The 144,179-nt window shown below is 44.4% G+C and overlaps 1 protein-coding gene across 1 annotated transcript; it reads right to left on the bottom strand.

The window, feature by feature from the left end:
- Positions 1-52,867: 52,867 nt before the first annotated feature.
- Positions 52,868-129,164, bottom strand: LOC309556738 (protein shortage in chiasmata 1 ortholog-like; the record flags this gene model as incomplete). The annotated part of the gene is made up of 8 exons (XM_082259225.1): positions 129,093-129,164; positions 121,692-121,821; positions 119,290-119,374; positions 99,858-100,006; positions 86,734-86,893; positions 77,792-77,873; positions 68,163-68,286; positions 52,868-53,022 (listed from the first exon to the last, which is right to left on the bottom strand). The coding sequence occupies exons 1-8, from the start codon at positions 129,147-129,149 to the stop codon at positions 52,868-52,870; spliced, it is 942 nt and encodes a 313-aa protein (XP_082115351.1). The 5' UTR covers positions 129,150-129,164.
- Positions 129,165-144,179: the final 15,015 nt, after the last annotated feature.

The following is a 144,179-nucleotide window of genomic DNA, read 5'->3' as shown; positions in this document are numbered from 1 at the left end:
TACACTGTGCACTAGTGGCCATCCACATCAGAACCATGTTAAAACTATCTTCATGATTTTTTATGTTTTACTACACTTGAATAAACAAAAATTGTAGAGTCGTTTTTTATTTTTATTTATTTCATTGTATTAATGTAATAATATAAAAGAATCTCACTAATTTATCTCATGGATGACCCTGAAAAGAGAACAGCAATGCATTATTGTTTACTTGGCCCAAGGATCAGTTTTGGAAATACTGATCTAGATATTATAAATGTACTTTTACAAATAGAGTTTAAGTACAGTACCTTTAAACAAGGGAAACTGAATATCGGCATAACTTTCTCGATCTTCTAGAATGTCTGTGGGTATATCTATAATGTGAAAGCTTAGACAAAAATATAAAACATAATATAAATAAAATGCAGCTAAACATTGTACTCATATTTATACAGCTTTCTCCAAGCATAGTGTGCTAACCCAGGACACAAAGAATATTTGATTTTACTGTAAAATGCTGTTCACTATCCTGTAAAAAAAAAAAAATAAAGCTGGGATCATTTCAGGTCAGTTATTTTTACTTTTTTTATTGCTATGCTTGAATAATAATTTAACAGATTGTTTTAGGGTGAATAAAAATTTGATTAAAATTGAAAGTATAACTAAAGGCAATTTTTTTTTTTTTGTTTTGGCTAGACTGAAGATGGATTAGAACACCTATTAGGTTTTTATTGCTGTATCCCCATTAGGGAGATTCTCCCTCTCTATCTGTCCTGTTTACCATAATCATTGAAAGTGAAAGACAAAGAAAATCCCACATTTTGGGTTGTTCCCAGGAAAGTAATAGAGAACAAATATTCCAGTAGGGACACTAGTTCTGGGGACGTGGGGGTCCCAAAGAAATTTCCCTAATTTGCAAGGATTTTTTATCACTTCCTGTTTGGCTATGGGACAGGAAGTGAAGGGAAATCTCCCTAATGGGGCGAAAATGTCAAAAATAAATCTTACTGGGGTTATAACCCTCCGTTACTCTATCCAAAGTGAAAAATATGTTTTACCTACAGTTCTACTTTAAGTGTATTTCCACCTTTGCAGTTAAATTTGAGAATACCCCACTATACGTTTGTGTTCCCATTCACAGAGCATAACAAAAATGTTTTTTTTTTTGTTAAATATTTCTTACCTTTCATATATGTTTCTCAGGAGAAGGCCAGGGAAGGACAGGGCTTACTGCTAGCATGTGGGTGGAGCCTATCTGCCCTGCACATGGGGGTACCTCTTCTTGTGTACGCACTCACCAATGCCTGGGACCAGGCGGGGCAGCGTTCATGTGAAGGTTGACATTAAGGCGGAACCTCAGCTTAAAGAGCCATACACTGTGTGCAGCTAGAGCTCCTCAGTGAAAGGTTCTGTCCCAGGTCACTACACATCTTTGCTCTATAAATGTAGCTTTTGGGAGGGACACTGCTGAGCCTGTGCTCTACTCCCCCAGTCCAGAATACCTCTGTCATCTCACTCCCAGTGACAGATTACCCACTTTTGGACTGGAAGGATTTACCTCCTTAACCGCTTTACCACTGCTCACTGTGCTGCTACTGCGGCACAGTGGCTCGTTATCGTCTGGCGACGTAGGTCTACGTCACTAGACATTCCCCTCTCTCCCGCTGTTTTCAGTCAGCTCTTCCCCGATCGTCTGGGAATCTAGTTTGGAGATCCGCCCGCCTGTGTAAACAGAGCGGGCGGATCTCCTAAGTGACAGACAGGGTCAGATTGCAGGGTTCAGCATAGCTGAACCCTCGATCTGTCCTTGTGTCACTCAGTCACCTCCCCCCACACATGTTAGTAAGCACCAGGCATACATTAACCCCTCCCTCTCCAATAAAATTAACCCCTTCCCTGCCAGTGTCATTTTTACAGTACAGCATATATATAGCACTGATTACTGCAGTAATGTCACGGGTACCCCCAAAAGTGTCAAAAATGTCAGTCAAGGGTCCGATCTGTCCGCCGCAATGTCGCAGTCCCACAAAAAAAATCGCAGATTGACGCCATTACGCGTTAAAAAAAAAAAACACCAAAAATGACATAAATCTTTCCCTTTGTTAGTAAACGCAATAACTTTTGCGCAAACCAATCAAAATACGCTTATTGTGATTTTTTTTTTTTACCAAACATAGGTAGCAGAAAACAAATTGGCCAAAAATTTTAAAAAAATTAGATTTTTACATTTTTTGGGGGGGGGAATTTCATATAAAAAAATGTTAAAAATATTGTTATTTTTTCAAAATAAACGCTCTTTTTTTGTTTATAGCGCAAAAAATAAAAATCGCACAGGTGATCAAATACCACCAATAGAAAGCTCTGTTTGTGGGAAAAAAAGGACGTAAATTTCGTTTTGGTACGGCGTCGCACGACCGTGCAATTGTCAGTTAAATTCGCACAGCGCCGAATCGCAAAAAGTGGCCCAGACGTAAGACAGCAAACCCGGCCATTTTTTGCGATACGGCATTTTAACTGACATTTGCGCAGTCGTGCGACGATTTACCAAAATAAAATTGATGTCCTTTTTTCCCCACAACTAGAGCTTTCTTTTGGTGGTATTTGCTGTGCAATTTTTATTTTTTTAATTATTTAATTTATTTTTTATTTTATAAACAAAAAAGGAACGGCAATTCTGAAAAAAAAACAATGTTTTTTCATTTCTGCTATATAACATTCCCAATAAAATAAATTTAAAATTAAATTTTTTCATTATTTTAGGCCAATTTGTATTCTGCCACATATTTTTTGTAAAAAAAATCCCATTAAGTGTATATTGATTGGTTTGCGCAAAAGTTATTGCGTCTCCAAACTAGGGGAAAGATTTATGTCATTTTTATTTATTTATTTGTTATTAGTAATGGCAGTGATCTTTAGCGGGACTGCGACATTGCAGCGGACAAATTGGACACCTAACTGACATTTTTGACACTTTTGGGGGGACCAATGACATTACTACAGTAATCAGTGCTAAAAATATGCACTGTTACTGTACTACAGTAATGACACTGACAGGGAAGGGGTTAACACCAGGGGCAATCAAAGGGTTAAATGTGTCCCTAGGGGTGCTTTCTAACTGTGGGGGATGGGCTTCCTGAATAAACACAGAGACCTGTGTTCCGTTCTAAATAAGAGAATCCCTGTGTTCATAACTGACAGAACAGTGGTCTGCTGAGTTTACAATGGCAGACCGCCGTTCTGTCTCCACGGGGAGTGATCACGGGTGGCTGGCAGCAATCGCAGCGCCAGACCCGCTGATCAGCTTTCCCCTGTGGGGAATGGACACGTGCGCTAGCGGTCCCGCAAAGCAATGTACAGTTACGTTGTTTTGCGGGACAGAGCCGACCTGCCGCAGTTAAACTGTGGCGGGTGGTCGTTAAGTGGTTAAGATCCTACCCAGGCACTAGCATGGACCTCATGTGTGCACATAATCAACTCCTCTCCTGTACTATGTGGCTAGATACATGTTCAGTCCCAGTTACTGCTAGGGAGGGAGGTAAAATACCAACCCCCTCGCTACCAGAAGACCTGTCGCCTGGTACCACTCCTCATTGTCTGGCTGCTATTTATTCTCACCAGTTCATGGTTACTTTGTGGTGGCCTTCGTCTTCTACCCCATGTATGCTTATAGGCCCTGTTCTTCTGCTACACCATGTACCTTCATGCACCCCTTTGAATGACTTGAGACTGGGCTCAGAACAGTTAAAATGCTTTACTGAAGCTCTCATAGCATTACAGTCTTGTGGTGCAAGAATCACACAGTCTCAAATACTGAACACAGATTCTTCTAAATCAGGCATGTCCAACCTGCGGCCCGGGGGCCGCATGCGGCCCAGAACCACAGGCAATGCGGCCCACTGCCCCCTGACAATTTTTTTTTTTTGCTGGGGAGGAAGGAAGTCGAGTCGGGGGCACGGCCACAGAGGTTTCCAACTAACTGTAGGCAGAGGCTGCCTCGGAGGGGATCATCCACTAGTTGCGTTAAATTAGTGCTGGGGGGGGGGGGGCGCGGCAGCACAGGAAGGGCACAGCAGCGTTTTATTACTTATATACCTTAACTATAGTATATATTTTATATGCGGCCCGAGAAAATTTCTCTACACTCAATGTGGCCCAGAGAAACCAAAAGGTTGGACACCCATGTTCTAAATGGTCTTGTGCTGCCCAGGCATAACAATGCAGTTAGAAGTCCATAACTGTCAAAGTCCTTGTAGGAGGATTCCCATGTTGGTTGCTACTGGTTACATCCTCCCAGATGGACTCACACTCCCATATGATGCCTCTGATGGCTCCTAGAGCCCAGCCTTCTCCATATTTATATGCAGAACAGGTCAAATCAAATCATATAAAAACTCTCACCACTCAAAGAAAATATATATTTAGCCCGAATTAAATCAAATAAAAAGAATTAGACAAAATAAAGTAGTTGTTCCAAGCTGCAGCTATCTCTCACTTCAGTGCTATAAAATATGGACTATATATATATATATATATATATATACACACACACACACACATACACACACACACACAGTATCTCACAAAAGTGAGTACACCCATCACATTTCTGTAAATATTTTATTATATATTTTCATGTGACAACACTAAAGAAATGATACTTTGCTACAATGTGAACATGTCCAAATTGGGCCAAATTAGCCATTTTCCCTCCCTGGTGTCATGTGACTCGTTAGTGTTACAAGGTCTCAGGTGTGAATGGGGTGTTAAATTTGGTGTTATCGCTCTCACTGTCTCATACTGGTCACTGGACTTCAGTCTGCTCTCTGCTGAAAACAGGTCACAGGAGTGCAAAACTAATTGCACTCATGTGATCCATTGGAGAAGTACAGCCAAATTAGCTTTGGCTAAACTTCTCCTTTAGGAAAAATCTGCTGCCCTCTGCCAGAAAGTTGTCAATGGGAAGAAGGTTTACCTTCCAACATGACAATGACCCAAAGTACACAGCAAAAATGACCAGACATTTGTTGAAGGAGAAAAAGGTGAATGTCTTTGCATTGCCTAGTCAGAGCCTAGACTTAAACCGCATTGAAAATATTTGGAATGATTTAATGACGGCAGTCCACAAATGGTCACCCTAAAATGTAACTGAATTTGAGCAGTTCTGCAAAGAAGAGTGGGCAAATATTGCAAAATCTAGATGTACAAAGAAATATCCCAACAGACTAAAGGCTATAGTTAAAGCAAAAGGTGGTCCAACAAAATATGGACATAAACTCTATTTTTGAATTTTTTTTTTTACATATTTGTGTTAAATCTTTTACTTGGATGTCATAAGTTACACCAGTAAATACAGCTGGATCTACCAAAACTGTATCTGTCTTCATTTCAGGCTGAAAAGAAACAAATTGTGATTATTATAAGGGGGGGGGGGGATTCTTTTCTATACCTATTGTAGCAGTCAAACAATATAAAAAAATATCAAAAAATCAGCAGCGCAGTATTCCTAATTTATATGTGCTCATCAATCCATATTTGAAATAACACTTAATTAGAATGATAAATTGTGATATCCAATAAACAAATAAAGTGCATTTAAATAGATTTCTAAATGTAAACAATTTCAATACATAAAGTGCATATAAATATCTATATACTGTGTAAACAATTTTCCTTATTGTTTACACAGTATATAGATATTTATATGCACTTTATGTATTGAAATTGTTTACATATAGAAAGATATTTAAAGCGGAGTTCCGGGCACAAAAAAGATTTTTTTTTTTTGTGCCCCTCCGCTAGGTATGCCGCACCTGAAAAGGAATTGGATAGTTATTTTTTTTTTTTTTGTTTACTCACCTTTTTATTGACGATCGTAAATACTCACCTATGACAGCTTCCTCCTCCAGCGCCGCGGCTCACCCCGTCACTTCCTGCCTCGCAATGATTCCTGGGAGCTAAACGTCATAGCTCCCAGGAATCAATGCGCCGCACCGGCCCCGCTCGTCATTTCCGGGCGACGCCGCATTCCCCTGCTAAACAGCTTCTGGGCATGCCCAGAAGCTGTTTAGGAATGCGGCGCCGCACCGGAAGTGACGAGAGGGGCCGGTGCAGCGCATTCTGGGACACGAAGACGCGGAAGAAGACGGAGAAGAGGACCGCGCCGGCTTCAGCTGCCCACAACAGAGATGGAAACGCTGTGGAAGAAAACTTCTAAGTAAGTATTTCTTCTAAAAGGTAAGTGCGAACCGGGACAGATCAGAGGCTAGCCATTGTGGAATGTGCTAGCCCTGACTGTCCCGGGGGTATGTTCAAAAAAAAAACGATTCTCTGCCCGGAACTCCGCTTTAAATGCACTTTATTTATATCACAATTTATCATTCTAATTAAGTGTTATTTCATATATGGATTGATGAGCACATATAAATTAGGAATACTAATTAGGAATGGATTTTTTGATATTGTTGGACAGTTTTTTCCTTCGGTGGAAGTGAAGCAGCTGCGATTCCCTTATAAATTGACACAATTTTTATTATTTATCACATTTGGCGCGGATGGTTTTATATTTATTTTACTATTGTAGCAGTAACTCCGCTGTTCCAAAAAACAATCCACAGCGAAGCATGAAATATCACATTTTATGGAACAGCAGAGTTACTGGTATGTGTGATTAAGCGCTGTTATCCTGATGCAAGGCTGTGCACCAATAAATGTGAGTGAGCATTTTTATGGTTTTAGAAAAATTTTTATATAAATTGAGGACTTTACACCATGCAAGTTTTTTTTTTTTTTTTTCTTTTTGGCTGTATCTGGACTTGAATGGAGACTGTAGGAAAAAGATTGAGCTGCTGATCCGGAACCCACATCCCTTAACCTCCCTGGCGGTATTCCCCAGTGTGGCTCGGGGTGGAATTTCAGTGTATTCCGGCAGTGTATTCCGGGTGATGCTGTGTGCCCCGGCTTTCATTCCCTGCGAGCGTTGCGTCACAGGGCGGTGGAGCCAGCGGCAAATTCAAAAAGTAAAACACACAGACACACTGATATATTATAATCCTATTGGATTACTTTACTAAATAAAATAAATTGACCTTAGTTTGCCCCCCAGTACCCTTGCCTGCAGTTTTACTGTACATATAATATATATATATGTATATATATATATATATATATACTTTAACTTATTTATAGTTAGTTATTATATTATAATTTATGATTTTGTGTTTCAAACGTTATCATACCCGAGATGTTATAAAGAAGAACGCACAGTAAAAAAAAATCATATGTAAATAGTGGTTTGGGCTGCTCGTTCTTAAGAATTACATGCAAAATAATGGTACCGCTTTCAGCACCTAAAATCTGAAATAATCATACCGCCAGGGAGGTTAAAGGGGAATAGCGTTAGATAACACATATTGTGAATAGGGTCATGGTCATCGGGTAACTGTTCTGTCTCAAAAGTGGCGGCACTTGGGTGTTTGTTTGCACAGAAGAATACAAGAAAGACTTGAAGCATGAAATATCACATAATGTGATGGACAGTTTTTGTATGCTGTATTTTTTCACATTTATTTTTACATGCATTGAGCATTGAGAGCACAGTTGTGTCAAATAGATGCATTTACTATTTGGTATATAATCACTGTTTTTTTACAGGGTGGAGGGCAGAGCCCAAAAAAGCCCAGGAAAATGCAGAACTCATGTTAGCCCTCTCCCCACCTGGGAAGTACAGAACTATCAATGATAATGAACAAAGTCTGAGTTTGTTGGTCCCAACTTAAAGGCTTAGGACAGAGTGAGTCTTCACTCATTAACATAAAATGCAAGAAGCCCAACTTCTAAATCTTTAACTCTTTTTTAGGCAGGGTTCAAATCTAGTTTACAACTGATAATGAGATCATTCAGCACAGTACAGACAGGGTTAACCATGGCAAATACAGCTCCTCAGCTTCCTCATAAACAGAAAGAACCAAGTAGGACTTTTCAGTGATGGAGTTATCAGGGAAAAAACGCATTTAAAATGATAAGCAGGGAAGCACCCTCCTAGATAGGTGCTAGGCAGGGGAGTAGCAGGTAAAGCATAGTCTGCTCCATCTGCTTATCAGAGCCTGATCAGTAATTAGGCCTGATACATGTGTCCAGTGTGTGATTCATCTGTGCTGAGGGAGTGTCCCCACTGTATCTAATAGGGGAGCATGTTGGACAGTGGAGGAAACCCAGCCAGTGACACACCGGCTTTGTAACCATCCCAGTGGGTTGGCACAAACAGTGCTGCATCCTGGGATATGTTATAAAAGCCAAGGGCACATGTGACTTTGGGCTGGAAGCCAGGTCCAAGGAGGAGGGTGACAGCTGTCTTTCCTCCTGTCTGATGTGGAAGGTGGTCACAGGCAGTCAGCCTAGTGAACCAGGAGTGTGGTGCTTAGTCAGGTGATCCAGGAAGCTGACAAGTGGAGTTTGAGGCAGAAGCAACCTTGGGAAAAACAGTGTCCGTGAGTACCGGGAAGCTTGCCAGGGGTCTGCCCAGGAAGGGGGACCGCTCCAGTGGATTGTCAGTGGACAGGAGTTCAGCACACACAGCAAGTGAGAAAGGGGGTGCCAAGTTAGACCCTGAATAGTAACTTAAACAGGATCCTACTTTCTATCTTCACTTCAGTGGCAAGGTGAAGCAGCGGCCTTGCCGCACACATTACAGCTAGTGTCCTCAGAATTGTGCATAGTTCATAGTTTGAGTATCCCACTCATCCCTTCTCCTACCCCAGTTCTAAATAAAATACAACAAAACCAACATCCCCTGGATTGATTATTGACTGAGCCAAGGACTTTAAATGCTATTTGTCTGCTATCAGTTGCTAAGGGTAACCAAGGGGGGTCCAGAAAGTGCAATTCTCAGCAGTCCACTAGGAGGCAGTGCTACAGCAGCATTTTTAAAATATCCTATAGCTAAGTTATGCCATGTGAATGAAAACATGTAACAAATACAATATAAACTAGGCGTTATCCCAGTTGGGCTGCAAAAAAGTTTTTTTTAAGCTGAACTGAACAGCAAATTTTCAAAGATTTCAGCACACATGCCAAAATTAAAGGTGTCTTTTGGTCAGAACCCAGAAGAGAATCATTTGCTAGTGGTGAAGAAGGGGGTGAAGGGCAGCACTGAATCATGGGAAGGATAAATAGCTCCTTTATTTTATGGTAACGCTCTAGAGATGGTGTTGGGTTTTAACCACTTGCCGTCTGAGTACGGTAGTACTACTGCGGCAAAGTGGTTTGTTATCGTCTGACGACGTAGTATTAACGTCGTCAGACACTCCCCCTTCTGGGCGGCGCTTGCGCGCCGCCGGAGGCTCGCTTGCGCGCCGCCGGAGGCTCGCTCCCGCTGTTTTCATTCACAGCGGGAGTCGGGCCAGGGGAGGAGCAGCGGCAATCGCCGCTGCTCTGCCCCGATCACTGGGGTTCTAGTGTGGAGATCCGCCCGCCTGTGTAAACACAAGCGGGCGGATCTCCATAGTGACAGGGAGTGACAGATCGGACTGTTCAGCATAGCTGGACATCCGATCTGTCCATGACTCACTCAGTCACCTCCCCCCCTACACGTCAGTAAGCACCAGGCATACATTAACCCCTCCCTCTCCAATAAAATTAACCCCTTCCCTGCCAGTGTCATTTTTACAGTAACAGTGCATATATATAGCACTGATTACTGCAGTAATGTCACTGGTACCCCCAAAAGTGTCAAAAATGTCAGTCAAGGGTCCGATCTGTCCGCCGCAATGTCGCAGTCCCACAAAAAAAATCGCAGATCGCCGCCATTACGCGTTAAAAAAAAAACACCAAAAATGACAGAAATCTTTCCCTTTGTTAGTAAACGCAATAACTTTTGCGCAAACCAATCAAAATACGCTTATTGCGATTTTTTTTACCAAACATAGGTAGCAGAAAACAAATTGGCCAAAAATTTTTTAAAAAATTGGTTTTTACATCTTTTTTGGGGGGAATTTCATATAAAAAAATGTTAAAAATATTGTTATTTTTTCAAAATAAACGCTCTTTTTTTGTTTATAGCGCAAAAAGTAAAAATCGCACAGGTGATCAAATACCACCAAAAGAAAGCTCTGTTTGTGGGAAAAAAAGGACGTAAATTTCGTTTGGGTACGGCGTCGCACGACCGCGCAATTGTCAGTTGAAGTCGCACAGCGCAGAATCACAAAAAGTGGCCTGGACGGAAGACAGCAAAATCCTCCGGTGGTAAAGTGGTTAAAGCTACCATCACATTCTCATTAGGGCTTATAATAAAGCGATTTTAAAGCTTTGTTTTTTGTTTGTCATTTTAAACAACAAACATGTCATACTTACATGCTTTGTGCAGTGGTTTGCACAAAGCAGCTCTGATCCTCTTCTTTTCAGGTCCCTCGCCAGTGCTGGCTCATCCCCCCCTCAAGCAGTGCCCCCAGAGGAAGCAGCTTGCCCTGGGGGCATTGCTGCGTGTGCTCTCCCGAGCAGCTGCTCTATGCGTCCATAAGTTATATAGAGCCATGTCTCGGCCCCACCCCCACTCTCTCCTCATTGGCTCAGTGGCTGTGATTGACAGCAGTGGGAGCCGATGAGGAGGAAGAGTCCCCATACAGGATGGAACAATGGGATATGCTACTGTTACCTTGTGTTTACGATACAGCACTGCATTACTTTAACTGAAAATTGCACGGCCGTGCAACACTATACCCAAATAAAATTTATGTCATTTTTTCCCCCACAAATAAAGCTTTTTTTAGGTGATCACCACTGCATTTTTTTTTTTTTTTTGCGCTTTAAATAAAAAAAGATTTAAAAAAGAAAACACATCCAAATTTTTTTTTAAAAAAATCAACTTTCTTCATAAATTTAGGCGAATGTGTATACTGCTACATATTTTTTCGTAAAAAAAAAGAAAAAGAAAAAAAATTCCAATCAGTGTAAATTGATTGGTTTGAGTGAACGTTATAGCGTCTACAAACTATGAGATATATTTTTGGAATTTTTATTTATTTATTTTTTAAATACTAGTAATGGCGGTGATCAATGACTTATAGCGGGACTGCAATATTGCAGCAGACAATCAGACACGACTGACACTTTGCGGGAACCAGTGGCAATAATCCAGTGATCAGTGCTAAAAATATGCACTGCCGCTGTACGAATGACACTGGCTGGGAAGGGGTTAGATATCTAGGGCAATCAAAGGGTTAACTGTGTTCCTAGCCAGTGTTTTTGTGTACACAGTGTGCTGCTTTCACCAGAGGAAGAGATCAATTCTAGTCCCCGCTTTGCAGAGACCCAGATGACATCCCTTCCCCCCTGTCAAAACTGAGATATGCCTTGTTTACATTAATGTACATTTACGTATATATACAGGCGATCCTGCGCATAGCTACTAGGGATGATCGAACGGTTCGGGTCGACCATCGGTTCGACCCGAACATTGGCTGTTCGAGGTTCGGCCAAATTTAGAACTTTTTGCTGAAAAAGTTCGGAATTCGGCAACCAGAACCGACCAAAATGCAATAGTTCAGGAAATGGGCTTTAAAAGCCCGTGATTGGACCAGAACCATCAGTAAAAGCCAATTGAGGGGGCAGGAGAATGCTAGGAATGTGATTGGATTGACTAGGGGGTCCATAGTCATAATCATTAGTGAATACGCCCCCCAGTATATAAGATTGCCCCCGCCAAACTCCTAGCATTGTTATACAGGGACATGGAAGAGAGTGGAAGCAGTTCTGTGACTTTTGCTACAAAGTGTCATTTAGCAATTTTTAGTGTGAGGAAAGGGATATCTAGTGTAGTTAGGGTGCTATTTTCCACTATAGTTAGCTTTAATTATTCAGTTTCTGTAGGGAAAGTGTTAAGTGTAAGGGGACCGTAGTGTAGTGTAGGGTTAACTGACTCTGACTACTATGGCAGGGTGACAAAACCCTTCCATATCAGGGTGACCGCTATAGAGAAAAGATCTTTTCTCTTGTGTCACATTCAGAGCAGGGATATGGCTTCTCACCGGTCAGCTTGCTTTCTGGCTGCAGGCGTTCATAGGGCTTTTTTGAGGAGATGTTTGGAGTCAGGCATGACATCTGAACATCTGTGTAGGTGTATATATACATACACCAATGTCTGTATATATACACATACACATATATAGGTGTGAAAGTAGCAGAAACATATGCTTGCGCTAATTAAATAATTAACAGGCATATGTCTCCGCTCCTATAACACCTATATGTGTGTATGTGTGTAAATATATACAAGTGTGTGTGTATATATATATAAAACTATACAGAAGTTCAGATGTTTTGCCTGCCTCCAAAGACCCCAAAAAAATGCCCAAAAAATGCCTGCGCCAAAAAAAAATGCCCAGGTCTGTTCTTGCAGTCGTTTTTTTGGGGCATTTTTTGGGGGTCTTTGGAGGCAGGCAAAACATCTGAACTTCTGTATAGGGTTATATACACACACACACACTTATATGTATTTTACACATACACATATATAGGTGTTATAGGAGCGGAGCCATATTAGTGTGAATTAGCGCAAGCATAGATTTCTGCTATTTTCACACCTATATATGTGTATGTGTATATATACAGACATGGGTGTATGTATATATACCCCTACACAGAAGTTCAGATGTTTTGCCTGCCTCCAAAGTCCCCCAAAAAATGCCCAAAAAACGCTTGCTACTAAACCGGCAAGGTGTGAAAATAGCGGAGCCATATCCTGTTCTATAAGTGACATAATACAAACGATCTTTTTTTTTTATGGTTTTTTTTATGGTTCTGGACATGCTACATCCAAAAATCTCTTTTTTTTTTTTTTCAATAATTGTCTCTCTATCAAAAATGACAATTTTTAAGAACTTTTTTTGTATGATTAATAGTCCCTGGGGCATTACCCAGAACCCTAGGCTTTTTTAGGGGCATTTATTGGGTTTTAGGGCTTCAAAATGGTGTTTTTTGATTACCGAAGTTCGGGTCCCATTGATTTCAATGGGGTTCTGAAATCCGGGCCAAACTTTCGGGAAGTTCGGATGTTCTGGCCGAACCGAACTTTTGAAAAGTTCGATCATCCCTAATAGCTACTGCCCTGCAGTAATAAAAGTGCTATAGGGCTGTCAGCAAGTGGTTAAGGAACATTGCAAATTATGCAATGAGGAATGAAGTTTTGCACATTTTGGTCTGATTTTAGGACTTGTGGTGACATACGGTGGGCCATGAGGTCACCTGCATTCATTACAGAGATGAATGAAGGATGCAGGTAGCTATTGATGATTGACAAAGTATAAGTAAAGTTGGTGTGTAGATCCCACAGCCATGTACAGGGGGCATTTAGTTTTAATGGAAAGAAGTTCAGCTTATGCACTTTACATACGTCCTGTTGTTCTCATTCTTGGCATTCATAATGTGATGGATTGAGAAGTTTGCAATATCAGGATTCAAGAGTGGCTTTTAAGGTGTTTAAAACAGATACTCTAATATTGTTAAACGCTTTGTAAATACTTACTCATTGCATGTATGAGGCCTATACAGTGCCTTAAAAAAGTATTCATACCCCTTGACATTTTCAACATTTTGTCATGTTACAACTACAAATATAAATGTATTTTATTGGAATTTTATGTGATAGACCAACACAAAGTTGTGGAAAATTATTAATGGTTTTCAAAACAGTTTACAAATAAATATCTGAAAAGTGTGGCGTTCAGTTGTATTCAGCCCCCCTGAATCATACTTTGTAGAGCCATCTTTTGCTGCAATTACAGCTTCAAGTCTTTTTGGGGATTCTCTGCCAGCTTTGCACATCTACAGAGTGACATTTTTGCCTATTCTTCTTTGCAGAATAGCTCAAGCTCTGTCAGATTGTATGGACAGTGTCTGTGAACAGCAATTTTAAAGTTTTGCCACAGATTCTCAATTGGATTTAGGTCTGGACTTTGACTGGGCCATTCTAACACATGAATATGCTTTGATCTACACCATTCTATTGTAGCTCTGGTTGTAGGTTTAGGGTCCTTGTCCTGCTGAAAGGTGAACCTCCTCCCCAGTCGCAAGTCTTTTGCAGACTCTAACAGGTTTTCTTCTAAGATTGCCCTGTATTTGGCTCCATCCATCTTCCCATCAACTCTGACCAGCTTCCCTGTCCCTGCTGAAGAAAAGCATCCCCACAACATGATGCTTACACCACCATGTTTCATGGTAGGGGTGGTGTGTTCAGCGTGATGTGCAGTGTTAGTTTTCTGCCACATATAGCGTTTTGCTTTTAGGCCAAAAAGTTCAATTTTGGTCTCATCCGACCAGAGCACCTTCTTCCACGTTTGCTGTGTCCCCCACATGGCTTCTTGAAAACTGCAAATAGGACTTCTTATGGCTTTCTTCAAGCCATGGCTTTCTTCCTGCCACTCCTTCTTCCTGCACAACAAAGTTGTCCTGTGGACATATTCTCCCACCTGAGCTGTGGATCTCTGCAGCTCCTCCAGAGTTACCATAGGTTTTTCGGCTGGTTCTCTGCTTAATGATCTCTGTGCCCAGCCTGTCAGTTTAGGTGGAAGAGGCTAGGTTATCAGGTGATGGATTAAAAAGTGCTTCGTGAGATGTTCAAAACTTTTTTTTTAACCTAACCCTGCTTTAAACTTCTCCATAACGTTATCCCTAACCTGTCTGGTGTGTTCCTTGGCCTTCATTATGCTGTTTGTATACTAAGGTACTCTTACAAACCTCTGAGGGCATCACAGAACAGCTGTATTTATACTGAGATTAAATTACACACAGGTGGAATCTTTTTACCAATTAGGTGACTTCTAAAGGCAATTAGTTGCATTAGATTTTAGTTAGGGTATCGGAGTAAAGGGGGCTGAATACAAATGCACGCTATACTTTTCAGATATTTATTTGTAAAAAAAAATTGAAAAACATTTATCATTTTCCTTCCACTTCTCTCAATTTTGTGCCACTTTGTGTTGATCTATCATATAAAATCCCAACATAATAAATACATTTATGTTTTTGGTTGTAACATGACAAAATGTGGAAAATTTCAAAGGGTATAAAAACTTTTTCAAGGCATTGTATTCAGTGTGACAGAAAAAACAGAAATGTCAAATTAGCAAACTGCAGGATTTGGAGTAAATCCTGAAATATAATTGTAGTATAATTTAAGTATGTGATCATTACAAAAAGCACTGTAAGATTGAAAAAGAACCCTTAGTTAGCAGTGCCGAGATAAAGTCATCCAGTGCCCAAGGCAAAGGTGCGCAGTGTGCTGTGCCAAAATATATCTAATGTGTGTGGAATGCGCTGAAATATATACAGTATGCGGTACACCACAGTGAAATGAAAACTTTAAATTGACAAACAAATATGGAACTAACAGTATGAATATACAGTATTTGCCTATGTCTGCACAATGGATCCTTTTAATTATGCAGGATAGCAGTTGCTGTTTAAAGAATTATCAAACGCTGCTTCCTGACTATAAATGAATGAGGGAAAAAAATATAGCTGATAAAACCTGCCAAACAAAGCTCATACAATTATTATTATTATTATATAGGATTTATATAGCGCCAACAGTTTGCGCAGCGCTTTACAATGTGAGGGAAGACAATACAGTTACAATACAGTTCAAAACAGGAGGAACTAGAGGGCCCTGCTTGTTAGAGCTTACAATCTAGAAGAATAAATTGATCCAAATATTGTGCAATAAAATATTCCAACAAAGTGTCCAGTGCTTTAAAGTGCCATGTAATAATGTGTCACGATAAATATACATGTGTCCAGTGTTAACCAAACACAGATATGACATTTTCATAAATCAAAATATCTTCCCAGTGCATATTCATTCCAAGGTGAAACTTCACAATTGAGACCTCTACCAGTAATGCTAAATGACTCAACAGAAATAATGACCCTCTAATCAATGGGTCAACTCTTGCTCAGTCAATTCACCACAATGCTTCCTCCTCCAAGAGACATTCCCAGCATGACTCTTCCGACATCTGAAAATTGCCCATCTCTCCTGCAGCGCCTGCCCACCAACCACCGTGTGCTCACACAATGGCAGATCGAGAACACTCATTTAAAGGATTATTTTTTCTAGGGAGTCATTTAGTGAGACTGGTGGAGGTCTCACTTGAGAAGTTTCACCTTGGAATAAATGCACACTGGGAAGATGTAGCTATTTATTGTAGCTGTCCTTGCCTGTTCCTGCATCTATATTATCACTGGAAGAATAAATGTCCCTGTGTCTGTGGTGTCGCTAAAAGGAAAAAAACGTCTCTTTGTCTGTAGTGTCAGTCTGTGGAAGGCTGCTTTGGCATCTACTTCAGTGGGATGAAAGAAGGGAGGGGAGAGAATTTTGGCTCTGAGATGCATTCAATTAAAGGGATATAGGGGGGCTCTGAGAGAGGAAGAGGGGGGCTAAATGGCTCTAAGGGAGGGTCGGAGTCTACGGCTGAGTTGTGTGCCCATTCTCTGTGTACCGACTCAGCTCAGACCTCCTCCTCAGCATAGTGCCCATCAGGACTGAAAGCCGTATTAAACCCAAAAGCAAACATTTATTATGTTACATCTTAGCAAGTCTTAGATGTGATGGCTACTTGTAACGCTCAGGCGTTTATTTGTGTGGTGTGGATTTGCAGCTGCGGAAGTTACACTCAGTAGTCATGTAGAGATGTGTTGAACTACCATATCCAACTCTCAAGACTCATCATTGTGCATCAGCCTGTCTCAGCAAGCACATACACAAACACAGACACTCATTAAAGATGTTCCTGGAGTGATATGTTTATATGTGAAAGTATAGAGGTGATACTGAGGGGACAGGCGTGGATAGTGATAGCAATGGTAAGAGGTAACAGATGGTGATAGTAAGCACTTAGGATAGCAATCATGTACAGGTAACAGGTGGTAGTGAAGAGCAGATGAAGTGTACAGGAGATGCTAGGCTAGTGCAGTGACAAGATGGTAATAGGCTCAAGAGCTTGAAATCTAAGTAGTGGTGCAGATGTTAGATGTAACAGTATAGTTCTTAGAGTAGCAATAGTCTTTAGTAAGCAGAGTAGTAGTGAAAGTAGATTAGGAAGGTATTCCCCTGTGGGGTACTTATCACTGGTAGGTTTGTAAGGAGAGGGTTCCGGCAGTGAGGTAATGATCTTGTAGTGAGATACAAGATGTTGTAGCAAGTCTTCGGTCAATCCAGGTATTAGGGAATAGCTGGAGGATTCGGCAGCGTTAGGTAATGCTGTAGCAAGCGGTTTGCACGAACACATGTGAGTGAATGCCGGCGGTTGAAATAGCCGCTCAGAGCGGCACTCACTGATGAGGTCATGGAGTTTAAAGGGACAGGTACTAGATGCGTTCCACCTATCTATATGGTGGAACGTAATGTACAAATAATAGGCTGGAAGGGTACCGCAGGTACCAGGATCTTACAGTACCCCCCCCCCTAAGGCCGGCTCCGGAAAGCCTATAACACTGGTCTCTCCGGGTAATTGGAGTGGAACCTTCGTATAAGCCTGGGTGCGTGGATGTCAGAAGCATCCAACCAGGTGTCATCTTGGGGACCATAATTTTTCCATCTTATGAAATATTGGAGCTTTCCTCTGTGGATACGAGAATCCAAAATTTCTTTAATCTCAAATTCTTCTCCACCTTCAACTTGTATTGGAGGTGGAGGCGCGATGGTAGGTCTAATCCCTTGGTTGGGTGTATGTGGCTTCAATAGAGATACATGATACGTGGGGTGTATTTTAAGATCTGCCGGTAAAGTGAGTCGAACTGCAGATTCCCCAATGAGCTTCTCAATTGGGAAAGGTCCCAGGAATAGAGGTCCAAGCTTTTTACTAGGAATTTTCAACCTCAAGTTCCTCGTAGATAGCCAAACAAGATCCCCAATAGCATATTGAGGTGAAGGTCTTCTGCGGAGGTCATAGTACCTCTTTTGTTGGCTATGAGCATGTGAGATGGTGGTGTTAAGTAAGCCCAAAGAGTCTTTTATTTGGGTGAGATAGTCAGAGGCTACTGGGTTACTTGATGGTAGGATGCGTGGTGGAAGAATTGTGGGATGGAACCCATAGTTCAGGTAGAACGGACTTTGCTTAGTAGTACTGTGGGTTGCATTGTTATAAGCAAATTCTGCCAGAGGGATGAGGTCCACCCAATCATCCTGTAGGTATGAGGTGTAGCAACGCAAATATTGTTCAATACACTAGTTGACTCTTTCAGTTTGTCCGTTGGTCTGCGGGTGATAGGGGGAAGTAAGTTTTCGCTCAATGCGCAGCATGTGACATAGAGCTTGCCAAAACTTAGAGATGAACTGCGAGCCCCGGTTTAGATAAAAGAGTCTTTGGAATTCCATGTAGTTTGAACACATATTTTACTAGCAATTCCGCTGTTTCCTTAGATGAAGGTAGTCTGCGAATGGGAATGAAATGTGCCATTTTTGTCAGATGGTCCACTGACACTAGGATGGTAGTGAATCCCTTGGACGGTGGTAATTCCACTATGAAGTCTAAAGAAACAACTTCCCATGGAACTTTGGGTATTGGTAGACTGCAAAGTAAACCAGAAGGTTTTGTAGTGTCAATTTTGGACCTTGCACAGATGTCACATGAAGAAATGAATTTTTGTACAAACGTCTTCATCCCAGGCCACCAAAATTGCCTAGTGAGCAAATTAAATGTCTTAGTCATACCCATATGTCCTGCCATAGGTACGTCATGGGATAACTCCAAGATTTTGGTACGCATACCGGGAGGTATGCAGAGTTTGTCGTTAAAGTAGCGGAAGCCTTCTGCATCAGTACTTAGTTGAGGTGGTGGTGAATCCAGTCTTAGACTGTGCAGAATCTCTTCCTTTAAGGGACGAACAACACCAATAATACGGTCATGGGGTATTATAGGTAATGAAGGAATTTCGGCACAGTTATCTTCGGTTAACCGTGATAACGCATCTGCCTTCTTGTTTTTGTCTGCAGGTGTATAGGTCACTAAGAAATTGAATCTTAGGAAGAATAGCGACCAACGTACCTGTCGGTGGGAAAGGGTCTTGTTGGTCTGGAGATATTGGAGGTTTTTATGGTCTGTATATATGAGTATTGGCAACCGGGTGCCCTCAAGTAGATGTCGCCAATTCTCCAGTGCCAATTTCATGGCAAGTAACTCTTTTTCACCCACTGGGTAGTTCACCTCTGGGTTACTTAGTGATTTAGAGAAGAAGGCAACTGGATGAAGTGGTGAAGTATTCGTAGGTCGTTGGGAAAGAACTGCTCCTACAGCCATATTTGACGCATCTACCTCCAGGATGTATTGGAGGGATGGGTCTGGATGGCGTAGTATGGGAGCGGTAATGAAGCTTGATTTCAACAAGCTGAACGCTTTATTTGCTTCTTCAGACCATTTAAATGTTTGCTTAACACTTGTAAGTTGTGTGAGTGGTCTCACAATAGACGAGAAGTTCTTGATGAACTTCCTATAGAAGTTTGAGAATCCAAGAAATCGTTGTAAGGCCTTACGAGTTGTTGGTACAGGCCAATCCAGAATACAGGATATCTTGCTCATATCCATCTTGATGCTGTTCTTGGATATGATGTATCCTAAGAATAACACCTCTTCCTTATGGAATAGGCATTTCTTCAGTTTTACGTACAAGTTGTGTGCGAGCAATCTGGACAACACAAGTCTTACATGTCTTTTATGTTCAGACAAGGATTGAGAGTAAATGAGTATATCGTCCAGATATACTACGACACAGACATCGAGTAGATCTCGGAAGATGTCGTCTATGAACCGCTGAAATGCTGCGGGAGCATTACACAACCCAAACGGCATCACTAGATATTCGAATAGTCCTTATCTAGTTCTGAATGCCGTCTTCCACTCATCCCCACTACAGATGCGGATGAGATTGTAAGCCCCTTTAAGATCTAACTTTGAGAAGTAAGTGGCTCCACGCACTTGTTCAATCAGTTCCGGGATGAGAGGTAAGGGATAGCGATCCTTTATCGTAATAATATTTAATTGCCTATAGTCAATAATAGGCCGAAGGCTTAAATCCTTATTGCGGACAAAGAAAAGTCCTGCAGCTGTAGAGGAAGTAGAGGGTCTAATGAACCCTTTCGCTAAGTTCTCATCCAAGTATTCCTTGAGATGAGAAAGTTCATCCTGAGAAAGAGGATAAACATGACCGAAAGGTAGCTTACTATTAGGGAGTAGGTCAATAGAACAATCGTAGTCCCTATGGGGAGGCAACACTTGAGCATTTTTCTCAAGGAAGACTTCTGATAAATCCTGATAGCATGGTGGTGGTGTAATTTCCTCTGACACCATGGACAGGATCTTCTTTTGAGATTGGAGGTTACACGTGGTCTCGCAATAGTGAGAAGGGAAGGTTAGGGACCGTGTCTTCCAATCAATAGTTGGTTGATGTATATGTAACCAGGGAAGTCCCAAAATAATGGGAAAATGTGGTGAGGGTAACACATCAAACGTGGTGGTCTCAACATGAGACTCGTTAGCAGTAGCAAGGAGTGCTTGTGTCTGAGTGGTAATTGGACCAGAAGATAACGGAATACCGTTAATCAAACTAACAGAGACAGGTTTGGGTTTTGAAATAATAGGTATTTTATTTAAAGCAACAAAACTAGTGTCAATGTAGTTCCCACAAGATCCTGTGTCGATCACGGCCTTGGTGGTGATCCTAATTTGGTCCCGCTGTAGGATCAAACGAATAAAGAGATAGGGATTAGTAAAAGAAGTCGTTAATCCCCCCAGCAAGACCTGTGAACACTCACCCTTTTTCTTGTGGACAAGGGGACAAACGCTTATCAAATGTTCGGCGGAGGCGCAGTACATACAGAGATTTTCTGTTCTTCTCCTGGCCTTTTCAGTAGACGATATTGGTGGGCGGATGGTTCCTACCTCCATAGGAGTAGGATCGAAGGACGACTCCCGAGAAGGGTTGGGTAATGGGATTCCCATTTTCTCAGCCTTCCTCTCTCGCAATCGTCTGTCTATTTTGATCAAGGCATCCAAGGTGCCAGGTAAATCCGCTCGGGCGAGCTCGTCTTTTATGGCTTCAGATAACCCAAGCCTGAACTGGGTTCGCAGAGATGCATCATTCCACCCTGAATCAAGGGTCCATCTCTTGAACTCTGCTACGAAATCTTCAACAGGTCTCCTTCCTTGTTTTAAAGCCCTCAATTGGCTGTCAGCAGTACTCTGCCTATTAGAGTCTTCATATAGGCTAGAGAGCTCTGCTAAAAACGTAGGATAGGAGTTGAGAAGAGGGTCATTTTTCTCAATAAGAGAGTCTGCCCAAGCCCGTGGATCACCTGACATATATGATATAGTGGTGCAGACTTTTAATTGGTCTGTAGTGTAAGTACGAGGTTTTAGATTAAAAAGCAATTGACATGCGTTTTTAAATTCACTGAATTTTTTCCGATCACCCGTAAACACTTGTGGAGGGTTTATTTTGGGCTCACGGGGTTGGGCAGCAGTGAGCTGTGAAACACGGGCTATCTGCTGTCTCAAGGTCTGTTTTTCATTATTCACTTCAGTAAGTGAAAGAATTAATGAATCTACCTTTTGTGATAGTTGTATCACATGTGTAGCTATTTCCGCTGAATCCATTTTTCTGGTTCGTGCAATCTGTAACGCTCCGGCGTTTATTTGTGTAGTGTGGATTTGCAGCTGCGGAAGTTACACTCAGTAGTCATGTAGAGATGTGTTGAACTACCATATCCAACTCTCAAGACTCATCATTGTGCATCAGCCTGTCTCAGCAAGCACATACACAAACACAGACACTCATTAAAGATGTTCCTGGAGTGATATGTTTATATGTGAAAGTATAGAGGTGATACTGAGGGGACAGGCGTGGATAGTGATAGCAATGGTAAGAGGTAACAGATGGTGATAGTAAGCACTTAGGATAGCAATCATGTACAGGTAACAGGTGGTAGTGAAGAGCAGATGAAGTGTACAGGAGATGCTAGGCTAGTGCAGTGACAAGATGGTAATAGGCTCAAGAGCTTGCAATCTAAGTAGCGGTGCAGATGTTAGATGTAACAGTATAGTTCTTAGAGTAGCAATAGTCTTTAGTAAGCAGAGTAGTAGTGAAAGTAGATTAGGAAGGTATTCCCCTGTGGGGTACTTATCACTGGTAGGTTTGTAAGGAGAGGGTTCCGGCGGAGAGGTAATGATCTTGTAGCGAGATACAAGATGTTGTAGCAAGTCTTCGGTCATTTCAGGTATTAGGGAATAGCTGGAGGATTCGGCAGCGTTAGGTAATGCTGTAGCAAGTGGTTTGCACGAACACATGTGAGTGAATGCCGGCGGTTGAAATAGCCGCTCAGAGCGGCACTCACTGATGAGGTCATGGAATTTAAAGGGACAGGTACTAGATGCGTTCCACCTATCTATATGGTGGAACGTAATGTACAAATAATAGGCTGGAAGGGTACCGCAGGTACCAGGATCTTACACTACTTTTCTTTTTTTAGGCTTTCCTCCTATTTTCATCTGGTAATCCAGCCAGCAATTCTCTTGTTTTTCACAGCACAAACTCTTCAGCAGAATGTATCACTTTACAACATGGATGGGACAAACCACGTAACAATGACAGGAGTGAATAAAATAATCAACTTTTGAGGAAGGGGAAGGAGCCTGAACATGGCGCCAGTCAGGCGCTCGTGCTAGGAGCTCCAGGAATTCCCATCTGATCCATGCAGAAACGGTTTAAAATAAATCCCACAAATCTCCTATGAACCGCTGAGAGCCCTATTGCCTCTAACCCCTTACCTACGAGGACAAGAGGAGGTGAATAGTCTTCCAATGTGCCTTGCACAGCTTGAGAGGCTGGCGTGGGGGGGGGGGGGCGTCTGTGGGGTGTCCGGCAGAGTTGGAGTGGGGTGGAGGAGGTGAGAGAGCATAGCGGAGTGGTGTCCCGCCCCCAGCTACAGGGGAGAGCGGCCGGTGGAGAGACTGACAGCAGTGGCTGGAGACCCGGAGGAGGACAGTCAGGAAACGGAGGGACTCAGCGGAGATCGGCTGTGCTGACAGTGAAAGGATTCAAGCGGAGAGTTAGATTCGCAGAGCGTATACCTCGCAAGTCGTTTTAAAGAGCCGAGTAGCAGGGGAGTGGTGACTGAGGAAGCTGGAGAAACAGAGCTCATTGAGCTCACATAGTAGAAAATAGGAACCCTCCAGGTGTCCCAGATAAAGGATGCACAAACACAGCAGAATCATAGCAGAAGCAAGACAACAGTGAAAAGGTACAAAAAGAACCGACAAGAATCAGGGAATCCATAGAGCACCAGAGCAACATCCTGCCACACACAGAGGGGCAGTAGATCCCCACTACCTCTCTCAGAAAGTCACAATAATACCATACAACGCCTATAAGAGGAAGGAGGAGGAAAAGGATAGACTTGACTCCCTAGTGTCTTGGACTGGTGAGTTATTAGCTACTACTTCATAGTTGTTGTTTTTTTTTTCTCTTTGAAATTGGGACCGGCTCTCCCTACTGTTACATGGAATGCGTATAATGTATGTTAAATAAGGGAACCTAGAGGAAAAGATAACGCCTGAGACTATAAAGAAGATTTAAGTGGGTTTAAAAACCTAAAGGAGGTCAAGTTTATACCATAGTAAGAAGATAACAGTGAAAGATATAAGACTAAACAGAAGAGAAGGAGTGGCGTGGCAGGAGAAGAGGACAAAAAGGCTAAAAAGGGAAAGAAAAACTAAATCTTAACAATGAAGGGGAAAACAGCAAAAACAGGTGGAACAGGTGGAACAGTAAAATCATCCAAAATAAGTGCAAGCCAAGGGACAATAAAAAAAATGTATGTCTCAAGGAGAAAGTCATGATAAATCAGTAACAGGGAAACAGCCAGGAACCCGTGCAAAACAAGTACCCGTACCAGGAAACAATAAAAATAACAAAGGTGGGCCCAAGTATACCAAGCCAATTGAGTGTAGAATTAGAGATCGAAAGTGAAATAGGACATATGGAGGAACAAAGTCTAAGAGCTAAACTACCGACGAAAATATAAATGGCAGATATGTTTGCAAAGCTGAGGGTGGATGAGGTAATGGAGTTGGAGGTGATTGGATATGGGGGAAGAAAATATTGTGCCAAGAACTTGGAAAACTCCCTTGCTCTCATTGTTCCTTTTTTTATCCCAGTTGGACCCCTTTCTCTAGATAATGGATCCTCTTTCGACCCTTGCACTCGCCTTAGGGCAGGGAGCAGGTTAAGAAGGGGGAAGGAATAGGGGCAGAGAAAGAAAATGATAGTATGACAGTGTTAAAACTCTTAACATATAATGTAAGAGGATTAAATAACCCAGAAAAAAAAACATGGTTCTATGGAGATTCTCCAACTAATAAAGCAAAAGGAGTGGCAATAGGGAAGGCAACACAAGTGAATTTCTCATTAGACAATAGAAAGGTAGACCCTAAAGGTCAATTTATATTTCTAAGGGGGAAATTACAGGATATGGAATGTTCATTTGTTAATATATATTGCCCAAATAGGAAACCGACAGATTACTTGGAAGAAGTTCTAGGAAAGCTGATGGACTATAAAAGGGGCCAATTAATCCTAGCAGGAGACGTACATGTCTGCATGGATCCAGAGGTAGACAGTTTATCACATGCACTGGGGATTAGAGACTATGAACTCAGGAGGGTAATAAAGAAATTATATCAATGCCAGCTGGTAGACGTATGGAGGGTTCAACACCCTGGGACAAAAGATTATACTTTCCATTCCCCAGTGCATGGAACGCATTCAAGGCTAGATTATATAATGGTGGAGTATAGACTGTTAAAATCAGTAGGAAAAACATCAATAGAAATAATGCCATTATCAGACCATGCTCCAGTAATAATGAGTTTGAAACTAATAGGAAACCAAGAGAAGAGGAGTACCTGGAGACTGAATGAAGATCTGATACAAGAAAAAGAAGTAGAAGATAAAAAAAAAAAAAAAGAAATAGATCAATATTTCCAGCTAAATGAAACCTCAGAGATGTCAGAGGCCATGATGTGGGAAGCCCATAAAGCTCATATTAGGGGTACACTGATTTCTATAGGGGCAAGGAGGAAAAAAGAAAGGACAAGTAATATGAGACTGAAATCTATGAGCAGGAACAACAATATAAAGAGAAAGCGATGAAAGAAGTACAGTGTGTTCTAGTACTGAAAAGGGATAAGCTAAAATAACTAATGGAACAAGAAACAAGACAGGCCTTCAACAAAGACAGATACAAATGGGGAAATTAACCAGGTAAATATCTAGCAAAAATAGTAAAAAATAAAAAGCGGTAAATTTTATAGGAAAAGGGGAGACAGTTCACTGTCACAACTGACATACTGTAGCTAGGGTCTTTCAAAGCTATTATAGCACCCCTATATGTAGTGAAGCAGAAGGGAACACAAGAGGCTGAGTATAAAAGAACACAAAAAAAACAAAACTAAAAGGAAACAAATCTACCTAGAGTATCAGAGGAAAGAAAATACAGTAATAGGGAAGAGTTCAGGACCTGACAGGCTAACGATCTGCTATTACAAAAAGTTTAAAGAGCAACCGATTCAAATATATGTAGCAAAATGAGGAAATAATCTCTGCAAGCGCATGTCACAGTCATCCACAAAGAAGGGAGGGACGCAACTCTGTGCTCCAGCTATAGACCAATAGCTTTGCTAAATGTGGACATAAAATTGTACGCAAAGGTATCGGCCACTAGACTGAAAGAACTGAGGCCTGAATGGATTAATGCAGACCAGACCGGGTTTATCCCAGGGAGGGAAGGTAAAGACAATGGGATTAGAACACTACTCTTATTGCATAAATTGAGAGCTGAAAAGTCCCCAGCTCTATTTCTATCAATAGATTCCAAAAAGGCATTTGACAGGGTAGACTGGGGATTCATGATGAATACAATAGAAATCCTGGGAATTGGCCTTAAGATGGTCAGATGGATTAAAGTATTATAGAACTACGTGTGTCAGTAAAAGTTAATGGGAGTCTGTCACCACCCTTTGAAATGTTGAATGGAACAAGACAGGGATGTCCACTCTCACCCATTTTGTTTGTACTGTCACTGGAACCATTACTTGCAACAATAAGAAACAGTGCGGACATTGGAGGGGTAAAGATTGGAGATGAAGAACATTAAGTAGTGGCATACGCCGATGAGGTTTTGTTCTATTTAACAAACCCCAGAATAACATTACGAAATCTAAGAAAGTAATTTAAAAAATGTGGAGCACTATCTAACCTAAACATTTATTCAATAAAATCAGAAATTCTAAATATAAATCTGGGTAAAAAATAAGAACAAGCCGTACGGAAGGAATTCTCTTTTACATAGGGGAAAACAGATCTAAAATATCTAGGGATAAAATAAGCACCAACATTGGGGAAAATATATTAAGCAAATTATATTCCGGTATTGTATGAGATTAAAATAGAACTGGTTAATAGACCTCTCTCTTGGATCAGACAACTAAACATTGTAAAAATGAGAATACTACCGAAAATCTTACATAAGTTTCAGATGTTGCCAATAGCAATACTCCAGACATACCTTAGAACATTAAAGGTAATAGGTAAAGCTTAAGGTTCATATGGCAGAACAAGAAACCAAGAATACAGTACTCAGTATTAAGCAAAGACAAAACACAAGGGGGGTTAGTGGCCCTAGATATTAAAAGATACTATGAGGCAGTATTATTAACATGAATGGTAGAACGGACTAAGATAAAAAGTGATAAAAATTGGGTGAAGATTGAGAATACACTGAGTAAGGCACAATTAAATAAGAATACTGTATACGGATTCCACATAGATATAGAATGTTGGAAGTAAATACACACGAATAAACTAAAAATGTATTTAGGATCTGGGATAAATTATACAAGCAAGCGAACTGGGAATACAACTCACCACTAATTTCACTAACAGGAACAATTTTTTTTCCACCGGGTAATGGGGCACAGTTTGGGGAATGGATTAAGAACGCACAATTGACAGATACAATAAAAAATGGACAAATCGGGATATATCAAGAATTAAAACACAAGGGGGAATTGACGACATTGAATAAATGGAGGTATTTACAGTGAAGCACTTTATATCAACATTACAACAACCAAATTAGATCTGAAGAAGGTCTAAACCCACTTGCACATCTCTTTACTGCACAGGAGACTGTGAAACATTGTATATCACAAATTTATAAAATACTCATCGAGATGGCAGAGCCGAAAATACCTTCTTTCATTGAAAAATGGGAAAGGGAATTGGGAACACATTTAGAGGAACAACAAATAGGTAAAATATTAAGAGGGGCGTGGCTTGGACATGGCGGTGTGAGGACGCTTCATCTTGGCGCTCCCGCTCTCCCGCTGCCCCTGTCGGCTTTTCCCTGCTGATTTTAGCTGCTATGAGCGTCCGAAAGAAAAGGAAGACTAAACCAGCTTCTGCCCTGTCCTCCAGGGCTTCCGCGGTGACCCCAATCCGCTCATATTTCCCGGACTCTCCGAGCCCCACTCCGCGGGCCCTCCAGCTCACGCCGCGTGGTGCCCTTGGACCTGTGGCGGGCCCCACACCCGACCGGAGCCTCTCACCGCTGACGATGCCGGGTCCTGCAGCTGCTCCGAGCCCTCCTGCCACACAGCACGATCCTCCGGCGGTACAGATGGGGGACATTTGGGCTCTTCTCCGCACCCTGCCAACGAAGTCGGACATGGAAGCTATGGTTGCACAGGTAGCCGAACAACACCGCAGGGACTTTCAGCACCTCAGCGGAGAAGTGGCAGCATTGGATGGCAGGGTTACCTCAGGTGAATCGGTGGTGCAGGATCTGCAAGCCAGACTCGCTCTATTAGAACAGACCCAGAGGTCCCATGGTGACGCCTTGGCCGTCCATCAGCTGCGGATGGAGGACATTGAGAACCGGAGCCGCCGAAACAACTTGCGGCTCCGGGGCATCCCTGAGGCGACCGGACCTGAAGACCTTACCGTGACTGTCAGCGCGATCCTATCCCGACTCCTCCCGCCAGATCCTGCACCGGCCCTGGAATTTGACAGGGTCCACAGGGCCCTGGGTGCCCACCCGACAGACCCGGACAGGCCCCGGGACGTTATCTGTCGCCTACATCGGTATTCCATGAAGGAGCGGATTCTCAGGGAGGCCTGGACCAAGGGACCGATCGACTTTGACGGAGCTCGTATCCAGATTTATCCGGATGTGGCTCGGGGAACCCTACAGCGCAGAGCGATGCTGAAGCCTTTGCTGGCACGACTACAATCTCCGGAGATCACCTACCGCTGGGGGCGCTGGGGGTTCTACCCCTGCTGCTAACGGTCCGGAGACGTGGTTCTTCCTTTGTGCTTCGCAAATGCGTGGATCTCCCGGCCCTCTGTGACTTTCTGGGCATAGCGCACATGGATCTCCCGGATTGGATGGCCTGGCTGCCGGATCGTGACCCCCGTCAGAGATCCCGGGCTTCGGGTCCCCAGCTGCCTCGTAGACAACGCCGGGCTTCCAGGGGACCGCTGCTGGGAGCTCAGGGCCTGGAGGTCGCAGCTCCCGGAACGTGAAGATCCCGATTGGACGGTTCGCGGGTATGGCCCCCCTCCGATACTTGGCCCATTTTTCCCCCTTTTTCTTTTTTTTTTTAATTTTAATTATTATTTAATTATTTTTTAATTTTTTATTTCTCTTTGTTGTCCTGCCACCGCTGGGACCTGTGGACATACTGGCCCCTTACCTGTGTCCCTTGTTCCCGCTGGATATGCCTCGATGCCCTGCGTCCCCCTGGCTGCCCGAGTAACAGAATGCCGACCTTCCCTGTGCATGGTGGACTCCTCTTTTCTGCTCCCGGCTCCCCTTTACTGACCCTGTGCATGTGGCTCCCCCCCTGCCCCCTTGGCCAGGGGACGCATTGCATCGCTTTGACTCTGGGGTCCCCACATACATGCCGCCCCAAGCCACTAGCGCATCCACCTGCTTCCTATACGACCCGGCTTGCCGGCATGGTTGTTGCTACCTGCAATCGGCGAGGGAACTGATCGCTCGTGAGGAAGTAGAAGACTGTGCTGTATATTTTGCCTTTTTTTATTTTTATTCAACTGGGGTACTATGGCAGCATTTGTATAGGGGAAATCTGTTGCCTCATGCTATCGGAGATACCGGTGGGGGTTTGCCTTTCCTCCCCTCCTTGTACCTGATCGCCGTATTTTGGCGCGTCCTGGGGGGGTGGAGCTGGGTCCCCCTGGCCCCCCCCCCGCTGTCTTCCTTGTCGGGGTGTGGGAGGGGGAGTCGGGGGGTGGGACCCACTGCCGTCATTCCTGGTGCGGACTCCTCCCGGAGATTGCCGGTGACGTTGACGGCGGCCGGCCATGCCGGTCCCTTGCAGGCCAGCCCTGCGCGCCTCCTGTGCCCCCCCCCGTCCCCCTCTCCTAGCTGGCCATATTATGTACAATACCTGCTGTTGTAGTTTCAGTGGTGGAGGTTGTTCGATGATCAGCATGTACACTAGCTGCCTACAGGGATCCGACGCTGCTACGCTCTCCCTTTCCTCCTCCCCCCCCTCCTCCTCCCCTTTTCCCCCCTCCCCCTCCCCTTTTCCCCCTCCTCTCCCCCCCTTTCCCCCTCCTCTCCCCCTTTCCCCCCTTCCTCTCCCCCCTTTTCCCTCCTCCTCTCCCCCCCTTTTCCCCCTCCCCCCTTTTTCCCCCTCCTCTCCCCCCCCCCTTTTTCCCCCTCCCCCCCCTTTTTTTTTTTTTTGGGCCTTCTCCCTAGCCTGCTCCTTCAGTGCTCCAGGTTGGGTCCTGGGTGGAACCTCTTGAGGATGGGGCCCTCGGGGCCGCCTGGGTCCGGATGGGAGCTCCGTTCATGGGTCTGCCCCGCGGCCCGCCCTTTCTAGATTCCTAGTTGTTTGGATATCTTGATATTGCCTTGTTTATTGATCGCACCTGACTGTTATTGCTATATGATATATGGTTTTTTCATGTTTCTAGCAGTTTCGGACGTTTCTTACTCATTTGTTTCTTTTTACAAGCCGACTTGGGGAGGGCGGGGAGCGGTCGCCTTCCTCCTCTTGTGGTGACCTTCCCCGTACCCCCTATAGGGTTATCCCCCGGGGTCCCCCACACTCCACTCGGTTCTTGGGTGGTCGGTCTGGAACCCCAGGTGAATTGAGCTTTGCTCTTGCTGTGCCGTTGGCACTGTAGCTTTTCAGTTCCTTCTACTTCCCCCTTCCCCTCCTTCTATCCTACCTCCTTGTTTTCTTTTCTCTCTTTTCTTTCTCTTTCTCCCTTTTCCTCTCTCCCCTTACCCCTCCCTCCCCAACTCACCTCCCCCCTTCCCTTTCCTTCCCTCCTTGTCCCTCCCCCCTCGGTCGGATGGGGATGGCCTCCCCCTGTGCCGATCCGATTCGTTTGGTCTCGCTCAACGTCAAGGGGCTCAACACTCCAGAGAAGCGTACCATTGTTTTGACTGACCTTCGCGATGTCGTGGCATACCTATCTCGCATTTTCTGGATACCTTATTGGCCTTTACAAGATACCTTGCTGGATATGCAGGATGCCTTGACTGGCATTTAGAATGGTTATCTTAAACAAAATGTCTTTTGAGTTAATCTCATTTTACTTTGATTTCTCATGTGTCACTGAGCTTGCAAAGGCTAAGAATATATCAGATGACCGAAACAGTGGAAATTCCCTATCTCTCAGAATATCAACTCTGTCTGGACAGCTGACCACAAAGCCAATAATATCTTCTAAAAAGCCCCTTTGGAACTTTTATTGAACGTCACCAAGAAATTTCCCATATGACAGAGAATCACGATCTAGATTGACATAATGCTTACTATAATTAGTTGTTAACTTTGATTGGATAAAAGATGTTAATAACAACCCATTTCTTGTACGTCAGATTGTAATGACAAACCCATTTTTGAGTATATATAAACTCAAGCAATGTTGTAATAAATCAGGTCACTATGATTCAGCCATCTTGAGTCTTGTCTGATCTCATTATATATATAGCTATATATTGTCTGATTTGGTATCACTGACTAACAGGTAACAGGTATTTTGTACCTGAGGAAAAATTCCACAACAGCCGCTTACAGACCCATGTAGCCTTCCTGCAGGAGACCCACTTCAGATCCGCCAAGCTCCCTCGCTTGGGGGGGAGACACTTTCCAGCGGTCTACCATAGCTGTTCTCCTGATTCCAGATCTAGAGGGGTCAGCATACTGATCAGCAGCCGAACTCCTTGGACGTTCTTGGACTCCTGGAGTGATGAGATGGGCCGGGCCTTATTCGTAAAGGGTCGCCTGGGCGCAGGGGTAGTTACCTTGGTTAATCTCTACCTCCCTAACACCCAGCAGGTGTCGTGCCTTGAATCCCTTTTCTCCGCACTACACGACTTTGCTGAGGGCCAGGTCCTTCTTGGAGGCGACCTTAATTTTGTCATGGATCCGATATTGGACGCCTCTAGGGGGGCTTCCCACATTTCTTACGCGGCATTGAAACGTCTGAAGAAGAGCTTTCATGCCTTCCACCTGGTGGACGTCTGGAGGGTGCTCCATCCGACCTCCAGGGACTACACCTTCTATTCGTCCCCACATGATTCCTACTCGCGCATTGACTATTTCCTTCTACCACAAGCTATGTTGGGCCGTGTGATTTCATCGTCTATCGACTCCATCACAGTCTCTGATCATGCGCCGGTGGTTCTTGATTTAGACCTGCGGACCCCTGAAGCTCGCCAATGGCAATGGCGGATCAATGATGGTCTCCTCCAGGATCCTCAGCTCTTGGAGGAGCTCCAAGTGGAATTAGGACGGTTCTTTGTAGCTAATGCCCTCCCGGAAAGCCCTCCTATGATGGTTTGGGAGGCTCATAAGAGCTACATGCGAGGGGTCCTGATCAAACTTGGGACTCAGCGCAAAAGGGAAAGAGCCCGCCAGGTGGAGGACCTGGTGCGACGCATTGCTACCTTGGAAGCTGCACACAAGCGCTCACTGGCACAGTCTGCTCTACAGGAGCTGACTGTGCTTCGGGAGCAGTTGCGCTCCCTGGCCCTTTTTAGAGCGAAAGCCTCGTTGGCAGAGTGCAAACGTGTTTTTTACGAACATGGCGACAAGTGCGGTAGGATCCTTGCCCGTGCGTTACGTCAACAAAGAGCGTTGACTTTTATTCCGGAGATTCTCGCTGCGCCCCGTTAGAAGGTGCAGGCCACGGAGCAAATCGCAGAGGCCTTCCGGCGATATTACGCCTCTTTATACAATCTGACCCCGGACGCGTCTTCGCCCACCCGGGTGGGACTCCGTTCTAAGATCCAAGAGTACATACAGACCTCTGGTCTTCCTAGCCTTTCCGCAGAGGACCTGGAATGACTGGAGGAGCCGCTTCACCTTGATGAGCTCCTGGGAGCCATTGCAGGGTCTCAGAGTGGGAAGGCACCGGGGCCTGATGGCTACTCTCTGGCGTATTATAAATGCTTTGCCGATATTCTGGCCCCACATTTCCTTGCTGCCTACAATGCTACGGGCTCGGGGGCGGAGTTTCCGGCAGACTCGCTTCGCGCACATATCACGGTGATAGCGAAGGAGGGCAAGGATCCTCTTCTGTGCCTTAATGTGGACCTGAAACTTTTCACCAAGATTTTGGCGTCCCGCCTGGCTCCGTTGCTCCGGCAATTGGTCCAGGACGACCAGGTGGGTTTCGTGCCTTCCCGAGAGGCTCGGGATAACACCACAAAGGCTCTAAACATCCTACATGTTGCGTGTGCCCGGAAGACCCCCATGCTACTTCTCTCGACGGACGCCGAAAAGGCGTTCGATCGGGTGAACTGGGACTTCCTCCTGGAAACTATGAGACACATTGGACTTGGGGAGCGCATGATGTCTTGGATCGGCGCGATTTACTCCCGGCCGTCGGCGTGTGTCAAGGTCAACAGCAGGCTCTCTAGTCCTTTGGATATCTCCAACGGAACGCGACAGGGGTGCCCCCTGTCCCCGCTGATATTCGTCCTGACTCTTGAGCCTTTTCTGCGCATGGTAAGAGCTAACACTGATATCGGTGGTATCGAGGTCTCGCCCTCGCTCACCCCGAAGGTGGCGGCTTACGCCGACGACCTTCTTTTCTTTCTCTATAAACCGCTCCTCTCCCTACCTAATCTCCTCCGAGAATTCCGTGCCTATGAGGCATTGTCCTCGTACAAAATCAATTACCAGACGTCGGAGGCCTTGCCGGTCTCTATGCCCCCGTCCTCGCTGCGCCCTCTCCAGAGGGATTTCCCTTTTAAGTGGAGTTCTTCCCACATCAAGTACCTGGGGGTATTTCTTCCTAACTGCCCTGACCGTGTCTTCGAATGCAACTTCCCACCTCTCCTTGCGCATATCTGAAAAGACCTGGAGAATTGGCAGAAGGGTATGTTCTCTTGGTTTGGGCGCTGTAACATCATCAAAATGAACGTCATGCCCCGTTTGCTTTATGTACTGCAAGCCCTGCCAATTTATATTCCACAGGCCTTCCTCCGGAAGATTAACGAAGCCTTTCATTGATTCCTTTGGCTCCGAAGTCCCCCACGATTGGCGTTGCGGGTTCTTCGCATGCCCAAGCTGAGTGGTGGCATGGCCTTTCCAGACGCAACGATGTATTACGCATCCTGTCATCTTGCCCGGGTCTTGGATTGGCATGTACATGGCTCCCTGAAACAATGGGTGCGCATTGAACGGGGCATTGGAGACTCCCCACCGGAATCCCTATTCTGGGGCATTTCCGCATTGCCTAGATGGGCTGTGGACCACACGACCATTGGGGCCACGCTGGGACTGGGGCGTAGGATGCTCAGGGATGGCGTCGTGGCGACTCTGCCTTCCCCTCTGTTTCCGGTGCTCGACAATCGGGACTTCACCCCGGGCCTGACAGACCCGGGGTTCTGAAATCTGAAGACCAAGGGCCTTTATCAGGCCAGACATTTCATTCGCAACGGACAGTGGGTCCCTAGGCGGGCTCTCTTCTCGGACGGCACCTTTTCAGCCTTGTCCTTCTGGCACAAGATACAGCTAGCTCATTTCCTGTGCTCCCTGCCACCGGCGGCCTCCTTTATGCGGCGTCTCACTCCCTTTGAGGAACTCTGTTCGTCGGATTCTCCGTTGCGCCACACGATCTCTTTGCTGTATAAGCTCCTGACGGCCCCGGAGCCTGCCTTCAGACCCCTATTCTTGACCCGTTGGGAAAAAGACTTGGGGCTCTCTCTGTCCGATCTTCAGGTGGAACGTATTTTCTTCTTTACCTACAAGACCTCTACGTGCTCCAAATATCAGGAATCCGGATACAAGCTCCTGACCCGATGGTATTTCACCCCGGCCAGGATACATAAGATGTTCCCCTCTTGCTCAGACCTTTGCTGGCGCTGTGGGGAAGAGGTGGGATCCCTTCTTCACATCTTCTGGTCATGCAGCCGCCTTCGCCTCTTCTGGGAGGAGGTGCTGCGCGTCTCGCAGAAGTTCACGGACCATCCCCTCACTCTGGATCCCGCACTCTTCCTCCTCCACCACAATAGCTTTCCGCGTTCATCTTACCGGAAGTCGATCCTGCCGCTCCTACTCACGGCCGCCAAGAGTTGCATTCCTCTTCTCTGGAAACAGTCACAGCCCCCCACTGTGGCACTGTGGTTGAGAAAAGTAGCACATATTAATGAAATGGAAGATCTGGTGGCGACTGCACGGGGGTCGCGTGAAAGGTTCCTCAAGCGATGGTACTACTGGCATGAGTTTAGCTTCTCCGATGAATACAAAGACTTGATCGCTTGACAGATCTGCGGCGCTGGGGTTGGTCATCCCCCCCCATCCTGTCTTTCCCCCTTACCCTCCCCTCTTGCACCACTTTTCACCCCTCCCCCCTACTGACTTCCCCTCCCCTCTCCTCTCTCCTCTTTCTGCTCTTCCCCCATATGGAAAACTACCCCCCCCCCTGGGCATTTCTACTCTTCCTATGTTGTGATGGCTGCAGGGTGCCTGGAAGGTCAGCTTGGTTCCTCCTCTCCCTACCAGACCGGCCCTTTGAGAGATGCCGGTGGAGGGGAGGCCCTGCCTGGTTGAACTACGCACCATAGCCCACTTTCCTTTTTGAACCTCCGTCTACTACTATAGCGGTCTGGGAGAACAAGGTTTCACGTGTGTCCTTATTATTTTTTTTTGCTTGTTCCCTGACCCGCTACATTTCCACTTACAGTTATTGGACATTTATCAATATGCTCTGTTGTGCTGTATTATATTGTATGCCCTTTTTCCTTTCTCAATAAACATTGAATTTATAAAATATTAAGAGAAAAATAATAAGAAAAAATCAGCGTGCCTCTATAATACACTAAAAGACAAGCAGCTGAACACTAAGGGCCAATATATCAAATCCCAAACATAAACCATAAAATCACAGTGCAGCGCTAAAAAACACACACTAATAACATATAGCCCTAACAGAAATATAAGAATCAGTTCATGTATAAAAGTAAAATGAAATGAGAGAGTCCCAAGGTGAACAGGTGCTCATGCAGAGGATAAATCCAATAGGTGCACTCCTTCTCGGTGAATCCTCCACCAGTCATACTAGCATCTCACCTCCAGACAAGCCCCTGTGTTAACAGATGGGCAAAAGTGAAGAGTCCTTGAGACCATTAGTAAGTGACCATCACTGCTGTAGCACTGTAAGCGACCTGGGATCCTCAATCCAAAGCAATCCAGTCGATCACCGTATAAAACATAAAGTACTGCACATAGTGTGTATTGTACTTAACCACTTGCCGACTGCCTAACGCCGATCTACGTCGGCAGTCAGCCCCTCACAGGCAAAGTGACGTAGGGCTACGTCACTAGCTTGTGAGGGTCTAGGGAGCGAGCGCGCGCCCCCGGAGGCGCGCTCCCGCTCCCGCGTGGTCACGGACCCCCCCGCGCGTGTGACCGGCGGACCCGATGTCCGCCGGTCACTCTGCGATCGGCGGGGGAGAGGGAGAATGTCAGGCAGCTTGTGTAAACAAGCCACCTGTCATTCTCCTTGCTGTTAGGATACTGATCACTCGGATCTAGTATGTAGATCCGTTGATCAGTGTCCATACAGCTCAAGCCCCAGCCAATCACAGTAGAAAGCACGCCCCTAGGGATACACACAGCCCCTCCCTCCCAAATAAAGTTAACCCCTTCACTACCAGTGTATTTTTACAGTAACAGTGCATATATATAGCACTGATTACTGTAGAAATGTCACTGGTAACCCCAAAAGTGTCAAAAATGTCAGTCAAGGGTCCGATCTGTCCGCCCCAATGTCGCAGTACCGCAAAAAAAATCGCAGATCGCCGCCATTACACGTTAAAAAAAAAAACAACAAAAATGACAGAAATCTTTCCCTTTGTTAGTAAACGCGATAACTTTTGCGCAAACCAATCAAAATACGCTTTTTGCGATTTTTTTTACCAAACCTAGGTAGCATAAAACAAATTGGCCGAAAAAGTAAAAAAATTTTGATTTTTAAATTTTTTTTTTGGGGAATTTCATATAAAAAAATGTGAAAAATATTGCTATTTTTGCAAAATTGACGCTCTTTTTTTGTTTATAGCGCGTGATCAAAAAATCGCACAGGTGATCAAATACCACCAAAAGAAAGCTCTGTTTGTGGGAAAAAAAGGACGCCAAATTCGTTTAGGTACAGCGTCGCACGACCGCGCAATTGTCCGTTAAAGTCACGCAGTGCCGAATCGCAAAATACCCCCTGGTCGGAATGGGGGTAAAATCTTCCGGGGCTTAAGTGGTTAATAAACGCTTTATAAATATTACGAGCAGTACATGGTTCTGCGGTAGATATTAAGATAACTGAAATTAACTATAAATGCTTGGCAAAATGGTATACAACACCTGAAAAAGCACATAAATATCAACTAGGGAAATCTCCACTGTGTTGGAGAGGTTGTAATATGAAGGGCACTATGACCCATATATGATGGGAAGTGCCCCAAAGTTCGAGAGCATTGGAAATAAGTGGAGCAATATATAAAAGAAATAACAGGCATAGAGATACCAGACGATCTGTGGTGCTGTCTATTACATAGTAATAATAAAAGGACAAAACAATATACAGTAGGAGTTCAGTGGTGCCATACTTGTTAAATGCTGCAAAAGGAGTAATCCCAAAAAATGGCTACTTTGTACATATAGAAAGACCCTCAATAAGAGATTGGTTTAAAAGAGTTGAATATACAGTATTTCACAAAAGTGAGTACACCCCTCACATTTTTGTAAATATTTTATTACATCTTTTCATGTGACAACACTGAAGAAATTACACTTTGCTAAAATGTAAAGAAGTGAGTGTATAGCTTGTATAACAGTGTAAATTTGCTGTTCCCTCAAAATAATTCAACAAACAGCCATTCATGTCTAAACCGCTGGCAATAAAAGTGAGTACACCCCTAACTGAAAATGTCCAAATTGGGCCCAAATAGCCAATTTCTCTCCCCGGTGTCATGTGACTCGTTAGTGTTACAAGGTCTCAGGTGTGAATGGGGAGCAGTTGTGTTAAATTTGGTGTTATCGCTCTCACTCTCTCATATTGGTCATTGGAAGTTCAACATGGAACCCCATGTCAAAGAACTCTCTAAGGATCTGAAACAAAAATAAATGTTGCTCTACATAAAGATGGCCTAGGCTATAAGAAGATTGCCAAGACCCTGAAACTGAGTTGCAGCAGGGTGGCAAAGACCATACAGCGGTTTAACGGGACAGGTTCCACTCAGAACAGGCCTCGTCTTTGTCGACCAAAGAAGTTGAGTGCACGTGCTCAGCGTCATATTCAGAGGTTGTCTTTGGAAAATAGACATATGAGTGCTGCCAGCATTGCTGCAGAGGTTGAAGGGGTTGGGGGGGTCAACCTGTCAGTGCTCAGACCATACACCATACAGTCACCATCTAAATGTGGACTCGCCACTGAACATATTATTTGCACATGTTTGATTATGGACTTTAATTGATAAACTGTATTTTGTTTACACATGATTCTGAAGTCCTCCAATTTTGGGCACTATTTTTGCACCTACAAGATTTGATTGTTTTACACATTAATATTGTTGGTTTACTATTGAAGCGCATTACTATCCACTTTCACTTAATTTACATATTTTTCTAGTGCTGCTTCTACTTATTGATTTGCGCACCTTTTTTTGACTTTTCAACACCTCCAAGATGACCACTGCATTGCTAAAGAAGCTGAGGGCAAAGGTGATGGACTGGCCAAGCATGTTTCAAGACCTAAACCCTATTGAGCATCTTTGGGGCATACTCAAGAGGAAGGTGGAGGAGCGCAGGGTCTCTAACATCCACCAGCTCTGTGATGTCATCATGGAGAAGTGGAAGAGGACTCCAGTAGCAACCTGTGAAGCTCCGGTGAACTCCATGCCCAAGAGGGTTAAGGCAGTGCTGGAAAATAATGATGGCCACACAAAATATTGACACCTTTTTTCCCATTTCTAGTCATGTTATACATAATGTGGAAAAGGGGTACAGAAAGAAGGGCAGTTTGCTTTCACTCTTAAGCTGCACTGCACTGAGACAGAGGTGTGTTCAAAGCGGGCATCCATTCTCTTCTTCCTACAGTAGGCTGCTATTGGAGGGAGGAGTGAGCAGAAGCCTTCCTCCAGCAGCTATTGGGGCCCCTGGTCCTTATGACAGATGTGACACTGCAGCGCAGAAGAACAGAACAGCTAAAGTTCCCAGCATACTCACCCCTCCACATATCAACACTGGGCCTAAAGCATGTGCCCTTTCTGCCCACCTTCCCCGTTCTGGCCCTGTCTGAATATGACTTGGTATCAGCCTCTTAAAATCTCCTATACATTAGAACTCAGACTGAGGAAGGCACAATCAGCATAAGGAGCCAATCAGTAATACCATGAGAGTTAAAGGGTTGGTTGCTAAAAAAAAAACTGTTTTTAACCTAATTTGTTAGACAGGTATATTTGGTTTATTAGCAGACTGGTGGGTAAGTATATCAGACTAGGGACCGGCTGGTTCCCACACACCTTCTATATTCCTCCTTGCTTTTCAAGGGTTGGTTGCTTAACCACTTGACGACTGCCCACGGTACATTTATGTCATTACATTTATGTTAAATACCATTGTTATGGCAGCAGCTAGCTGCCATAACCCAGTATTTTTTGTACTATGGACGATTCTGCACCTGATAAAACTGGTCCCTGCGGCAGTTTTACTACGGGATCACTTTTAGAGGCATTGGGAGAAGTGCCCCGCCCTCCAGCCACTTTCGGGACGGTTAGCCCAGAGCCGTTCCAATCTGTCGGGTGCCTGGGCAGGAAGCTGAGTGAGGGCAAGATTGCCCCCACCTGGCTCTTTGTCCTTGGAGGACCGGAGTGGCCGATGTCACTTCCGCCTTCTTTTTTTCCCTTAAAGGCAAAATTTTAAAATGTTTTTCCTTTAACGGGTAAATGAGAGATTTGGGTTCCTTTTTACCCCAGATTTCTCAATAAAGAGGACCTGTCAGTTATTTCTATTACAAGGGATGTTTACATTCGTTGTAATAGAAATAAAAGTAATCAAAAAAATAAAAAAAAGAGACAATGCTTCTCTGGTTTCCACTGGTTCGATCTAGAAACAATCCAATGGTGTGGCCGGCTGCTCCCATAGGTGATGAAAGAGTAGATCCTCTTTGATCGCCTCTATAGCCTTGGAGGGCTGGAGCAATGTTATGACTTTACTTGCAGTCCAGGCTGGAAGTAAAAAATGTGTTTATTTATTTTTTGATCTTTTGCTTTTAAAGGTAAAGAGGTCTGGGGTCTTTTTGACCTCAGATCTTTCCATAAAGAGGACCTTTCATCCTTATTTCTACTACAAGGGATGTGTATATTCCTTGTAATAGAAATAAAAGTGATTACAAAAAATGAAAAAATAAAGGGACAGAGTAAAAAAATAAAATAAAAATAAATCGAAAAAAAAAAAAAAATGAATGCGCTCCTTCCCTCTGTGCTCGTGTGCAGAAGCAAACACATATGTAAGTCGCACCCACATACAGTGGGTACGGAAAGTATTCAGACCCCCTTAAATTTTTCACTCTTTGTTATATTGCAGCCATTTGCTAAAATCATTTAAGTTGATTCTTCTTCCTCATGAATGTACACATAGCTCCCCATATTGACGGAAAAACACAGAATTGTTGACATTGTTGCAGATTTATTAAAAAAGAAAAACTGAAATATCACATGGTCCTAAGTATTCAGACCCTTTGCTGTGACACTCATATATTTAACTCAGGTGCTTTCCATTTCTTCTGATCATCCTTGAGATGGTTCTACACCTTCATTTGAGTCCAGCTGTGTTTGATTATACTGATTGGACTTGATTAGGAAAGCCACACACCTGTCTATATAAGACCTTCCAGATCACAATGCATGTCAGAGCAAATGAGAATCATGAGGTCAAAGGAACTGCCTGAAGAGCTCAGAGACAGAATTGTGGCAAGGCACAGATCTGGCCAAGGTTACAAAAAGATTTCTGTTGCACTTAAGGTTCCTAAGAGCACAGTGGTCTCCATAATCCTCAAATGGAAGACGTTTGGGACGACCAGAACCCTTCCTAGAGCTGGCCGTCCGGCCAAACTGAGCTATCGGGGGAGAAGAGCCTTGGTGAGAGAGGTAAAGAAGAACCCAAAGATCACTGTGGCTGAGCTCCAGAGATGCAGTCAGGAGATGGGAGAAAGTTGTAGAAAGTCAACCATCACTGCAGCCCTCCACCAGTCGGGGCTTTATGGCAGAGTGGCCCGACGGAAGCCTCTCCTCAGTGTAAGACACATGAAAGCCCGCATGGAGTTTGCTAAAAAACACCTGAAGGACTCCAAGATGGTGAGAAATAAGATTCTCTGGTCTGATGAGACCAAAATAGAACTTTTTGGCCTTAATTCTAAGCGGTATGTGTGGAGAAAACCAGGCACTGCTCATCACCTGTCCAATACAGTCCCAACAGTGAAGCATGGTGGTGGCAGCATCATGCTGTGGGGGTGTTTTTCAGCTGCAGGGACAGGACGACTGGTTGCAATCGAGGGAAAGATGAATGCGGCCAAGTACAGGGATATCCTGGACAAAAACCTTCTCCAGAGTGCTCTGGACCTCAGACTGGGCCGAAGGTTTACCTTCCAACAAGACAATGACCCTAAGCACACAGCTAAAATAACGAAGGAGTGGCTTCACAACAACTCCGTGACTGTTCTTGAATGGCCCAGCCAGAGCCCTGACTTAAACCCAATTGAGCATCTCTGGAGAGACCTAAAAATGGCTGTCCACCAACGTTTACCATCCAACCTGACAGAACTGGAGAGGATCTGCAAGGAGGAATGGCAGAGGATCCCCAAATCCAGGTGTGAAAGACTTGTTGCATCTTTCCCAAAAAGACTCCTGGCTGTATTAGATCAAAAGGGGGCTTCTACTAAATACTGAGCAAAGGGTCTGAATACTTAGGACCATGTGATATTTCAGTTTTTCTTTTTTTATAAATCTGCAACAATGTCAACAATTCTGTGTTTTTCTGTCAGTATGGGGTGCTATGTGTACATTCATGAGGAAGAAGAATGAACCTAAATGATTTTAGCAAATGGCTGCAATATAACAAAGAGTGAGAAATTTAAGGGGGTCTGAATACTTTCCGTACCCACTGTATGTAGACTGTGTTTGCGCCACACATGTGAGGTATCATGATCATTAGAGGGAGAGCAATAATTCTAGCACCAGACTTGCTCTGCAACTCTTAACAGGTAACCTGTAAACATTTTAAAAAGCGTCACCTATGGAGATTTTTTAAAAATACCATAGTTTGTTCACATTCCACGAGCGTGCGCAATTTTTAAGCATGACATGTTAGGTATCTACTTACTCGGCATAACATCATCTTTCACATTATACAAACATATTTGGCTAACTTTTACGGTTTGTTTTTTTTTCATTCAAAAAAGTGTATTTTTTCCAAAGATATTGCGTTTGAAAGACCGCTGCGAAAATATGGTGTGACAACGATCACCTTTTTATTCTCTAGGGGTCTCTGCTAAAATATAATGTTTGGGGGTTCTAAGTAATTTTCTAGCAAAGAATATAAATTTAAAATTATAAACAAAAAGTTCCAGAAAAGGCCTAGTCTTAAGTGGTAACTTCTTTTAACCACTTACCGCATATCAATGTACCGGTACGTCGGGTAACTTTGCGGGGTTATACCGGGATGATGCCTCTAGCTAGAGGCATCATCCCGGTACCGTGGTTTAAAGCCGACGGTTGGCTTTCCGTCGGTAACGACCGATGCCGCTCGATCGTTACCCGAGTGAGCGGGAGGGGACGTCCCCCCCCTCCCGCCACCTTTCGTGGCTTTGCTCGGGGCTCCCGTCCCACCGGGAGCCCCGAGCACCCAGCCGACACGTCCGCCGGCTGGATGGAGTCCCGATGAATGCCGGAAACTGCATCGATCGGGTCTCCGATGACGTAACCCGGAGGCGGCGTCCATAACGTCACTTCCGGGTTACTGTGCTGCAAAAGGCGGCAGATTTGAAAAACGGCTGTATGCAAAAATGCCGTTTTCGTCGCTTTGCATACAGGGAAGTGTAGTGGAGGGGTCTAGGGTCTTTTAGACCCTCGATCCCTCCATAAAGTGTACCTGTCACTACATATTGGTGTCACAAGGGATGTTTATATTGCTTGTGACAGCAATAAAAGTGATCAGATTATTTTTTTTTTAAAAAACGTGTAATAAAGTTAAAAAAAAGGAAAAAATAAATAGGAAAAAAAAAAAAAATGTAGCCGCCCCCGTCACCGTTAGCTCGCGCACAAAAAAAAACATATACGCAAGTCGAGCCGCGAATGAAATCGCTGTTCAAACCCCACATGTGAGGTATTGCCGCGATCGCCAGAGCGTGGGCAATAATTTAAAAAAAAGAGCTATACTCTAACTCTAAACTGGTAACCGTTAAATAAATTTAAAGCGTCGCAGATTGAGATCTCTATTGACCGTAGTTTGTCGCCATCCCACGGGGGGGGCGCAATTTTAAACCGTAACATGTTGGGTATCTATTTACTTGGCGTGACATCCTCTTTCACAATATACAAAAAAAAATGGGCTAACTTTACTGTTTAGTATTTTTTAAATGCAGTGAAATGTGATTTTTCAAATTTTTTCTAAAAAATGGCGTTTTAAAGCCCGCTGCGCAAATACCGCGTGACAAAAAATTTTGCAATGATCGACATTTTATTCTCCAGAGTCTTTGCTAAAAAAATATATATAATGTTTGGGGGTTCTAAGTAGTTTTCTAGGAAAAAATACTGGTTTTAACTTGTAAACAAAAAGTGTCCGAAATAGGGCTGGGGCTTAAGTGGTTAAGATAGCATTGCAGGATAATTTTGGAGTAAGTTTGGGTATGGATGGGCTGTTAGGGAAAGCATAGATATGGCCAGGAACTTTCATGTGCCTCACTTACCTGACAACCTACATTTTTAAACCATGATGAATAAAGCTGTCATTTACATGCTGCTGCTCACTTCAGCGTGTTTCTGACACATTGATGAGCTACACTGCATGCAAATAGCCTCTTCATTCATAACAAAAACAATTAAAACAGTAATTAAATGTGATTAAATGTGCCACACAATATGCTTCATCCTGAATTATCAAGAAAATAGCTTCTAAAGAAAAATGAATAGGAAGACATCTGCCCATCATTTGTAGTGTCAGCATACAACTGGGCAATTCACACAGAGATCTTCCTACATGCTCTATATGATACAGTGGATATAAAAAGTCCACGCACCCCTGTTAAAATGTCGGATTTCTGTGATGTAAAAAAACTGAAACAAAGATAAGTCAAATCAGAACTTTCCACCTTTATTGTGACCTACAGTATAAACTGTACAACTCAATTGAAAAACAAACTGAAATCTTTTTTGGGGGAGTAAAAATAAAAAATTAAAAAAATATAGTTGCATAACTGTGCACACCCTCGTTTAACTGGGGATGTAGCAGTGTTCAGAATTAAGCAATCACATTCAAACTCATGTTAAATGGCAGTCCGTACACACCTGCCATTATTTAAAGTGCCTCTGATTAACCCCAAACAAAAGTTCAACTGTTCTAGTAGGTCTTTCCTGACATTTTCTAAGTCACATCCTACAGCAAAAGCCATGGTCCGCAGAGAACTTCCAAAGCATCAGAGGGATCTCACTGGTAAAAGGTATCAGTCAGGAGAAGGGTACAAAAGAATTTCCAATGCATTAAAAATACCATGTTACACGGTGAAAACAGTCATCTTCAAGTGGAAAAAATATGGCAAAACAGTGACATTACCAAGAACTGGAGGTCACCCCAAAATTGATGAAAAGACAAGAAGAAAACTGGTCTGAAATGCTGCCAAGAGCCCTTCAGCAACATTAAAGTAGCTTCAGGAATATCTGGCAAGTACTGGCTGTGTGGTACATGTGACAACAATCTCCCATATTCTTCATATAAAAAAAGTGCAGCGCTAAAAAGTCTAAAATGATAATAAGTGTCCAAATCAGTGCTATAACTAAATATAAATATAACGAAACCAATAGCCACATATTAAACTATAATGAGGCTAGTCCATCTGCTAAGGATCCAGTGAAAGAAATAGTAAGTCCTTGAAGAAGCTTGTCATTCAAGTGCTATAGTGAATATGGGGAGAAGATATTCTTGTTATATAGGTTAAATGAAAAGCCACCAATGCACTTCTTATATATAAAGTCAACCCAAATAGTGCTCCCCTCCACCGTGCCTATGCACTCACCAGATGTCTGGTGTATACAGTATACACCTTGAGTCCTATTCAACAGGAATTGTTATCACACCCGGGATCGTTCCCACAGTCGGAACCTGGTGTCCTTAACCCTCTCGCATCCACTGCTATTCAGGGTGAACAGGATAGCTGGCGGATCCACTCAAATCGTGCCCAGAGTTCAAAACAGGCTGCATGGAACGCTCACAAAATCGGAAGCCAAAAAAGGTGCTAATATAGTGTAAAATTTATTGTAAAGGTTAAAACTACATGTACGTGTAAAAATGATAAAAAACACACATATGAAGACCGCTTGCCTATCACCAGCGTCACTTACATACCTTGTATAAATAGTCAGACACAGGTGTTGTCACGATTGTTGGGCTATGGGGTAGAGTGGCAAAACTTAAGAAAAACTTCCAAGCCGGGGTAAATTTAGTAAAAAAACACATCTGAAGTCTCCCAAAAGCATGTGGTAAAATGTGTTATGGTCTGATGAAACCAAGGCTGAACTTTTTGGCCATAATTCCAAAAGATATGTTTGGCACAAAAGACAACACTGCACATCACAAAAAAACACCATACCCACAGTGAAGCTTAGTCAAGGGGCCTTAGTCAAGGTAAAGGGAAATATTAACTGTTCCAAATACCAGTCAATATTGGCACAAAACCTTCAGGCTTCTGCTAGAAAGCTGAGCATGAAGAGGAACTTCATCTTTCAGCATAATGACCAAAAGCATACATCCAAATCAACAAAGGAATGCTTTTACCAGCAGATAAATTAGGTTTTGGGATGGCCCAACCAGAGCCCAGACCTGAATTCTATTGAAATTTTTTGGGGTGATCTAAAGTAGGCTGTGCAATCTGACAGGTTTGGAGTGTTTTGCAAAGAAGAGTGGGCAAACAATGCCAAGTCAATATTTGCCATGCTGATAGACTCATACTCATATTGAGTGCTGTACTAAAATCAAAAGGTACTTTAACAAAGTATTAGTTTAAGGGTGTGCACACTTATGCAACCACGTTATTTTAGTTATTTATTTTTACTTCCCTCCACCTAAAAGATTTCAGTTTGTTGTTCAACTGAGTTGTACAGTTTATAGGTCACATTAAGGTGGAAAACGTTCTGAAATGATTTATCTTCATCTCATTTTTTTACATTACAGGAACCTGACATTTGAACAGGGGTTTTATATCTACTGTATATATGCAAGAATTTGTGTTTTGTGGCTGATATGTATTGTAATACACAAATCTGAGTGCTAGGAATCATTTGTTGCCTGTGCAAGCTTATTAAAGATCCATAGCCATGCCTTACTTGAGCCCATCAGTGCCAAGGCATTTTTTGTTACCTATTACTGAATAAATCCTCCCATGAATCCACCATTGGTGAAGAAGTGACAAACAGTAGTTTTTAATTAAATTAATCTACATGTGAATTAGTGTAACAGGCAAAAACTGCAACTGTTAGATTTAAAGTATGCTAAGCTAATTTGGATAGAATGGGGAAGAATTTACCGCTATCCAGGGCATTGCTGGAGAGACCTACCAATTTTTCCTGTAAGACAATGTTTTAGCAGTCAGAAGTGAGGAAATATCTACAACAGGTACACAGTCAGAAATTAAAATCTGGCGTTGTTTCTAACTTTCCCATACTATACTATCAAGAAGCATTTTTATTTCTGTCTTTGTTCCTATTGGAGAGGTCCCCTCACTTCCTGTTTGGTAAAAGGTTTTCAGAAGGACAGGAAGTAAGGGTAAATCCAAAAGGAGAACCAGATAGCAGTAAAATCACAACAAGAGATCTAACCTTCGCCACTCTATTCAAAGTAAGGAAACATTTTTGGCTAGACATCCCCCTTGAAACAAGATGAAGAGAGGCAAAAGTAATATGAGCCTGGGCATAAATTACTGTGGTGTAAAGAGAAGTGAAACTTACATCCAGCTATTTGTAGGGTTTACATGATTGGATAGTTGAAGCTAGCACAGGTTCATTTCCCCTCACTTCTCACTACATTAAATCAGGTGCAGGATCAATTCATTTACCCTCTTTTCCCGTTTGGGTCAGTTGCTTTCACTTTCTGTCCTATAGATTTTAAGAGTAAGTGAGAGAAATTCTCTCCAATTCTAAACATTTCTTAAAGTTTGTTGTTAGTTGTCAGTTGCTCACAAGTTTCATCACTGGAAGATCTCCCCTCTATTCGTTTTTTGAGGGCAACTCAAAACTTTTGATTATCCAACCACTTTTAGTCCCAGTGGCAATGGTCTTTGTATACAAAGCAGAACTGTGGGCAATATGAAATACTTTCACATTTTTTTTAGAATTCATAGGTCATCTGCAGTTATGGATTATGTTCTCCCAAAACAAATTACAATAGAAATTACAACAGCAGTGATGATAACTAGAGCTGTGAAATACAGCAATACTTTTTACATACGTAGAACAAATAGGTGACAGGACTTCTCGAGCAAGAATAATGCATTGTTCTTCTCCAGCGTCTTTGAGTGCTTTATTTTGTGGAGAGAGTGGGACCTCTAACTCAGCCTCGTGGTATGAACTGAAACAGACTTAGTAAAGCAAACAGACATTGATAAAAGGCATAAAGATAAGTATTTATTTTGTTCTGGTTAGACAGACAACATAATCAGCGTATCTCTAGAAACAAAACTTTTTTTAGTTTTGAAAAGGTGGGGACGTTATATAACCCTGATCAGGGTATTTTTTTTACTGCCAGTATACCATTGGGGAACTTTATCTTCACTTCCTGCCCTGTCCCAGAATGTTAGACCAGGTCTCCTTAGGATGGGAATTCCCTACTCAGACAGTTTTCCACTGAACAGGTGTCCCCATTAGATAATTTACCCTCCCATCTTGGTTTTGGGACAACCTTAAAACTTCAGATTTGCCCTCACCTTCTTCCTTGATCACACCAGTACAAATAGATAGGTGAATTTCCCCAATGGGAATGGGAAGTGTAGTGTTATATCTGGCGCAGCACTATTTTTTGATTATTGATTTGGGTTGTGGAGTGAAAACATAGTGAGTGAGAGCTGCCGGAGTTTTCTTATTTATTTATTTCACTTTATTTATTTTGTATACATAAGTTGCGCTGTTTTCTCTATATCTTACCTAGCGCTAGTACCCAATTGTGGGCAAGCCAAACCTCTACTAACTAGTATTACTTCCACTAGTATTACTTCCACTGACCACTACCAGTTTTGTGGACTGGAGTAATCCAAAAGCTGCAACCTGAAGTATCATCCAAAAATCACAGACTTACCCCTAGTGAAGATAATTGAAAAAAAACAAAAAGTGAGCAGATGGGACTTTAAAGGTGTTGAACTCCCTTTCAGAATAATTATAATACACAAACATTAATAAAAGAAAAAATACTTTATTCAAATACAATCATTATGAGTTAAAAAGTTGAAATGTGGGGAATAACATTTCCCCTAAAAACAATAAATGATATTGCACTTTAAAAAATGTAACCCAAAAAAGGCACCCCTGAAACTTGAGACTCCTCCCCTCATAAGTAAACTGCATTTTATGACAGTGAACCCCGGTATGAGAAGGCAAGACACATTCCAACGCGTTTCACCTTTGTTGGCTTCTTCATGGGTATTTTGGGGTGCAACTTAGTCACTGAGAAGAAAATTAAAAGAGAAAACAAGGGGAATACAGAACATATTACATCTTATCAATTACATCATCAATAGCTTTCATTAAGGATATATTTTTATCAACTTACATTTATAAAATAGATTGCAATTTTAGAAAGAATCACAGGTACTCGTCTCTCTAGTTAGATTCCAGACTAAACCAAGACGTCGGGGGCTAGGTGGACCAAAACAACTCCCAGTGAGAAGGGGGGAGGGGGAACCATCCAGAGGTGCCCAACCAAGGCAGAAAGGGAGGAAGGAACAAATGGCTCTACCCCCACTTATGTAATATTCAGATAGTACTGGTAAAAATAAAACTAAAAATAAAGGAAAAGACGCCCTCATTAGCACTTCTATTGTCAGGTATAACACACAGTAGCATCCATATTAACAGACCATCGCCATATAAACAGACATACCTAGCCCCACAGAAAGGGGGGATAGAGAAAAGGTGCCAAAATGGTCAGAGAAGAAGGCCACTGTATTAAGGTTGGATGTATATCTGATTAAGCAAAAACAACAACAAAAGTAAGCCGTTTCAATCGATATTAAGTGATGTTATCATAATTAGAAATATACATTTATAGGTCTGTGTCTTTAAAAAGCAGAAGCAACAAAACATATTACCTATAAATCCTCCTGCATTCCCCTGCTTGTCTGTATCACCACAAACAAAACATCTTGTCATGGGTAGCCTGTAGATTGCCTTACTAACTCAGTCTGTTTATTTTGGTGAACTGGCGCCAAAATCAATTCCTCCCTCTCCCCACGCCGCTACGATCTCCAGTGTCATACAACTCTGGAGGATCGACGAAGTGGAACATGCTATTGCACATGCACGGATCCCCGCACGCGCGCGATAATGGCGGGATGGGCAGCCATGGTCCCCAGCTGCATCACAACATCATCCATCCCACCGACGCCGAGGCAGCAGCATCCAAAGGAAGGGGCAGAGAGAGGCAGAGGGATGCCCAATATTACTGCCACGTCCCACCACAAGCCTATATATCGGGGCCCACATCTAATGCAGATATAGACAGCACTCCAGTATGCTGTCATCTTACGGTCAATGAGGGAATAGAAATCTTTCCAAAAATGAGCAAATAAAATGCCATCTTGTGGATAAACAATAGATGACATTGAGACTGCAAAAACAATCAAAATAAAAAATAAATGTCCTATTATGGGGACATTGCCTATGATAAATCCCACATGTGCAACATACCTCAAAGAGTACTTACAATCCTTCCCTCGTGAAAAATCAGAACAAACGATAAATACATTAACAGATAGTTCCCCACAGATAGGGCCCACGATAAGGCTTACACATTCCGGATTGGGCCTTATCTGTGGGGAACTATCTGTCAATGTATTGATCTTTTTTTCTGATGTTTTTTATTTTAATTGTTTTTGCAGTCTAGATGTCATCTAGTGTGTATCCACAAGATGTCGTTTTTTATTTGCTCGTTTTTGGAAAGATTTCTATTCCCTAAGTGACCCTAAGATGGCAGCATGCTGGAGTGCTGTCTATATCTGCATTAGATGTGGGTCCCAATATATAGGTTTGTGGCAGGACCTGGCGGTAATATTGTGCATCCCTCTGCCTCTATCTGCCCCTTCCTCGGATGCCGCTGCCTCGGCATTGATGGGATGGATGGTGTTGTGATGGGATCATAGCCACCCGTCCCGCCATAACATGTTCTACTTCATTGATGATCCAGCGTTGGATGACGCTGGAGATGGCAGCGGCGTGGGGGGAGGGAGGAATTGTTTTTGGCGCCAGTTTACCAATATAAACAAACTGAGTTAGTAAGGCAATCTACCTGCTACCCATGACAAGATGCTTTGTTTGTTTGTGGTGATATAGAAGAGCAGGGGAATACAGGAGGATTTATAGGTAATGTGTTTTGTTGCTTCTGCTTTTTAAAGACACAGACATATAGATGTATATGTCTAATTATGATAACATCACTGAACATCGATTGAAATGGCTTACTTTTGTTGTTGTTTTTGCTTAATCCAACCCTTATGCAGTGGCCTTTTTCTGTGACCATTTTGGCACCTTTCCTCTATCCCCCCTCTGTGGGGCTAGGTATGTCTGTTAATATGGATGCTACTGTGTGTTATATCTGACAATAGGAGTGCTAAGGAGGGCGTCTTTTCCTTTTTTTTTTTTTTATTTTTACCAGTACTATCTGAATATTACATAAGTGGTGGGTAGATCCATTTGTTCCTTCCTCCCTTTCCACCTCGGTTGGGCACCTCTGGATGGTCCCCCCTCCTTGCTGGGAGTTGTTTTGGTCCACCTAGCCCCCGACGTCTTGGTCTAGTCTGGGATCTAACTAGAGAGAGATGAGTACCTGTGATTCTTTCTAAAATTGCAATCTACAAAGTATTTCATAAATGTAAGTTGATAAAAATATATCCTTAATGGAAGCTATTGATGATGTAATTGATAAGATGTAATGTGTTCTGTACTCCCCTGTTTTCTCTTTTCTCTTTTCATTTTTTCTCAGTAACTCAACTGCACCCCCAAATAACCCTGAAGAAGCCAACAAAGGTGAAATGCATTGGGATGAGTCTTGCCTTCTCCATACACCTGGGTTCACTATCATACAATACAGTTTACTTATGAGGGCAGGAGTTTTGAGTTTCAGGGGTGCCTTTTTTGGGTTACATTTTTTGATGTGCAAAATCATTTTTTGTTTTTAGGGGAAATGTTATTCCCCACATTTAGACTTTTAAACTAATAAATGATAATAAATGAGATAATTTATAAATATCTCAATGGTGATCTCAGCATAGAAAATAAGCTATTCAGTTGAAAGGATTGCATGAGGACTCGAGGGCATACAATGCGATTTGATGAGAAGCGTTTTAACCTCAGGCAACGTGGGGGGTTCTTTACTGTTAGGGCTACAAGATTGTGGAATTCTCTACCACAAGAGGGGGTTTCTGCGGGTATGGTGGCTTTCAAAAGACTCTTAGACGTACATCTCAAGGATCAGAACATTCAGGGGTATGAGAGATGATTACGGCCACACACATCTACACAGGTTGAACTGGATGGACTATTGTCTTTATTCAACCTCACCTACTATGTAACTATGTAACTATTGTATATGAATAAAGTATTTTTTCTATTATTGATGTTTGTGTATCTATATTTATTCTGAAAGGGGGTTCAACACCTTTAAAGTCCCATCTGTTCACTTTTTGGTTCTTTACACTTGTTTTTTGGGATGGGGTGTTGATGTGGCCAGCCAGGACTTCAATCCAGTTTGTTTCACTAGTGAAGATAATATGCACCTATGACTCTCTTGTATTTTATTGGAGACACTGGAGGCCTGATTTACTGACAAGTAATAAAACTGATTTTTGAAAGTCTGCAATATGGTCAAGTGAACTAAATGTGGGCCTGATTTATTTGTGTTAAGGTTTAGGTATATCTGTGTTTACTTCAAATATCTAAGCATGTAAAGAACAAACACCATATTGTTTAAATTTTCCTGCACACTGTTGGATAGCTGAAGTGAACATAGGCTTACTTCACCTCCCTTTACACTTCTTCCTATGTGTCTACTCTATACCAAAAACAACAGCTTTATACTGTATATGGTGTAAGATTATTTTTCATTCTATTAAAAAAATCAGCAAGGAAAAAAAAAATTCCACTAAGTTTTGACAGTTGAGAATTATCGTAGCTCATAACTGTCCCTCATTTGAAGAAACCGTACCTTTCGTAAGTACAAAATCTCTTTGTTTGTTTTTCTGTCTTAGTTGCCCCAACGTTTAGTCCAATGTATAAATTTCTATAATAAATGGCCTAGTTAATTAAAAATTACAAAATGTGTTATACTACAGTAAATATTGTATGCAACCTCTAAATGATTGCATTTGTTATCTTAAAAAGCCAGTTAACACAAGATGCATTGAGGCCACGCTGGCCACTGTTTCCAGTTCAGCTCCAACACATAATGGAGTCAGTTCAAATCAGAGCAATGCTGAGGTGTGCGCTAAAAAAGTACTCCATATAGCACTTTTTGTCAGTTCAGTGAGCTCTGATGCAAACCACATAGTGAATAGAACTGTATTGAAATTGTCACTCATAACATAAGGTTCTGTAAAACAAAAGTAAACAATGCCTTGGGATCCGTGTGTCACAGTACACACCAGTGGACCCGCATTTAGCTCACTCCTTAGAATAAAACCCAATGGAAAAAGTGCCAAAAAGGCACTTTTAGTTTAAAACAAACATTTTTGAATGGTTCATGATATACTGTATGTAACTAGGGACATGGTAGGGGGTTTGTCCTTTTACTACATACTTTTGTGCTGGAAGGTGCCTAAGTTTCCTATCTTAATTCCATATTAAGTATAGATTATTTGAAAAGAACTGAATAATAAAAAATTTACCTTTATTGACAATATCTTCACATTTAATTAGATCAACGTTTTTGCTAATTGAATTTTGCTCAATAAATTCATGTTTTTCTGATATCTGTGCTAGCAAACCTGGAAACAAATAATATATTCCATCAATTAAATGAAAAAACAAAGGCTAAATCAGGTAAAAAAAAGAGAGAGAACACATTGTAACAGGTTGGCTATTGTTTTTCAAAGTAACCTATACAATCCAGGTTTGTTATTCTCCTTTCAAATTCACATTGGTTTGAAAGGACATTTTGGTACAGACACCTCTCTCCATCAAAATCAAGCTTCACGGACATCCTGAATGGTAACACATTCCTTCTGTACAAGTGAGATAACAGATGTGAAGGCCTCACTTAAGCAGGTGCATTGTAATGCACATTGACAAATGCATATAGACACTGTTTAGACAAGAAATTTATGAGACGTGATAAACCATGACAGTGAAGACAATGAAACAACCACAAAACATACTGCCTAGCATAACAGATTTATATATAACTGCAGTTCTGTGCATGAAGAACAATATAATCATCATGCAATATATGGAATCCCTTGTATGGGCAATTGTATTTGAACTTTTACTTTTGTTTAATAAAAAATTCCTATTATTTTCGTATACTTCTGTCTACAAAACACACGGTGACTTGTTTTGTTGTAACAAATGGAAAAAAAGTTTTCAATAAAAAATACTTGATTTAAAAAATAAAATGTCCTAGCAAGCCCTAAAACCACAGTTTGCACTGGCATGGACTTGTGTGAATTCCCCTTAACACAATATATATATATATATATATTTGTGGTCAGAGAAATGAGCCAAGATGGAGAACATGACAATAATTAAATAACTACGGTAGTAGCGTGCCAAAACCGTAGTTCAGGCAGGCCTGTAAAATAAAGAGGGCCGCCAAGAAGGAAGGAAGAAGGGAATGTTGTAGAAAAGGGGCAGTGGTGGGAGGGATAAACGATCCCTGCACTGGCCCAGAAGAGGCGGGGGGCCCGACCTTAAATAGGCGGCTCCTCCCCTCCCACAACTCCAGGCTCCGCCTTCCTATTATTGTCATAGAGAACATGACAATAATTAAATAACTACAGTAGTAGCGTGCCAAACCCGTTGTTTGGGCAGGCCTGTAAAAAAAAGAGGGCAAAAAGAGAGCGTGCAAGTAACTTTTAATACAAGTGCATTGTATGCAAAAGGAAAGACACAAACCAAAGTAATTTGGCTAAATCGGAAACGCCTGTCTGAGCTCGCTTTCATATTGGGGTATGCAACTGTAGTAGGCGGGGGATTCCCACATCCCTGGTCTCTTGAAGATATGCACAGGAATGCTAAGGCTGGAGGCCGCCGTGGCTGCCCCTAAGCGAAAGGATTGACCGGAGAGGGCAGCAGGATCGCACCCTAACTTACACAGCAGGGTTCTCAAGTACTTGACGAACCTGGGCGTGGTGAGAGGCCTGCCATAGAGGCTCGGCAGGGGAGCATCACTAACCTGCCCCACCCGGATAAAGACGATCCAGCAACTGGACAGGGAACCATCTGTTGAAAGAAGGATACAGCGGTATGTCGACTGGTGGCCCCAATTGATTTGTCTTGGACTGTTGGAGTGTCAGGACAATGAATGTCCACCTTAACTAGGTCTGCCCTCCTTGACATGTGGCGGTACTGAGCGGTGAACTCGTTTGGCAGCAGGAACCTGTAGAAGGCCAGGTACATGGCTGTCTTGATGGCATCATAGAACGCTGCCTCAAACGGCTTAGTGTCCAACACTATATTACCAAAAGTATTGGGATGCCTTTTCCTTTACACACACATGAACTGTAATGGCATCCAAGTCTTAGTCCGTAGGGTTCAGTATTGAGTTGTCCCACCCTTTGCAGCATAACAGCTTCAAACCTTCTGGGAAGGCTGTCCACATGGTTTAGTAGTGTGTCTATGGGAATGTTTGACCATTCTTCCAGAAGCGCATTTGTGAGGTCAGGCACCGATGTTGGAGAGAAGGCCTGGCTTGCAGTCTGTGCTCTACTTCAACCCAAAGGCGTTCTATTAGGTTGAGGCCAGTCAAGTTCTTCCACCCCAATCTCGTTTATCCATGTCTTTATGGACCTTGCTTTGTGCACTGGTGCGCAGTCATGTTGGAGCAGGAAGGGGCCATCCTCAAACTGTTCCCACAAAGTTGGGGGCATGAAATTGTCCAAAATGTCTTGGTGTGCTGACGCCTTAGGAGTTCCCTTCCCTGGAACTATCAGGGCAAGCCCAACCCCTGAAAAACAACCCCACACCATAATCCCCCCTCCACCAAATTTGCTCCAGTGTATAAAACAAAGTCCATAAAGACATGGATGAGCAAGTTTGGGGTGGAGGAACTTGACTGGCCTGCACAGAGTCCTGATCTTAACCTGATAGAACACCTTTGGGATGAATTAGAGCGCAGACTGCGAGCCAGGCCTTCTCATCCACATCAGTTCCTGACCTTACGAATGCGCTTCTGGAAGAATGGTCAAACATTTCCATAGACACACTCCAAAACCTTGTGGACAGCCTTCCCAGAAGAGTTGAAGCTGTTATACAGTAGCTACAAAGGGTGGGCCAACTCAATAGTGAAACATACAGAATAAGACAGGGTTGCCATTAAAGTTGTGTGTGTAAAGGCAGGTGTCCCAATACTATAATATATATAGATGTAGCACCCTACAGGTAGGTGCTAGGTAAAGTATAGTGGGCCTTGGATGCTTAACAGCAGGGCCATGATTTCAGCTAGACTGTCATGTCTCCCAGGTGAGGTTACTGAGAGGAGAGTCTCCCCACTGGCTCTGTGAGAGGATTCTCATAGGGCAGTGGAGGAAACCCAATCAGTGGCTCAGTCAGGCTTGTATCTACCCCAGACAGCAGATTCTGCCGCAGAGGTTTCTGGGAGTGGGTATAAGTTTGAAGGGAACACATGACGCAGCATCTTTGGTGGGAAGCAGAGTCCCAGGAGGGAGAGTACGGCTGTCTCTCCTCCTGTCAGAGGAAGCTGGTGTCCCGGGTGGCGGCCTGGGAATCCAAAGAGTGTGAAGCTGAGCTGCAGAGGGGATCCGGTGTGCCGAGAACCAGCGGAGCGAGAGAGGGGTCCAGTTCCAGGAAAGCCTACAAAGGTCGCGAGTACTGTGGACTGCTCCTAGGGGTCTGACTAGTGTCAGAGAGGACCACTCCGGAGGAGGTTCTAGGGATCCAGAAGTCAGCTAGCAGTTAAAGGGGGTGGCTAGTCAGAGGACCCTGAAGTATTAAAGGGGGTACCTAGGTAGAGGACCCTGAAGTGTGAAAGGGGGCGCCTGTAGTTTGGACCCTGAAGGGGAAGTGTACAAGTTAAAGCGGAGTTCCACCCTGAAAATTTTTTTTAGATAAAAACACCCCCGGGACAGTCAGGGCTAGTGCATTTAAACAACGATAGCCTCTGAACTGTCCCCTGTTTCACTTACCTTTTAGAAGAAATACTTACCTTGAAAATGTCTTGTCCAGCACTGCCATCTCAGGTGTGGGCAGCTGAAGCCTGAGCGCCCTCTTCGGTGACGTCGGAGTCCCAGAATACCCTGCACCAGCTCTGCTCATCACTTCCGGTGCAGGGGCGTCATCCCTGCACAGCTTCTGGACATGCCCAGAAGCTGTTCAGCAGGGATTGACCCGTCTGCACCGGAAGTGACGAGCAGGGCCGGTGCAGGCACATTGACTCCTGGGAGGAAGTGACGTCGTGCTCCGTGTCCACAGAGGGAGGAAGAGTAAGGAAGGTAAGTATATTTTTATCAAAAAGAAGGTAAGTGAAACAAAAAAAAAATTTAAATTATTCAATTCTTTTTCAGGTACATTAACCACTTTAGCCCCGGAGGATTTGGCTGCTCAAAGACCAGGAACTATTTTGCCTTATAGGGGCCCTGATGACGTCAGTTACGTGCTGACGAAAGGCATTGGGACGTTTGAACCGCAATCACGCTATCTCGTTACTTCCGGGTCCCGGTGAAGCGCAGGTGAAGCGCAGCTGGAACGCGGAAGCGGCGCTTTCACTCGGAGACCGCGGTTTTTGCATTTGTTATGCTTTAAACAAGTCTTCTAAATGTAAGTGCATTTTGAATACATTTTGGGTTCCTATTACATACTTCACTATGAGAGTCCTTATTGTTTCTCCCGCATATGGTGTTTGAGAATCCATCATCGGCGATAAGGAGGTTGATCTGGAGGTGTATGGGAATTGCCAATTTTAAGCCTGGTATCGATGGTCTGATTTCCTGCCTGAACTGACCCCCTATAATCAAGGGGTCGGCTACATCTGGTAAAACTCTAGTGTGCACCGTGTATCTTTTTTGCTATCTGGTGGAGGTATTGGAGATCCACATCGAGAACTGGTTCCCTTTGTGTTGGTATTGGATTTATCCCATGAACCAATATCAATTGTATTAATATAACCTGGGGACTGTCTTATTCATTCATTCACAATCACTGTGGATTATAAGTCACATATATATTTTGATATATTTTGATTGTTAATTATATTTCAATTTTATTATATACTTTTATTGTGGATCACGTACTCAGCATAAGTCACATATATGTATTTGCACTTTTATTTGCAATTTTATCATATTTAATTCACTTATGCACTTTATTTAACATATTATTTATTTAGTGGAATTTGGTTGAGCGCAACTTTATATTTAGCAATATTTATTTTATCACTTCACGTTTTTACATGGTTTGTTGTGACCCCAAAGAGGAGTCACTTTCCTACACTACATTGTTTGAGTTATTTAAATTCTCCATTTGCGCGGTTTTGTTGGTGCTGTCGGGATTATTGGGGTGATTAAAATAATAATAGAACAAAACAATGGATTTAAAAAGCCATGTATATTCCATATTATGCATATAAGATTCTGAACAGTATAGTTTCCATCTTGTTTTAAGGTAAAAGAAAGTTCATATATGTTCTGTTGTAAAATTTCTCTTACAATAGGGTCTTATTATTTCAACAGAGGTCTTTGTATTCCTTTTATCATAAATAAGGTAATACATTGACATCTCATCAGATAAGGGACAATTAGCGAGACACCATACTAGTCACTGATTTTAGCCAGACGTTAGTCTGTCTGTATTTAACAAAAGTGTATTCATTAAGTTCATTTGAAATATAAATGTTAAAGATACATTCTGATGTGTGAGAAGATATTAGCAATAATTATGTCATTATATTATGTAAGGCATATACATATAAATTTAGAAATTGTTTATCTACCATATGTTGGGTTTATATTTTTGCTAAATAACAAATCTTACTTAGGTAAAAGTAATTCCACTTAAATTACTTCATTTTAAAGCATGTGGTAGGAGTGTTTATATAAGAATTGCTTTGGACTAGGCTAAGTGTTCAAGGTATCGTAAATATTACAGGCCAGACAAAATGTCTGACAACATGTGGCATGGTCAAATAATCAATGGACTTTCACTAGCCAGAGGTCAAAGAGGTCATCAGATAAGAATAGTGGTAATTGTTTCTAATTATTGTTACATACAAAATCTAATGAACGGTACGATACTGCCCTCTTTAGATGAAATACCAGGTGCAGTCTTGGGATAGTTGAGATATTTCCAATATAAGTATATTATATTGTATTAAAAATATAATTATTGAAATGGCATTACTTGCCAAGGTGTATGATGGAGATACAGATGGATATTTATGTATGTACTGGGAGTATGGACAAAGTTTTATGTTGTGCTTTTATGATTACTCTTACATATAGAGAAATCATCCTTTAATTTTATTATACAAAGAATTGAATTATCAGGAGAGGTGTGTCTATGACCTCACGAGTTAAGGTATAGAATATCCCAACCAATGGGGATAATGTTTCATCCCTCTGGGTTTAACTTATGGTAATTTTTATAGCCCTTTGTTCATACCATATAAAAGAACAACCCAGATGAGAGATAGGACACATGACATTACACTGCCCATCATACAATACACATACATCACACACACTACTACATCCCTCGATATACTCATCCAGACATACTCCATCTTGCTCCATCATTCATCTGAAACTTTGAGGGACGCCAAACGAAACTCCTCCCTCACTGGCATCCATCTTAAGACTCTGGTAACGACCATTTGAAGCTAGCTGCCATCTTAAGTGTGGTAAATATAATCTTGCTATGTTATTTGATTTTATTCAACAATTGTTATTTCCTTCCTTATATGTTTTATATTGCATATTTAAGGGTAATAAGATTACAATCCCAGCCGTATAAACCATGGTAGATTTTTCTCTAAAAAGCTGATTTTTGTTTTTATACATTTTTATTATTTTACCAGATTTAGTGCATTATTTGCAATTTTAAGTCTTCCGTTTTGCATGGCTTATTCTCATTCCATCTGCAGTGGAACGACTTTCGGCAATGCAATTCACAGACAATTGTGGTCTGTTTATATAGAACACATACCTATGGTTTATGCTATACCTGGAGAAATGGTAATCTTGCTTTCGTTTTGCTTTCACTTTCACTTTGTTTCAGTTTCACTTTCATTATTGAGCTAAACATCACATTGCATTGATTGTTTGAAGTTAGTATTTTATGTAAGAGTTATTTTTGTTGTGTCACTTCCTGTTTGATCATATATTGTGATTACATGTCTTGAGAATAAATATTTTATATATATTCCATACTGTAGACTGTACTCACTAAGATTGGTATATGCTTTAAAAAGAAATTAATCAATTAAAAAGAATTCACTACATATTGATTTGTGGAAATAGGTGAAGATTCTCCTTCCTCATAAATCTTTGCTTATTGACATAAATAGACACTGTTATATTCAGAGCAGTATAAATATTCTGACATAATGAAGTACGAGCGCAAGATATTATTGTTAAATATTCTTACAGTGCCTAACACCATCTTTTCTTTATAAGGAGACTTTTAAACAGCATTTTCTGCACATTTCTTAACCCTTTTTAGTAACCAATCAGCTTCCAGGTTTTATTGTTAAAGCTTAACTGAACAAGCTGAAGTTAGAATCTGATTGGATACTATGCACAGCTTGTCACATTCCATCAATGCCTACCACCAGGTTCAGCTTGTCACTTGCCACCATCGCCTACCACCAGATGCAGCTTGTCACTTGCCACCGTCACCTGCCACTAGATGCAGCGTGTCACTATTGCCTGCTGACAGATGCAGCATGTCACCATTGCCTGCCATCACATGCAGTGTGTCACTTGCCATCCGCAGCCTGCCACCAGATGCAGTGTACCACTTGCCACCCACAGCCTGCCACCAGATGCAGTGTGCCACTTGCCACCCGATGCAGTTTGTCACTTGCCACCTGCAGCCTGCAGTGTTCCACTCATAGCTAGTGATGTCGCGAACATAAAATTCGCCGTTCGCGAACGGCGAACATCGGCGCATGTTCGCGAACCGGCGAACATTGCGAACCGCCATAGACTTTAATAGGCAGGCGAATTTTAAAACCCACAGGGACTCTTTCTGGCCACAATAGTAATGGAAAAGTTGTTTCAAGGGGACAAACACCTGGACTGTGGCATGCCGGAGGGGGATCCATGGCAAAACTCCCATGGAAAATTACGTAGTTGATGCAGAGTCGAGTTTTATTCCATAAAGGGCATAAATCACCTAAAATTCCTAAATTGTTTGGAATAACGTGCTTTAAAACATCCAGTGTGTGTATACGATCAGGTATGATGTTGTATCGATCAGGTAGTGTAAGGGTTACGCCCGCTTCACAGTGACAGACCAAACTCCCCGTTTAACGCACCGCAAACAACCGCAAACAGACCAGAACCGACCAAAATGGGACAGGAACTGGGCTTTAAGGGTTAGGGTTAGGGTTAGTGTTAGGGGCTAGGGTTAGGGTTACAGTGAGATACTTAGGGTTAGAATTAGTAAACCTACCCCTACGCCTCTAACCCTAACCGTCTAACCCTAAGCACTAAAAATAACCCTAACCCTAGCCCTAACCCTAATTCTAATTTTTTTTCTGGTTCTGGACATGCTACAGAGCTGAAACTTCACAGGTACACTTTTTAGATCCCCAGACACTGAATCACACAAAAAAAGTTCTTAAAAACTGTAATTTTTTGATAGAGAGCAAATTATTGGAAAAATTAAAAAAAATAAAAATAAAAAATGTCTTTGGATTTAGCATCTGGGGGGTCTAAAAAGTGTACCTGTGAAGTTTCAGCTCTGTAGCATGTCCGGAACCAGAAAAAAATTACGAATTATGGTTAGGGTTAGGGCTAGGGTTAGGGTTAGGGCTAGGGTTAGGGTTAGGGCTATTTTTATGGCTAGGCTTAGAGGGTTAGGGTTAAGGTTAGAGGGTTAGGGTTATGGTTAGAGGGTTAGGGTTAGGTTTAGTGTTAGGGGCTAGGGTTAGGGTTACGGTGAGATACTTAGGGTTAGAGTTGGTAGCCCTACCCCTACCCCTCTAACTCTAACCCTCTAACCCTAAGCACTAAAAATAACCCTAACCTTAGCCCTGACCCTAACCCTAACCCTAGCCCTAACCCTAATTCTATTTTTTTTCTGGTTCTGGACATGCTACAGAGCTGAAACTTCACAGGTACACTTTTTAGATCCCCAGACACTGAATCACACAAAAAAAGTTCTTAAAAATTGTAATTTTTTGATAGAGAGCCAATTATTGGAAAAATTAAAAAAAATAAAAATAAAAAATGTCTTTGGATTTAGCATCTGGGGGGTCTAAAAAGTGTACCTGTGAAGTTTCAGCTCTGTAGCATGTCCTGAACCAGAAAAAAATTACGAATTAGGGTTAGGGTTAGGGCTAGGGTTAGGGTTAGGGCTAGGGTTAGGGTTAGGGCTATTTTTATGGCTAGGCTTAGAGGGTTAGCGTTAAGGTTAGAGGGTTAGGGTTATGGTTAGAGGGTTAGGGTTAGGTTTAGTGTTAGGGGCTAGGGTTAGGGTTACGGTGAGATACTTAGGGTTAGAGTTGGTAGCCCTACCCCTACCCCTCTAACTCTAACCCTCTAACCCTAAGCACTAAAAATAACCCTAACCTTAGCCCTGACCCTAACCCTAGCCCTAACCCTAATTCTATTTTTTTTCTGGTTCTGGACATGCTACAGAGCTGAAACTTCACAGGTACACTTTTTAGACCCCCCCCCCCCAGACACTAAATCACACAAAAAAAAGTTATTAAAAATTGTCCTTTTTGATAGAGAGCCAATGATTGGAAAAATTAAAAAAAAAAAAAAATTTCTTTGGATTTAGCATCTGGGGGGGTCTAAAAAGTGTACCTGTGAAGTTTCAGCTCTGTAGCATGTCCGGAACCAGAAAAAATTACGAATTAGGGTTAGGGCTAGGCTTAGGGCTAGGGTTAGGGTTAGGGCTAGGGTTAGGGTTAGGGTTAGGGTTAGGTTTAGGGTTATTTTTATGGCTAGGCTTAGAGGGTTAGGGTTAAGGTTAGAGGGTTAGGGTTATGGTTAGAGGGTTAGGTTTAGGTTTAGTGTTAGGGGCTAGGGTTAGGGTTACGGTGAGATACTTAGGGTTAGAGTTAGTAGCCCTACCCCTACCCCTCTAACTCTAACCCTCTAACCCTAAGCACTAAAAATAACCCTAACCTTAGCCCTGACCCTAACCCTAGCCCTAACCCTAGCCCTAACCCTAATTCTATTTTTTTCTGGTTCTGGACATGCTACAGAGCTGAAACTTCACAGGTACACTTTTTAGACCCCCCAGACAATAAATCCAAAGAAATGTTTTTTTTTTTTTTTTTTAATTTTTCCAATAATTGGCTCTCTATCAAAAATGACAATTTTTAAGAACTTTTTTGTGTGATTTAGTGTCTAGGGGGTCTAAAAAGTGTACCTGTGAAGTTTCAGCTCTGTAGCATGTCCAGAACCAGAAAAAACATCATTTTTCAGTAGAGCAGGGATGGTGGGAACCCCTTTTACACCTATATGATCTTTTTTTCTGGTTCTGGACATGCTACAGAGCTGAAACTTCACAGGTACGCTTTTTAGACCCCCCAGACAATAAATACAAAGACGTTTTTTTTTTAAGTTTTTTTTTTTAATTTTTCTAATAATTGGCTCTCTATCAAAAATGACAATTTTTAAGAACTTTTTTGTGTGATTTCGTGTCTAGGGGGTCTAAAAGGTGTACCTGTGAAGTTTCAGCTCTGTAGCATGTCCAGAACCAGAAAAAAAATTAGAATTAGGGTTAGGGCTAGGGTTAGGGTTATTTTTAGTGCTTAGGGTTAGACGGTTAGGGTTAGAGGCGTAGGGGTAGGTTTACTAACTCTAACCCTAAGTATCTCACTGTAACCCTAACCCTAGCCCCTAACACTAACCCTAACCCTTAAAGCCCAGTTCCTGTCCCATTTTGGTCGGTTCTGGTCTGTTTGCGGTTGTTTGCGGTGCGTTAAACGGGAAGTTTGGTCTGTCACTGTGAAGCGGGCGTAACCCTTACACTACCTGATCGATACAACATCATACCTGATCGTATACACACACTGGATGTTTTAAAGCACGTTATTCCAAACAATTTAGGAATTTTAGGTGATTTATGCCCTTTATGGAATAAAACCCGACTCTGCATCAACTACGTAATTTTCCATGGGAGTTTTGCCATGGATCCCCCTCCGGCATGCCACAGTCCGGGTGTTTGTCCCCTTGAAACAACTTTTCCATTACTATTGTGGCCAGAAAGAGTCCCTGTGGGTTTTAAAATTCGCCTGCCTATTAAAGTCTATGGCGGTTCGCAATGTTCGCCGGTTTGCGAACATGCGCCGATGTTCGCCGTTCGCGAACAGCGAATTTTATGTTCGCGACATCACTAGCTATGAGTGGCAAGTGGAACACTGCAGGCTGCAGGTGGCAAGTGACAAACTGCATCGGGTGGCAAGTGGCACACTGCATCTGGTGGCAGGCTGTGGGTGGCAAGTGGTACACTGCATCTGGTGGCAGGCTGCGGGTGGCAAGTGACACACTGCATGTGATGGCAGGCAATGGTGACATGCTGCATCTGTCAGCAGGCAATAGTGACACGCTGCATCTAGTGGCAGGTGACGGTGGCAAGTGACAAGCTGCATCTGGTGGTAGGCGATGGTGGCAAGTGACAAGCTGAACCTGGTGGTAGGCATTGATGGAATGTGACAAGCTGTGCATAGTATCCAATCAGATTCTAACTTCAGCTTGTTCAGTTAAGCTTTGACAATAAAACCTGGAAGCTGATTGGTTACTAAAAAGGGTTAAGAAATGTGCAGAAAATGCTGTTTAGGGTTAGGGTTAGGGTTAGGTTTAGGGTTATTTTTATGGCTAGGCTTAGAGGGTTAGGGTTAAGGTTAGAGGGTTAGGGTTATGGTTAGAGGGTTAGGTTTAGGTTTAGTGTTAGGGGCTAGGGTTAGGGTTACGGTGAGATACTTAGGGTTAGAGTTAGTAGCCCTACCCCTACCCCTCTAACTCTAACCCTCTAACCCTAAGCACTAAAAATAACCCTAACCTTAGCCCTGACCCTAACCCTAGCCCTAACCCTAGCCCTAACCCTAATTCTATTTTTTTTCTGGTTCTGGACATGCTACAGAGCTGAAACTTCACAGGTACACTTTTTAGACCCCCCAGACAATAAATCCAAAGAAATGTTTTTTTTTTTTTTTAATTTTTCCAATAATTGGCTCTCTATCAAAAATGACAATTTTTAAGACCTTTTTTGTGTGATTTCGTGTCTAGGGGGTCTAAAAAGTGTATCTGTGAAGTTTCAGCTCTGTAGCATGTCCAGAACCAGAAAAAAACATCATTTTTAAGTAGAGCAGGGATGGTGGGAACCCCTTTTACACCTATATGATCTTTTTTTCTGGTTCTGGACATGCTACAGAGCTGAAACTTCACAGGTACGCTTTTTAGACCCCCCAGACAATAAATACAAAGACGTTTTTTTTTTAAGTTTTTTTTTTAAATTTTTCTAATAATTGTCTCTCTATCAAAAATGACAATTTTTAAGAACTTTTTTGCGTGATTTCGTGTCTAGGGGGGTCTAAAAAGTGTACCTGTGAAGTTTCAGCTCTGTAGCATGTCCAGAACCAGAAAAAAAGATAATTTTTCAGTAGAGCAGGAATGGTGGGAACCCCTTTTACACCTATATGATCTTTTTTTCTGGTTCTGGACATGCTACAGAGCTGAAACTTCACAGGTACGCTTTTTAGACCCCCCCGACAATAAATTCAAAGAAATTTTTTTAAGTTTTTTTTTTTAATTTTTCCAATAATTGGCTCTCTATCAAAAATGACCATTTTTAAGAACTTTTTTGTGTGATTTAGTGTCTAGGGGGTCTAAAAAGTGTACCTGTGAAGTTTCAGCTCTGTAGCATGTCCAGAACCAAAAAAAAAGATAATTTTTCAGTAGAGCAGGGATGGTGGGAACCCCTTTTACACCTATATGATCTTTTTTTTCTGGTTCTGGACATGCTACAGAGCTGAAACTTCACAGGTACGCTTTTTAGACCCCCCCAGACACTAATCCAAAAAAAGTCATGCCTGCCACCGTATATATCAGTGGTGGGTGGGCAGTGGCACTGCAGTGGGCACAGTACACTCTGTGGACCTGACAGTCACTGGCACCCAGGCAACTGCAATTATAAAAAATATATATATATTTTTACTTTGCAAGCTGCTGTGCCACCGTATATATATCAGTGGTGGGTGGGCACGCAGTGGCACTACAGTGGGCACAGTACACTCTGTGGACCTGACAGTCACTGGCAGCCCAGGCAACTGCAATAATAAAAAAAATTTTTTTTTTTTTCAATTTGCAACAAGATGCTGTGCCACCGTATATATATCAGTGGCCTCTCACACACAGCGGGCAGGCAACTGCAGTGTACAATAGATATATATATATATATATATATATATATATAAATAAAAAAATCCTCAATTACCAGCCCTTAAAAGAGCTTTTGGGGACACTAGACACTTCAGAATGATCTAAGATGGATGCTGCCCTTGCTTATTTATAGGAGGTGGGAGGGTGTGGGAGGGAGGTATGCTGATTGGCTGGAAATGTGCCTGCTGACTGTGAAGTTTAGGGTCAAAGTTTGCCTCAATGATGTATTATAGGGGGCGGACCGAACATCGCATATGTTTGCCCGCAGCGGCGAACGCGAACATGCTAAGTTCGCCGGGAACTGTCCGCCGGCGAACAGTTCGGTACACCTCTACTCATAGCCTGGCTCTCTCTCCCTTCCCTTCAGCTGGGCATGCTGGGGGCTGCAGTTTCCCCCATTCCTCGGGACTACATGTCCCATGATCTTCTCTGCTCTTTATGTTTGTATTTTTATTTTCCCTAAACATTGGCTACTGTCCTGGCAAGCGCCGCTCCCTAAAACACAGCAGCACGAGGAGGAGGAGAGGGAGGGGGGAAAGAAGAGCCCATCTCCACACAGACACAGCCACTCCGATCTCCTGCTGTTCTACTCCCCGCTGCTGACAGGAGGAGGGAGAGGGAATAGGCAGGAAACAGACAGCGGCGGTTCGAGCGGGGGGAGGAAGGGGGGCAGCACAGTTTCCCCTCCTCGGACCATCATTAGCCAGCAGGGATAGCAAGCAGGAGGGGGATCCATGGCACCTGCTGGGCAAATTAGCGAGCTGCCTCTGCCCATAGCGACACCACTGAGCGCCGCCTCCCGCTGATGTACGCTCTAGGCTGGCGCCTACCTTGCCTATGGTAGCAACAGCCCTGGTTCTTGGGGAATAACACTCCAAGGTATGAGATTTCATCTCTACACAGGGTGAAAGGATAAAGGTTTCTGCACAAAAGTTTGGTGTGCTTGGTTAGATAAACTGCCTTAGATTAAAGGCAAAGGAAATCTGACCAAATGAGGAAGCAACAGATAAAATGATCACATTATCAATTTTTTTCTGACCATGCTGGGATGTATGTGCTCTCATGTATAGCATGGTCAGTATAAAATAGGAAAGCAGGTGGACTGTCAGGATCACCAGAAATTTCACACAAAGGCAACCTTGTTTGGTGCCTCAAAACATTGGTATGGGGGAGGAAAGCTGGTTCTTGATTATCAGCCTTGTATGGGGATTATAACAGATGTGTTAGATGTAGGGGGAAACCACTGGGCCAAATGCCCTGCAACATGCATTTTTAATTATTATTATGCACAGAATATAAATTACACAGTAAGATTTAAAATGTTCAGTTTATGGGAAGTAGTTGGAAAAAGGGTTTAATGTACAATGAAGTTGGAATTAAAAAGTAGATATTAAAAGATTAATATACAGTACATCAAAAATGCCAGGGTTTGATGTACATAAAATGGAAGTTGCACAAGGCACCATAAAAGGCAAGTGTGCCATAAACAGTCTATGTACAGTAACTGAAATGTATACATTAAAGTTTTAACATATTTGAAGTAGAAGCAGTAAAATGAAAGTCCACAGCAATTGGATAATTGAGAGCAGTTGTAGGTAGAATTGGAAATGGGCAGTCATGGAGTTCAGGGTTATGGTGTTTCTGCTCAATTGTGTGTGTGTGTGTTGGATATGGTGTATTACGCCGTGTTGTGTTCTGCTATAGGACAGAAGTGTTGGGTATGTTGATTACCTATGATTTAGCTCACATCATGCACAGTGTATGCACATTTCCACATCTGTTCATTATTAAATAATACTCCTTTTCTGCCAATTCCTCCCCTGGCTTCTGCTCACCCAACAAATTAAATTCAAAATACTAACAACAACTTACACAGCCATCCACAACTTGGCCCCCAGCTACATCACTGACATAGTCTCAAAATATCAACCAAATAATTTTCTTTGTTCCTCCCAAGACCTCCTGCTCTCTATCCCTTTGTCACTTCCTCCCATGCTTGCCTCCAGGGCTTTTCCCCAAACTCTCCAATCTAATGGAACTCCCTACCCCAAACTATCTCCTACTCTGTCTGCTTTTAGATGATCCCTGAAAACCCTTCCCTTCAGAGAAGCATATCCTGCCTCCAACTAAGGACTGTACCTTTATTTTCTGTATCAGCTCATCCCCCACAGCTATTACCTTTTGTATCACTAGACCCTACCTCTTAGATTGTAAGCTCCAATGAGCAAGGTCCTCAGATCCCTCCTGTATAGAATTGTATTGTAACTGTACTATCTGCCCTCATGTTTTAAAGCAATATTTTAAAAATCTTAAATAAGGGATTGGCTATAAATCACCTTCAGAGGATGCCTCTAAACTCTCCTCAGGGGCAAGCTGCAGAATTGTAATAAGATCAGACACAGATGATCTCCATTCTGTCCCATGTTGATCTACCTCTATTGTAGAAGGTAGACTTAAATGCTGCAGACAAGAAAACAAATATATTATTCAATAAGGCAAAGATCAAAAAGTATGATAATGTATGGAGGCCACTCAAACTTGATTGTTCTGACTGCTGAAAAGTGAGGTGATAAAAAGTGAACTATGACTTACTGGGTTGGTAGCCCTGCGATTTACTCATCAATTATCTTTTCACTTTTCATTACATTTCGGGGAGTTCTTAATCATTTCTCCCTCTGGAAGGCTGGAGGGATTTCACTATATATTATAGCCCATATATGAAAATGAAGCATTGCATTGGGCCACACTTTCACTGTAGTTCTTACGAACTGGGAATACTGTACATACCCAATTGTAAATGCATACTGGGATTTAACACAAACTACATTAGCAGTACAATTATAATTGAGCATCATCACCAGGCATTATGCTAGATAATAAGGCAATGCCATTGTAACAAATAGCCTACAAACAACCACTTTCTACTAAAAATTTCAGAAACAGCTTAACATTCTACAGAGCTGGGATTACCGTACATCAAAAACAGAAAAATAAAAAAAACTTCCCCTCTCTTCCACTCTTGATAGTTTAATTTGAAGAGCAGCATGATTTATTAAAGGAGAAGAACATTTTCATTTTTGAATTTCTACACTGCAAAGTGAATTTTCATTTAGCTTAGTGAATGAGGTGTACTGACTTCAAGCATCCAGTCATCTGCAAGCAAAGATCCTGTTTGTTTGTTTTTTTATTTTCCTTGACATGATAACATGTTCATTTTCACTTAGTGTCATCTCATTCAGTAAGCCAAGTGAAAATTCTCTGTGCTAATCAACCCCATGTGTTGGAAAGGAAACAACTTTGCTATGCTGTTGCTTTATAAAAGCTTATAATGCTTCATGAATCCTGTGTCATTGGTGCACCATGTATTAAATGTTTATTTGTAGAACAAATACAGTATATAATAATTATTTTAAATCCCAACAGTCATTTATTAAAGCGGAGTTCCACTCGTTTTTGTGTTTATTAAGAGTCAGCAGCTACAAAAAGTGTAGCTGCTGACTTTTAATAAACACTCACCTCTCCCAGGATCCAGCGATGTGGCCGCCCGAAGCCTCGCTCCTCTCCCTCTTGGCGGAGCCGGCATCTATAGTGTGGGCAACTGACTGTGGCAGCTTGTGGCTTCACAGCCAGATGGGCACTGCGCGAGTCACGCTGCGTGTCATGAATGGCCAGGCACTTTTCTTGTCCCAGAAGATTGCAGGGAGGGAGGGGGAGAGGAGAACTTCCACTCGAGCCGCTTAGGCAGCCCGAGCGGAAGTGGGAGAGGGTACCTGTCAAACCTAGGTACCCGCTCCCCCCCAAAAAAACGACATGCCAAATATGGCATGTCAGGGGGTCAGGGGCACTTAAAGTGTAAATTCCACTTTTGGGTGGAACTCTGCTTTAAGGACCATTAAACCAGGCCCTTAATAAATTACAGAGTTTAGAAGAACATTTTCAATTGAAACCTAATGTGATAAGGACCATATTTCTGAATGTTTCCTCTGCATGTAAAGCACAAATACAGTTAGGTCCATATATTTTGAACACAGCCCAATTTTCATACTTTTGGCTCTGTATGCCACCAGAAAAAAATAAAATGAAACAAGCCAAATGAACGTGAAGTGCAGACTTTAAGCTTTAATTCAAGGGGTTGAACATAAATATCAAGGACAAATTTCAGGAATGGCAACCATTTTTATACACAGCCCCCCCCCCCCCCCATTTTCAGGGGCTCAAATGTAATTGGACAAATGAAAAGAATCATAAGTAAAATGTTCATTTTTAATATTTTGTTGATAATCCTTTACTGGCAATGACTGCCTAAAGTCTGGAACCCATGTACATTATTGGTTTCCTCCTTTCTGATGCTTTGCCAGGCTCTAACTGCAGCTCTCTTCAGTTGTTCTTTGTTTGTTGGTATTTCTGCCTTTAGCAAGTGAAATGAATGCTCGATTGGGTTGAGATTAGGTGATTGACTCAGACATTGCAGAATATTCCACTTATTTTCCTCCAAAAGCTCCTAGGTTGCTTTTGCAGTATGTTTTGGATCATTGTGCATCTATACTGTGAAGCGCCGTCCAATCAAATTTGCTGCATTTGGCTGAATCTGGGTTGACAGAATATCTCTAAAAACTGCAGAATTCATCCAGCTGCTTCTGTCTTCTGTCACATCATCAATAACCATCAATGACCCAGTGCCACTGGAAGCTATAGATGCCCATGCCATCACACGGCCTCCACCATGTTTTACAGATGACGTTTTGTGCTTTGGATCATGAGCTATTCCAAGCCTTCTCCACACATTTTTCTTCCCGTCATTTGGTTACAGATTATTCTTAGTTTTATCTGTCCAATGAATGCTTTTCCAAAACTGGTCTGGCTTTTTTAGATGTTTTTTTTGGCAAAGTCTAGTCTGGTTTTTCTATTCTTAAGGCTTATGAATGGTATGTACCTTGTGGTGAACCCTCTGTATTTTCTCTCATGAAGTCATCTCTTAATTTTAGACTTTGACAATGACACGCCCACCTCCTGGAGAGAGTCCTTCACTTGTCTGGATGTTGTAAATAAGTTTTTCTTTACTATAGAGAGGATCCTGCGATCATCCACCACTGTTGTCTTCCGTCGTCCAGGCCTTTTTATGTTGCTGAGCTCACCAGTGCGTTCTTTCTTGTACCAAACTGTTGATTCTACCACTTCTAATGTTGCTGCTATCTCTCTGATGAATTGGTTTAATTTTTGAAGCCTTACAATGGCCTGTTTCACTTGCATGGACAGCTCCTTTGAACGCATGATGTAGGCTCACAGCAAAATATTCCAAATGCAAATACCACACTTAGAATTGACTCCAGACCTTTGCCTAATTAATGAATAAATAATGAGGGAGTGGCCCACACCTGGCCATGAAACAGCTTTTGATTCAATTGTCTAATTATTTGGTCCCTTAAATAAGGGGGAATTGGTATTCTTAAAAACTGTGGGAAGACCAGTGTGCTACCTGAGGGGTAAGACTGATGAACAAGACCAATAGTGAGTGCCAAAAATCTTGATAGTGAAATAATGAAAAATGAATAGAATAGAGTAGAAAAAGCAGCCAATTCTATTCGGTGTCTCCACCGTATAATAAGTATATGAACAGTAAAAGAAATCGGCGCTAATTCATAAATAAACTAAGGCTAATAATATATGAATAAGGTCACAAAAAACAACCATGAAAAAAAAAGACCAAGGATGCATGAAAAAATTACTGATATCAAAGCAAATGGTGATATATAATGAATAAAAATTGTGAGTGCACCAAATAAATGTCCAATAAGCGGTGAAGGAGTGCACAAAAAGTATGCCAACAAAAGTGGTTACGGTGATAATTCCACAAATAAAACAAGTGATGAATGTAATTCCAAATAATGTTGCCAGAAGATTAAATGTGTCACTCCAGTGGATAAAAGTAAAAGTGTGCAATGGCCGCTCACCTTAATGCACACTCATATGAGTGTGTTTGAAAACTCCTTGGATGTGGCACGGACCTCTTGTGATGTGGGATGGATGGTGGAATATGAAATGGAACGCCTTTCTCCCCTCCGTGAGAATCAATCCAAAATGCAATGTTGATAGTGTCCAATCACTGATATGCTTCGCAGATATATGGATGTATCTCATATAAAGGGGTGATTAAATAAAGGCCATCATGGTGTAGTATATCAAAACAAAGATTTTAATATTAAAAAGGACTTACAGTAAAGTAAAAGACCAAACGCTGACCAAGGATGCAGTGTACAATCCGACTTCCGGTTACGGCCGTAAACCGGAAGTGACGTCACCCGGCTCCTCTCGACGCGTTGCGTCACTACATACGTGACTTTCTCAAGGGATCCCCCTATGAGTGTGCATTAAGGTGAGCAGCCATTGCACACATTTACTTTTATCCACTGGAGTGACACATTTAATCTTCTGGCAACATTATTTGGAATTACATTCATCACTTGTTTTATTTGTGGAATTATCACCGTAACCACTTTTGTTGGCATACTTTTTGTGCACTCCTTCACCGCTTATTGGACATTTATTTGGTGCACTCACAATTTTTATTCATTATATATCACCATTTGCTTTGATATCAGTCATTTTTTCATGCATCCTTGGTCTTTTTTTTTTGCATGGTTGTTTTTTGTGCACTTATTGATCATATTGTATTAGCATTAGTTTATTTATGAATTAACTCCGATTTTGTTTACTGTTCATATTTAGTGTTGAGCGAACACGGACTGTATTATTCGGGTCCGTACCGGATAATTGGATTTTTGTTACCCAGACACGGACCCGAAAACTTTACTGTATGTTCGGGTTTAAAATCCGTGTTCGGTAGTTTTATTTCCTGTTTTGTATGTAATGGCGCGCTTTTAATGGCGGGCTTTCAACAGCCAATCAACAAACGTTTAACTGGTGTGCGCCATCACTAATGTATTAGTAGCTGTGATTGGCCAGCTGAAGCATGTGACCCAGGTCTTTATAAGCTCAAGAGACACAGCGCGGTGCGTCAGTCTGCTGTAGTGTAGGGAGAGAGCACACAGAACGGTGCTGGCTGCTGCTGATTAGGGACAGATAGGGTAAAACAACATTGTGCTGAAAAGAATGCAGGGACAGGTCGGAGTGTAGGCAGGGAAAGATATTTGAGCATTTTAGGGACAGGCTGGAGAGATTAGGCAGGGAGAGATTAAGAGACACAGGACAGAACAATCGTCCGTTAGCGATCTACATCGATTTTGCTGTGTGGGGGGTGGTGCAGTGAACAATCTTTTTGCCCTCACTTGAGCCCACTGAGGAGGAGGAGGGAGAAAAAAATATATTTTTATCAGTCTGTTGTGTGCAGCGTTCAGCTATATTTTACTACAGAGTGCTGTTCTAATCTGCTATTTAAAAATTACAAATTTAAAGGGGAATTTTTTTTTTTAGGAGCACTTGCCATGCTCTTAACTACATTTTGCTGCCATTTGCAGAACTCTAGCCCTTTCCATTGTTTTTTTAGAGCCATTTTAGTGCCTGAAAGTTCGGGTCCCCATCGACTTCAATGGGGTTCGGTGTCCGGGTAAAGTTCGAAAAAAGTCCGGGACACGGACCCGGACTTTTTTTTCAAGTTCGGCCGAACCCGCCGAACACGGACATCCAGGTGTCCGCTCAACTCTATTCATATTCTTAAAAAACTGTAATTCTCAAACCCTTCCTCCGATTTGGATTTTCATACCCTCAAAATAAACCTGAGCATGTTCACTTTCTGCCCATACCCATTATATAACTATAGCTTGAATATGTTTTGGTAAATACCTGAAAAAACTAAAATTGTGCCTGTGTTCAAATATATATGGACCTAACTGTATATCAGGTCCGCAGAGTACATGAAGTATAAAGCTCAGAGCATGCAACTTTTTGTATTCCATACAGTACCTTGAAAATTATTTATACCCCTTTTCCACATTTTGTCATATTACAACCAACAACGTGGGATTTATGTGGCACATAATAGGGAAGTGGAAGGAAAATGATTAATGGTTTTCAAATAATTATCTGAAACATTTGGCATGCATTTGTATTTAGCCCCCCTAAGTCAATATTTTGTAGAATCACCTTCTGCTGCAATTACAGCTGCAAGTCTTTTTGGGTATGTCTCTACCAGCTTTGCACATCTAGAGAGTAAAATGTTTGCCCATACTTCTTTGCAAAATAGCTCAACCTCTGTCAGATTGGATGAAGATTGTCTGAACAGCAATTTTCAAGTCTTGCCACAGATTCTCATTTGGATTTAGGTCTGGATTTTGACTGGGCCATTCTAAGATATGAATATGCTTGGATATAAACCATTCTATTGTAGCTCTGGCTGTAGGTTTAGGGTCCTTGTCCTGCTAAAAGGTGAACCTCCTCCCCAGTCTCGAGTCTTTTGCAGACTCTAACAGGTTTTCTTCTAAGATTGTATTTAGCTTCATCGATCCTCCTATCAACTCTGACCAGCTTCCCTGTCCCTGCCGAAGAAAAGGATCCTCACAACATGATGCTAACACCGCCATGTTTCACGGTGGGGATGGTGTGTTCAGGAGGATGTGCAGTGTTAGTTTTCTGCCACACATAGCATTTTGCTTTTAGACCAAAACGTTAAATTTTGGTCTCATCTGACCAGAGCACCTTCTTCCACATGTTTGCTGGCTTCTTGCAAATGGTAAATAGGACTTCGTATGGCTTTCTTCTTGACACTCTTCCATAAAGGCCAGATTTGTGGAGTGCATGACTAATAGTTGTCCTGTGGACAGATTCGCCCACCTGAGCTGTGGATCTCTGCAGCTCCTTCAGAGTTACCATAGACCTCTTGGCTGCTTCCCTCTTAACGCTTTCCTTGCCCGGCCTGTCAGTTTAGATGGACAGCCATGTCTTGGTAGGTTTGAAGTTGTGCCATACTCTTTCCATTTTCAGGTGATGGATTGAACAGTGCTCATGTTCAAAGTGAGATGTTCAAAGCTTGGTATATTTTTTTTATAACCTAGCCCTGCTTTAATCTTACCACAACTTTATCCCTGACCTGACTGGTTTGTTCCTTGGCCTTCATGATGCTGTTTGTCCATGTAGCACCCTCCTAGGTAGGTGATAGAGAGAGAAAGTATAGTTTTGAATCCTGTCTGCTTACCAGAGGGATTGCTGGTAAATGTATATTGTTCTCTGCCTACCAGAGAGCAGGATCTGTTAGTGAGGTCTGCTCAATATGCTCAGGTGCAACTCATTCTGTCTGCAGAATGTTTCACACTGGTCCAAAAGGGAGGCATGTTGGACAGTGGGAGGAAACCTGACAAATGAGTGCACAGGTGTTAGACACAGCCCTGGTGATTTGGCAGAGGAAAGTGCCTCGTTGCATGCTGGAATACTGTATAAATGCCAGGAGCACATGTCAAACCAATCTGGTAACATTCTACGAGGAGGTGAGCTGCGAGCTAGATAGGGGAGACCTGTGGATGTGGTGTATCTGGATTTTGCTAAGGCATTCAATACAGTTCCCCATAAATGCTTAATTTACAAACTAAGGTCTGCAGGCATAGACCACAAGGTTTGTTCTTGTAAAGAAAACTGGTTAAAGGGGTGTGTACAAAGGGTGGTAATAAATAACGCATACTCAGATTGGCCTGGGGTGGTAAGTGGGGTCCCCCAAGGCTCAGTCCTGGAACCAATTTTGTTCAATTTATTCATAAATACGGGATCATTAGCTCAATCCCAGTTTTTGCAGATGACACAAGAATAAGCAGGGCAATAACTTCACATCATGATATAGAAATCTTACAGAATGACCTGAACAAAATAACAGAGTGGACAACTACATGGCAAATGAGGTTTAATGTGGAGAACTGTAAGGTATTGCACTTGGGGACTAAAAACATAAATGCAAAATACACTTTGGGGGGGAACCTCTGGGGGAATCAAGAATGGAAAAGATCTGGGAGTCTTAGTAGAAGATAGACTAAGCAATAGCATGCAAAGTCAAGCTGCCAAAGCCGGCAGAATATTCACATGCATAAGGAAGGGGATATTTTCCAGAGATAAAACTATAATCCTAACACTTTATAAAACCATGGTCCACGTATGGAGTACTCTGTCCAGTTCTGGTCAATAATCCTCAGAAAGGATGTGTTGGCACCGGAGAGAGTCCAGAGAAGGGCAACTAAACTAATTAGGGGATTGGAAAACCTTTATTATGAGGAGCATTTACAAGCACTTGATTTATTCCCCCTGGAGAAGAGACACCTGAGAGGGGACATGATAGCGATTTACAAATACCTCAATGGTGACCTCAGCATAGTAAAAAACAATTCACTCGCAAGGAATGTAAGAGGACACGAGACCATACAATGCGATTAGAGGAGAAGCGATTTAACCTCAGGCTACGCAAGGGGTTTTTTAAAGTAAGAGCAATAAGATTGTGGAACTCTCTTCCACAAATGGTGGTAACTGCGGGGAGTATGGCTACGTTTAAAAGACTCTTGGACGTACATCTCAAAGATCAAAACATTCAGGGGTATGGGAAATTAATACGTCCACACACACATACGCAGGTTGAACTGGATGGACTATTGTCTTTATTCAACCTCAACTACTATGTAACAGGTGCTCAGGGTCTTTCGGCTGGATAGTGGAGTCCCAGAGGGAGGGGGCGGCTGCCTCCTCCTCTGTAGAGGTGCCATGCTGCCTCAGGGGGTCGACCTGAGGGGCTAGGGAGTGATAGAGAGGAACTGAACCCAGAGGTCCTGTGAAGCTGAGTGAAAGGGGAGACACTGGATCTGATTCTGCAGTACAGTAAGTGCAGATCTGTGTCAAGGGGCCTGACCTAAGGGGGGCCACACCTGCAGCTAGAAGAGTCAGTGGGCGGGTGTCAGGAAAGGGGATGCTAGTGAGTGTCCCAAAGAGAAAATAGTTCACCAAGTGTATCGCTGGAGAGAAAGAACAAGGAGACTTAACCCTTTCCATACATGTGGCAGTATGGATTAAGCAGTGCAGCTGCTTCCACAAGCAACCTGGTGAGGCCAAGTGAGTTGTCCTTATCCATTGTGAATAGTTATAGTTGGAGTATCCCACTATTCCCTTCTCCCATCCAAGTTCCAAAACAAACAATAAAAACCAATACCCTGGATTGTTTAATGAGTTAAGAGCCATTGGAAGTAAGGAGGGATTTGTGAACTGTACCCTAAGTGACTGTGTGCTGGCAATCAGAGGAGGCCCAAGAAGTCATCATACAGTAAGCCCTATGGGGACAGTGCTACATCCACTAAGGTTCTCTAACAAACCTCTGAGGGCTTCACAGAACAGCTGTATTTATACTGAGATTAAATTACACTTAGGTGGACTCTATTTACTATTTAAGTGACTTCTGAAGGCAATTGGTTCCACTAGATTTTAGTTAGGGGTATTAGAGTAAAGGGGGCTGAATACAAATGTACACCACACGTTTCAGATATTTATTTGTAAAACATTTTGAAAACCATTTATCATTTTTCTTCCACTCTACAAATATGTGCCACTTCTTGTTGGTCTATCACAGAAAATCCCCAAAAAATGCATTAAAGGTTTTGGTTGTAACAGGACAAAATGTGGAAAATTTCAAGGGGTATGAATACTTTTTCAAGGCACTGTAATTATTGGCCTTTTTTTATCTCTATATATTATACTTTAGATATACATATTTTAGTCTGATTTTTAAAAACACTGTATTTCAGGGAACAGTTAGAATGTGTATTGGTAAAAAGACATACAACTGTATAAAAAGAGCAGAATAGATTTGGTGATAATCAGGCAATAAAAAAAGTCAACAGACCAGAGACAGTACTAATTTACAAGCAAGTAACTGTACAGATGTTTACCTAACCTGGAGCAGTTTGTCTAAATGCCTGTCATATCAAAAATGCTAAAGGATAAACATAGTTCCAGTAATGTTTACTGGCAATGTTTCACAGCAACGTACCTCTTCTCTGTTCTGAAGCAAACAGTGGAATTCTTCCAACAAGAAATCTGTCTCCAAGTCTTTCTCTAAGGCTGTGTCCATTCTACAAATTGACATGAAATAGCAGGGTAATATGTATTGAGTGACCACTGTTTTTGTACTACAACTACATAAGGCCTATGTTACGTGATTATTCATTGTTAATTGCTGCAAATATAATCTCTGGCAAATATTGGCTAAGAGAAGCAATCTGTTGCTAAACAGATCGAACAAACAGCTCCAGTGTGGTGAAGGCTAAACAACTAGTATGTAGTAGTGTTGAATTATACACAGTGACAAATCTTCTTATATAGTTTACACTAGGACTCAACAAATCCCAGACGCCATGTCACCATGGCGACTAGAAATTGCATCCTGGCGCCTAGGCATTTGTCAGCAGAGCTAAACAGAGCTAAAGTTTTTGTTTTTTTTTTTCTTCACAGGCACTCTGGATTCCAGGCTGCTGTGCGCGACGGTGTCAGCGCTCTCCGGAACATACGGCTTCCTGATGCTGCCTCTCCATCAGCCAGTCCCTGACTGTGGCTCCCAACTCCTTCAGAGTTGGGAGCTCCTTCAGTCACTGACCTCCCTCCACTCTCCTCAGAGGCTGTGCCCAGACCCATTCCATTCCTGCTGTCACCCATCAGGGATTGGATCTGGGTCAACAATCTGGGTGGGAGATCGGGGGGGGGGGGTGCGTGTGGTGTCGGCCCATCTGGGGGTGCCCAGGCTGTGTTGGAACGGATATGGCAGGAGGCAAAAGATCACAGCCAACTACTATGTCCTAGGAGAAGAGGTAAGTAAGCCATGGGCACAGAACAAAGTCAGTAGTGGGGATGGAACTTCAGAAAAGGGGGAATTTATTAGGAGTGAGGAGGGGGGAATTTGTGAAGAGTGGGGGGGGGGATTTGTGAAGAGGTGAGAGGTCTGGGGGATTTGTGAATATTTGCTGAGCGGGTATTGGGCATAGTAATGAGTTTCCATCTATAAAAGGCTTTTATTGTCATTCTTTCCTGCCAGCCTATAACCCTGACGTAATGGCTTTACAATGGGATTATTGGCTGGATGTAAGTAAGTTAGGGTTAGGGGGCACAAGTTACTTGCTTTGCTCCTGACTCCTAACTTTTTTAGATGGTGTAATGATATCCCGCACTGGACAAACGTAGCAAGCAGCCATGTTGTTCAGTCATTATAGGTCAGCCATGACAGTCTTGCCGAACAGTTATACACGCAGCGATATTATTCCCTTCCCCACCTCCTTTAATTCATGGAATGCATAGGTTTTACACTTCAAAAGAGCCAAGGCATCAAAACCAGTACTTGGGCCTGTTCAGAGCTGTAAGCCGCGAATAAAGTCCTGGCAGGATGTCTGTTTCTTCTGTCCAGGCTATCGTAAAACTTTGACCAAATCCATGAGGGATAACCTGAACTAATGAAAAGGCAATCATAGAGCCCTGCCTAATTTGAAACTTAACAAATACACACACAATTCATAAACTCAGACAGGAACATGACACATTAATACTAAGTATATATTTGGATGAGAAATTTCATAATGAACGAATTAAGGTCATACATGACCACACTATAAGAGATGGCCTTGCGGTGCGCCCGGCGGTCGGTTAGCGGCGAACTTTGCTCGTTCGCTGTCCGCCGATCATGCGAACATATGACGATGTTCGCGGCCAACATATTTTTTTACATTGTGAAGAACTTTGACCCATGACACATCCATCAGGTGGTACAGGACAGCCAATTGAGACATTTCAGCACATGGACATACCCCCTACCTTATAAATAGACCTGACCTGGCTGCCATTTTACATTCTGCATTTTGTCAGTGTAGGGAGAGGTTTGCTGTGTGGAGCAGGGATAGATTGTCAGTGACACAAAACGCTCGGTAATAGGTCCACAATAGTCCTTTTAAGGACTGGTATAGGTGTACTGTCTAAGTGTCTATATTCTGTCTTTTGTCAGTGTAGGGAGAGGTTGCTGTGGGGAGCAGGAACAGATTGTCAGTGACACAGATCGCTTGGTAATAGGTCCACAAAAGTCCTTTTAAGGACTGGAATAGGTGTTATGTATATAGTCTGTCTTTTGTCAGTGTAGGGAGAGGTTTGCTGCGGGGAACTTAGTGCCGGTTCACACTGATGTGATCACAGAGATTGCATGTAATTCGGAGCGCACTGCTCCTAAAATTATATGCGATGTCTGTGCGGTGCAAATTCAGCCATACAGTTTGTACAGTTTTGCACCGCAATCGCAGTGAACACGCACAGGACCCTTTTTTTGGTCCGCAGCAGAATCGGATCGCATGGTGGCTCACACCAGTGTGATCCGATTCTGTGCGAACTGTCAGATCGCACTGCGATATGCGATCTGAGCTGGGGGTGTCGTTAACTTTGAATTGACACCCCCAGCGTATCGCATATGGCAGTGTGAACTGCCTGTGCTGCGGATGCAATGCGGGAACACGCAGATATATTCGCAGTGTTCCCGCATCGCATCAGTGTGAACCGGCACTCAGTGACAAATCGCTCGGTAATAGGTCCACTAATATAGAAAGCATATTATAGTGTATTTGGTTACTGCAGAAATTTTGCCTCTTTCGCTGCGTTAACTCTGCTACCAACAGTGACAAAAGTTACTGGGAAATTCTTTTTATAACTGGTGTGATATACCAGTGGCCCCCCAAAACGAAAGATTGAAGCGGGGTGTTATATACCTTCTTCCACATATACTGCGCTTCTCTAGAGACTTTTGTCACAGGGTCATTTAAAAAATGACAGACAGAGGAAGAGGCAGGCCCTTCCGCAGGGGTGGTAGGGGTAGGGCAAAAGCACCAGGCCGGAGCCAAAGTGGGAAGTTGCAGAAGGTGCGTTTGATTACGTCAACAAATGCACCAGACTTGGTTGAGTGGCTCACTCAGCCTTCCTCTTCTGCACCCTATTCACTCTGCTGTGTGCACCCCCAAATACACCACCACCATATACCCTCCGCTTGAGTCACAGGAATTATTTTTCGATCCATCACAAGACATTTACGATGCGCAGCCATTCTTGGCATCGGATCAGGAAGAGGAGGTAGCAACAGCCACCGCTCAGCACTCTGACGACAGTACCCAGATCAGCCGAAGAATGTTGGTCCCCGCTGTTGCTGCCTACTCCGAGATCTCTAATGTTAGTGGTGGGGAAGGTGACGTCGATGATGCAGAGGAAACATTTATGCAGTACCCAAATACACTTTTATAAAAGTATATTCAGTCTGTCATTTTGGGGGGCCACTGGTCTATCACACCAGTTATAATACTTTTTTTTGAAATTGCGTTTGTCACTCTTTGTAGTTATAGTATTGCTGCAGAACCGCTCACCAGTCACAATGCTGCACAATACAAATCCACTATAATATGCTTTCTATATTCATCCAGCATTGCTACTTCCTCATCTTTCTGCTCCTGCTCCTCTGCGGCTTGATCAATGACACGACGCAATGCACGCTCCAGAAAGAAGGCGTAAGGTACGATGTCACTGATGGTGCCCTGGCTGTGACTGACCAGTTTGGTGATCTCATCAAATGGCCGCAGAAGTCTGCATGCGTTGCGCATGAGCAGCCACTGGCGCGGTGAAAAAAACCCAAGCTCCCCAGAACCTGTCCTGCCGCAGAGTTCGTACAGGTAGTCATTAACTGCACATTTATGCTGGAGCAGCCTATCAAGCATATACAAAGTTGAGTTCCATTGCGTCGGGCAGTCACAAATAAGACGTCTGACGGGCAGGTTGTGTCGCCGCTGAATGTCAGCAAGGCGAGCCATGGCTGTGTAAGATCTTCTGAAATGGCCAGAGATTTTCCTGGCCTGCCGCAAGACGTCCTGGACCCCAGGGTATTTGACAACGAATCGTTGCACGACCAAGTTCAGGACATGTGCCCGTTTCAGCGCGCTCAGCAGATTGGCACCGTTGTCGCACACCACTTTACCATACCAACTGTCAAATTGAACAATGTTAGCCACTGATCTGCCTGTGAACGCAAAGCTGAAAGGAGTGCAGGACCAGTGTGGCTCTTGGCTTTCAGGCACAACAGACACATCACAGCATGGAAACGTCTCACCTGGCATGCCGAATAGGTTCTGGGGATCTTGGGCGGCGCAGTGGAAGAGACGGTAGCAGCGAAAAAGGAGGAGTCCGCTGAGGAGGAGAGGGAGGATGGAGTAGGAGGAGGAGAAGAAGAGGCAGGCCTGCATGCAATCCGTGGTGGTAAAACCAAATCTACACGGGTGCCACTGGTTACATGCTTGACGGCCGTCAGAAGGTTCACCCAGTGGGCAGTAAAAGTTATATACCTTCCCTGCCTGTGTTTGCTAGACCACGTGTCTGTGGTCAGATGTATCTTGGCACCTACACTGTGTGCCAGAGAGACATTCACTTGCTGCTGAACATGGCCATATAGCTCTGGGATGCTCTTTTGCGAGAAATATTTCTTTCCTGGGACCTTCCATAGTGGTGTTCCAATGACCACAAATTTTCGAAAAGGCCTCAGAGTCCACCAGTTTATATGGCAGTAGTTGGCGGGCTATCAGTTCCGACAAGCCAGTGGTCCACCATTGGGCAAGAGGGTTATCCGGCGTCATCATTTTTTTACGCTAGAACATTGCCACGGAAGCCTGCCTTTTTCCAGAAAAACTTGAGGATGGCATGATGGAAGGTGGAGTGGAGGACAATTGAGAGGAGAGAGGAGAAGGAGAAGACGCTGGACGGTGAGAGCCTGAAGTGTGGCTTTGTGGGTTCTGACGGCGTTACTCCCACTGGGCTCGGTGATGGGAGTCCAGGTGCCTTCTTAGGCCCCTTTCACACAGGCGGACCATTCAGATTCGCCTGTCAATTTTTTTAGTGGATCTAAACGGTCCCCCCATGCATGTCTATGGGGCATCGGATGTCAGCGGGCACATGTCTGCTGACATCCGATGCGTCAAATCTGGATGGATGGAAACCCTATTTTCCATCCGTCTGACGGATCGTCCCTAGGTGAGTGTTGGGCTTACTGCGACTTATGCGTTGACTGCAAAGGCTCTAGCATCAGGGAACGCATATACCGACAGATGTCCGACTACATTGGGTTAATGGTCGTTGTGGACGCTCTGAGAAGTGATGAACCCCTGGATTACTGGGTGGGCAGGCTTCCCCTCTGACCAGAGCTTGCACAATTTCCAATGCAACTGTTGGCTTGCCCCTCATCCAGTGTCCTGTCCGAAAGGACATTCAGCACAGCAGGGGGGATCGTGACCGATAAGCTCACTCACCTAGCTCACGACAATGTTGACTACCTCACATTTCTAAAAATGAATGAGGCATGGATCTCGGAGGAATTCAACACATGTGACCAGTAGACCATGTTTGATTCAAATTCCTCATGACAGGCCACAAATATCCGCCACCACCCATAACAATTCATGGTCTCTGTCTTAGGTAAATAAAGCGGCATAAAAGGCCTTTTATGTCCGTTGAATGCCTAATTGCTACAGTCTGTCCCAGCTCCACACAGCAACCTCTCCCTACACTGACAAAAGACTTGTGGACCTATTAGCTAGCGTCTTGTGTCACTATACAGTCTGTCCCTGCTCCACACAGCAACCTCCAGCCACAGAATACAACGCCTGTGGGCTAATTTTTGGGGCCTGTACTGGCCGACTCTTACTTCTGTATCCTGTGAATGCCTAATGTACCTCCAGCCACAGAATACAAAGTTCTTTGCTCTCAGGTGAACGCCTGTGGGCTAACTATTGGGGCCTGTACTGGCCGACACTTACTTCTTTATCCTGTGAATGCCTAATGCAGTGTTTCTCAACTCCGGTCCTCAGTGCACACTAACAGGCCAGGTTTGCAAGAAAACTTAAATACATCACAGGTGATATAATTTGCTGCTCAGTGATTGCAGTATTCTAGTCTGCATCCCCTCAAGGTAATACTTAAAATCTGGGCTGTTAGTGTGCCCTGAGGACCGAAGTTGAGAAACACTGGCCTAATGTACCTCCAGCCACAGAAAACCAAGTTCTTTGCTGTCAGGTGAACGCCTGTTGGCTAATTTTTGGGGCCTGTACTGGCCAACACTTACTTCTGTATCCTGTGTATGCCTAATGTACCTCCAGCCACAGAATACAAAGTTCTTTGCTGTCAGGTGAACGCCTGTTGGCTAATTTTTGGGGCCTGTACTGGCCGACACTTACTTCTGTATCCTGTGAATGCCTAATGTACCTCTAGCCACAGAATACAAAGTTGTTTGCTGTCAGGTGAACGCCTGTTGGCTAATTTTTGGGGCCTGTACTGGCCAACACTTACTTCTTAATCCTGTGAATGCCTAATTTTTCAGACTGGCATTGAAAATCAATGGGTCTGTAAACATTCCGTTCAATTGTGTAACGGATGCGGACCCATTTTACAGACATGTGAATGGACTCTATATGTATTTGACATGTATTTACCGGCTGCTGTTAGTTCTGGCTGATTTAGAAAAAAGTAAAAAAAAATTTTGGCTGAAAAAAAAAATAAATAATTTTTATGGCAACTTTTCCAATAGCAATACTTCTGGTATGTCAGTGTCCATGTTGTGGGACTATGTGTGCACAGCTAGTAAGTATTTTGTGGCTGCAAATGTGACCTTGAGGATTTTAATGTTCGCCTGCCATTGAAGTGAATGGGGTCCGCCGCAAACTTGCGGTTCGCGAACATTTGAGAAAGTATGCGGGTCGCGTTCGCGAACTGCTCCGTCCGATGTTCGTCCATCACTACACACTATCACATATAGAATGGAACACAGCTGTTAGCTATTCCCTGGGTGACAAGTTTTTCTGAGATATTCTGTGTTTGGTGTCCCCTGATCATGATTCAATGCTGAACCATGATCTATCAGTTTCAAGAATGCAAACGATACATATTTCAAAATATGAATAGTAGTATAAAACTGTCCAAAGAGGAGGGACCTGATATGGTCATAACCCCAGGACAGCCCATGGCCACTCCATTTTAATTGGTCAGGGGCATCTGTCATAACCCCTTTAATCCCAGAGAAAAAGGGAGACCCCTAACCAGTGATGAGTTCTCATGGTAACATCAAAGCAGGAACATCTATCAAGTCTGAGAACCAATCACACCTGGCTCATCGATTGAACTCTGATAATACCAAGGACATTGACTGCCGTATTCTTCCTCCTCAATTCTACCTTATTTTTCTATTGCTGAATTATGTCTCTATTTCTTTGAAACACCTTTTTTCTGTAAATATTTTATTTGCACCAACTTTGACTTTTTCATTATTAAAACCTTATTTTGAAAGAACCCTTGAAGAGTGCTACTGTATAGGACAAATCCTTTGAACATACCTGTCTGTGGTGACAGTGTGTGTTACAGACGATTATTCTAAAATCATAATTGGTATTTCTAAAGTTACGGGTTTCTCCCGCATGGACCATACAGGGGTGGTGGCAGTTAAAGGGTTAATTGCTTAATTAGCCCAGTGACAATCACTCTCAGCCTGCTGGCACCTAGATTGTGGTCCTACAAGCTGGAAAATCTTTGTGCAGGGTGCAGCTGAGAGTGGCATTGTTACGTAAGTGACAACAGGGTGTGAGATTTGCTGGTCCTTTGTCAGGAGTTAGTGAGAAGGACAGGGATCTGATATTTTTTCCATCACAGATGCTCCTAGACTTAAGGCAAATTTGTCAAGCCCTGGTTTACACCATACAAAGAACCAATCACTAAACACCAAAGCTGTTACAGAAATACTGGTTTTACTTATTTTCACAGTTAAAATATGGCATCCCTGCAAAGTAAACATTTAATACTTACTAGTCCAACTGCATTGAAGATCCAAGCTTGCTGAAAAATATTCAGGATTTATGATTACAAAAGTATTAAATGCCAGCTTCTCCCGCTGTGCTCTGTGATTTTATCTTATGGCCTTATGTCACAGCAATAATCAGTAGTGACAGAAGCTGGCAGAATAAAAAAACAGAGCACAGAAGGAGACTAGGAATCCATCACATCTGGAAGTGATGGGGATGCTGACCACTCTTCAGCAAGCTTCTCACCCATTCAGCAGAGTTTAGAGGAATAGGTAAGTATAAACTTTTACTTTGCAGTGATACAGTTGTGTTATAGTCCCAACGGCTTGCGTGACATTGTATTGCCAATGTTCCCTATATCCCTCGCCTAATCAGACAGAATTAAAAAAAAAACTTTGCTATAAATTATTTATTACACAGGGCAACATAGGTAATTCCAGGTACAATAAAGTCTTCATATTCTGCCCAAAACTATATTTTACAATTTCCCATGAATAACTGAAGTAACTAATTTTTATAAATTACTGAAACCCTAAGAGTCCATTCACACTTGTGCCACTTGTCATGTAACTTTGTTGGACCCCCCCGTTGAGGGCATGTGGCCTGGCATGGTTCAGGAGGGGAGCAAGCATGTTCGCCAACCCCTCCCCCCCCCCTCCTTTTACTGAACTGCTGGGCTGTATGCTCAGATAAGGGTCTAGTATGGATTTTGGAAAGGGGCCTGGCTGTTTTTTTTTTCATTTATTTTTCATTGCCTGCATTCTTTTGTTTACGTTCAGCTGTCAGTGGGGAAACCGGCTGACAGGTGATGAGTCAAGGAAACCAAACAAAACTAAACAAATTTTTCCATTATGCACACGTCTAACGATTTTGTAGAGCACAAACAAAACAATCACATTACATAACAAAGTCACACTTATCCAAAGTCGCATCAATGTTGCAAGGTAAAGTGGCAATGGAAATTGCATGATTTTGAAGTCGCACAAGTGTGAATGGAGCCTGTTTCCATACTTGCAGATTAAAGATTAATTGCATGACAGTGCTTTCTGGAACTTACTTTCAGAAACATTTTAGGTAATGGAAAACCTACCTGAAAAGTAATTCCTTAGTAGGAAGAGTCTGTTTCCAGTCTGGAAGAGGGTCCCGCACAGGAATTGTTTTGAGCCTGTTAAGCAAAGTAGACAGGATAGGAAGATGTTGCCTAAACTGCGAAAGACAGGCTACAAACATAGCTTCTTCTGGCAACAAATCTGAAAAAGAGTTAGTAAAATGGCATGGATGTACATTTTAAAAACAACTCTCAACTTAAGATGATAGTAAACATAGACCGTTTACTTTACACTGTCCCTTCTCTTTCTTTATCTGGATGATGGCACTGTAATTATTTTAATTAAAAAAATGGAAAATTCCTATCAATTACTTACCGTAATTTTCCTTTCCTGATAGTCTCCATGGCAGCCTACGTGTGGGTTAACCCCGCCTCCACTCCAAGGGTATAGGACCCCCCTCCCATAAATTTCAGTTCTCAGGTACAGCAGGTGTTCCATATCTTAGCCGAATCCAAGACGAGAGGGTGGGTACTCCGGCTGCCATGGAGACTATCAGAAAAGGAAAATTACGGTAAGTAATTGATAGGAATTTTCCGTTTTCCTGTCAGTCTCCATGGCAGCCTACGTGTGGGAAATAACTAGCTCACGCCACACGTGTGGGAATGCTTTAGCAAAGAAAACTTTAATTCATGCTATTTGCAGACAAAACAGTCAAACCAAAATTAACTGAGGACAGAGAAGCAGGCTCCACACAATAGTGGGTCATAAAAGTATTGACCGATGACCATGAAGCCGCTCTGCAAATTACATCTGGAGCCACGTGCCGCGAGGCCGCCCAGGAAGTAGAGATACTCCTTGTAGAGTGCGCTGTCACCGCCTCCAGAGGAGCCAGCCCCTCAGCTCTATAGGCCTGCTGGATAGCCGCCACTATCCATGAAGCGATAGTCCTGGATGAAGCAGGTTTACCTCTGTTCTTTCCCCAGAACAAGACAAAGAGGTTATCAGACTGCCTGAATGGTGCAGTTGCTTGAAGATAGACTTTTAAGGATTCTCCTACATCCAACGGATGAGGATTGGACTCATTAGATGACTGGAAGGTAGGCAGGACAATCTCCGGATTCTGGTGAAACACCGAGGTGACTTTCGGATTTGAATTCAGCATGGGTATCAGTACTACCCGATCTGGGAAGAAAGTCAAAAATGGTTCTCTACATCCGAGGGAACTTAATTCAGAGACCCTTTTAGCCGAAGTAATGGCTACCAGGAAAACAGTCCGGATGGTCAGATCCTTGATAGAAGAAGAGGATTCTATGCCCGTTTTTGAGAGGGCATTTAGGACAAGAGGTAGATCCCATTTTGGAAACCTAGGTCTTCTTTGAGGATTGAGCCTGACTGCTCCTTTGAAGAACTGTTGAATCAGTGGGTGTTGGGCCCACATGACCCCAGAGAAGGCAGACAAAGCCGAAACGTGGACTCTAAGAGTTGCCACTGAAAGGGGCATATCCAGACCAGCCTGAAGAAAACTTAGTATTTCTTGAATCCCAGGGACTGAGGAAGACATACCTTCTGGATATGCAGACTTCATGAATCTTGCCCAGATTCTACAGTATACTCTATTAGTACTTGGTCGTCTAGTATTCATCAAGGTGGAAATGGCTGTAGATGGGCAGCCGAGCGATTCCAACCTTTCCCTCTCAAGAACCAGACCGTCAACCGGAGAATTGCAGGACAGGGGTGCACTGATGTTCCCTGAAGAAGCAAGTCTGGTCTGAGGGGAAGAGGGACCGGGTCCCGATAACTCAGCTGTAGGAGCAGCGGAAACCATGGCCTGTTCGGCCAGAAAGGCGCCACCATCACTATCTCTACATCTTCCGCTTGAAGTCTCTGCAGAAATTTGAGAATGATGGGTACTGGAGGAAAGGCATAAGCCCTGCTGAACTCCCACCTGTCGGTTAGCGCATCTGTCCCATAGGCTTGATGGCATTTGCCTCTCGTGACATACTTCTCCAACTTGTGGTTGCAAGGAGAGGCGAACAGATCGACTTCGGGAGAAATTCCCAACGACAGGATCCATTTGAACGACTCCACATGGAGAGACCACTCGTTGTGGTTCAACTGGACCCTGGACAGAAAATCTGCTTGAACATTCTGTGAACCTGGAATGTAGACTGCCGAGATATTTACTAGGTGAGTCTGGGCCCAGGACATGATTGGGTCTAACTCTCGTAGTAGAGAGAGACTCCGTGTCCCACCTTGTCTCTTCACATAAGACACTGCCGTGGTGTTGTCCATCCGAATCAATACAGATTTCCCTTCTAGCAGGTGTTGGAAAGATCGAAGACCCTGGTAGGCTGGTCGGAGCTCCAGTATATTGGAGACTGGTGTGTGTCTCTGAAAAGGCCACTTTCCTTGTGTCATCTCTGTCAGACAAGGAGCCCCCCAACCTGAGTTGCTGGCGTCTGTTGTGATTATAGTCCATGAGACTGGTATCAGAGAGTGACAATTGAGCAGATTCCTGCGTTGCAGCCACCAAAGAAGACTGTATCTCATGCTGGAGGAGATATGAATGTACTGATCCCTCTCTTCTGTGTTCCATTGTTGTAGGAACCCTTTTCTGGAAGGGCCTCATATGCCAAAGAGCCCATTTGACCATTGGAGCCGTGGACACCATGGTGCCAATGATTTTGAGGCACTGAGAGGCTTTCAGCCGAGGAGAGGAAAGAGCCGGAAGGATTCTCTCCCTCACTACCAGTATCTTCTCTAATGGGAGAGAGATTGAATTCTCGACGGTGTCGAATTGCGCCCCAAGATAGACTAGGCGCTGAGTGGGCTCCAGCTGACTCTTTTGTAGGTTTAACAGCCAGCCAAACTCTTTGAGGGTCGAAATGACCTGATCCCTGTGTGTCAATAACTGATCTTTCTCTTGAGACAGCAGTAGAAGATCGTCTAAGTAATGATGTAGATGTATACCTTTCAATCTTATGAAGGCTACTACAGCCAGAAGAACTTTGGAGAATACTCTGGGCGAGGTAGACAGGCCGAAGGGTAGGCAAATGAATTGCAGATGCCGATTCAGAACACAGAAGCGGAGATATTTGTGGAAGTCGGTTGCCACGGGTACATGAAAGTACGCGTCTTTCAAATCTATTGAGGCGAGCCAGTCTCCCGGCAGTACTGCCTTTTTGAGAGTGTTTCCATCTTGAATTTTTCGTTCTTTATGAGCTTGTTCAGGTATGTGAAATCTATAACAGGCCTCCAGGCCCCGTTCTTCTTCTGGACTAGGAAGAGGGGTGAGTAAACCCCTTGAAATTTTTCCTGTTCTGGAAACGGAGCTACTGCTCCTTGAGCCACCAAAGCGTCTACATAGGCGAGCAAGACTTCTCTTCTCTCTTCTAGACAGGGCAAATGAGTTGGGATGAATCGTGGAACTGGATCTGCCAGAAACGACCATCTGTGGCCTGTAGAGACCGTCCTTACGGTCCAAAAGTCCGTGATTGAGGCCGTCCAGACATGCTGAAAATGGAGAAGACGTGCCCCCACCTGGCATGCCTGAACGGGCCCAATCTCAAAAAGATTTATTGGATTCTTGTCCAGCAGGCGCTGGATTTTTTGATGACCTCCGAGTAGAGGATTGACCACCTCTCCAGTTTCTCCGGAAGTCTCTATTAGGTTTGTAAGAGCGTGCATCTCTTGATCTCTCGGTGTATTGCCTCCTAGGTTGGGGCTTTTCTGACCGAACAATCGTCTGTCCTGCGGGAGGAAGCCTGACTTTCCGCCAGTAGCCTTAGCAATGGCGCTGTCTAATTTATTCCCAAAAAGGGAAGTACCCTCAAAAGGGATCTTACACCATGCTTGTTTAGAAGCTGGATCCGCAAGCCACGGGCGAAGCCACAAGGCCCTTTTTGCCGTCACTGAGGATAACCTAGTGGACGTAAAGGAGGTGGGGTTGGAATTCTGCTTTCCCCTCAAAGCACTTTTCAGGTTCTTCATCCACCACCTTCTCTGTCTCTCTCCTCATTTGAAGCTCACTGTATTCGTCTATTTTCTCCAGTTTCGTTGAGAATTGCTGTGATCTATCGGCCTCCTGGACCGATATCAGGCTTCCTTGATGACTTCTCTGCCTGGCTACCCTACTTTCTCTCTTCTGAAATTCCCACAATCATTCTTGGAGACTTCAACATCCCTGTTAATCTTAACACTCCTGCTACTTTTAAACTTTTGAGCTTAACCTCCTCTTTTGACCTAAAGCAATGGACGAATGCTTCTACTCACTCTAATGGCAACAGCCTTGACCTCATGTTCTCCTACCTATGCACCCCTCACAACCTCTCCAACATTCCATTCCCTCTCTCAGATCACCACCTCATTAGTTTCAGTCTCTCCTTGTCCTCCTCCTTACCTTCCAACTACCGAACAATTACCCGTAGAAACCTTCGCCATCTGAACCCTTCACTTCTTTTTTCTGCTACAGATGGTCTCTTCAACACAATCTCATCCCTCTCCTGCCCCAACATGGCCACTTCTGTCTACAACAGTTCACTGTCATCTACCCTGGATGCTTTGGCCCCTACACACAGAATCAGGCCCCGACCGCTTCAACCCTGGCAGACAGACAATACCAGAAGCCTCAAAAAACGTAGTCGCGCTCTTGAGCGTCTGTGGCGTAAGACTAAGTCACAGCAAGATTTCAGTCAATATAAATCTGCCCTCCAAAAATACAGTTCCTGCCTCCACACTGCCAAACAGACCTACTTTATCACTCTCATTAACACCCTCTCACACAGTCCCCGTCAACTCTTTTCGACCTTCAACGCTCTTCTTCGTCCTCCATTGCCTCCACCCACTAACTTACTCACTGCCCAAGAGATTGCCAATCACTTCAAAAATAAGATCGATACAATTCGTGAAGAGATTTTTACACTAAAGATATCTCCCTCACCTTACACACCTTGTCCTCCTGCACAATCAATACTTCCCTTGTTTAACCCAACTACTGTAGAGGAAGTTACTAAAATTTTTTCTAATGCCCACCTAACTTCCTGCCCCCTGGACCCTGTTCCTTCTCAAATACTACGGTCACCCTCTGACTCTATCCCACACTCTTTAACTCATATCTTCAACCTCTCCCTCTCCACTGGCATCTTCCCCAGCTCTCTAAAACATGCGCTAGTAACTCCTATACCAAAGAAAGCCTCACTAGACCCCTCCAATCTTAATAACTTAAGACCCATCTCCTTACTCCCTTTTGCTTCCAAGCTCCTTGAATGTTTAGTCTACAACCGCTTGAGCAAGCACCTCATTGAGAATAACCTCCTTGATCCCCTTCAGTCTGGATTTCGCCAGCAACACTCCACAGAAACTTCTCGCCTAAAACTTACAAATGACTTACTAACAGGAAAAACCAATGGTCACTACTCGATACTCTTACTCTTGGACCTCTCGGCTGCCTTTGATACTGTTGACCACCCCCTCCTTCTCAAAAAACTCAGTTTGCTCGGTCTCCGTGACTGTGCTCTCCACTGGTTCGAATCTTACCTATCTCACCGCACCTTCAGTGTCACTTACAATTCCACTTACTCCTCTGCAACTCCTCTTACTGTTGGGGTCCCCCAAGGTTCTGTCCTTGGACCGCTACTATTCTCAATCTATACCTCCTCCCTGGGTCAGCTAATAGCCTCCCATGGCTTCCACTACCATTTCTATGCTGATGACACCCAAATCTACCTCTCTACCCCTCAGCTCACCCCATCAGTCTCCTCCCGCATCACTGATCTACTAACAGACATATCAGCCTGGATGTCTCACCACTTCCTCAAACTGAATCTATCTAAAACCGAGCTCATAATATTTCCTCCTCTACGTGCCCCTTCCCCGGAATTCTCTGTCAAGATCAATGGAATAACTATTAGTCCTTCCACACATGCCAGGGTGCTAGGGGTAACCCTGGACTCTGCACTGTCCTTCAGGCTCACATCCAATCCCTGTCCAAATCATGCCGCCTTAACCTCTGCAACATCGCTAGAATACGGCCCTTTTTAACCAATGACACCACCAAGCTTTTAATTCACACCCTGGTTATCTCTCGCCTCGACTATTGCAACTCCCTCCTCATTGGATTACCCTTACATAGATTATCCCCCCTTCAATCCATAATGAATGCAGCTGTAAGACTTATCCACCTTACCAACCGTTCAGTGTCCTCCAACCCTCTCTGCCAATCCTTTCATTGGCTTCCACTCACCCAACGAATAAAATTCAAAGTGCTAACAATAGTTTACAAAGCCATCCACAACTCTGCCCCCAGCTACATCACTAACCTGATCTCAAAATATCAACCTAGCCGCTCTCTTCGGTCCTCCCAAGACCTCCTGCTCTCTAGCTCCCTTGTCACCTTTTCCCATGCTCGCCTCCAGGATTTCTCCAGAGCTTCTCCCATTCTTTGGAACTCTCTACCCCAATCTGTCCGACTGTCCCCTAATCTATCCATCTTTAGACGACCCCTGAAAACCCTTCTCTTTAAAGAAGCCTACCCGGCTACTAACTAATTACGCTGTTTCACTTCCTCCATCAGCTCATCCCCCACAGCTATTGCCTTTTGTATCAATTGACCCTCCCTTTTAGATTGTAAGCTCTAACGAGCAGGGCCCTCTGATTCCTTTTGTTCCAAATTGTAGTGTAACTGTAATGTCTGCCCTCATTTTGTTAAGCGCTGCGCAAACTGTTGGCGCTATATAAATCCTGTATAATAATAATAATAATAATAACATCAATCTGGACAGAAGGCGCAGAACATCAATAGATGCTTCTCCTAAAAATACTGAAGCCAACTTGAGTTCATGAATAGGAGAGTTTTCAACAGCTTCTTCTGAAAAGCTTCCAAGTTTAGTCTCAATATCAGATACCCAGACTTCCAAGGCTTTAGACATCGTAGCTAATGCCATAACGGGTTTGCAGGCCACGCCAGCCGTCACATAGATCCTCTTTAAGTCTAGATCTATTTTTCTATCCAAGGGGTCTCTGAAGGAAACCGCGTCATCCAGGGGCAAAGTGACATGCTTTGCTAATCTTGTAACTGCCGCATCCACAAGGGAGCAGATTCCAGACGGGCGACATCTTCAGGTTTAAAGGGATATAGTTTCCCAAGTTTGGAGGATAAGGAAGACTTACTATCCCCTTTGCTCCACACTTCAGTAATCACCTCTTGTAATTCAGAGAGGGAAGGAAAGTTGACACGCTCCTTGCCAAGGTGCTTGAAGAACTTCCGCTGCTTTTTCTGAGGAGACACAGGATCCTCCCATCTTAGAGCTTCCTTAATGGCTCTGATCAGGGGTGAAACCAGGGCAAACTCAAAGCCGCCTACTGCCCCTTCTTCTTCCGAATCACTGTCAGATGATTTTGCAGAAGTAATGCTCGGTTGAGAGGGGCCTTGATCTTCCTGTACTTCCGCTGGAGAACTGGATGTAGTGGGACCAAGTGGTGGGACCGTACCCCATTCTTTCAGGGACTGTTGTACTATTCTCTTATATAATAAAAAGCTGCGCTAACAAATGATAAAGCAAATGTATGAACAATGGGAAATTGAGTACAATCCAAGTTCATAAGAGAGTATCAAGGTCAAGTGTAAAAGTCCAAGGAAGCCTCCAACAGACTCCGGGTTAAAGAAAGTCCACCACCAGAGAGCACTCGGTCAACTGCTGTGAAGCATGCATAAGGGGTATGTGCTTACCAGAAGGATACAGGTTTTGAGCATGGGTATACACCAAATAGCCTCAGAGCCAGCTCCAGCGTAAGTCACCTCTCCCACCGAATGCAATCAGGAATAAGAACAGCACCAGCTACCTCGTCCTCATCAAAGCCAAGCAAACATATGCAAGAGAAGAGTGGGGCCACAATAGTGTAGATGGTATGCACAGTTTATTGAGCAAATAAATGTAAAAACACTCACAAATGTCGAAGAATGAAAAGCATTTAGCAGGATCAAAGCCGCCGCCGCCCGACTTCCGGCCGCACAGTAGTGACGTCAGCACGCCTTTCCTACGATCGTTTCGTCAGAACTGACGTCTTCCAGGGGATGCGGGCAGCGCGCTGAGTCACCACTATTAGTACCGTCAGAGGCATACGCCCCTTAGGGAAGTCGGGGAAGCAGGCAGCGCCATATTAGAACATGGAATAGACCAGGCATTTGCGGAGAGAGCATTCACACAGCGGCTGCAGCTCCTAACCTAATAGGAAGCCGCCATAGCTGTCTCAAATGTTAATGAAGCTCAATCAGCATTCCTGGAAAACTGATAAATATACAACAAATAACAATTGTGAATAAAGAGCAAAAACACAAGGAATAACATTAAAATCCAGCCGGAGTTGCCACCGCAGGGATCTGCTCTTGGATTGGATCTAAATTGATAAAATCAACCCGATATAGCAATGAATAAAGCCGGTACAGTGGCCATTAGCATTAGCCAAATAACGGAGTAGGCTATATAAAGGATAAATGAGCACTAAACCGCCCAATCCAGGCTAAGAATGGCCAAATTGGAAAGTAATAAGAATAAATAGGCTGAGAATAAATAAGCCCACCATATGCTATACAATCACAGCGGGTCTAAATATTAAAAATACTTATATTATAAAAAATATATTGTAATATAAAAATATATGAAAATGAATATATAAAAAATAAAAAACATATATACAAAAGGGATTGGAAATTAGCCACAGAGCCTGAACGGGTGCAACTCCCACTGGGGACAGGACAAAATCAGGCCGATATAAAGGCTAGAGAACATTCAAAAATGAGAAATAAGCATAACAGGACCGAATCAAGAATTGTCGATAAAAGCATTAATATCTGTATCTACATTTAAACCGAAAGGGGTAAAGCATTTGTTCCTGTAGATCCAGGACATTTCCAACTTGGAGAGACCCCTAACAAAGGGCTCTCCTCTCCAGTGAGGGACAAAGTTGTCGATCCCCATGAAAATAGTACCCTGGGGATTCTTGTTGTGCTTTAATCGGTAATGCTTGGATACAGAATGCTTTGTAAACCCTTTACGAATATTAGCTAAATGTTCATTGCATCTGATGTATAGGGGTCTTTTGGTCCTCCCTATATATTGCAAGCCGCAAGGGCATTGCAACAGATAAACCACCCCTGTCGTGGAGCAAGAGATAAACGGCTTAATCTCAAAGGTGTTACCTGTGCTCGTAGACAGAAATTCCTTGATGTTCCTCTTTTTATTTTTATTAACTGAACAGGTCTGGCAATAGTTACACCTGTAATAGCCAGTAAGCTGGCTAAAAAAAGGTCGGCTTAAGTCCAGGGGGATTCAAAACATTGGGAGCCAGCTTGTCCCTTAGAGTAGGGGCCCCTCTGAAAATGACCCTGGGTTGCTCTGGTAGCACATCGGACAAAAGGCGGTCACTTTTAAGAATATGCCAATGTCTCCGAATTATGTTTTTAATATTCTTGTGCTGTGTTGAGAAGGTAGTGACAAAAGGGGCACTGAAGGAAGCACTCGTGGTCTTTGGACGGGCTACTATAGAAAGCATATCAGATTGGTCCATCCTCCCAACTTCCTCAAAGGTGTTCCTAAGGAAAGTGCTGTCATAGCCCTTATCCATGAATCTACTAGTGAGGATTTTGGCCTGATTTTTAAAATCAACCGTGTTCGTACAGTTCCTCTTGATTCTCATATATTGTCCCTTCGGAACAGCACGCAACCAAGGGGCATGGTGGCAGCTGTCCGTGGGAATATATGATGTGCGATCAGTCATTTTAAAGTAAGTGTTGGTGACAAACTTGTCACCCGCACTCAGAATGGTTAAATCAAGGAAGTTGATGGATTCCTGACTGGCCTCAAAGCTCAACTTTATGCCTCTATCATTCTGGTTAAGCTCCACCATGAAGAGATCAAGATCTGATTTAGACCCATTCCAAAGTAGGAGGACGTCATCAATGTACCTGGCCCAGAGCATAATCTGGGGCCTCTCACAACCATAGATGACGTCCTCCTCCCACTGGGCCATAAATAAATTCGCCAGGGAGGGGGCATACTTAGCCCCCATTGCCACTCCTCTGTCCTGGCGAAAATATTGGCCCTCAAACCAGAAATAGTTAGATCTGGTCGTGAACTGTAAGAGTTCCATGATGAATTGGACTTGACGTCCAGGAATCTTAGAGTCACGAACCAATGAATCATTCACAGCTCTAAGACCCAAGTCATGGGGGATGACGGAATATAGAGATGCTACATCTGCCGTCACCAGCCATAAACCTTCAACTGGGACAAGAGAGGCTAATAAATTGATGACATGCCGCATGTCCTTTGATATATGCGGGAGTCAGCTGTACCAAGGGCTGAAGGTACGAGTCAATATACTTACCCACCCGGGACGTCACAGAGTCAATGCCACTCACAATGGGACGCCCCGGGGGGGAAGTGAGACTCTTATGCACCTTCGGCAAATAATAGATTATCGGTGTCCTAGGACACTTGGGTATCAAAAAAGCTTTCTCTTTCTTATTGATGATGTTAAGAGCAAAGCCTCTAGCGACTATCCCCTCCAGTTCTTTCTTGTATCGGGACATTGGGTCCCGAGGGAGAGGGGTATAGGTATGTGCGTCACCAAGAATCCGATACATCTCTGCGAGGTAATCGGACCTATCAAGCACTACTATACCCCCCCCCCCCTTATCGGCAGGCCTTATGACTAGGTCCTTGTTTTGACACGAGGAGTCTAGGCCCTTAACAGAGTCCTGACTCATCCGATTTTTCCGCACATGGATGTCATTCAGATCTCGAATAACGACATCTCTGAAAACCCTCAACGGCGCAGCCAAGGTACCCGGTGGGTTAAACAGAGATGCGTTCGAGAGACCGGAATGCTGGAAGCGAGTGGAAGCACCGCCACTAGCAGTAATAGGATTGCTCAACAGATATTTCTGTATATTGATTTTTCTCACAAACTTGTGTATATCCATGTATGTTTGAAATTTCTTTAAACATTTTGGTGGAGCAAATTTAAGGCCTTTGTCCAATATATTTTTTTCCGATTCAGAAAGAACCTGGTGGCTAAGATTAAAAATTCCTGCCCCTCCTAGGTTCTTTTTCTGTCTCTTAGATTGTAGCCGCCTCCCCCCTCTAACTCCTCTGGGTTTTCTAACGGCCGTTTTAGCCCCTGTTTGACCGGCGGAAAAACCCAACCTGGGTAGTCGGATTGTGAGGTCCCAGCTTGAGGTGACACCTCTGTGATTGCTGAGCTTTTCAAATCAGAGGGACCCTGAGAAGGGAGTGGTCCAAAATTAGGTTGATTCCCCAAAAGGTTGTCCCTTGGGTGCTGATTATCCCTCAAAGGAAAAAATTGATTGCTGGTGGGAATATTGTATTGATAATCTATTCTGTACTATTCTCTTGACTAGAGATTCCAATCCATGGTCCTCATGCACCCTCTCACCGGCTGCTTGAGCAAAACATAGCTCACATAGGGACTTGTCCTCCGGGACATGCGCCCCACAACCCCAACAGGCTCTCTGGTATGTGCGGTGACTCTGGTGTTGTTTGTGGTGTCTGGGGGAGGAATTAGAGCGTCTCCCCTGCTGCCTACTCCTTGATGGAGATTCATGGCGCTTTGATCTGGAGGATGAACTCCCACGAGGTCTGACAGGGTCTCTTTCTTGTGACAAATCAGGCCTGGAAGAGCTGATGGAAAAAGAAAATCGGGGAGACACTGGATTTAGCCATGAAACAGGGATCAGCTAGCCCTCCCCCGCCCCCCCCTGAAAAACGCCAGCACCCACCTGTTGTGAGAGGGCTGGCCACAGGAGGGCGGTGATGCAGGATCCATAGTTCAGGCCAATAACCAGACTGATAAAGAAAGGTAAAACACATCAGACACCAGGTCAGTGATACATTGTGAGGTAGCAACCATCTGCCCCCCCCCCACCCCCTCTGCAGTCAAGTATCCATTGCACATACCTGTAGCAAGGAATCCAGAGACACTGGGAAGCTGCCGCAACGCCCACAGTACTTTCCCAAAGTACAGGGGAACCGTCAGCTGTTTAAATCTCCCGCCGGAATGACGTCAGCGGTGATGCGGCCGCGATCGCTAATGCGCATGCGCGAACCAAGCCTCGGCTTTGCTCGTGACGTACTGCGCATGTGCGGGACCACGAAGCGTCTACCGATTGGACGCAAGAGGCAGAGGAGGAAGAGGAAGGGTTGCTGGAACGCAGGAAGCGTTCCAGCGCCATTGGGGCCAAACAAACACTGCAAAGCGATAGAAAAGAGAGACAAACAAGGTGCACATAAATGACAAATACCGCTGCCATGAAGGGATGCAATGCGAATCTTCAGACCCATGTCAGGAAATGCCGGCCAAGCTTCAGTCAACCGCAGAGAGCAGGGGAATTTAAATGTCACTCACCCGCCCGTGGCTGGGCCCTGGACATGCAGACACCATCCAAAGTATCCTAAGGTAAGCCGGACGATAGTAAGACATCAGAAATGTAGGTCCTTGGAGGAAGACAAAAAAGGAACACCTGCTGTACCTGAGAGCTGAAATTTATGGGAGGGGGGTCCTATACCCTTGGAGTGGAGGTGGGGTTAACCCACACGTAGGCTGCCATGGAGACTGACAGGAAAGCATGTATTTAGAGAAACATTGGCAGGAGGAGCTTCTAGTCCTCTGCTGCTGGTCACATGTTCAAAAAAAAAAAATCAGCCTTTGGGAAACAGAGTAAAAATAAAAAAATATTGATAGACTGTTTTAAATTGTCATAGAAATATATATTTGAAAGCAATTTTTTTTTTTTTTTTTTTTGCTGTAATGGGAAAATACCCAAAGAAGATTACATAATTGACAAACTTATGGAAGATCTAAGACTGATCAATTTGGAGATGGTGTCTAAACAGAAATGCACACCAGCTACTTTTTCTGGCTCAGCCTTGATAAATACACACAAAATACAAGAGCAAAACTGCAGGCATGGATGATAATGATCATCATCAAATCAATCATTGGACTGCTACGAGTGCACAAGAACCTCACCTAGAAACCTACATTTTTAATAAGTTAACATTTTCTTTTGAGGATTTTTCTCTAATTTTTTGACATAACCAAACAAAAAATATAAATATGCTGAGATGCAGTGGACATTACAACTTACATTCAGTATAGGTGAATGGGATGGTTTTCCAGCATTCATCAGCACATGATGCTTCAGCGGCACAACTCTCACTGACATTGCACACATCCTCTAGGTCTATCTGAGAACAAGGGTTTGAACTGGGAACTATAGCCAAAGCCTCTTCTTTTCTGTAAAAGTGGACATTTATTTGCAGTCCTTTATAAATTGTTATTATTTGTAGCTTTTTATAAATGGTCACTTCAGTTGTGGTTATAACAGAGATAAACAAGAGAAAGACAAGAACAATCAGTCCTTCTGAAAGGCTGTAGAAAAGTTTGAAAAGATGCCCATTGTTGCAGAGTTTTTTTACTGCAACCTTCCAATATTTCTTACAGCCTTTATAGTGTAAATAAAGACTGAAATAAAAGCCTGCTTATCAGCTACTGTTCAGTTTTAACATTACAAATCAGGACGTTGGAAAACTAAAGTCACAGCTGGGAAAGGGAGCAGGGTAAGCGGAGCTGCTGAGAGAATAACTTGAACGAATGGGTTAGGGGGAGCATGATTTAGGCTAGTACCACACATGTCCTGTTAGTCCAGATTCATTTTTAATTGAAATCAATTAAAAACTATTATAATGAAACTTTGAGAAGAACATATGGATGAAGGGTCTACATGACTAAGGAGATTTTTAGGTCAGAGAAGGGTAAAGCTGAACTCCAGAATAAGGAAATATTTTCTAAATACAAGAATCATGTATTCTCCCTTGAATTTTGGTTTGATTTGTGTATTTCTTGCAGATCTGTGCGGTAATCCAGTGTGAAACTTAGCCTCTGTGCAATAGCTTCCTGTAAAAAAGACCAGTCAATGCTGCTCTCCCTCCTTGTGCAGAACGACCGGTCTTGTCTCCACCCCCTCCATTTCTGCAGGCAGCCTGTGGTGGATGAAGCCTGCTAGGTCCTTCCTACATCTCTGTAGAGGCAATTATCATAGCAGCTTGGCAAATTAGGAGATTTGAGGGTAATCAAAATAGTTTAATTGTTACAAAATTGTAGGCCCATCTGGTGGTAGGGTGCTTCCACTTGCTAGGTTGTGGGTGTTTCTCCTAGTAGTTAGGACCCTTGGTAAAAAAATAAGGGTTCATGTCCACGGGCGTTGTTTTCCTTTTTTTTTGCATGAATTTGGAAAGCACATCAAATGCAGGTCAGTAAATTGCTATTGACTTTAACCACTTAAAGACCAGGATTTTTCTTGCACTTTTTGTTTGCAAGTTTAAATCCGTATTTTTTGCTAGAAAATTACTTAGAACCCCATACATTATGCATTTTTTTATATAACATATAACTACTTCAAATATGTTAGCTGGAGCTGGAGGACCAATTTGCAACTTATTAGGTCAATTGGCAACATGATTGGGTATATAAAGTGCCTCTCAGAGTGGCAGTGTTTCTCAGAAGTCAAGATGGGCAGAGGATCACCAATTCCCCCAATGCTGCGGCGAAAAATAGTGGAGCAATATCAGAAAGGAGTTTCTCAGAGAAAAATTTGAAAGAGTTTGGAGTTATCATCATCTACAGTACATAATATCATCCAAAGATTCAGACAATCTGGAACAAACCGGAAAACCATACTGGATGCCTGTGATATTCGGGCCCTTAGACAGCACTGCATCACATACAGGAATGCTACTGTAATGGAAATCACAACATGGGCTCAGGAATACTTCCAGAAAACATTGTCGGTGAACACAATCCACCGTGCCATTCGCCGTTGCCGTCTAAAACTCGATAGGCCAAAAAAGAAGTCATATTTAAATATGATCCAGAAGCGCAGGCATTTTCTCTGGGCCAAGGCTCATTTAAAATGGACTGTGGCAAAGTGGAAAACTGTTCTGTGGTCAGACGAATCAAAATTTGAAGTTCGCTGTGGAAAACTGGGACGCCATGTCATCCGGACTAAAGAGGACAAGGACAACCCAAGTTGTTATCAGCGCTCAGTTAAGTATGCATCTCTGATGGTATGGGGTTGCATGAGTGCGTGTGGCATGGGCAGCTTACACATCTGGAAAGGCACCATCAATGCTGAAAGGTATATCCAAGTTCTAGAACAACATATGCTCCCATCCAGACGTCGTCTCTTTCAGGGAAGACCTTGCATTTTCCAACATGAGAATGCCAGACCACATACTGCATCAATTACAACATCATGGCTGCATAGAAGAAGGATCCGGGTACTGAAATGGCCAGCCTGCAGTCCAGATCTTTCACCCATAGAAAACATTGGGCACATCATAAAGAGGAAGATGCAACAAAGAAGACCTAAGACAGTTGAGCAACTAGAAGCCTGTATTAAACAAGAATGGGACAAAATTCCTATTCCTAAACTTGAGCAACTTGTCTCCTCAGTCCCCAGACGTTTGCAGACTGTAATAATAAGAAGAGGGGATGCCACACAGTGGTAAACGTGGCCTTGTCCCAACTTTTTTGAGATGTGTTGATGCCATGAAATGTAAAATCAACTTTACCCTTAAAATGATCAATTTTATCAGTTTAAACATTTGATATGTCATCTACCGTATGTTGTATTCTGAATAAAATATTGAAATTTGAAACTTCCACACCATTGCATTCTGTTTTTATTCACAATTTGTACAGTGTCCCAATTTTTTTGGAATCGGGTTTGTATATCACTGTGTGTGTATTGCATCTATATAATATACGAGTTTCACTTTTTGAATTGAATTACTGAAATAAATAAACTTTTTGATGATATTCAAATTTTTTTTTTTTAATTTTAATTTTCTATTTAGCCACTTTAAGACCGGAAGATTTGGCCCCCTTCCTGATCAGGCCCTATTTTGCGATTCGGCACCTCTTTACTTAAACAGACAATTGCGCGGTCGTGCGACGATGTACCCCAAAAAAAAAAATTGACCTCCTTTTTTTTCCCACGAATAGAGCTTTTTTTGGTGGTATTTGATTACCTGTGCGATTTTTTATTTTTGCGCTATAAACAAAAAAAGCGATAATTTTGAAAAAAAAAAAAATATTTTTCACATTCTGCTATATAACATTGCCTCCAAAAAAATGTAAAAATCAAGATTTTTTAACATTTTAGGCCAATTTGCTTTCTGCTACATATTTGTGGTAAAAAAAAAAAAAAAAATCGCAATAAGCGAATTTTGATTGGTTTGCGCCAAAGTGATCGCGTTTAATAACTGCGGGAAAGATTTATGTCATTTTCATTGTTTTTTTTTTTTTACTAGTAATAGCGGTAATCTGCAATATTTTGTGGGACTGCGATATTGCGGTGAATAGATCGGACCCCTAACTGACATTTTTTACACTTTTAGGGGACCAGTTACATTACTACAGTAATCAGTGCTATAAATATGCACAGTGACTGTAATAATGACACTGGCAGGGAAGGGGTTAACCCTATGGGTGATCAAAGGGTTAAATGTATGCCTCATGCTTACTGACATGTGGGGGGGGGGGTTCTGTGACACAGACAGAGATTGCAGGTTCAGCTATGCTGAATCCTGTGATCTCTCCCTGTCTGTGTCACGGAACCATGAACCAGACGTACAACAACAGATAAGTGAAAATAAGAAAGCTTTATTGAAAAACAAGCTATAAAGCAAAAGTCCAAACGGATGGCGAAACCGATGCAGAGTCTTTGCGAAGCCAGGGGCAGGAACCAGCAGGGTAGTCAGACGAAGCCAGGATCAGGAACCAGCAGGGTAGTCAGACGAAGCCAGGATCAGGAACCAGCAGGGTAGTCAGACGAAGCCAGGAACAGGAACCAGAAGTAGCAGCAGTCTTAGTGGCATGTGAACACAGGAGGACCAAGCAGGGAACTGAAGCCACAGACCTCCTATATATATGAGCTAGGTATCCAGCTCCTCCCAGTGGGAAGGAGGAGCCGCAGGGTGGGAGGCTACAAGAAACCCAGAAACCAAGATGGCCGCCAGCACATGTCAAACGAAGGAGAACAGCAAGAAGGTAAGACCATGACAGTACCTCCCCCTCAAGGGCCCCTCCTCCGCGGAGTAAAGAACGGTTTCTGAGGGAAGCGTGCGTGGAAGGCTCGGAGCAAGGCAGGAGCATGGACATCTGCGGAGGGAACCCAGGAACGCTCCTCTGGACCATAACCACGCCAATGAACCAAAAACTGCACCCGACCGCGGACCAGGCGTGAGTCCAGGATATTGCTCACCTCATACTCCTCACGATTGCCCACTCGGACCGGACGAGGCCGAGGAACCGAGGAAGTGAAACGATTACACACCAGAGGCTTCAACAGGGAGACATGAAACACGTTGGAGATCCGCATGCCAGGAGGAAGCGCAAGGGCATAGGCTACCGGGTTTACCCTGCGAAGCACTCGGAAGGGACCAACAAAGCGAGGCGCCAGCTTGGGAGTGGGCACTCGAAGGTTGAGGTTGCGGGTGGACAACCATACACGGTCTCCGGCCTGGTAGGAAGGAGCAGGCGCTCGTCTGCGATCAGCCTGGAGTCTCTGGCGCTGCGCAGAGACCTCAAGGGACTTCTGGATCTGTACCCACGAAGCACGTAGGACGGAAAGGTGATCCTCCACAGCCGGAATATCCTGGGGAGAGAATACCTCCGGTAACACGGCAGGTTGGAACCCATAGTTGGCCATGAAGGGAGACGTCCCAGAGGAAGAGTTCACCGCCGTGTTCCTGGCAAACTCAGCCCAAGGCAGGAGGTCAACCCAATTGTCCTGGTGATCGGAGACATAGCAACGAAGGAATTGCTCCAAGGCCTGATTGGAACGTTCTGCGGCCCCATTGGACTGGGGGTGGTAGGCCGAGGAGAAGGAGAGATGAATCCCCAACTGGGAGCAAAAGGCGCGCCAGAACCTGGACACAAACTGACTCCCCCGATCCGACACAATCTCCTTGGGCAAACCGTGCAACCGGAAGACCTCCCTGGCAAAAATCGTGGCCAACTCCTGTGCAGAGGGTAACTTCTTGAGAGGAACACAGTGACACATTTTGGAAAACCGATCCACAATCATGAGAATGACCGTATGGCCTCGGGATGCAGGGAGGTCCACAATGAAATCCATCCCCAGGTGTGACCATGGGCGCTCCCCGGTGGCTAAGGGTTGCAGAAGGCCCAACGGAAGGTGCCGAGGGGACTTACTCTGGGCACAAACGGAGCATGCCGCTACATATGCGGCGATGTCGGAACGTAGGGAAGGCCACCAGAACAGACGTGAAACAGCCCAGGACAGCTGATTCTTTCCAGGATGCCCCGCGGTCTTGGAGTTATGGTAGGTTCGCAACAACCGAGTGCGCAACTCCTCAGGCACAAAACATCTGCCGTTGGGTCTCCCAGAGGGAGCACCAGATTGAGCCGCCAAAATCTGCTCACCCAGGGGAGAGGTCAGGCTGGTGCGAATGGCAGCCAGGATCTGATTCGGAGGTATGACCGAAGTCGGAATCGACTCCTCCCTGGACAGGTCGGAGTACTGCCGTGATAAGGCATCAGCCCTGATGTTCTTGGAACCGGGTAGGTAGGAGACAACGTAATTAAAACGTGACAAGAACAGAGCCCATCTGGCCTGACGTGGTGTCAATCTCTTGGCCTCAGAGAGGTAGGTCAGATTCTTGTGGTCCGTCAGGATGAGGACCGGAACCACCGAACCCTCGAGCAAGTGCCTCCATTCTTTAAGAGCCTGCACGATGGCCAATAACTCCCTGTCACCAATCTGATAGTTGCACTCCGCGGAAGACAGTTTCCGGGAGTAAAACCCACAAGGAAGCAGAGGACCCTCTGGTGTTCTACGCTGAGACAGAAGGGCGCCTACTCCCGTCTCAGACGCGTCCACCTCGAGGACAAAGGGCAACCCAGGGTTGGGATGCGACAGAATCGGAGCCGACACAAAGGCGGACTTTAGAGCCTCAAAAGCTCGGATGGCCTCGGGCGGCCAGACCTGGGAATTACTGCCCTTCCTGGTCAGATCCGTGAGAGGCTTGGCTAGCATGGAAAAGTCCCTGATGAACTTCCGATAATAATTGGCGAAGCCCAAAAAGCGCTGCAGGGAGCGAAGACCACTGGGCTGGGGCCACTGTAAGACAGCCGAAACCTTCTCAGGATCCATGGAGAACCCCTCAGCGGAAATGATGTAACCTAAGAAAGTTACCTGGGATCGGTGAAATTCGCATTTCTCAAGCTTACCGAACAGCTTGTTCTCTCGTAACCGTTGCAACACTCGTTTGACATCCAGAATGTGGGTCTCCATGGACTCAGAATATACCAAGATGTCATCCAGGTAGACCACCACACACTGCTGCAACAGGTCACGGAAAACATCGTTGATGAATTCCTGAAAGACTGCGGGCGCATTGCACAGCCCAAAGGGCATAACCAAGGATTCATAATGACCGGTCCTGGTGTTAAACGCGGTCTTCCACTCATCGCCCGCCTTGATCCTTACGAGGTTATATGCCGCCCTCAGGTCGAGTTTGGTAAAGACCGTGGCCCCTTTAAGGCGATTGAACAGCTCGGAAATCAAGGGTATCGGGTAAGCGTTCTTGATCGTGATGCGATTGAGACCCCTGTAATCGATGCAAGGCCTCAACTCACCGCCCTTCTTTTTCACAAAGAAAAATCCAGCCCCTGCCGGGGACGAGGATTTGCGAATGTGTCCACGTGAAAGCGCCTCCCTCACGTACTCCTCCATGGCCTCATTCTCCGCTACCGACAGTGGATAGACTTTGCCACGAGGAGGAACGGCACCAGATTGTAACTCGATGGCACAATCGTATGGGCGGTGCGGAGGTAGGGCAACCGCGCGCACCTTATCGAATACATCCCGGTACTCCTCGTATTCAGGGGGCAACAGAGAGTCCGAGGAAGTACACAGCAACTTGACAGGCCCATGGATGCAACTAGCCCCACACTGCGGTGACCACGAGAGGATCTCGGCCGATCTCCAATCGAAAATCGGATTATGCTTCTGGAGCCAGGGGTACCCCAAGACCACGAGTAGTGTGGAGACGAAATAACCTGGAAGCAGACCGACTCTCTGTGGACGGCACCAATGGCTAACCCCACTGGAAGGGTCTCATGAGTCACGTGTGGCGGCAGAAGGGGTCTGCCGTCTATCGCCTCAAGAGCCAGAGGAGAACCTCGAGCCTGCAGAGGAATGGAATTGGCGGCAGCGAACACACTATCAATGAACAAACCACCAGCACCAGAGTCCACCAACGCCTGGGTCGTCACCGAGCCCCCGACCCAGGAAAGGACAACAGTGATCAGTGGTTTGTCAACACGGGAAACCGGGGACGAGGAGACTCCACCCAAGATCTGCCCCCGACAGGATCTCAGGTGCGAGCGTCTCCCTGGACGGTTCGGACATGCCAACCGAAAATGCCCACCGAGACCACAGTACATGCATCGGCCCTCGCGTCTCCGGAGTACCCTCTCCCCCTCGGACAGGCGAGCAAACCCCAGCTGCATGGGTTCACCCCCAGACAAGTCATCCCCAGGAGGCGTGGGAGGAGAGGGAGGCACGGGTGGGACAACAAAGGTAGGCGCCAATCTGTTAGGAGGCCTCCGCAGACTCTCCTTAAAGGAAGGTCTCTCCCTGAGTCTGGTGTCAATCAAAATCAGGAAAGAAATAAGAGACTCGAGCTCCACTGGTAGGTCCTTAGCTGCAACCTCATCCTTCAAGGCATCCGAGAGACCATGAGAGAAAGCAGCGACCAGAGCCTCATTATTCCAGCCCACCTCTGCTGCCAGGGTACGAAACTCAATGGCGTATTCAGCTACGGATCGTGAACCCTGTCTGATGGACATAAGGAGCTTCGCAGCAGAGGCAGCACGAGCCGGCACATCGAATACCTTCCGAAGAGAAGCAACAAAACCGGAAAACTCGGCAACCACCGGATTGTTGTTCTCCCATAAAGGGCTGGCCCAGGCCAAGGCCTTGTCCGAGAGCAGCGAGATTAAGAAGCCCACCTTTGATCTCTCAGTAGGAAAGGCATGTGGCAGCAACTCGAAATAAATGCCCACCTGGTTAAGGAAACCTCGGCACTGAGTTGGCTCTCCCCCAAAGCGCTGTGGAAGGGGGGCAGAACCGGACATACCCCGAAACACCGCAGGCGCAACAACAGGTGTCGGGGTAGACTCTGGCGCAACAACCGGAGCGGCAGTAGGAGCGGACCCAGGAGCGACAACCGACCCATCGGCAACGGGAGCGAAATGAACCGTGCGTTCAAGCAGGGTTTGCAACGCCACGGCGAACCGACCCAACAGGTGATCCTGCTGATCAAGTCTGGCAACCAGCGTGGGTAGCGAGGATGGCCCTGTACCGTCAGAATTCATGGCTTGGTCCTAATGTCACGGAACCATGAACCAGACGTACAACAACAGATAAGTGAAAATAAGAAAGCTTTATTGAAAAACAAGCTATAAAGCAAAAGTCCAAACGGATGGCGAAACCGATGCAGAGTCTTTGCGAAGCCAGGGGCAGGAACCAGCAGGGTAGTCAGACGAAGCCAGGATCAGGAACCAGCAGGGTAGTCAGACGAAGCCAGGATCAGGAACCAGCAGGGTAGTCAGACGAAGCCAGGAACAGGAACCAGAAGTAGCAGCAGTCTTAGTGGCATGTGAACACAGGAGGACCAAGCAGGGAACTGAAGCCACAGACCTCCTATATATATGAGCTAGGTATCCAGCTCCTCCCAGTGGGAAGGAGGAGCCGCAGGGTGGGAGGCTACAAGAAACCCAGAAACCAAGATGGCCGCCAGCACATGTCAAACGAAGGAGAACAGCAAGAAGGTAAGACCATGACAGTCTGTCACTGAGAAGATCCGCCTGCTTTATTTACGTCTTCTCACACTTTCCCCAACGATCGGGGAAGAGAGGCGGCCTTCTCCAGCATTTAACATGAATTTATATATTGCCGTGGTATATTTTGCCTACCGATTCTGTGACACTGTGTAGTGTGTCACCGTTTAGATCTGTTTACCTTTATTAGTTCCGGTGTCCCGTATTCATGTTAAATGCTGGGCGGGCTGTCATTCCCACTGGCCGGATCGGTCTTTTAATGCGAGGCATTCTATGCAGACTCCACCCCTACGTAGTAAGTCAAAGCTGAGAGAGCGCTGACGTAACGCATATAGGGGGCGGAGCCTGCATATTGGACATCCCATCCCTTCCTGAGACAATGCGAGATGGTTTTACATGCACGCACTGCTGAGTGCCTTTTAATGTAAGTGCGGCCATATGTCAATAAATGTATCATACCCATTAAAGCAGAGAGCACTAGATTTATTCTGTTTACCCCCTATATACACCGAGCCATACGAGATCGGAGGTGTGACCCTGGGTTACTCCCCTGTATGGGCTAACATCCTAATCCCCCAGTGAGGGAAAAAGCTGTTTAAGATCCGGGGTGACTCTCGGGTCAAAGAGTAAGGTGAGAGGCCACTTTAGATGGTGAAGGGGACCCTGACACGATCACGGAGGTGTTATCATATCAGTTGGATCATGGGATTTTTTTGATGGACTTTTTCCCCTGTCACTTTATTTGCACATTATATGATTTGCACTTTATAAGAAAAATTTACCTTATTAGAGAGTGTGATTTTTCACTTGTATATCTCTATTTTGTATGTGCACTTGTATATATTTATGTTTCTGGTGCAACACTTTTATGTTTGATACCAGATTTTGAATGTGAAGCGTGAGCACAATATTGGTGTGAGCAGCCGGATATTGATCACTAATTTTATGGCACATATATATATATATATTTTTTACATATTTTTTGACACATAGTCATTTTATGTTACGTTTCTTTTATATAAGTTATTGTGTCACATTTTTTGCGCTGATAGTTTCTTTCAATATTTTCTTATTTTTTTAAAAGATATAACGTTAACTGCTACATGGTATGAAGAATACACATAGTATGTGCTGGTCCCAGGACCTCCGCGAGAGTGGGCTAGACTCGCTCTGGGAAAGTTGTCTCCTAAGAGTAACAGGAAAACCAAATGGTAACTGGCAACAAGGGAGAGTATTCTCATGTGTGGGTAGAGGCCTGAGCCTGTGTGCATTCAGAAATATTTTTTTAATTGTAAAGTAAAGACAGAAAGGAAAATAAAGGAGAGGAACTGTAAGAAAGAGAAACAAAGTATTATAAAGGAGAGAAGGGGAAGAGGAAGGAATAGGAGGGGGGAGAGGGAAAAAGAAAAAAAAACCCAAAGCCCATCTGGGGGACAAGAGGGAGACCATAGGGGGCTTGAATGGCAGGAATGACGCCCAACAATGAGCATCAAAAGGTGACATCAACCTGTGTGGCACCAGTTCCCTAAGTAAAGCCAGAGTAGGGCAAATACTCGTCCAAGACCTGAAAAAGGTTCCAAGGCATCCACCTAGTCCAATGTGCCTGGCTCGTCCCTCGAAGGGCTGATGTGAGATCTTCCGTATGCTCAAGTTCGTTCACCCTGGCAATCCATTGTAAAACTGTAGGGGCAGATTGCTGTTTCCACATAGCAGGGATGCACACAGGCAGCACTCAAAAGGTGTTTAAGTAGAGATTTAGGATATCTATTCTTCGACATAGGCGTAAGGTTACGCAACACTGCCTTTGAATCGTTTTGCAGGGCCACATCTGTGAACCTCGAAACAAGCCAGAGCAGCGGTCCCCAGAAGGAGGAAAGAGTACAGGGCAGTCCCAGAAAATATGTAGGAGGGTGCTCTCAGAAGAGTGACACCTCCAACACCTATCACTCTGTTGAGGGAACAACTTGGCCAGAAACGATGGTGTTCTGTACCATCCCTGGCCATCAACTTATAAGTATATTCCTGATTTCTGCCGCTTAGAGCAGATTTGTGTGCGAAGTAAAGTATAAGATCCCTCTGGGGAACCAAAAAAGTAACTCTGAGCTCCCTCTCCCATTTTGAAAGAAAGGGGGGCTTGGACTGCACCTTGAGCTCTAAGAGAAGTTTGTAGGAGCTGGAGAGAGAACCACGAATCGGGCCCTCACCCAGACACAGTTCCTCAAAGGCATGCAGTGACTGCTGGAAAAAACTGAATTTTTGTAAAATCTTACCTGTAAAATTCCTTTCTCTGAGTCCTCCGACAGTCGCCGCCTCTTCATATTCGTCACATATGGGGTATTAGACTTTGCTCCGAAGGAGTAGCTAGGCAACAGAATATGTTAACAATAAAGCTTTAACATATCCCACCCTCAAGGGGTGGTCCCCTCAGTCAATACCCTCCTACTTCCTGCAACCATATCTCAGTTTTAGTGGAATAGCAGTAGAGTATACATTCAAACCCCAAAAGAGGGGCGGGGGCGGCGACTGTCGGAGGACTCAGAGAAAGGAATTTTACAGGTAAGATTTTACAAAAATTCCGTTTTCTCTTACGTCCTCCGACAGTCGCCGCCTCTTCATATTCGTCACATATGGGGACGTCCCAAAGCAGTGCAAACATGAGGGGTGGGAAACGCATCCGCGCCGAAAGGCAACGCAGTCTCCACATCAAAGAAAGGAACCTTACCAAATGAAGGAAACTAGCTGGGCAACAGCAAAAATAAGTGCTCAACAGGAGCAACAACCCAGGAAAAGACAAAAAACCCAGGGGATACAAAAAACTATCCCAACAGCCAGGATTCCCCAACAAGGGACCCTAGGGAACAGCCGCACTAAGAACCTTGCGGCCAAAGGAAGCATCCGCCGATGCCTGAACATCTACTTTGTAGAATTTTGTGAAAGTGTGCACGGTCGACCAAGTCGCCGCCTTACACACCTGGGCTACAGAAGCCCCATGACGGCAGGCCCAAGACGTACTCAGAGATCTAGTAGAGTGCGCCTTCACAGGCACAGGGGGAACCTTCCCCTGCAAGGCATAGGCCTGTTCAATGGTCTGCCTGATCCATTTGGCGATGGTAGAGGCCGAAGCCGCCATGCCCTTCCGAGGACCCTCTGGAAGAACAAACAAGGAGTCCGTCTTACGAAAAGACTCAGTCGATTTAAGGTAAACCCTTATCGCCCGAACAACATCCAGAGAGTGCAATCTCATCTCCTTTGGATGTTTAGGCTTCGTGCACAACGAAGGCAAAACAATATCCTCGTTAAGATGGAATTCCGAAACTCGTTTCGGCAGAAAAGAAGGAGTAGGTCACAAGACTACCTTATCCAAATGAACAACCAGGTACGGAGACTTGCAGGACAAAGCCGCCAGTTCCGACACTCTGCGAGCCGAAGTGATCGCCACCAAAAAGGCGACCTTTTTGGACAACATAGACAACGAGATCTCCCTGATCTGTTCAAAAGGAGCACGTTGTAACACAGATAGAACGAGATTCAAGTCCCAAGGGGGCAAAGGATCCCTCCTCGGAGGAACCAGATGCCGCACACCCTGAATAAAGGTGCCAACCAAGGAGTTGGAAGCCACGGGACGTTGAAACAGAACGGCCAGCGCAGACACCTGACCCTTTATCGTAGCCAGCGCCAAACGCTGATCGACACCCGTCTGAAGGAAAGACAGCACACGGGAAACCGAGTACGTGCGGGGTGAAAACCCCCTGGACTCACACCAGGCAAAATAGGCCTTCCAAGTACGGTAATAAACCTTCCCCGAGGAAGACTTCCTCGCGTTGATCAAAGTATGAACGACCTCTGGAGAGAGACCCTTCTCCTTCAGGACCTCGGTCTCAACAGCCAGGCCGTCAAAGCCAGCGACTGTAAAGCAGGATGGTAAATCGGTCCTTGAGACAGTAGATCGTCTCGAAGAGGCAGACGCCAAGGGGCGTCGACCGCCAGATTCACGAGGTCTGCGTACCAGGACCGGCGAGGCCAGTCCGGTGCCACAAGAATCACCGTGCTGCGTTCCGAGTGTAACCTGCGAAGGAATCTGGACAGCAACTGAATCGGTGGAAATGCGTACATCAGCCTGTACTGATGCCACGGGGCCACTAACGCGTCCGACGCGTCTGCCCGAGGGTCGCGCGTCCGTGCCACGAACCTCTTCACCTTGTAGTTGAGGCGAGACGCGAACAGGTCCACATCTGGAAGACCCCACTTCGCGCACAACATCTGGAAGACAGCCGGGTGGAGAGACCATTCCCCCTGATCCAGGGTCTGGCAACTCAGATAGTCCGCCTGCCAGTTCTCCACTCCCGGAATGTGAACCGCCGTTATCGCCGGGACATGAGTCTCGGCCCAAGATAGAATGTCGGCCACTTCTCGAGCCGCTCGGGCACTCCTGGTGCCCCCTTGGTGGTTGATGTAGGCCACCGCCGTGGCATTGTCCGTCTGCACCCGAACCGGGCAGCCCTGCAGCCGGTCCGTCCAGCGATGAAGACAGAGCCTTATCGCACGCAATTCCAGAATGTTGATCGGGAGGGAAGACTCCCCCTCCGACCAGGTCCCCTGGGCGGACAGAACGCCCAGAACACCACCCCAGCCCGACAGGCTGGCATCCGTGGTGATTACCGTCCACGAGATCGGACGAAACGACTTGCCCCCGGACACCAACGGAGACTGGAGCCACCACAGAAGGTTTTCCCTGGTGCGATGACTCAACGAGATCTGAAGATCCAGAGATTGAGGTCGCCCGTCCCACCTGGACAGGATCTCCGCTTGGAGACCCCGCGTGTGAAACTGCGCGAAAGGAATCGCCTCGAAGGCCGAGACCATCAATCCCAGACATCTCATACACGTCCGCAGAGACGAGTGTGGAACGTCCCTGAGGGACCTGACTTCCTCCTGAAGAGTCCTGAGTTTGTCTTCCGGCAGGAAGACCTTCGCCTGCACCGAGTCCAGTATCATTCCCAGATAGGGGAGACGAACCGACGGACTCAGTGTCGACTTTGGAACATTTATCGTCCAACCAAACTCCTGCAGAGTTTGCATTGTGACAGACAGGTCCTCCTCCAGACCCTGTCTGGTCGCAGACCGAACCAGAATGTCGTCCAGATACCCCAGGACAGAAATGCCCTGGGCCCTCAATAATGCCAGAACCGGTGCAAGCACCTTGGTGAAGACCCGCGGAGCCGAGGCGAGACCAAAGGGCAACGCCACGAACTGGTAGTGATCCTCCGCAATGGCAAATCGAAGGTATCTCTGATGACCCTCGAATATGGGGATGTGAAGGTACGCATCCTTCAGATCGATGGAGGCCATGAATTCCCCCGGAACAAGGGCAGCCACCACCGAGCGCAGGGATTCCATGCGGAACTTGCGAACCCGCACAGAGCGGTTCAGAGCCTTCAAGTCCAGAATCGGACGAACCTTGCCCTCCTTCCTGGGCACGGTGAACAGATTGGAATAAAACCCCCGAAATCTGTCCCGATGAGGCACCGGAACCACCACTCCCTGAGCCCTCAGGTCCCGCACCGCCAGGTGCAGATCCCGCAGGCGCTCTGGAGACAGTTGAAGATTTGAGGGAAAAAATCTGCTCTCCGGCCGAGAGAGAAACTCGATCTTGTAACCAGATCGAACGATTTCCAGAACCCATCTGTCCCGCACACGGGCCAACCAGGGCTGAAGAAAACCGAGCAAGCGTCCCCCCACCCCAAAACTGGGTGAGGGCGCCCCTTCAGGCCGAACTGTTATGGGCTGCAGGTCCGGATTGGCCGGACTTCTGTTTCCCAGACCAGGGCTTCTTCTGAGAGCCTTGGCCTTTGAACGGTTTGCCCTTGTAGTGCGGCCGAAAGGCACGAAAGGACCCCTGAGGGGGCCGAAAATTAGCATGCTTCTTCCCAGAAGCCCCCTTAGCCTTGGGGAAATGGGGCAAGAGAGTGCTCTTACCCCCGGTGATCCCCTTAATCAACACATCCAGGGACTCCCCAAAAAGGCGAGACCCATCATAAGGCAGATTGGCTAAGGTCTTACGTGAAGATTGGTCCACCGACCAACATTTCAACCAAACCAGGCGGCGAGACAACACCGCCACGCTGTGCACACGTGCAGCCAACGGAATCAGGTCCAGGTCCGCATCACACAGATACATGACACCCTGGTGGATCTGATCCACCATATCCAGGGTCGCCGCCGAGGCCGAATCGGCCACTAGGACGCGCCTAAGCATCTGCGTCCAACTTGCGATCGCCTGGGCCGCCATGAGAGAAGCAAACAGAGCCTTAAGCATAGAACCCGTAACAGAATAAGTATGACGGGCAAGAGACTCCAGTCTCCTATCCGTGGCATCACGGAAAACAGGGGAACCCTCTGCAGGAATCGCAGTGGCTTTGTTCAAAACCGCAATTGCATGATCCACTGGCGGAGGCACACACCACCGTTCATCAGTGGCAGGCGAGAAAGGATAACGCAGCTTGAATTTACTTGGTACCGCAAAAGGCTTGCGCAGATCGCGCCATTGATCAGCACGCTGAAATCAGCATTGCAGGGAAAAACCTGCGGCGTCCTGCGTTTCCTCTGCGTCCCATAAGCCGCCAAGGCAGCGGGGGGACACACTTCGTCCTGCAAACGTAGCGTCTGCTTAATGGAAGCAATCAACTCATCCATGATTGCAAGCTCTTCAGGCGAGCCAGGGGGAGAATTATCAACCCCCTCAACTTCAGCCTCTACCTCAGACCCTACTAGATCAAGAGAGGAGCGGGACCCCGATAAGGAGGTCCCTGCCAGAACAGCCCCATCACCTTCACCCTCAGAATCAGAGGACAGAGCAACTCTGGGCCGTTTAGTAGATTGAGCAGCCACCAGCATTTGCACCTGGGCAGCAAGGCCAGCCACAATAGTGGCTAAATCCCCCCCTGGGGGGGGAAACAGCGGTCCCCTGGCTTTCCACCAATACTGTAGGAAACTTGCCCTCCTGAGAATCCATTGCCCCTGTAATGCCAGACAACCAAGGGTTAACTGCCCCCTTTTAGCAAGCGCGGCAAGCGCAGCCCACCGCACCACACTCAGGCACAATGAGACCCCCACAGGGAATATACAAACTGAATACAGGCAATGGATAGCAAGAACAGAAGGATAAAACCTGAGGAGACCCCGCTGCTGCTGCTGCCTCGATCGGTGTTCCTGGAAAGAGGAAGTGATGCTGCCAGGGCGCTCTATGTAAGCCTATGGAGGCTACAAGAAAATGGCCGCCGTGCATGTAAACCATGCGGCCGGAGCGGGCGCCGGTAAAATGGCGTCGTTTGGCGCCGAAAACGCCGCTCCACAGTGCATAAAAACACACACATTACATCCCAATATAAGGATACATGTTAGATCGCCGCAGCGATCGCTGTATATGCCCAAACATGCCAAGAAAAAACATGCCCCACAGCACACAGCTTCTCACACTGCCCAGCCTGACACACACAGTGTCATACAGCTCCCCCCCCCCCCTTGCAGCCCACAGCATGCAGCCGAGAGATAGGGAGACAAGCAGTGTGATTAAAGGCAGGTTACACAGTCCCAGACTGAGACCCCCCCAGACAGACAGGTCCCCACATAAATACACTTACCTCACATGGCGTGGGGAACCCGCACAGGCGAACAAGCCGCTGCACATGAGGCAGGGAGAGTCGCAATTCAAGACGCACACAATGGAGGTTAAGAAACCGCACATCGTCCGGTGAGGTAGCCACCTCACCAATCATCCCTGCACCGAACAGGGATGGGTCGTTCACTGTGCCAGGAGCGTTACCTGGCTGAACGCTCGATGGCAGACTGGGAAGCCACTGACCCACGACCTGCGACCAGGGGGATCAGCCCGAGACCCAGTCCGCATGATCCTCTTCGTCCGAAGAACTAACTAATGCTGACAAAAATAACAGCTAAGTAAAGATAGAGAGAAAACTCAAACAAAATATTAAAAAGAAGAAAGAGTCTGGGACAGAAAGTCCCAGCACAGAGAGAGCCAGCCACTCCTGACAAGCTAGACATTAAAACTGAGATATGGTTGCAGGAAGTAGGAGGGTATTGACTGAGGGGACCACCCCTTGAGGGTGGGATATGTTAAAGCTTTATTGTTAACATATTCTGTTGCCTAGCTACTCCTTCGGAGCAAAGTCTAATACCCCATATGTGACGAATATGAAGAGGCGGCGACTGTCGGAGGACGTAAGAGAAATGTATGTTTCCGTAGAGATCGCAGAAAATGCAACAGTTGAAGAGAACGCCAGTGGTTAAGGAAAGAGGGGGGTTGACCGGGGGGTAGAATGTGGTCCGTGTGCCATCCATCCGGGCTCAGGAATTGTGAAGCACGTATAAGCCCTCTTGTGGATAAAAGACTACAGTTGGATCCTGTAAGCCCGGGCTGAAAGCCCAGATGTCCAATAATTGGTACTGTATCATAGGAGAGGGAAAACTCTCCAGGGAAGCAATCCTAAAAAATATCTCCATCTCCGCCAGAGTGGCACCTATCAAGGGATGCCCCGTGATGGAGGTCTAATGCTGTCTACCCGTTCAAGGCAGTCCCGCAAGCGGTGCGCCACAGGTATCCTGTTCCAGCTGGACCCACAGTTTAGGAGGCCGGTGCCTACACCAGTCCAAGACCCTAGTCATATGGGCAGCAGTACAATACAATGCGGGGTCTGGAAAGCTTATGCCCCCCCTTGCCTTAGGACAGAGCAGCAGGTCACCTTCAAGACGAGGGTGCCTACCATGCCAGACAAATTTAATAAACACGGAGCGAACAGAATGTAAGAAGATTCAATGCAGTCTAATTGGTAGCGCTTGTAAGAGGTGATATTCAATTTTTTTGAGATGCACCTGTATATGCAGAACTGGTTTCTTTGCAGAGTCCGGTGCAGTTTCCATTCAGAAATCCAGTTGCAAATTTGACGCCTAAATCACACCTGAACAGGACTGAAAATGCACAGGACCCTTTTTTAATTCGCAATCCACCCGCTCCATTGAAAACCAGTCTGGTTCACATGTTTCGAGCTGGGAATTTTCCTTGGTTTTGTTTGATATGCGTCATCCCCATCCATGTGCTCCTTGGTGCAAAGGCCAGTTATAGGTGGGGGCAGTGGCCATTTGTTTGTTACCTGCTCATTTAGCAGGACTAGCTTTTCCTTATATTTTCCTTTACTATTTGGCATTCCAACTGGTTACTATTCACGACTGGCTCCAGCCTTTCTCAGATAACACCTGCACTACCACTGAGACTGTTATAGTCTTGTCTTTGAAACTCTTCATACCATTATTTATAGACGCCAAGTACCGTTCTGCAAGTGTACTACTATACTGAAAACCCCCCTCTTCCATACAATAGTAACACGCATCTCCATGGCCTCCTGGTCTACATCGCCTAACAACCCTTTGTGGTCCAACCCATCCCTATACAATTTACTTAACATTCCTGGCCCACAGAGATGGTTGTCTTGGGAAACTAAATACCTATGCCAACTATACAATATACAAAGTTTCAAAACCTTTACACAATTACAAGAGGAATTTCACCTACCTTCACCTTTGTATTTTACGAATATTAACTCTGCCATGCCATCCATGTATAGTATACATGTATAGTATACCCCTTCATTCCTCCCCCAGCATCTACATAAAAGGTTATGAGGGGAGGTGAGGGAAGGGACAGAGATGCTGTGTTAGCACAGAGAATAATTAGGCACTCTAAGAAGAGGAACGTGCTATGATGTGCAAGAAGGGAATTCACTCCTGAAGCAGCAAAGTCAGAGGCACATTGCAAGTCACAATAAAATAATTTATGAAGTAGGAAAATGCTGCAAGTAATTTGATAGTGCTCTTTTCTGAAAATGTTTACGTTTAATAATATATAATACCACAGGTTGACTTTAAGGCTGCATAAACTATATACAAATAGTTACAGAAGCATTTTAAAACTTACGTAGTGGGTGAAATTTCTTAAAAAAGATCAAGATTTAGGCAAGAATGTGGAAAATGCTCTTTTCAAAAAGGTATAAGGCACAATGGTAACAATAGTGTTAAGCAGTTGTATCAGGGGCGTAACTACAGGGGTTGCAGGGGTTGCAATCGCTACCGGGCCCCATGCTCCAGGGGGCCCGGTAGCAAACCAGTGGGTGAACTTCCAGGATCGCAAAGGTCACACTTGCGACCGGACCCTGGCATTGCACCACTGTGGGGAGGCCCCAAGATTGCAGGAAGGGGGCCCACAAGATTGCAGGAAGGGGGCCCACTGCAGAACTTGTGAAAGAATCCTGCTGCGGGACCGTAATAAAAGGCCATGCAACAAGTGTAAAGAGCCCCAGGATTAGTGGGAAGAGCCCTGGGCTTGAAGGTAAGGGCCCCGGCCAGGGGTCTGGGGGGCCCTTCATGGTTTCTTGCATCAGGGCCCTGAAGGTTCTAGTTAAGCCTCTGAGTGGTATGAAAACAATTCATCCCAGTTTAATATTAATTAAAAAAAATATAAATTAGGCTACACTTATAATATACATGTTGGCCTACAAAATGTACAGGAAATGGGTTATTTAATAGCATGGTAATAAATACAAAATAATAGCTGCACAGAGGATTTCGGTACAAACCTTTCTAGAAAGTCATCAAAGGAAGTGCATGTTTTCCATGTATATATTATTGAGTCCTCCTCGTGTACCTTGCAGGTTGGAATTGCTTAAGAAGTGAAATTAAAATTACAGATCAAAATAAAGGCAGGGGTTTTTAAAGTAGACCTTTTATTAAAAAAAAGTGTGCTCTAACAGGAAAATGTCATAGCCCTGTCAATTCCATGCTGCTGATTGTACTATGGCATTAAAAAAATGCCAACATAATATGGCCAACCTCCTGTCTAAAGAATTTCCTTAAAGAGGGTAGGCTTATCAATTAAGCTCGAAATTTCCTTATTTCTGATGATAGAATGCACATCTTTTAACTACCTTAGGTATATACCTGTATATCTCTTATGAAAATTTTAACATATCCACTATAAGCCTGTGTGTTCAGTGACAACTTTGTTAATACGTAAGATAATGTAATTTATATATTTTTTGGGAGGAGGAGGGGTCCAGGTTTCTTAGCCAATATCAATTTGCATATAGAGCATTTTTGTACAACGTTTAGATGAGTTTAGGAGAGTTTTACATTTTTTTCTGCCAGAAAGGTTCAATCAGAAATGCAAACCAGAAGGGTTTTTTTCCTGCCTCTAAACGTTGAGTTCAAAATATGCCTGTAATCATCCTAATGTGCATGGAGACAGGATAACATTGAGCTGCTTTTACAGGAAGAACACAACACTCCTGTAGAAGCAGCATTTTTTAAACCAGTGTGTATGGAGCCTTAGACATATGTTTTATGCAATGCACAATAAACCATTTGCCCATTACAGCTTGTATAGCTGGTACATCTGGTGTTGTTGCACATCATAGGGGAAACTGAACTTTGCAAGTTGTGCCCGAAATGAGGCAAATAAAAGGGCAGAAGTCTTTTACCAGTATTGCTTTTCTAAAACCAAATGAGTATATTTGGTTATAGGAGCGGTATATACCTCTTCATTACCAGACCATGTCAGGGCTATGGTGATAGTTTGACTTACAATATCTCAGTCATGAAATACTGTACCCAAATGATATATCATTTTGGTGGTATTTAATAACCACAGTTTTTTTTTTCTGTAGAAAGGGAAACAGAAAGCAATCCCCCAAATTGTTTTGTATGATTTAAGACATAGCACTTACAGTGCAGCAGTCAGAGTGCAGGGGTCAGGACTATGTAATGCAAAGAACAGCTTGCAGATTTTAGTGGTGAAGAATTAGTACCTCATTATAGTGGTTGTTGGAGTACCTCTTTTATTATTGGTGGTTAACAGTGTGTGCCGCCTTAAGAGTTAGTGATCGGGGGGGGGGGTTCCCCACACAGGAGTGTCTAGCACCCTCACATACAAAGGATTGCACTGTTATTTTTCTGGTGTAGTTAACGACAAATGATAAAATGTTCAGTACAGTACTGCTTAGGCTCAATAAGAATATCTAAATGTTCCCTATACAGTACCATAGCAAGTCCTAAATTTGTGAATTCAGATCTACTTTAATAAGCATCACGTATTAGTAAAAATTCCCATTGCTGTGATATTAATGTGACTGGTGTTTGAAAATGTAAGTGCCGGTTCACACTTGTGCGGATGTGCTGATCGCATGTAATTCGGAGCGCACTGCTCCTTCATTACATGCGATCTCCTGTGCGGATGCGAGTTCAGCCATACACTTTCCGCAGCAAACTCGCACATGAGGCATTTTTTGAGCCGCCTCAGAATCGGATCGCACAGTGGTTCACACTTGTGCAATCCGATTCTGTGCAAACTTGCAGATCGCACTGCGATATGCGATTGCAACTGGGGGTGTCGTTAACTTTTCATTGACACCCCCTGCGTATCGCATATGGCAGTGTGAACTGACAGATATGCGGATGCGATGCGGGAACACGCTGTATATTCACAGCGTTCCCACATCGTACAAGTGTGAACCGAGCCTAAAGGTGATTAATTAAAAGATAGTTCAGAATAAATATTTTTAAAACATTATCAACCCCTTTCCTTACCTTTAAACAATAAAAAGAGGAACTAGGACAACATTTGTGGGACAAATGTTGAATCAAAATTCACTTTGATTGTTCTACAACCTACTACATTTGCAATATCTTATCTGAACTGTAAATGTGACACATGCTGACATTAGGTAAACATATACTGCATTTAGCTGTGCTGATAGGCACAATATTCCCAATCTTTACCTAGCTATGGCCCCATATGCCTGAGGGAAGTTTAAGGGAAATTCATTGCAGCTTTTTGTAATGTGTGTATGACACACAATAATATGAATACAGACCTACATGGTTCCTTGTATGTCACCCCTTTTGCTATTGTCTGGAAGAAGTCTAAATCATATTTGAATTAGTATACAAATATGAAACTGGGAAGAAAAAAAACACAACATACATCTCTTCCATGGCCTTCTGTATGTGTCTTTTACAAAGATTTTATTATGGCAATAGTCTTCGTCCTGTAGAATCTCACTGGGAAATGGAATAAGCATCCAAGCGATAGGAAGTTTTTGTTTCATGACATTCTAAATAACAGAAAAGAAAAAAATATATTATATACAGTATCTCACAAAAGTGAGTACATCCCTCACATTTTTGGAAAAATTTTATTATATCTTTTCATGTGACAACACTGAAGAAATTTCACTTTGCTACAATGTAAAGTAGTGTGTCTACTCTACAGCTTGTATAACAGTGTACATTTTCTGTTCCCTCAAAATAACTCAATACACAGCCATTAATGTCTAAACCGCGTGCAACAAAAGTGAGTACACCCGTAAATGGAAATGTCCAAATTGGACCTAAAGTGTCAATATTTTGTGTAGCCACCATTATTTTCCAGCACTGCCTTAACCCTCATGGGCATGGAGTTCACCAGAGCTTCACAGGTTGCCACTGGAGTCCTCTTCCACTCCTCCATGACGACATCACGGAGCTGGTGGATGTTAGAGACCTTGCGCTCCTCCACATTCTGTTTGAGGATGTCCCACAGATGCTCAATAGGGTTTAGGTCTGGAGACATGCTTTGCCATTCCATCACCTTTACCCTCAGCTGCTTTAGCAAGGCAGTGGTCATCTTAGAGGTGTATTTGGAGTCATTATCATGTTGGAATTCTGCCCTGCGGCCCAGTCTCCGAAGGGAGGGAATCATGCTCTGCTTCAGTATGTCACAGTACATGTTGGCATTCATGGTTCCCTCAATGAACTGTAGCTCCCCAGTGCCGGCAGCACTCATGCAGCCCCAGACCATGACACTCCCACCACCATGCTTGATTGTAGGCAAGACACACTTGTCTTTGTACTCCTCACACCGTCAGACACGCTTGACACCATCTGAACCAAATAAGTTTATCTTGGTCTCCCCAGACCACAGGGCATGGTTCCAGTAATCAATATCCTTAGTCTGCTTGTCTTCAGCAAACTGTTTGCAAGCTTTCTTGTGCATAATCGTTAGAAGAGGATTCCTTCTGGGACCACAGCCATGCAGACCAGTTTGATGCAGTGTTCAGCATATGGTATGAGCACTGACTGGCTGACCCCCCACCCCTACAACCTCTGCAGCAATACTGGCAGCACTCATACGTCTATTTCTCAAAGACAACCTCTGGATATGACCCTGAACATGTGCAATCAACATCTTTGGTCGACCATGGCGAGGCCTGTTCTAAGCGGAACCTAACCTGTTAAACCGCTGTTTGGTCTTGGCCACCGTGCTGCAGCTCATTTTCAGGGTCTTGCCAATCTTCTTATAGCCTAGGCCATCTATATGTAGAGCAACAATTATTTTTTTTAGATCCTCAGAGAGTTCTTTGCCATGAGGTGCTATGTTGTGCCATGTTGAACTTCCAGTTACCAGTATGAGAGAGTGAGAGCGAAAAACACCAAAGTTAACACACATGCTTCCCATTCACACCTTAGACCTTGTAACACTAACGAGTCACATGACACCGGGGAGGGAAAATGGCTAATTGGGCCCAATTTGGACATTTTCACGTAGGGGTGTACTCACTTTTGTTGCCAGTGGTTAAGACATTTTAAGGGGACAGCAAATTTACACTGTTAAGCAAGCTGTACACTCACTACTTTACATTGTAGCAAAGTGTAATTTCTTCAGTGTTTTCTCATGAAAAGTTATAATAAAAAAATGTACAAAAATGTGAGGGGTGTACTCACTTTTGACAGATACTGTATATATGTACATTACACACTTATGTTTCCATGTGTTATCCCTTTAAAAACAATGCAATTACAAAGAAATGTCTGTCAGTCTGCCAAAAACCCAGTGTGCTCCTAACTTCCTGTTTTAACTTACAACACAGCCAGCAATATGATGGCAGCGATAGTAGGTCCAACGCTACCGTTCATGGTGGTACACTAATCTGTAATAGTTTAAGCCAACCATACATGGATCAAAATTTGGCAGGTTCAGCAGGGACTGACCCATCTATGACCAGCTTTAGCAGGACCTTGCAGGGCTGGGGTCCTGTTAATTTCCACCAACAAATTTATCTGCATGGAGCTTGTAATATCTCCCTGTTTCCTTGTACAAGGAAAAGTTATGAATGTAATAAAACAGGTTTGCTAGCTTCCCTTTTGACCCTAGCATATGCGTATGTCTAGGACCGTGGACTGAAGTAAATTTCCCAGAGTGCTGTACAATATGATGTAATTGCATAGTGTAAATGATTAAAAAAAAATCCAAGGGATATAAGGATTTTTGACTTACCTGTAAGTATAGTACAGGGTTTTGTTTTCTTAGGTCATAGTATCTGACAAGAACAGCAGTGAGTAGCACAATAGCGACATCACCAAATCTCCTGTAACTAACAGTCAGAGGCAGCAGTGCATGGATCTCACACTACAGATAGACACAGTGCCCAGGTACCATTAAATACCAGGAAATGCACTGTTATTTTTCAGGAGGAATTTAAAGCAGTATTAAACCAAAAAGAAAACATTTATTATAGTGCAGCTTACCAATTCTTAGATGTGATGGCTGCAATTGTTTTCTTAGGCTTTCTTTTCTGAATTTTAATCTGTTGATCTAGCCAGTAAGGCCTCATTCACATGGGACATTTTTAATCTGTGCCTCATGCAGGTCTGTGGTTTACTGGCACAGGGATGCACAGTGGTTGTGTACATTCCCATGTCAGCAGTCCAATTGTTGTTTATTGGAACGCAGCGTTGGCACGGACACAGCTACTGCTCCCAATGTGATATCCGTGCGTGTGCACAGCCCCAACACACAGCCCAAGGTATAATATTAATAAGCATTTCCTACAGTAAGTGTTCCCTATTACATAGCACATCTTAACTTTCCAGTCGTGTATTGGAGCAGGTGGGGGAGGATTGGGCGGTCTCCATTCCCATCTGTTTCCAATCCACCTATTGGCAAGCATGTACTTCCCTTTGTGAAGACACTTATACACTCAGGTTGAGCAGTGTTATTTAGTGTTAGGTTCTGCAAGAACGCAGGATGCCTTGTCGCTGGCCTTGCAGCTTCCGCATGCATTTGCAAATATGTGTAAACTAAACTCCTGCTTTTAACTTATTTGTTAGACAGGTTTATTTTGGTTTGTTAGCAGACTGGTGGGTAAGTAATTCAAACTAGGGATCGGCTGTTTTTCACACACCCTCATTTATCCCATCTTGTTTTTCCCTATTACATAGCACATCTTAACTTTCTGTGTTCTGGCTCCTGCTTGCTCCACATTCATACAATGGAAAAAAATCTCATTGGGATGCTTCAGATCCAGGCAAAGAGAAAACAGGATAACATTGTGATTTACAGTAGACAAAAGGCCACCTTAGTATGAAAGAAAGCCTTAGACCTCAAAATAACCTCGTCACTATTCAGAACAAGGAAAGACTCTTTATGTAACAAAGTCCCAACCTCGAGACACATCTTGCTGATGTGATATCTACAAGAAAGTCCAGCATATGAGTAAGGTCAGCCAAGAGAATTTCTCAGGTGAACTCAAAAGGGAGGCTTCTGAAAAGCAGACAAAGGAAGACAACATAAAGATCCTATGGTAACACCAGGGATCAAACGGGGGGGGGGGGGGGGGGGGGGACTATGTGAGCTACCCCCTGAACAAAGGTCTTAACCCGAGTATAAGCAGTCAAAGGTCACTGGTACAAAATACCCAAGGCCAAAACCAGACCCTACTGAAGGCAAAATACTAATGCAGACCAGACTAAAGAAATCTCAGGATACGTTCCACAAGCCAAAGGTCGATAACGAGTAGTTGCAGGTTGGGATCAGGGAGAAGCGTAGTCAAGGACCAAGCCAAGGGTCAATAACGAGTGGTAGCAAAATATGGATGGCAGCAGGGAAGACAGGAGTGAGGTACTGGTTGGAGATAGCACAATAATCTGGTAAACAGGAAGTGCAGAGACATAGCCTAAATCAGGAAGTTCATGGGAGTAGCAAAGAGTTCTGGGTTTAAGATAAACAAGGTTCAAGACAGGATCATTCAAGAAATTGTCCAGGGAACTGCCCAGCATTCCAGGTAGCTTAGCAAGAAGAGACATTACCTGACACAGCAGAGGTTCTAGATTCAAATCCACGCACTGGCAGTAACAAAGTAAGAGAGGACTTGGGCTTCAATAGCCAAACTGTCCAAGCCAGAGACCATGAAGCAGGATAGTAGCCTGTCAATTGAGAGAGCTTGGTCAGTTTGGTGAGCAAGTGCCTATAGAGCAGTGGCGCCGCCCCCCCTATCCATGCGTCCAGCCCCCTAATCTACATGCGGGGCGCCGGACACATGGAGTTCAATGGGGTTTTTTATTTTTTTAATCACCTGATTAAAGCCAGAGGCTCTAATAGGCTTCAGCAAAAGGTGGACCCGGGGCGCAGAGCAGTGCGCCCCGAGCCCGCCCATTGTGTGACAATAGCAAATTAAAATTTGCTATTGTCACACGGATCCTTCTCCTGGCCCCTACCTTCTGGTTGAAAGTAGTATTAAAAGGTTCACTTAAAACAAAAAAAAAAAAGAAAATAACAAACATGTTATACTTACCTGATCTTTGCTCTCTAAACTCCTCTTCTAGGGTCCCCTGCCCGCACTCCTGGCTCCTGCCCCCTGACCAGTGCCCCCAATAGCAAGCCGATTGCTATGAGGGCACTGGTGCATGCTCGCTCCTGAGCCCTGCTCTATGCTCCCATAAGACAAAGAGCAGCGTCTTGGCCTGCGCCCCCCCTCCCCCCACTCTCTCCTCATTGTCTGTCTTACTGCTGTGATTGACAGCAGTGGGAGCCAATGGCTCAGTCAATGAGGAGAGAGAGTTCCAGGACAGCTATGGCTCTCATGCATATCGCTGGATCGAGAGGGGCCTCAGGTTAGTATTAGGGGGGCGGTGGGGGGAGCAGCACACAAAAGGTTTTTTACCTAAAGGTAAAAAACGTTTAGCCCTTACAACCACTTGAAGTGGGATGCTGTAAGATCCACATCCGTCGTCCTCCAATGGTGACAAATATGCCAAAACACTTTGGGATGCAGATACCACTCCACTGCATCCAGACACTGATGGCTGAGGAAGTCTGCCTGCCAACTGTCCACTTCAGGAATGTGAAGAAGGCCAAGGATGTGTCTTTTGGCCCAAGCCAGTATAAAGTCTGCTTCACACAGGGCCGTGTGCTGCCCTGTTGGTTGATGGAAGCCACTAAAACAAGGAAAAAAGCCGCTCAGGTGCAAGTTCAGCACTCGGTGCAGGTCAGATCCGCCATCCAAGCATGTAGACATCCAAAAGAGAGAGACCGCACTCAAAGATGTTAAATAAAAATCCTTAGGACTCCTTTATTCTCCATAAATCCAACAGACAGCAGACAGACAGTGCAATACACGGACAGAGCAAGACACGGACCAGAGGTGTGTGGTTATGAATAAGCGATTTTTATCGTGAAACGCGTCAACCCGACACGTCTGTCCGTGTATTGCACTGTCTGTCTGCTGTCTGTTGGATTTATGGAGAATAAAGGAGTCCTAAGGATTTTTATTTAACATCTTTGAGTGCGGTCTCTCTCTTTTGGATGTCCTGATGGAAGCCACTGCCGTAAACTCTGAACAGTGATCCCTGAAGCAGATTGATCCACTGCTAAAGGGACAGACAAACAACCCTTAGTTTCAGAATGTTAATTAGAAGTCTGGGCTCTTGACAACCAAATCTTTTGGACCATCTACTGTACATTCCTAGGACTCCTCCTCAGGAGTAACCTCAACAGTTCTCACAATGGATGCCAGCCTAACAGGAGAAGGGACTTCCCCAACTCCAGTTCAGGGCTAGTAAGCCACCAGGCCAGTGATATCCTATTTTATTTTAGTGGCAAATTCGGTTCATACTGAAAACAATACCAGGAGAAATGTATGTGAAAAATTCTGTATAGAGTATAATGCATGATACATATGGTTCATACATAATATTGAAAATGAATTATTTCCTGGAATTGACCCAATAGTGACTAAACTATTATACAGCATCATCATTAGTAAATGGCAAGTGTGTCCTATTACTGATAGGTGGCGCACATGTCGTGGGCCAGTCCAGAGACCATTCATCTAGATGGCAGACAACAGTGTTAGTGCGTGCATGAAAAATCATATGGTGATGAGGTTTCTTGTGAACGAAGGCATAAAATCCGCAGACGTCTACAGAAGACTTCAAGCACAGTACAGTGTTAGAACGCTCAGCCACAGTAAGACATGTGAATGGTGTAAAGGTTTCAAAGATGGCTGTGCATCCATCAGTGACGATCCTGGCCGTGGTGGTTCTGAGCCCACAGCAGTCATTCCTGTGAACATTCAGCACGTGGAACGCCTGATCCTGGATAATCGACGCATAACCTGTCGTGCAACTGCACAAGAGAGGAATCTTTCTGTGGGAATAGTGAACATAAGTGAAGCAGGCTGTCCTAGTTCAGGCGTACTGACAAATTTTTCTATGCCGAAGCTTTGCAGGCATTAGTTACACGCTGGGATAAGTGTATAAATGTGGCAGAGAAGTATGTGAATAAATAAAAGGAGTTTCCACTCCTTGAAATTTGTTCTTTCATTATATAAAGTCAAAAGTCCCAGCTTGACTTGAACGCCCCTCGTATTAGCACAAGAATGGCCAAGCAAGTTGATTATTGAAGTCTAAGGCTTGGGCACACACTTATGAGAATTGGATGCAGGTTTCCCTTCATCCAATTTGCATGACAGGAGACTGTGCCCGGCTCTCAATGGAGCCAGTTTACACACCTCCAGGGCAGCCGTGGTTCACATTGGAAAAGGGTCCTGTGCGTCTTTGGCTCAGTTTCAGGTGAAAATTCAGGAAAAAATTCGGACTCGATTCGCACCTGAATCGGTGTAGAGGGATGCACCGGACCCCTGCTGGCATTGGGCCACATCAGTGTGAACCCAACCTTAGGCTAGATTCAAACTGGTTTGCTGCGTTTTGGCCACAGCACAGATTTACGCATGGCTTTTGTGTGTTTACATGCATTTTTAGCCACGGTCCCACTGACATCTATTAGGCCACGCTATTTTGCTGTATTTTCTAAAAGCGCATCAAAAGTCCTGCATGCCACATCTTTCTGATTTCAAAAAACCCCAGCAAAAACAGGCAACCCTAACAGAAGCCAATGAACGCGGCTAAAAATCTGTGTAAATACACCTAAGCTGTGCATAAACCCATGCTGCAGACAAAATGCAGCACATCAGTGTGAACCCGGCCTTACTATGGAGATCAGTCACATTTCTGTACAATTCAAAACATAAACTTCAGTATAAGAACTAGCAAAGTAACCATTCCATACCTCAAAAGCGTAGTCCAGAGAAAGAAAATTAAATGCTGGGAAAGTTGCTTTGTTCATTATTGAAGAGGTTGCCTGGAAGTTGCAAAGAGGTATTTTAGCTAAACATATTCTCTTTCTGCAACAGCCACTTTTTCATGTGCATTGTTAATCTTATAACTGTATTGTAAAATCAGTAATGAATAATGAAAATAACTCAGTTTATCTTTTTCAAGCAAGGTCAGAATAAACAAGGCCAGCAAGGAGCATCAGTTGAAAACAACAGATTCACACTCACTAGCTGGCAATAAGCCTATAAATTGACACTAAACTCTGGTTTAAAAAAAAAATCTAGTACCTTCTAGGGCAGGGGTGTCAAACTCCATTTAATCATGGGCCACATTAGCAATATGGTTGCCTTCAAAGGGCCGCTTGTATCTGGCTCATGATACATACAGAGTGCAAGGTTCAGGAGTGTATTACCGTATTTATCGGCGTATAACACACACTTTTTCCTCCTAGAAATGGAGGAAAAAGCAGCAGTACGTGTTATACGCCGACATTAAAAAAAAAAAACGTCCAGGAAGCATTGCCGAGAGCAGAAGGGGCGGGCCGGGCCGAGGAGAAGGAAGGACGAGCTGTCATAAGAGTAGAAGGGGGCGGGCCGGGCCGAGGAGAAGGGAGAACGAGCGAGCGCAGTCATCGGACGTCCTGCCTATGACAGACGTCACACGTCTCGGCAGAGGAGGCGGGACTTCCGATGACTGCGCTCGCTAGTTCTTCATTCTCCCTGGCCCGGCCCGCCCCCTTCTGCTCTTATGGCAGCTAGTCCTTCCTTCTCCTCGGCCCGGCCCGCCCCTTCTCCTATCGGCGCTGCTTCCCGGCATTTTTTAAAACAAATTTGGTCAGTTCCAATGGCGCTTGCGAGGCTGCATTTATGGACACTGCTGGTGGGCTGCATACATGGACACTGCTGATGAGGATGCATTGTTGGACACTGCTGGTGGGCTGCATATATGGACACTGCTGATTAGGATGCATTGTTGGACACTGCTGATGAGGCTGCATTCATGGGCACTGGTGAGATATCATTTGATTTAAAAAAAAAAATGTTTTGAGTTCAAAGCTGTTTATTTTAAATTTAAGCTTTTTTTCCTGAAATTTCTCACCAAATATTGGGGTGCGTGTTATACGCCGGCGCGTGTTATACGCCGATAAATATGGTACTTACAGAGTGCAAGGTTCAGGAGTGTGTTACTTACAGAGTGCAGAGTTCATGGATGAGTGCAGAGTTCATGGGTGTGCCATGTAGAGAGTGCAGAGTTCCGGGGTGTGCTATGTACAGAGTGCAGAGTTCAGGGGTGCGCTATGTACACTGTGCAGAGTTTAGGGGTGCGCTATGTACAGAGTGCAGAGTTTAGGGGTGCGCTATGTACAGAGTGCAGAGTTCAGGGGTGCGCTATGTACAGAATGCAGAGTTCATGGGTGCGCTATGTACAGAGTGCAGAGTCCAGGGGTGCGCTATGTACAGGGTGCAGAGTTCAGGGGTGCGCTATGTACAGAGTGCAGAGTTCAGGGGTACGCTATGTACAGAGTGCAGAGTTCAGGGGTGCGCTATGTACAGAGTGTAGAGTTCAGGGGTGCGCTATGTACAGAGTGAAGGGTTCAGGGGATGTGCTATGTACAGAGTGCAGACTTCAGGGGTGCGCTATGTACAGAGTGCAGACTTCAGGGGTGCGCTATGTACAGAGTGCAGAGTTCAGGGGCGCGCTATGTACAGAGTTAAGAGTTCAGGGGTGCGCTATGTACAGAGTGCAGAGTTTAGGAGTGCACTACATACAGAGTGCAGACTTCAGAGGTGCGCTATGTACAGAGTGCAGAGTTTAGGAGTGTGCTACGTGCAGAGTTCAGGGGTGCGCTATGTACAAAATGCAGAGTTTAGGGGTGCCCTATGTACAGATTACAAAGTTCAGGGGTGCGCTGTGTAGAGAGTGCAGAGTTCAGGAGTGCACTACATACAGAGTGCAGACTTCAGAGGTGCGCTATGTACAGAGTGCAGAGTTTAGGAGTGTGCTACGTGCAGAGTTCAGGGGTGCGCTATGTACAAAATGCAGAGTTTAGGGGTGCCCTATGTACAGATTACAAAGTTCAGGGGTGCGCTGTGTAGAGAGTGCAGAGTTCAGGGGGGCGCAGTGTAGAGGGTGCAGAGTTTAGAGGTGTGCACTATTTACACAGTGTAGGGTTTAGGAGTATGCTATGCACATTGGGCAACATCTCTCCCACCACTCTCCTCCCATCCCTCCACCTCTGCACACATCTGCCTCCAACCCCCCCCCAAAGCTTTTTCACATCTATACTCTATCCCACCTTCTTACTAAGCCCAGCTTTGGTACCCCCCCCCCCCCCCGCAACTCCCTCCCTGCATATTGGGCTATAGTCAGTACCTCCTTATGTAGGCAGATCTGTGTGTTCAGCTCCAGTGCCAGTATTCAATTTTGCCCTTTATGTGTTATTTTGCTATCAAAATCATCAGATCAACAGCAACCACACTTATATGCAAGATGTACAAAGGCTTTTACAAGATACCCTCTCTTCATTGCCATTATTGGACAAAGCAAGTCCCCAAAAGCCTGGCCTCAGGATGCAGCGCCCTGGATGGAAAAGAAACACAGCCACCAGAGCTGTTAGGAACCTCCTCCACTGACAGCTATGCCGGACTGGCATAGCTCTACATGCGCCAAGTTCACAAAGCCGGTACGGCTGAAGGGACTCAGGAGGAGAGAGAGCGTGTGAAATGTTTACCTTTGTTGCCTAGGAGACTGACGCGCATCCACTCAGCTCACACAAAGCCGGCGCCGCTTGCGGGACTGAAGGGAATAGAGCCGTAAATGTTTACTCTTGTTGCCTGGGAGACCTGATGTGATAGCAGAAGGAACAGTGATAGAAACACTTGGATGGCAGCCGGCCGCTGTGCGGGCCACTTGACGAGGCCTGGCGGGTCGGATTTGGCCCGCGGGCCTTGTGTTTGATACACGTGTTCTAGGGCTTTTAGCCTCCTCCAAATTTTCAAATCCCTGCTGTGATACAACTGCCTGGTAGAGGGTGGCTACTAGCAATGGGCCAGGGCTTGTTCAGCTTGAGCCCGGCAGGAAGCTGGCACTGCACACTGCCAATCATAGGCAGCGTTTGTATGTGCAGCTGTCGGTCAGGAAATGCCTCACTGCCTTTGATTGGCGGTGTGCAGTGACAGCTTCCTGGCGGGCTCGAGCCGAACACGCCAAAGCCCATCGCTAGTGGCTACGTTCATTCCCCATGCTCCCACTGTATGTAGGGACTTAGCCACCCTCTCTTGCTTGCTCCACTATGGGATTTGTAGTGTGCATAGAGCAGTGTACATGACCGCAGCTAACATGCTCTGCTTGTATCAAAAAAATGGAAGAGAGAGGGAAAAGGAGATGTTTGTGAGCTCATGGAAGATGTTATAAGAAGGTACAGTAAGAGACAATTTAGTGAAAAATAGATTAAAGGGCCTTTTATGTAGTGAAGGTGTATGGGTTATTTTTGGAGAATAAGGATATTGTTTAGTGTCACAATAAAGAAGTCCCCACAGGATTAAAAGCTTATCTGTTGGTTCCTTGATTTACATTAGTGTTCATATGGGGGGGGGGGGGGGGGGGAGTGGTCCAGCGCAGTAGCTACGCCCTCCCACAGTCATTCCTTTCCCCCTTCTTGCAAAATCGGTTTCTTCTCCTTCTGTCATTCCCCTTGCATGAGAAATGACAGGGCTCATCTTGGGCTCTTGCCTACTCCTGGAGACAAGTGCTGTCACTCAGAACTAATTAAATATTCATCTCCTTGTAAGAAGTGTGGTCATTCAGCGGGGTAGGGGGCATACTATTGACTATGCTAGATCAGGATCTGGACCACATGGAAGATATAACAACATCCTGCATGTCCTTTGTCCCCTGGGGGATAGGGCTAACTAAGAAAAACTTGATTTGGTAAATGTTTGCGCAAATATTGTGGGTCCTTAAAAAATCAGTAGCACCTTCTTTTTATTCTACTGGTCCTATGCTTTCAGAAAATATATGGTTTTGGGGGGTCTTTAACAAACTCTGAAAGCTGTAAGCAAACAATTAAAACCTTCAGATTTTTAGAGAAATTTGGTTATTTACATTTTTGCTTACGTTCAATTTTCACCATTTTGCAATAAGACATAATTTAAAAATTACAAATATTTGTTATTTATTAACTCAATCCAGGTTAAGCTTTTATATTTAGTAGGGATTTAGCAGGAATTTAGTGAAATTTACTGTGTTTAAATCTGCTAAAAATTAATTTAGAGAATTTTTAGCAAATATATTGCCTTGATAAACATTTGCGCAAATATCGCAGGGCGTTAAAATCAGTAGCACCCTCTTTTTATTCTACAGGTCATGTGTTTTCAGAAAATATATGGTTTGGGAGGTCTTAAACAAACTCTGAATGCTGTAAGGGAACAATGAATACCTCTAGATTTTTTTGAGAAATTTGGATATTTCCATTTTTGCGTATGTTCGATTTTCACCATTTCGCAAAAAGGGGCAATCTAAAATTTAAAAATAGTGGTTATTTATTAACTCAATGCATGTTAACGTTTATATTTAGTAGGAATATTGTAAAATGTGTTGTGTTTTTATCTGCTAATTGATAAATGATAATAATAAATGATTTTATTGGATTCTTAGCAAAAATATTGTTTAATAAACATTTGTGCAAATATCATTGTGCTCTAAAAATCAGTAGCACCTTATTTGTATTCTACTGGATATGTGCTTTCAGAAAATATATGGTTTGGGGGGGTCTTTAACCGCTTGCCGACCGCCGCAAGTAGATTTACTGCGGCGGTCAGGCCCGGCCTGATGTTAATTAACGTCACTAGCCTGGGAGGGTCTGGGGAGCGAGCGCGCGCCCGCGGAGGCGCGCTCCCGCTCCCGCGCGGTCACGGACCCCCCCCGCGCGTGTGACTGGTGGACCCGATGTCCGCCGGTCACTCGGCGATCGTCGGGGGAGAGGGAGAAAGTCAGGCGGCTAGTGTAAACAAGCCACCTGTCATTCTCCTCGGTGTAAAAACACTGATCAGACGGATCTACTATGTAGAACCGTTGATCAGTGTCCTTACAGCTCAAGCCACAGCCAATCACAGTAGAAAGCATGCCCCTAAGGACACACACAGTCCCTCCCTCCCAAATAAAGTTAACCCCTTCACTACCAGTGTATTTTTACAGTAACAGTGCATATGTATAGCACTGATTACTGTAGAAATGTCACTGATAACCCCAAAAGTGTCAAAAATGTCAGTCAAGGGTCCGATCTGTCCGCCGCAATGTCGCAGTACCGCAAAAAAAATCGCAGATCGCCGCCATTACGCGTTAAAAAAAAAACAACAAACATGACAAAAATCTTTCCCTTTGTAAGTAAACGCGATAACTTTTGCGCAAACCAATAAAAATACGCTTTTTGCGATTTTTTTTACCAAACATATGTAGCATAAAACAAATTGGCCGAAAATGTTAAAAAATTTTGATTTTTACATTTTTTTTGGGGGGAATTTCATATAAAAAAATGTGAAAAATATTGTTATTTTTGCAAAATTTACGCTATTTTTTGTTTATAGCGCAAAAAGTAAAAAGCGCACAGATGATCAAATACCACCAAAAGAAAGCTCTGTTTGTGGGAAAAAAAGGACGTCAAATTCGTTTAGGTACAGCGTCGCACGACCGCGCAATTGTCCGTTAAAGTCACGCAGTGCCGAATCGCAAAATACCCCCTGGTCATTTAGCAGCCAAATCCTCCGGGGCTTAAGTGGTTAACAAACGCTGAAAGCCGTAAGGGAAAAATAAAAAAAAGCAATGGAATAATTGCAAAAATGGCCTGACCAGCTGTTTAAAAGTGGAGTACGGGGCCTGGCAGCGAAAAGGTTAAGATGTTTAGGATGCTGGGGCAGGGTTTAAGATGGGTTTAAGATGGGTTTAAGATGGGTTTAAGATGGGTTTAAGATGTTTAAGATGGCCAGTCATGGCAGGGTAACTGCCATGACTGGCCATCACATGATCAGAAAACTCATAATAGCAAGTAGCAATTAGTGATGTCGCGAACCTAAAATTCGCCGTTCGCGAACGGCGAACGCGAACATCGGCAAATGTTCGCGAACCGGCGAACCGGGCGAACCGCCATAGACTTCAATAGGCAGGCGAATTTTAAAACACACAGGGACTCTTTCTGGCCACAATAGTGATGGAAAAGTTGTTTCAAGGGGACTAACACCTGGACGGTGGCATGCCGGAGAGGGATCACGCAAAAAAAAGTTCTTAAAAATTATAATTTTTTGATAGAGAGCCAATTATTGGAAAAATTAAAAAAAAAGAAAAATAAAAAATTTCTTTGGATTTAGCATCTGGGGGGTCTAAAAAGTGTACCTGTCAATTTTCAGCTCTGTAGCATGTCCAGAACCCCTAAAAAAACAGCATTTTTCTTATATTTTCAGGAATATGGCTTCTCTGCGGCTGGCTTTTTCTCTTGCAGGCATTTATCGGGCATTTTTTTAGGCAGGCATGTCATTTTTTGTATTTAGTGTCTGGGGGGTCTAAAAAGTGTACCTGTCAATTTTCAGCTCTGTAGCATGTCCAGAACCCCTAAAAAACAGCATTTTTCTTATATTTTCAGGAATATGGCTTCTCTGCGGCTGGCTTTTTCTCTTGCAGGCATTTAGCGGGCATTTTTTTAGGTAGGCATGTCATTTTTTGTATTTAGTGTCTGGGGGGTCTAAAAAGTGTACCTGTCAAGTTTCAGCTCTGTAGCATGTCCAGAACCCCTAAAAAACAGCATTTTTCTTATATTTTCAGGAATATGGCTTCTCTGCGGCTGGCTTTTTCTCTTGCAGGCATTTAGCGGGCATTTTTTTAGGCAGGCATGTCATTTTTTGTATTTAGTGTCTGGGGGGTCTAAAAAGTGTACCTGTCAATTTTCAGCTCTGTAGCATGTCCAGAACCCCTAAAAAACAGCATTTTTCTTATATTTTCAGGAATACGGCTTCTCTGCGGCTGGCTTTTTCTCTTGCAGGCATTTAGCGGGCATTTTTTTAGGCAGGCATGTCATTTTTTGTATTTAGTGTCTGGGGGGTCTAAAAAGTGTACCTGTCAAGTTTCAGCTCTGTAGCATGTCCAGAACCCCTAACAAACAGCATTTTTCTTATATTTTCAGGAATACGGCTTCTCTGCAGCTGGCTTTTTCTCTTGCAGGCATTTATCGGGCATTTTTTTAGGCAGGCATGTCATTTTTTGTATTTAGTGTCTGGGGGGTCTAAAAAGTGTACCTGTCAAGTTTCAGCTCTGTAGTATGTCCACAACCCAAAAAAAACAGCATTTTTCTCATGATTTTTAGTAGAAAACTAATGCAGTGTCTTTCCAGCTGTCTTTTTTTCTTTCTGGCAAGCTGAAATATGATATGCCAAGGCAAACATGCCTATCAGTTGAGCTATGACACAGACAACACTGCACACATGGGGAAATATGTAAAACAAAAAACAGGAAAAGGAAATTAGGTGACGGTCACAAAACATGATATTGTGATTGGCCAAATAAAAAGTCACCTCGCGATGAGGTTGCGCCAAAGTCGCGCTAAGTCGCGCCAAAGTCGCACTGGAAGCGACGCTACTTTAGTGGTAGCGGCAGGGTAAACCAGCACTAAAACATCCAGTGTGTGAATACGATCAGGTATGATGTTTTATCGGTCAAGTAGTGTAAGGGTTACGCCCGTCGCCCGCTTCACAGTGACAGACCAAACTCTGACAGACCAAACTCCCCGTTTAACAGTCAGTCAGTCCATTTGCACAACCGCAAACTCCCAATTTGCACAAGGTTGGATACCAAGCTAGCCATGTCCCGTTCCTTGTCCTCACTGACATCATTGAAGGTCTCTTCCTCCACCCAGCCACATACAACACCAAGGGTCCCCGAAAGGTGAGAACAAGCCCCCTGGGACGCCTGCTGTGGCTGGTATTCCACCTCCTCAAAGCCACCTTCCTCCTCTGACTTCTCTTCTTCAGACTCCTCTCTCTGCGTTGCCACAGGTCCAGCAATTGACAACGACAAGGCTGCTTCTGGTGGTGATGAGGACCACAACTCTTCCTCTTCATGCTCATCTACAGCCTGATCCAGTACTCTTCGCAGGGCACGCTCCAGAAAAAACGCATATGGGATGAGGTCGATGATGTTGCCTTGGGTTCGACTGACCACCAGGGTTGTCATCTCCGCAAAAGGACGCATGAGCCTACAGCCATTGTTCATGAGCATTCAGTAACGCGGCCAAAAAATACCCAGCTCCGCAGAAAGAATGAAAGAAAATGAATGTTTTTTTTTATGAAAAATTATCCTGCGGATCGCTTTTGGTCTGTACACAATGAAGCAACGACCTTATCATCTGGGGTGTGCCAACACAATCCTAGAGGTGATCGCTTCATTGTGATACGCAAGCCCCTTCACCACGACAAGGTAACGATCACGAAGGGGAATTGACACATGTATGTGCCTTTTTTTTTGTTTTTTGTTTTTTTGCAGCCACAGTGTAGCACCAGAGGCCAGAAAAATTAGGCATGTACACATGCATGAAAAAGTAGGTATTGTTGCAGCCGCTGCTGTAGTAATTGAGGTTTTAAGGCAGAAAGTGCACTAAAACATTGCGGCTTGAACCGTAGTTGGTGGCGGAGACGTCACGTAAGTCATCCGGCATGCAGAGAATGATTATATACAGCAGCGTGTGGACCATTTTTAGGCCAAGGCATCTCAGTCATCACCAGGCCTTTTTTAGTCAAATGCATCCCCCACTGTCAGTCCCTTCGGGATCCATGCCTCATTCATCTTAATAAACGTGAGGTAATCAAGACTTTTTTGACCTAGGCGACTTCTCTTCTCAGTGACAATACCTCCTGCTGCGCTGAAGGTCCTTTCTGACAGCACACTTGAAGCGGGGCAGGCCAGAAGTTCAATGGCAAACTGGGATAGCTCAGGCCACAGGTCAAGCCTGCACACCCAGTAGTCAAGGGGTTCATCGCTCCTCAGAGTGTCGATATCTGCAGTTAAGGCAAGGTAGTCTGCTACCTGTCGGTCGAGTCGTTCTCTGAGGGTGGACCCCGAAGGGCTGTGGCGATGCATAGGACTAAAAAAGCTCCGCATGTCCTCCATCAACAAGACGTCTGTAAAGCGTCCTGTCCTTGCCGGCGTGGTTGTGGTGGTAGGAGGAGGATTACTTTCACCTCTTCCCCTGTTGGATTCCCGTTGTGCTGTGACATCACCCTTATACGCTGTGTAAAGCATAGTTTTTAACTTATTTTGTAGCTGCTGCATCCTTTGCGACTGCCGGTAATTGGGTAACATATCACAGACTTTCTGCTTATACCGGGGGTCTAGTAGCGTGGCCACCCAGTACAGGTCGTTCTCCTTCAGCCTTTTTATACGAGGGTCTCTCAACAGGCATGACAGCATGAAAGACCCCATTTGCACAAGGTTGGATGCCGAGCTACTCATGTCCAATTCCTCGTCCTCACTGATGTCATTGAAGGTGTGTTCTTCCCCCCAGCCACGTACAACACCACGGGTACCAGATAGGTGACAACGAGCACCCTGGGATGCCTGCTGTGGTTGGTGTTCCTCCTCCTCAAAGCCACATTCCTCCTCTGACTCCTCTTCCTCACACTCCTCTTCCAGTGTTGCCGCAGGTCCAGCAATCGATGGTAAGGCTGTTTCTGGTGGTGGTGATGGTGACCACAACTCTTCCTCTTCCTCTTCACGCTCATCTACGGCCTGATCCAGCACTCTTCGCAGGGCACGCTCCAGGAAAAAAACATATGGGATGATGTCGCTGATGGTGCCTTCAGTGCGACTCACTAGGTTTGTCACCTCCTCAAAAGGACGCATGAGCCTACAGGCATTGCGCATGAGCGTCCAGTAGCGTGGCAAAAAAATACCCAGCTCCGCAGAGGCTGTCCTAGCACCCCGGTCATACAAATACTCGTTGACCGCTTTTTCTTGTTGGAGCAGGCGGTCGAACATTAGCAGTGTTGAATTCCAACGTGTCGGGCTGTCGCAAATCAAGCGCCTCACTGGCATGTTGTTTCGCCGCTGAATATCTGCAAAGTGCGCCATGGCCGTGTAGGAACGCCTGAAATGGCCACACACCTTCCTGGCCTGCTTGAGGACGTCCTGTAAGCCTGGGTACTTCTGCACAAAACGTTGCACAATCAGATTCAACACATGTGCCATGCACGGCACATGTGTCAACTTGCCCAAATTCAATGCCGCCAACAAATTGCTCCCGTTGTCACACACCACTTTGCCGATCTCCAGTTGGTGCGGGGTCAGCCACTGATCCACCTGTGCATTCAGGGCGGACAGTAGTGCTGGTCCGGTGTGACTCTCTGCTTTCAGGCAAGTCAACCCCAAGACAGCGTGACACTGTCGTATCCGGCATGTGGAATAGCCCCTGGGGAGCTGGGGGGGTGCAGTTGGTGTGGAGCAAGACGCAACAGCAGAAGAGGACTCAGCCGAGGAGGTTAGCAAAGAGGATGGAGTAGGAGGAGTAGAGGATGTGGCAGCAGGCCTGCCTGCAAGTCGTGGCGGTGTCACCAACTCCTCTGCAGCAGAGCCACGCATTCCATGCTTGGCAGCCGCCAGCAGGTTTACCCAATGCGCAGTGTACGTTATATACCTGCCCTGACCGTGCTTTGCAGACCAGCTATCAGTGGTCAGATGGACCCTTGCCCCAACACTGTGTGCCAGACGTGACATGATTTCCTTTTCCACAATAGAGTACAGGTTGGGGATTGCCTTTTGTGAAAAATAATTTCGGCCGGGTACCTTCCACTGCGGTGTCCCAATAGCGACAAATTTTTTGAAGGCCTCAGACTCCACCAGCTTGTATGGTAAAAGCTGGCGGGCTAAGAGTTCCGACAAGCCAGCTGTCAGACGCCGGGCAAGGGGGTGACTCTGCGAGATTGGCTTTTTACGCTCAAACATTTCCTTGACAGACACCTGACTGTGGGCAGGTGACGAGCAGGAACTGCTGAAGGTGAGAGGCGGAGGGGCGGGTTGTTGATAGGGGGCATGGAGGACAGCAGTGGTTGACGTGGCTGAAGATGCTGGACCAGGAGGAGGATGGTGGCTTTCAGTTTGTGTGCTGCTTTTACTCATGTGTTGATCCCATAGGCGTTTGTGATGTGAGATCATGTGCCTTCGCAAAGCAGTTGTACCTAGGTGGGTGTTGGACTTCCCACGACTCAGTTTCTTTTGGCACAGGTTACAAATGGCATCGCTGATATCAGAGGCAGACACACAAAAAAAATGCCACACTGCTGAGCTTTGCAAGGACGGCATTCTGGTGGTGGCAACAGCTTGCGTTGATTGGCGTGCTGTCTGGCTGACCCCGGGTGCCGAATCTACATGCTGTCTGACTGCGCCACTAGCTCCTTGCGATGACCTCCTCCCCCTGCTTCCAACTCGTCTCCTCCTCCTCTCTGTCTCCCCATCTGAACTTTCCCCCTCTTCTTCTGCTCTTCGAGCAGGCACCCAGGTGACATCCACAGACACATCGTCATCATCAGCCGCTTCACTTGACAACTCAGCAAAGGCAGCAGCAGCAGGTACAACATCATCATCATCACAATGTACGTCCATGTGTATAATGCTGCCTGACTGAGACATATCCCCGTTATCTACATCCTCTGGCACTAATAGTTGCGCATCACTTATTTCTTTAAACTGATGTGAAAATAACTCCTCTGACGGATCAAGTGAAGCGGCTGTGGTGCTAGTGTTGATGGTGGTGCCGACGGGCTGGCGAGTGGTAAATTGAGAGGTGCCCGAAGCTGAGCTGGAGGAGGATGGTGCATTAAGGTTCCGAGCGGAAGCTGTAGACGATTGGGTGTCCTGTGTAAGCCAGTCAACTATGGCCTCAGAATTTTTTGAGTTCAGGGTCTGTGGTGGCCTCTGAACACTGGGCATTATTCTAGGGCCTAAGGAAATCACAGCACCACGACCACGACGGCCCTTGCGGGGTGGCCTGCCTCTGCCTGTCATTTTTTTTTTAATGTGTTGTTACTGTTGTACTATGAGTGCAAGCTGCTGTGCCACCTTATATATCAGTGGTGGGTGGGCAGTGGCACAGTACACTCTCTGTGGACCTGACAGCAGTCACTGGCACCCAGGCAACTGCAATTTAAAAAATATATATAATTTTTTTTACTTTGCAAGCTGCTGTGCCACCTTATATATCAGTGGTGGGTGGGCAGTGGCACAGTACACTCTCTGTGGACCTGACAGCAGTCACTGGCACCCAGACAACTGCAATTTAAAAAATATATATATATTTTTTTACTTTGCAAGCTGCTGTGCCACCTTATATATCAGTGGTGGGTGTGCAGTGGCACAGTACACTCTCTGTGGACCTGACAGCAGTCACTGGCACCCAGGCAACTGCAATTTAAAAAAATATATATATTTTTTTTACTTTGCAAGCTGCTGTGCCACCTTATATATCAGTGGTGGGTGTGCAGTGGCACAGTACACTCTCTGTGGACCTGACAGCAGTCACTGGCACCCAGGCAACTGCAATTTAAAAAAATATATATATTTTTTTTACTTTGCAAGCTGCTGTGCCACCTTATATATCAGTGGTGGGTGGGCAGTGGCACAGTACACTCTCTGTGGACCTGACAGCAGTCACTGGCACCCAGGCAACTGCAATTTAAAAAAATATATATATTTTTTTTACTTTGCAAGCTGCTGTGCCACCTTATATATCAGTGGTGGGTGGGCACACAGTGGCACTGCAGTGGGCACAGTACACTCTGTGGACCTGACAGTCACTGGCAGCCCAGGCAACTGCAATAATAAAAAATATTTTTTTTTTCAATTTATTGCAACAAGATGCTGTGCCAACGTATATATATCAGTGGTGGGCAGTGCACTGCAGTGGGTACAGTGCACTCTGTGGACCTGACACAGCACTCACTGCAATTATGACAGAGGAAAAAAAAATATTTTTTAAAATGCCAGGTACTGTGCCTGTGCCACCCGAAATGAGTGTGGTGTGCACACAGTACAGTCTGTGGTAGGTCTGTGGCCTCTCACACACAGCGGGCAGGCAACTGCAGTGTACAATAGATATATATAGATATATATATAAAGAAAAAAATCTATTACCTTACCAGCCCTTAAAAGGGCTTTTGGGGACACTATATATATATATATATGTATATATATAAATAAAAAAATCCTCAATTACCAGCCCTTAAAAGGGCTTTTGGGGACACTAGATAGATATAGATATATATATATATGAAGAAACAACTCAATAACTAGCCCTTAAAAGGGCTTTTGGGGACGCTAGGTATATATATATATATATATATATATATATATAAAAAAAAAAAAAAAAAACACAAATACCAGCCCTTAGAAGGGCTTTTTGGGGTGCTGATATTACAGCAGTAGTGGACCAAGAACACTGCAAGACCAGGAACACTGACTAACTGTCCCTAGCTTAACAGCAGCAGCAGCAGCAGCAGCTCTCCCTACTCTCACTACACACACTGCTTCAGAATGATCTAAGATGGATGCTGCCCTTGCTTATTTATAGGAGGTGGGAGGGTGTGGGAGGGAGGTACGCTGATTGGCTGGAAATGTGTCTGCTGACTGTAAAGTTCAGGGTCAAAGTTTGCCTCAATGATGTCTTATGGGGGGCGGACCGAACATCGCATATGTTCGCCGGCAGCGGCGAACGCGAACATGCTAAGTTCGCCGGGAACTGTTCGCCGGCGAACAGTTCTATACATCTCTAGTAGCAATTAGGAGCTTTCCATCAGCCGCCGGTAACTGTGTCGGGAGTACGCTCTTGACACAGCTGTTTTTAAACAAATGCATGCAAATATGCGGCCACTTGGCTCCAACGCCGCTGAGAGGCTGAATATTTGCACGCAGCTGGCAACAAGGCGTTACGTTTTGGATGGAACGGGGAAAGGCTATAAGCTCTGTAAGGTTTTTTTGCTATTTGGGGATCCGTTAGAGAGATTTCCCCTCACTACCTGTATAGGGCCAACCTTTCTACCAGACAAGAGGTCATAGAAAGCCTGAAAAAGGAAATCAGACACCTATAAAAGGCTGTAGCCCTATTCCCCTAAATAACTAAAATTTAAAAAAATACATCCATCTGGGTTGCTGGTAGGAAGATTTCCCTGTCACTTCTTGTCTTATGCCCCATACACACGTGCAGATTATCTGCAGACTTTTGTCTGCAAACTTACCAAAACCATATAATATGAGGTCAAATCTAAACACTTTCAATTTGTATGCAATCCAGCAGGCCCTTGCACTACATAGAAAAGGTAAGTCTGCAGACAAAAGTCTGCAGATAATCTGCACGTGTGTATGGGGCATTAGGGGTTGATCTTTTTATCATACTGGAAGTGAGGGAATCTCTCCACTGGAGCCTCAAATTGCAGTAAACTCTGAGGCTGAAAAAGAGATATATGACCTCGCGCTTATGGTAAATAGTGGATAAATAAGTATAAATAATGTGATAATATACAGTTGTAGCTGCTGCTGGAAGATAAAGTGCTAGTGCCTTTAAAGTGATAAATGAACAGAAGATGATCAGCTCTGCTATCTTAGTGATAATTCCCCAGATAGAATATAAATTCACATATGTGCAATGGATATATGTGCAAAATTACCAATATTAATCCAATAATCAACGTCAATCAATGGAAAATGCAAATCAAGTCCTTGTGCAATAGAGAATAAATAATATGCTTAATAAATAAATATAAATAAATAGTCCTTAGGTGCATATGTCAAAATAAATAAATAGTCCTTAGGCCTCATGCACACTGGACGTTTTTGGAGCTGCTGTTAGCAGCGTCAGACGTTTTTTTTTGCAGCTGCAGAACGCCCATCCATGTTATTCTATGGCCTCATGCACACATAGAGCTTTTAGGAGCTCCAAGTGGCATAGGCGTTTTACAGCTCCAAAAAAAACCCAGGAGCAGCAGCGTCAAGCTGTAAAAATGTCTGACGCTGC

The sequence above is a fragment of the Pelophylax lessonae genome (assembly GCF_965119305.1).
Source record: "Pelophylax lessonae genome assembly, chromosome: 1".
Classification (NCBI taxonomy): Eukaryota; Metazoa; Chordata; class Amphibia; order Anura; family Ranidae; genus Pelophylax; species Pelophylax lessonae.
The sequence above is the reverse complement of the archived record's forward strand: the minus strand, read 5'-3'. Positions and strand labels throughout refer to the sequence as shown.